At 45.2% G+C, this 143,736-nt stretch overlaps 9 protein-coding genes across 13 annotated transcripts; 3 read left to right on the forward strand and 6 right to left on the reverse strand.

Annotated features, from left to right (window-relative positions):
- The first annotated feature begins 12,388 nt into the window (after positions 1–12,388).
- Positions 12,389–14,323, forward strand: LOC117833820 (berberine bridge enzyme-like Cyn d 4). Its single transcript, XM_034713418.2, has one exon. The coding sequence runs from the start codon at positions 12,614–12,616 to the stop codon at positions 14,189–14,191; it is 1,578 nt and encodes a 525-aa protein (XP_034569309.1). The 5' UTR covers positions 12,389–12,613; the 3' UTR covers positions 14,192–14,323.
- A 15,470-nt stretch (positions 14,324–29,793) lies between these two features.
- LOC117833632 (large ribosomal subunit protein uL16) lies at positions 29,794–31,169 on the reverse strand. Its single transcript, XM_034713203.1, has 4 exons — positions 31,014–31,169; positions 30,412–30,913; positions 30,245–30,326; positions 29,794–30,159 (listed from the first exon to the last, which is right to left on the reverse strand). The coding sequence occupies exons 1-4, from the start codon at positions 31,021–31,023 to the stop codon at positions 30,079–30,081; spliced, it is 675 nt and encodes a 224-aa protein (XP_034569094.1). The 5' UTR covers positions 31,024–31,169; the 3' UTR covers positions 29,794–30,078.
- An 8,767-nt stretch (positions 31,170–39,936) lies between these two features.
- LOC117866616 (disease resistance protein RGA5) lies at positions 39,937–54,699 on the reverse strand. Of its 3 annotated transcripts, XM_034750873.1 has the most exons (6): positions 54,501–54,699; positions 44,822–45,635; positions 44,366–44,511; positions 42,522–44,023; positions 41,131–41,328; positions 39,937–40,361 (listed from the first exon to the last, which is right to left on the reverse strand). In XM_034750873.1, exons 2-6 carry the CDS (start codon positions 45,628–45,630, stop codon positions 40,113–40,115), a joined length of 2,904 nt encoding a protein of 967 aa, XP_034606764.1. In that variant the 5' UTR covers positions 45,631–45,635; positions 54,501–54,699; the 3' UTR covers positions 39,937–40,112. The 3 variants fall into 3 exon arrangements, with proteins under 3 accessions (XP_034606764.1, XP_034606763.1, XP_034606762.1); XM_034750872.1 differs by having other exon boundaries at positions 41,131–41,316; positions 42,522–44,511; XM_034750871.1 differs by having other exon boundaries at positions 42,522–44,511.
- On the forward strand, positions 46,066–47,199 carry LOC140220252 (uncharacterized). The gene has a single exon (XM_072290269.1). The coding sequence runs from the start codon at positions 46,066–46,068 to the stop codon at positions 47,197–47,199; it is 1,134 nt and encodes a 377-aa protein (XP_072146370.1).
- A 3,887-nt stretch (positions 54,700–58,586) lies between the features above and the next one.
- Positions 58,587–61,450, reverse strand: LOC117834394 (CBS domain-containing protein CBSCBSPB5). Its single transcript, XM_034713986.2, has 10 exons — positions 60,807–61,450; positions 60,577–60,690; positions 60,403–60,469; positions 60,226–60,331; positions 60,088–60,146; positions 59,884–60,002; positions 59,668–59,798; positions 59,473–59,558; positions 59,268–59,357; positions 58,587–59,191 (listed from the first exon to the last, which is right to left on the reverse strand). Exons 1-10 carry the CDS (start codon positions 61,448–61,450, stop codon positions 59,003–59,005), a joined length of 1,605 nt encoding a protein of 534 aa, XP_034569877.1. The 3' UTR covers positions 58,587–59,002.
- A 16,590-nt stretch (positions 61,451–78,040) lies between these two features.
- On the reverse strand, positions 78,041–79,003 carry LOC117834395 (uncharacterized). The gene is made up of 2 exons (XM_034713987.1): positions 78,233–79,003; positions 78,041–78,136 (listed from the first exon to the last, which is right to left on the reverse strand). The coding sequence occupies exons 1-2, from the start codon at positions 79,001–79,003 to the stop codon at positions 78,041–78,043; spliced, it is 867 nt and encodes a 288-aa protein (XP_034569878.1).
- Positions 79,004–85,955: 6,952 nt separating this feature from the next.
- On the reverse strand, positions 85,956–91,727 carry LOC117833482 (SUMO-activating enzyme subunit 1A). Its single transcript, XM_034712990.2, has 10 exons — positions 91,488–91,727; positions 91,175–91,226; positions 90,105–90,300; positions 89,634–89,713; positions 89,398–89,514; positions 88,389–88,442; positions 87,676–87,742; positions 87,421–87,524; positions 87,239–87,346; positions 85,956–86,275 (listed from the first exon to the last, which is right to left on the reverse strand). The coding sequence occupies exons 1-10, from the start codon at positions 91,583–91,585 to the stop codon at positions 86,156–86,158; spliced, it is 996 nt and encodes a 331-aa protein (XP_034568881.1). The 5' UTR covers positions 91,586–91,727; the 3' UTR covers positions 85,956–86,155.
- An 11,509-nt stretch (positions 91,728–103,236) lies between these two features.
- LOC117833803 (putative squamosa promoter-binding-like protein 19) lies at positions 103,237–108,878 on the forward strand. 3 transcript variants are annotated; one of them, XM_034713402.2, is made up of 4 exons: positions 103,237–103,390; positions 103,623–104,010; positions 107,639–107,769; positions 108,105–108,878. In XM_034713402.2, exons 2-4 carry the CDS (start codon positions 103,640–103,642, stop codon positions 108,554–108,556), a joined length of 954 nt encoding a protein of 317 aa, XP_034569293.1. In that variant the 5' UTR covers positions 103,237–103,390; positions 103,623–103,639; the 3' UTR covers positions 108,557–108,878. The 3 variants fall into 3 exon arrangements, with proteins under 3 accessions (XP_034569293.1, XP_034569294.1, XP_072151843.1); XM_034713403.2 differs by having other exon boundaries at positions 103,246–103,455; XM_072295742.1 differs by having other exon boundaries at positions 103,246–104,010.
- A 4,403-nt stretch (positions 108,879–113,281) lies between these two features.
- On the reverse strand, positions 113,282–113,882 carry LOC140223683 (uncharacterized). Its single transcript, XM_072295784.1, has one exon. It carries the CDS (start codon positions 113,728–113,730, stop codon positions 113,521–113,523), a length of 210 nt encoding a protein of 69 aa, XP_072151885.1. The 5' UTR covers positions 113,731–113,882; the 3' UTR covers positions 113,282–113,520.
- Positions 113,883–143,736: the final 29,854 nt, after the last annotated feature.

A 143,736-nucleotide genomic window follows, 5' to 3' on the forward strand; every position in this document is an offset into this window, starting at 1 on the left:
GAAGGAATCTCTTGAAGGAGGCTAATGGTAAAAAAGACCACGACACAAGAAAGCTCACGACACCGAGAGATTTCGATATTTGACACCAGATTTGCACGCTTCACTGAATGTGACATAGAATTCGTATGCTTTTCAAAAATTGACATCATGCACACGAATTTCTTCGATTCGGGGGATTATCCCCCTTCCCTCTATTTCCTTTTTCTTTTCTTTTTCCAGCATCATTGATTGGATTAGGAGGAGGTGACGAGATGCGCATCCGTGAGCTCGCCTCCTCCCGTACGCAAAGAACAGGTGGCGCTGCTGCTAGGATTCACTGAAAGGAGGGCTGCCAGCAGATGTTGATGCCTAAAACTGCTTGAACGGATGCCATGGGTGGACGCTGCTGGAGCTGCTCGCTCTTTCTCTTGCCGCCGCCGTCGCGGGTACTTCCTCGATCCCCTCTTTCTGTCGCCGCTGGTGCTGCCACCCGCATTCCAGGGGCCTTGTCCTCCTGCCCGGCATCCCCATTCTTACACCAGCGTTGGGCACTGCCCACTGCTCGCACAGCGTATGGCCCCACCTTTCACTAGGTGACCGCTTTGCTGCAATCCATCCTCAGGAGTTGGGGCGCATCAAGCCGGCAAGCTTACTTGGGTCAGTAGGGGCGGTGGCAGTCGAGCAACATGCACCGTAAAGGATTTGCTGATTAGTGATGAACCAAAATGCATCATAAACATATTTTTTTGCGTCATAAACCGTGATTTATGAAACTCTTGTGACGAAGATCGTTCGCCACTAATTGAACGTCAAAAATCCCAATTAGTGACGTTCCTTATATTTGCACAAAATCTATGACACATACAAAACGTCGAGACAAACGTCATAAATTGGCTCCTACGGTTTTGCCACGATGGATAAGAATCTGATGTGGCATGACCATAGTGACAATTGTTTGGTCATAAAATGAATTTGGCCCATTTGTTGTTGGATCGAGCACAAGTTTGTTCGGATAGGCCAATATTGTTCGGATAGCCAAAAATTTGTTCCGATAGGCCCATTTGTTGTTGGATTGAGCTCAAAATTTGTACATATCATTTTCGGCCCTTTTTTCTTGATTTATGAATGAAATACAGTTTTGGCATAATTATATGTGGGCAAAGCCCACATAAGAAATAAATTTAATAAATGGGGCATGAGGAATTTAACCAAACGAATCAATATTAAAAAAGTTATGAACAATGAATGTATATAATTTTAAATGTGCATATCATGTGGCATATAATTAATTACCGGCTCTTCTATCTGCATATCATGTGGTATAATCTCATTCTGTACCTTGTCAGTATTAGGCTGTGATGGATATAAGAAGATCATGTGGTGTTTTGAAACAGAGGGGAAAAAATAATAGAATAGCCTAATGTACCTTTTGCTCCTGTATGTGCATATCATGTGGCATATAATTAATTACCTGCTCTTGTATTTGCTTCTCAGGGGTTGGTGTAATCTCCTTCTGTATCTTGTCAGTAATAGGCTGCGATGGATATACGACGACCATTTGGTGTTTTTGTAACAGAGGGAAAAATAATAGAGTAGCCTAATGTAGCTTTTGCTCCTGTATGATCTTCAAATCCACGTACTCACGATTATGTTGCAACTTTCTTATCCATCTCTACACGTGCCTGCATGTTCTCAGAATCTATTTGGACACGTTCCAACACAATTAGACGATCCATTTCTTGACGCTCATGCTTCAACTTCTGATCTAGATTGTCGCACTCCTCTTTAATCTTCCGGTCCACGTTATCACATTGTTGCTTTAACATCTGGTCCATGTTCTCACGCTCCTCTCGGACCATGTTGTCCATGTCCGCTCGCTGAAGTCTCAACTTCAGGTCCATATCTGCACGCTCTTGCATAAGCTTGTGGTCCATGCTCTGACGCTCTTGCTGCACCTTGCGGCCCATTTCCTCTCGGGCCAAGTCGACGTTCGTGTCCACCTCCGCGCGTGCATCTGCATCCTTCCGGTTCATGGTTCCTGCAGCATTAGAATAGTAGGCATTTCTATATATAGATCAGCAGCAAATGAGCATCACAAGGGAAGCCACGCATGACCACTACTGATCAGGAGCGACGGCCTACAGAGGGCGAGACAGGAGATGCCCGACCATCTTGCCGTGGAGATCTCTGGTCTCCGGATATGGCCTAGAGCCGAAGCTAGCTAGTCGGTATTGCACAAGGATGATGAACTCACTTTTATCTCGGTCAGGATCACAGGTTGGTACGGTGCCGATAAAAATCCAATGTAGTAGTGTCGAGGGGGACCAGTAGTGACGTTGGGCGGCGCTATTTCGTGATGACGTACATGTGATGCATAAGGGGATAAGAGAGAAGAGGTATCAGAGCGGAGAAGATTGACGATACACCAGTTGGGGCGCCATATGGAGGAGGACCGACCTACAGGTGCCTATCATCCCCACTGCCGATTGGATCTTGATGAAGGCTCATTTTTTATTTTGATGGTAAAATCGTCGCTCGCAAAACCGCCCATCATTTTAAGATGGGTCGTAGCCTCGTGGGTGTGGGGGCCTCCCCTGATATTCTGCGTGTTTGTTTCGGTTTCTAGAGAGATCCGTCTCCGCTCAACTTGATCAACCATTGTGGTCAAGCCTAATCGGATTACTGGCCCTATTAGATGATGACGTTGCCTTGTTGGGGCATAATGTTCCAGTTTGAGTCTTGAGGCTCAGTAAATTCTCAATGAAATTTTAAACCATAGCTGATGTAACAATATTTGTTGAATACACCTACAAGTTTAGGAAGATTTCAGCAATATTAAGGAGTTGACTCTCATTGATTGTGATAAGAACACTACATCACCTTGTCGTCTACGTGGCACACCGCAAAGTACCGTTGATCTGTCACCCTAGTCGAGCAAGGCTAGAGCGCTAGGTAAAACACTTAGGAGCTTAGCAACCATGTTCCCGGAACGTTGGGAACGAGGAACTAGGATGTTGGCCATGGGATGCCACTTTGAGAAACGTACCAGTATGTCCATACAGGGGATGGAACACGTACCAGATTTTGGAACGATGTTCTTGGTCGTCTCCGTTTCTCGTTCTGGGATGGAGTTCCCAAAATGTGGAACATGGCCACGTTCCACAGTACCGGCTGCTAAGCACAGGAGGTGTCATGCACAGACTTGATGTAGAACACGGTGGTGCCCAGCGTGACACAAGAGGGGCAGAGAAGTCAGACCACTTGGGTGATCATGGCAGTGGCAGGTTGGCCTTAGGGTAAGGGTGAACGGCGGGTGGAGGTCATGCGCGTCGTTGTTCTTAGGGAGGATGCTACCGCCACGGTTGCATGTGTGATTGCTGCGACGGGCACCTGAGCTAGCAGGGACCCTAGAGGTGGTGCAGCGGACACGGGATCCGCAGCACGCATTCCGCGAGTTGATAGAGATGACCGCGAGCACACGTGGGGGCGCGACGGATCTGGAGTGGCTGCTGGCGTGCTCCTTGTCCATGAACGCGGACAAGCATCGTGACTGCATTGTCAAAGTGCTCCGCCAGGTCTGGTTCGAGTACGTCAGCTTGTTGCCCCACCCGGACACCGCCGCGGGCGGCCGACGACCTGACAACCGACCAGGTCCCTGGCTGAGCTATCCACCACATGAAAACACTCATCTTAGGTCACCTCAATCAGTCTCGTGAGAGAGACAGACATGTCTGTTTGAAATGTACCAGCAAGTACTCTGGATCCATTGTGTAGATCGATCTCAATTCTCACCAATGATTGCCTTATGGTCATGCATCGGTGCTGTATCACTTGTGTTCAGACCATCGATACTCGTGTGACAATTGGGAAAGTTCCAGAGACCGATCGCACATACAAGAAACTCCTTGTCACGGTCGATTCCACTCACCTATTGCTGGGCACGGTCCCTCGAATACTCCAACCCGCCTCGACGCACTCTAGGACAGGCCCGGGTGCGTCTACAACCTCTACACGCATAGGTCAGTGTGTTCGAATGCTCCCCCGACTGGGCTGCCGCTTATCATTTTTGAAACACTGGCCCTGTTTGGCAAGTAAGCCGTCTTTGTCCAACTAGTAGCATGGGTTTGACCGGGGACATTTGTAGAGAGACAGAGAGATTGATAAAACACATCACACCCTCTAGGAGGGTGACCTTTCATATATATAGCTAATATGACATGGTGTAAATGGACAAATACATATACATGTTTGCATAGCTATATATACTCTAATACCCGCCCGCAGTCGCAGCAGGAGCTTGATGGATGCAAAGACTGATCCTGAAGTCAGTAAATAACTGCACAGGCAAACCTTTGGTCATGGCACCCGCATATTGGTGTACCAACGGTACATGCAGAACGCGAACCTGTCCCAGTGCGACCTTCTCACGAACAAAGTGGATGTCGATCTCAATGTGCTTCATATGACGATGGTGAACATGATTAGTGGTCATATAAACAGCACTAATATTGTTGCAATAGACAACGGTTGCAGAAGCCAGAGGAATGTGCAACTCCTGAAGAAGTTGTTGCAGCCAACAACACTAAGCAACAGCATGTGCGACGCCACCGTACTCCGCTTTAGCACTAGAGTGAGATATAGTGGTTTAGTGTTTGGAGGACTAAGATATCAGATTGTCACCAATGTAAACACAATATCCTGAAGTAGAGCGTCGTAAGTCAGGACAACTAGCCCAGCCAGCGTCCCAGTATGCCGTGAGAGAGTCAGTTCAATCAACTCCACTATGTAGTCCAGCAGATAACGTACCCTTCACATACTGCAAGATGCGCTTGATCAGTGCAAGGTGAGGCTCATGTGGATCATGCATGAAGAGCCAGACCTATTGAATAGCATATGCCAGATCTAGATGAGTAAGCATAGGATACTAAAGAGCACCCGCGAGGCTCGTGCTGAAGGATCTACAATGGGATTACCATCTGTAGCCAAAAGCTTGGACTTGGAGTCCACATGTGTCAATGTCAGGTGACACTCAGACATAGCAGCGCACTGGAGAAGGTCTACAGTACACTACAAAAGGAAAAGACCTTCCGAGGAGCGCGTGACGGAGATACTGAGGAAGTGGTGCAGATCAACGAGGTCCGTCATGGCGAACTCAAAGTGAAAACATATCGCAACCACTTCAGTTGTGGGTGGCCACCAACAACAAACCTCCTATTTTCACTGCTGATTGGGATTATCCCAGGGCAAATCCAACAACCACTGCGCATCTTTGAAGCGTATCTGTTACATTGCGAGAGGCCACTAAGCGGCGGATGGCGACCGTCGAACCAGAGATAAATGCACCAGCAGTGCCACCGGGCGGTGATCAGAGAAGACGCAGGCCACCAGGCGGCGATCAGAGAAGACGCAGTCCACCGGGTACATGTGCACAACTTCATTCCCATCGCGTTGCTCTGTGTGCCGGATCCACCACACCATATTATTACTAGGATTATGTACTGTATTGAGACATGATGCCACGGATCTCTGTGTCATATACCTCCGTAGGCACAAGTGTAAAAAGTCAATTCATGCAACCGTACCGTTACAAAAAAAAATATACTAATGAACATACACATTTTAACAGATGCAAAATGAAGTCTTACACGGATCCTGAACTTGTACACTGAGTATCGTGCTATTCCTGACACCACAATGTTTCACCAGTAAACCAATTCATCAAAAAAATGCTACCACATGGCAACGATTCATCTCGGGACCAAAGTGAAGCAAATGAAAGATATGGAAGGATATCAAGAGCCATTTTTATCCCGAGATTATCGCTGAGCCAGGTCCACATGTAAGCAAAAAGAAAACTCCAGAACATCAGAGAAGACCTAGGAAGGAAGGAAGGCGTGAGAAGCTAAAAGGAAGGACAAGGCTGATCGGCCTGGACCCACCCAAGTCGATTAGCCTGAGCCATACTTGTGTTTACTCTCATATGCAATCTATGCTTCATGATAGGATTAGATCCGTTTAGCTAGATAGAAAACCCTAGCCAGTTCATTATTGATCCACAGATTGATAAACCTTGGATGGAATACTCTAAGGGAAAAGCTACAACTAATCTGTGTGCTTGCAGTTCAAACAGGCTCGCTAACTTCTACCAACAAGCTTTTCCGACGCCGTTGCTGGGGAGGACTTGTTGGAGGGTGATAAAAATGCTATATAGCTTACAAGGATGGGGGAGGACTTGTACGAAAATAAAACTGCTAAGCATGGGGGAGGACTTGTTGGACGAAAATAAAAATGCTATATAGCGTACAAGGATTACGGTCACTAAAAGATGCTCATTTTTCTTCTTCCATGCTAAGCACAATGCTTAAGCATGGGGAGGCTGCGCTACACTTCATTACAAGCATCAAAAGGGCGGTAAATCTTTTTTTGCAACTTCTCTTTTCCATCACCTTCTAAATGCCTGTATATATAAACCTTCAACCATAGACTCAATGCATCTTTTGTATATCTCTCTCGATAATAACATGGCTACTAAGAGGACAAACCTAGTTTTTATTTTCAATAAATCATGATCACCATCACCTTGTGCTCACCATGATGTTAATAATTTTGATATACTATTACTTATGGAAAAATGATGAATGTTGCCACTTTGTTTTAACTGCACAATATTGTATGTAGCTTGACTAACTGCTCTCTATTTAATGAACTTAAATTGATTAAATATCAGCTCTTTTAACTGTGGAGGTTAAATGACTAAACTGTAGACCCATATATTTTATGTTGCTCGTTTATTTTATGTTCACTGATGACCTGATAACTTGTTGAGCTTTTATTAAAACTTAATTTTTAAGCTATCTACATTTGTGAATCTTTTGCAATGTTCTATCCTACCAGAGCCTATATACATGTATGACCTTTTATGATGAAACCTTTAGATTGCAAACTTATATTTTGATGAGTGTGGTTTGAGACTTAGAAGCAGGCCACCTCCTTTATGTAAATCTTTTTTTTCATAGTCTTTCTTTCCATGCATTGTGAGTTTCTACACTGAAAATTTCACAAACTTTGCTGGGCATCCACCCTAAACAAAAATCATCTTTTTTGACATCTCCTTTACTACAACCCATTATATGAGTATGAAATTTTTTTGACAAAGATCCAATAGATTTCTCTATGCCAAACCAGTACAAATCATCAGAGAAGGCAACTATTAGCTTGTGGAAGAAAATTTAAAAGAAATGGATGACCAAAGGGGTAGACCGATTGGCCCAAGGGGCTGCTACCCTGTTCACTATAATTTTTTGCAAGAAGCATCTGTGAGAAGATTTAAGACCTTTTGTGAATATTTCTTGAAGGATTTCATGCTTACACCAGCAGTTATTAGATTTCACTTTTCATGCTCGAAGACGAGCATTGTTGAAGCATAGGGGAGTTAGTGCATCAATCATATCCCTTACTACTGCTGAAGTAAGTGCAATTTGATTATGTTGTGACAAGGTCTAAGAAGGTAAAAAGCGGAAGAGGAGTAAAAAATGAGAAAAAGAAAAGGAACGCAAAATAAGATACTCCTCGGTACTTGAAACTTGATTATCAGTGCCCATTGATATCATACTCATTCTTCCAACCATGTGCAATCCGATAACGAGAACTTCATCCGTGTCTCGGGATCAACCTTTGCTACTTGCGCATGTCACCTATCTAAATGTGTGTGTTTCATCCCTCTCCCTCTCCAACATTTATTTTCCATGACCCTTCGACAAGTCTTAGTAAATCCAATATATCTCTATTTTGGTTTGACAACATTTCATATATAATATTTTGCTAGGATTAGTTTTACCTACCAAGCTTTACATAAGCCATCCACTTTCATATATGACTAGAATCGTTTGAAAATTATCTAGTATAGCCTTGAGTGACTTGATAAGATGAGTGTTTCCATGAACTATTGCAAAAGAATCTCACTTATGTTGGATTTGCATCTTTTCGAAAAAAAACTCTTCACGATGGAACAAAGTAAAGATCTGAAGTTCACTTGAGTTCAAGAGCTTTGTATTTATTTTAACTGTGGCATATTCTTTATTACTAGTCTATCTTTCGTAAAGAAAAGTAGTCATTCACAACTTGAACTTTAAACATTAAACACTTGAGAGAGCAATGTGTCTTGTTATGTATAACAAGTGCAGGATTACATCATAGGGCAACAGTGATTTCTTGATAATCAAAGATCCTTGACTTAGTCGAGGATGAGCAAGGTTTAAGCATGGAGAAATTGTTGGCGCTCGTTATTGCTACCTTTTTAGTGCTATTTCAGAAGTATTTTTGAATTAATTCTTATACTAACCCGCCACTTGGCACATGAAATAACCACATTTTTGCATATGCATTGTATTTTGGAGAACATTCTGTTTTCACATGAATTTGGACTATAATGGAGCATAATTGAACAAGACCTAGAACCAGCGACAACCCAGAGAAAGACGAAGGCTAGAGGGCCCAAAAGGGCCTAGGCCGATTAGCCTATCGAGCCCAAGCCGATTGGCCTATGGTCCTAGGGCTTCCGTTCACGCACATCTTTGGCGAGCAATCCTCTAGGAAGACTTAGGAGCAAAGTTTCTGAAGATATGACAAGTTGATCTCGGAATCAAAGTGAAGCAAATGAAATATATACAAGGTTATCAAGAGCCATTCTTATTCGAGGTTATCGCTGAGCCAGGCCTACATGCAAGCAAAAAGAAGACTTCAGAACATTAGAGAAGACTTGTGAACGAAGGGAGGCATGAGAGGCCAAAAGGAAGGGCTAGGCCGACTGGCTTGGACTAACCCAAGCTGATCGACCTAGGCCATTCCTGACCCCCTCAACTTCCCATTTGAACCATGGCTTTCTCAGGCTATAAATATCCTATTTTTCCATCGGCATGAGCATCCATTCGCTAGAAGTCAACGAAATATAGGGACACGGACCAGAGGGAGCTGAGGGCCACTGCAAGTCCTCGAGGTTTCCTAGGAGATGGCTTAGGCTAGACCCTAGCCATCATGGTTGTCCCTATGTGGCGAAGCCCTAGTGGAGTTCCAGAGCCAAGCCTTGAATTCATCAAGGCATATGTACATGTGATGGTGATATCAATTTGTTCTTGTCTCTACTTTGATCTACTATGATTCATGCTTATTCATATATATAGCTACCATATGCCTTTAGTAAGAATAGATGTAATCGTGGTGATTAGTCTAAATTTTGCGGATAGGTCATAGTCTTGGACTGGAAGTTGGTGCTATTACCCTTGTGTGGTGACAATATTAGGGAAGGGAAAGGGCAAACAATTGTGTAATGGACGACTCTTTATCAAGGTACGAGATGGGTTGGTTACCACTTTGGCTAGAACATCAAGTAGAAGATATTAGGCTCATGCTACCTTTGGTCGTGTTACCTCATGTCATGTGAATATGATCTATTCATAATATTCATCTTATACCCGTGTTTACTCTCATATGCAATTTATACTTCATGATAGGATTAGATCTGTTTAGTTACATAGAAAACCCTAGCACAATTCACAAATTGATAAACATTGGATGAAATACTCTAAGAAAAAAACTATAGCTGATCTGTGCACTTGCAGTTCAAACTGGCATGCTAACTGCCACTAACAAATTAAAACCCTCCCCACCCTTCAGCTCGGTGCTGCCACGAATGTGCGGCCGCCCTTGAGCTCCGGTGGCTGCAATATCCTACCACACTGGGCTCCTTCGCTTGAGATCTGGCCGGAGGTGCCTCTGGACCAAGATGAGGTGAGGGCGGGCTGGAGCCCCTTCCGGCTGTGGAGGTGCATAGGATGGTCCAAACATCCTAGGGAGAGGGAGAGGCAGAACTGAAGGCAAAACATCTCTTGGAGGAGCGTAATCGACAGAGATGGCACGGAGGAGGGGTCCTGTCTTTTCATTGTTGCCATAGGTTGGGACTCGGATTGGATGGACAAGGTCACAACTCACAAGGATGCGAAGGATTGAACATGATGGCGGTTTCCATGAGGGAGGAAGACAGTAAATGATGAACGGACTAGATTTGAACAAAGGCACGACATCTGACGGTAGACAAATGAGGATGACGTGGCTCAACATAGGAGCAGCTTTAGTTTACAGCAATAAATGATTGCTAATAGTTTCATCTGTATGTCTAGATACATAGTCATATACTGTGATAGGGCATAAAACTGATTACGTGAAGGAACGCACCAGCCATCATTACGAAGCTTTTGCGAACGCACCAGCCATCTAGATCGACGAGCATGCATTGGCTAAACCTCTACTGTACTCAGTAAAGATTCTTGTAACGACTAGGTCATCAGTCATCACGTGCATGAACGCAGCACTTAATCATCGATCCAGGTCCATATATCAAGACCGGATGCCCACTGTCGACTGACGATGATGTTTGTGTGCACGTGCAGCAATTTGGAAATCGATCTCATCAGCCGGTCAAAACATTACTGCAGATCAAGTGCCATTTAGGTTCTTGGGGTAGGCGACTTTGTACTGCACCTTGTCTTTTGCATGGGATTCTGCGTGTTGGATTTTACTAGCTTCAGTTGTTTAACAAAGTTTAAGCTCGTGCACGGATTCTCGAAGGACTTCCAAGATCGTTGACATGGCTAGGCTCTGACTTGGTCATCTGCTCCACACCTCGCTACAGTATTATAGGCTATCTGTCGAGGCATTGACCTGTTATATGGACTCCTTCCTTTTTATTAAAATAAGGCGCAGATGTATATCAAGATTTAAACTTTATAATTTTGACCAATAATTTAACTATTAATTTTTTTATTTGTATAATTTAAACTTTATATGGTTGGATTTGTAATGAAATATACTCTACAATGATTATAAGTTTATAACTATAAACAATATAATATAAGATAAATGAATGGTCAGAATGTTATTTGGAAGACCGTGCCAATTTATACCATGCCGTATAAAAATAGATGGAGGAAGTAGTTATATGAGCTAGATAATTTGTGTTTTTTTAAAGCTAGATAATTATTCTATAAGCCATTAACAACGAACCATCTGTGGAATATATTCCTTGTACCCATCCCTATCTACATGTATTGACAAATTACAGATTACAAATTGATCTCCAATTTTTAGCATCTTAATATCCGAAGTACAAATTAAGCTTATCTCTACCTAATATGAAAGGGCAAGTGTTTTCTTCCCAACTGTCAAGCATGTTTTACAAAAAAGTACCGCAGCTTTTCATAATTTTATCCCAATCTTAAAATCCTCGGCACTCCCTATCCACGCCTCCTTCCCACCCATCCATGCTCGGCGGCAGGCATGACTCACCGTCCATCCCTCACTCCCTCTCTCAATCTTCCTCCATCGTGGCTCCTAACCTGATGGTGCCACGGCACCCGTCCCTCCCTTCCTCCCCATGTAGCTACTATCCAGATGCACCCGGCCTTCTAGAGCTCGCCGCCGATGATCATCACGATTGGACTGTGGCTCTCAGCTGCAGCCACCACCCGTCGCGGTGCCACGAGTGGGCCGCTCGAGCTCGTCACGCCCCTGCAGCTCCTCTCATAGCCACTGCAACCACTCGTCGAATACCTGTGTGGAGAAGAGGAACATGTGTGGGGCCACGGCAGTGACGCCAGCCATGTCCCATCTCGAAGCCCATCAAGGATGTAGAGCGTCGCGTGACGAAGCCTACACACTGTACACCGTGATGCGGAGCCACCCGTCAAGGCTCAGGAAGACAGGCGCGGCTAGGTTGGGTTTCCCCAGACATTGCGGGAAGGCAACTTGGTGAGGGTGATAAGGTACCACGATGGTGATCTCGGAGAGCAGGACCGTGTGAAGAAGGCCAACACGGCGACCGCGCTTAGCATGTTGAGCTGCTTGATGGAGAAGATGTAGTAGTGGTGTACAGGTGCACCATTGCGGAAGTGGGCTCAGGGGCATGCCAGGGCACCCTTAGACAACATCATGATGCCGCTTCTGCCATCAGGCTGACGCCCTAGCATGGAGCGAGGCGGCTGGGGAGTGCAGCACGCGTTGTGGCATCGATTTGGATGGGCGATGGAAGCGGCAGTGAGCGATGGAGGTGTTTAGTCCTCGCGATAGCGGCGAATTTAAAGACGAAACAGTGTGGCGTGGAAGCGAAGGAGGACGTGGTGAGCTGTAGTGCCACAGCAAGTGACGCGTAGGTTGGGATGAGATTTGAGTATTATTTTACTAGCCTGGGAGAATAGCGTAGTCGGGAACATTTTTCACTTGCGGATTGACTTGAGGACAGGTAGGATCCGTAGCAACGCATGAGCATTTCTGCTAGTATGTTATCAAGGTAGGAGGTAGTGCACAAACTTGTGGAAACTACATATAGTAACACCCAAACTCACGAAAGATACATAAAACATGTAGGATAAAAAGAACACAAAAGAACCTAAATAGACCACAGATCAGCATGGTAACGGCGGCGCTGCGCACCTTATCTCCCACGCTCTACCTCAAGTTCTAGCCTGTAGCATACAGTCCAGAACTGAACGGTACCATACTATATATATAAGCCTAGCCGGCACTACAGCAGCATCACCATTTGCTAGCTCCAAAAACACTACAAGGCAATCAGCATCCACCTATGTCCACGTCCACAACCATGGCCCGGATACTACTCACCTTGTGCTTCTTGTCTTGCAACGTCTTCCTCCGATCCTTCGCCACCTCCGATGACTTCCTCCAGTGCCTCTCGCAGACGATACCAAGCGAGCTGGTGTACCAGCAGAGCTCGAGCAGCTTCATGTCGGTGCTGCAGTCCTCGGTCCAGAACCCCAAGTACCTGACCAACACCACGGTGCGGCCGCTGTGCATCGTCACGGCGTCCGGCATCCCCCACGTCCAGGCCGCCGTGCGCTGCGGCCGCGCCCACGGCGTGCGCCTCCGCGTCCGCAGCGGCGGCCACGACTACGAGGGCCTATCCTACCGCTCCGTCCAGCCGGAGGTGTTCGCGGTGCTCGACCTCTCCAGGGTCCGCGCGGTGGACGTCCGCCCGTTCGAGGCCACGGCGTGGGTCGACGCCGGCGCGACGCTCGGCGAGCTCTACTACGCCATCGGCACGGCCAGCCCACGGCTCGCGTTCCCCGGAGGCGCGTGCCCGACAGTCGGCGTCAGCGGGTACCTCAGCGGCGGCGGCATCGGGCTCATGATGCGCAGGTTTGGCATCGGCGCGGACAACGTCATCGACGCCCGGATCGTCAACGCCGGCGGCGAACTCATCGACAGCGTCGCCTCCATGGACCAGGACCTCTTCTGGGCCATCCGCGGCGGCGGCGGCGAGAGTTTCGGCGTCGTGGTGGCGTGGCGGCTGCGGCTGTCCATGGTGGAAGAGACGGTGACGGTGGTCAACCTACAGAGGACCCTCGACGAGGGCGCCGCCGCCATCGTCGCCAAGTGGGAGACGCTCATCCTCCAGCCGTACGTCCCCGACCTCACCATCCGGGTCGTCGTGCAGGACAACCACGCCTTCTTCCAGACCCTCTTCCTCGGCCGGTGCTCGCGCCTCCTCCGCACGATGCGCGCCTACTTCCCGGAGCTCGGCATGACGCCGGCCGACTGCCGCGAGATGACCTGGCTGCGCGCCATGGCGTTCATCGGCCTCAACGGCGACGCCAACGCGCCGCCGGAGGCGCTACTGAACCGGACCAACAACCTGGGCACCTACGTCAAGAACAAGTCCGACTACGTGCGCCGCGCCATCGGCCGGGCGGGGTGGGAGGGCATCTTCCGGGAGCACCTCTCCCGTTACGGCCCGGGTCTCATGATCATGGAGCCCCACGGCGGCGCCGTTCCGAACTTCGCCACGCCGTACCCGCACCGCCAGGGCGTGCTGTACAACATCCAGTACGTGGTGTTCTGGGGAGGCGAGGCCGACGGCACCGCGGCGGCGGCGGCGAGCGGCTGGCTCGGCGGCATCTACGGGTACATGGAGCAGTTCGTGACCAGCAACCCCAGGGAGGCGTTCGCCAACTACCGGGACCTGGAGATCGGCGCGAACGTGGTCGGCGGCGACGGGGTGACGACGTACGAGAGCGGAAGGGTGTGGGGCGAGAAGTACTTCATGGGGAACTTCCGGCGGCTGGCGGCGGTGAAGGGGAGGGTGGATCCCGGCGATTACTTCAGGAACGAGCAGAGCATCCCGCCGCTGCGCCAGGGATTTTAATTGGGCTGTGCGCTTATCGTGAGTTCTGTATTATGGATCTCAAATTAATTGAGGTTCTTATCTTTGTTTCCTGCGTGAATAATTGGCTGGAAATTAGTCAAGAATCCCTGGAAGTCAACCACATTGTCGACACTTTCCTCTATGTCTTGATCTATCTATGATCTATATATACTATAACGATCTATCTATCTTCTTATATATACCATAAGATCCAAAGCAGCTGAAAATATTTTCCACCCAAAACAACTCTCTCGAGGACCCATCTACCGTTTTGACTCTATTTTTTTCACCGAGCGAAGCCGCCGCTGGTCTTCGCCATGCTCTTCGCTTGGCGATGGACGAAGATGGCAAGGCCAAGCCTGACTGCCGGCCGCCGTCCCCGACCTGCCGCACGCGCCGCCAGTGGCAAGGCCGAGCCGGCCGTGGCCTTCGGCCTTCCTGCACGCAAGCAGCCCGGAGGGCCGCAACAGCGGCGACGGCCCACTCAATGGGACGAGACACAGCGCGCGCGGTGACGGAGCAGCGAGTGTAGAAGCCTAAAGACGTACTAGAACCACCGGGCAAGGATGGTGCTGGTGGCCCTCCGACTCCACGGCCGCTGATCAACAAGGACGCACACTGCACACAAGGTGTTCCACTATATGGCTCAGCAGGTAAATTACGAAAAAATTCTCTTATCTTTCCATAGGTACTCGATGCCTGAATTACGTTTTTTTTTTCCTAATTAGCTTCTCCTCTGATGCTATTTTGATCAGTTTTTTAATGATGCCATTGAAGCATTAAGGTTTTCCTACAAGAAGATGAACCCATTTTGTGTACATTTTGCAACTACAAACATGGGTTCTGCAATAAGCTATGGACCTGGTTTCCCTTGTTTGTTGACAGAAATTATGTTCTTGAATACTGAATTTGCATCTCGTATGCCATCTCTACTGGTTGGGCTATTAACAATTTCTGATTCTGAATGCACCTAATAGAAAAAAAGAGGAACCTGTAAGTAACTTCATTTTCTTGTGATCTTTTCTTGCAGCATCTTCTGATGTTCATGTACTGCAAAATGAAGGGCACCTACCTCTTCTTCGATTTGTTGTTGCCAATTCAAAATTTTGTTTCTTATCCATTTCTATTCCCCATGCAGCAAAGAGGTCCATTGTATTTTCACCCTTTTGCATATTCAAAAGAATTGATTTATTGTAAGCTGTGTAAAGGTTAGTGATGCATGCCATCCTGATTAAAAGCAAAATCCACTTCTGGATTTCCTGTTTCTCTTGAAGTTGGGTTCGAGGTGTAATCATTATCTTCATTTTCTACCTGCAGATTCAGGTCAGGCCCCTTCAACTGTGAGTTATATGTGTACAGTTTTATGAAAATTCTCTTGCTGGCGGTAATAGAAGAGTGAGAGGAAAGGGTAAGGAGATGGCAATGCCCTGCAAGCAACAACATCAGCAAGGAAGCTTTCCCAATTGATGCCCATGAGTGTCTCTCTCGATGGCTAGCTCTGCGTCAGCTGCAGCGTCTCTCCTGCAAGTCATTGGTTCCTGCATGTTGACTGCACAAATGTGTTCGGCTCAACTACGACAGAAGAGGGAGAATTGCCTTTGCTCAGATGCTTCGGAGGGTACAGTTAGAGGTCTTTTCCTATTTAGAGATTTCAATCTTTTCCATTTTTCTTAAAATCTTTTGTCTTTTGAAATGGTGCGCATCCAACTATAATTCTGTATGACCGATTTGTTTCCAATACTTGGAAAATAGCAATTTATGCTGACCATTACTCCATTATATTCATTTTTTCAAATTTGGTTCTATGAATATAAAACACGTGTTCAATAATTTTTTTAAACACGTGCATGTCGCACGGGCTTTGGTTAAGTTTATGAAGCTCCTAGCAATGTATTTTCTTGTCCAAATTACTATCCCTAAAGTCCGGATAACCGTGTTCTTTAGTTCCATATACGTCTAAACTATGCTATTTAGTTCAATTTATCCCTTAACACAATTCATCTTTTTTCCTCCATATTTTTTTCTCCATACAAATTCAACTTCAATTTAAAATTCTATAGGGTGGTAGTGAACACCACAATGTATATAAAAAAATATAGTATGAATTTTTCATCATTACTTTTTTTATAATTTTATATTTAAAAAATAATTTATTATTAAATATCATACCCTATAAAAATAATAATAAAAAAATTATGATGATTTGTAATAACTATCAATCAAGACTACAAGATGCTAATCCAATGGATAGGGTTAGAGGTGCATGAGGAAACAGACCCATGGCTAAGGGGGGATTCGAAAAAGTGGCCGGCAGGTGGGGGGTTTAGCACAAAATTATCCCACCATTGGATTAGCATCTTGTAGCCTTGATCGATAGTTTCTAAGGTTGCACGGGGTAGATGGTTTCCACCAAATACGTTCCTTTTTTCCCTTCTTGTATTTTGTGCCCCCACCCTCCAATACTATGAATTTCAGTTTTTCTTTTGGAAATTGTTTTGTACGATTTAGTTATTTTCACTAGTATTGTTACATAGGTGGGTCGACGTCGTGAATCAAGGGAAATATGAATGAGGACGTAGTTGGTAGAGCTCACAGTACTTGCATGCTGAGTCTAGAGGAACTTTGGCACAGAATTTTTTTCGATAAGTGATTCTAGCTTGACTCCCGTGAATTGATTCTCTAAAATATAATAGTAACATGCCTCCCCGGTCTGTAAACTTGCCCGAATTTGCACATATATATATAGCAAGAGAGGTGCTCAAACTTGTTCCAGGCGGCATCAATGGTCCGAACGCCCCGACACGCTCCGATCCACGGATTGATAAACTTTAGATGGAATACTCTAAGGAAAAAGTTACGATGATCCATGCGCTTGCAGTTCACAAATTGGCATGCTAACTTCCGTCAACAATGGTCGACAATCATGGTGAGATTGCCCCCACACCTCGGTGACAGTCTCAGGAAGGCTATCACGTACGAATCCCTGTCTTAGATAGTACAAATTCATACCAACACAGAAATAGAAAGAGTAATAAAATACAAACATCATCATAGATAACATGAGTACGAGTATATCTTAGCGGCTCATGCCGGTACAAGTCCATCAGGATTGGGTCAAGTAAGGTAAAACATCTACGCAGCGGAAACAAAAGCTATGACGAACTCCATCTTCACAGGCGACTCAAGCGAAGCACGATCCCTAGTCCTCCAATCTGTCGTTGTTGAAGTCGTAGTCGGGTTCCGATTCTGAAAAGCCACCATCTACCCGAGAAATAGGTATGCCATGTCAACTCCCAAAAGCAGCAAAGCCAAGGAAACAGGGGAATTATACTATATGCATGAGTAAAATCTATATATGGATATAGGGGTTTATGCAACAGCAACAGCAACAATCAAGGAAGCAACATTGCAACATCACCTCCGAGATCAACACCTCAAACAAGGAAGTCGGCACAAAGCACCAGATCCTTCACCCAAGAGTTCAGCACCCAACACACTAGGCAATGTGAGAGCTCCCTCCCCTCACATCTCAGCAGCAAATGCTAGCCTATCTCAAAAGAGGGAAGGTAGAAGCACAAGAAAAGTCTAGTCAGAAGTAGTGGTAGTCAAGAGCAGTATCCATAACTAGTGGACACAGACAATAGCTATAGATTTATACACTCTACAAAGGTTGTACAACTGTACCTATACGGATCGAGCTTGAACAGTAGCTACCTGTCCAAACCCCACCTAACAACCGGAGCCCTAGTAAGTCATGTTCCCTTGAGTCTAGAACCGTCCTCAGCTGTAGGGCACGCCGTCACCAGTGAGGACCTCGAAGCTGTGAAACCTACCCACGTCGGGGTGCAGTCTGGTCAGAGCAGGCAAACGCCTCGAACTCCTTACACGATCCTCCAATCTACCTACAGGCAGAGCACTATCCACTACTAGTCTAGGGCCGAACCCTACCCATAACGTAAGCGAGCGGTAAGTACGAAAAGTAGCTGCTGTGGCTGGTGGTAAACTGACTCGGTCCTTAAGCGGTTGAGAGCGAGCACTCTACCAATAAGTATGTGCTGAAGCAACAGCAACATACAAGTATGTCACCTGCTCCTCAATAACAAACAAGGTACCCACCACAAGTATGGGGTATAGAGAGAGTCCAAAAAGCTCTCTCTCGGCAAGGCACTTCGCAGTACCAACCATGGCTCGCTCCTGCCAAGAACACATCAAGGAGTCACACTCAACCAAAATACACGCGAGAGTGTTCAAGGAATTCTCGTCACCAAATCCATGGCAAATGCCCATCCATAACTCAAAAGCATGTATATGGATAAATGAGCGGTGGACTTGTAGGGATACGAGGTAGGCTACGCTAGTGCAAAACAAAATTTTCTACCACGTAAACCAGGAAAACTGTCGTATATGGATCACGGGATTACCACTCAACACACTGGTGCGGAAGATGTAGAATCGCGTTGGGGCAGCAAAGTCGATCAGCGTAGTCGAACATGTAGTCGATCACGTCGATGTCGAGCAGCTCGTCCACGTGCAGCAAGGTCATCCTCGTGCCGCGGCTCATCGTCGGCTTGTCGTGGCTCGTCGGCGGCTCACCCAAGTGCTGCAGGTGCAGCACCTCCAAGGTATCCACACATGCAGGGAGGAAGCGTCGCAAGTCGGACTACTAGGTCCGCGAGTTGCAACAGGGTGAGGGTGTGGGAGGCACGGCAGATGTGTTTTTGGCCAAAAGGTGTAAACCCTAGGGTACCCCCACCCCTCTATTTATAGAGGTTCCTGACGGGCCTCTGCGTCCGAGGCCCATTAGTACTCCTAAACCTGATCCAATTCAGATCACATCTGAATTGGGCTTCCAGCCCCTTAAGCGTGTGACCCTATGGGTTCGGATACGTATAGACATGGTCTGAGTACTCCTACTCGGCCCAATAGTCGGTAGCGGCCTCTAGCAAGACGTGCCAACTCCTATACGCACATGAAGATCATATCATACGAACCGTCATGACATCACGTACATGCTATTCCCTTTGCCTCGCAATATTTGGTCTAGCTCCAAGCCGACCGCTCTTTCTCGATCCTGTGATTCGGAATCCCTTTGTAGGTTAACTCTTAACCGTACGTAGCATGGCCATGCATTTTCGGATCCGATCACTCGAGGGGCCCAGAGATATCACTCTCAGTCAAAGAGGGGCAAACCCCATCTTGATTGACCATGCCTCACAGAATGCTTCTTGACAAACCCGAAAGCTACCTTTTTAACTACCCTGTTACGGTGTAGTGTTTGATAGCCCCTAAGTAGGTCGATCCACATCTTGAGTACATGCAACAATCTCCGGTCTAAGGACAAAGCGTACACGTTGTGTAAAGAGAAAACTACTTCTCATGTTGGGTTAGTCCTAGCACATGTCTCTACATGTGCCTACATTATTAGTTTGACATCTCCATGTCCATGACTTGTGAAACATAATCATCAACTAATACATGTACTAGTCTAATATTCCAGTGTGTCCACACATGAACTCTAACTAGGGACAACTTTTAGAATAACCATACAAGTAAAGAGTTCTATATACCATTCACATAATTGTAGATCAATTCAAGTAGCCTTTAATGGATATTCAATGAACACAATATACAAATCATGGATACAATCAGATATCATCATCTCTATGATTGCCTCTAGGGCATACCTCCAATAGGACTAGCTAGGGGTCTGAAACTAGTCCACAAAGCTAGGTAAACAAGGAAAATAGATAAACAATTATCAAGGCATGGCTAAAACATTGGCTATGCAATCCGTCATCATCAAGCAATATAAGTAAAGCGCTATCAACTAAGCATGCATAGGATCTATATGATTGAGAGTGACATGACACCTTGTCCATAGTCGATTGGGTCCTCCTTGGTGTAGTCGGGGTCTTGAAAGTCTTTCGGGTCGTAGCTCGGGTCTGAAAAGAACAAGATACGATGAAACGTAAATTAAACCATATTACATCTAGGCAATAACTTCAAGAAAGCCAATTTAGAAGATCCAAATAACACCAAACTAGCTACAAATAGCACGGGCTCGATTTTACGAATTTAGTGCAATTGGTTTTATATTTTTTTGAGTTAAAATGAATTAGTTGTGAATTTTTAAAGATTAAAGGGTTTATTTAATTATTTAATTAATTTTAGAAAATATTTCTTAAGGGGTGACACGTGTCAGCATAGGATTGGTCCACGTGGCAGCCTGAGGAGGTGCCACGTGTCTTGCTGATATCACACTAACGTCAGCGTTGACCTGGTCAACCGTCAACTACAACGGTGGATCCCACCGGGTCAGTGGGCCCCATTGGTGGGCCCAGCCGGCCACACTAGCACCACGTGGCGCCTACGTGGCAGCCACGCGGGCTGCAGCTTGCAGGGTGGCGTGGCATGGCGCGGCATGGGGTACCACGGCACGCACGTGTGCGCGCACGGCGTGGTGTGGCGGGCGCGTGGGTGTAGACGGCGCAGCATGGCATGGCAAGACGCGTGGTGGCGGCGAGCGCACATGCGGGCGAGTGGCGCATAGGTGCGGGTTGCACGGCGCGAGCAAGCACGCGCGCGACAGCAGTGCTAAGGTGCAGCGCGGCGCTGGACCGGCGAGCGCGAGTGGCACGGCTATAGCCACTGCCCGGCCAAAGGCCCGCCTTTGGCAGCGGCGAGGGTGTGGCAGAAAGAGAGAGGGATGGGAGAAGCGGCACACGGCGAGGGCTCGGTGGAGACGGCGGTGGACGGGTGGCTTCAGGCAGCGGTGGCGCTTCGGGCGGCCTCCTCCTCTTCCCTCTCCTCCTCTTGACTTCCTCCTTCTCCTCCCACGGCTGCTCTTCCCCTCTCCCTCTTTCCTTTACTCCCCACGGCCCTCTCCTCGACTTCTCTCACGGTGGACAGCGGTGGTCGGGCGGAGCCCGAAGGAGATGGCGAGAGGAGGGTGCCGAGGGTCTATATTTATAGCGGCATGTTGAAGCTAGGGTTTGGGGTAGGTGACGGAAGCCTCTGGAGCGGCAGTGGCGCCCTAGGGTAGTTGGTAGCGCAGCGCCGGCGACGTGGTCGGCTAGGATGGGTGGTGGCTCAGCGCGGGCGGCGTGGAGCGCATCCGGGGCAGCCAACGCAAAAGAGGAAAGGTGCAGCAGGTCATGGGCACGCGTGCGAGGGTGGAAGTGCGCTACAGCTCGACACGGTGCGGGTGCGGCGGCACGTGCGGGTGCGGCGGCACGTGCGGTGGCGCGTGCAGCGCGCGTGCGCGTATGGGCACGGTGGAGAAGAACAACAGTGGAGGGAGGTGCTGGCAGGCTGGGCCAAGGTGGTAGCGAGAGAAAGGAGGGCGCAGGTAGGTGCAGTGCTGGGCGCAGGCGTGCGGGCGGTTGTGGCCTGCTGGGCCGCGTGGAGGAGAGCGAGCTGGGCAAGCGCGGTGCGGCAGCCTGTTGGTCAAGCTTGGCTGTGGCGGCGAGCTGTGCCGACGGGGTGCGGTTGCGCGGGCCGGACGAGTGGGCGGGCTGAGCGAGTTAGTAGGCTAAGTTGGTTAGGTTAGATTTGGGTTTTGGTTTTTATTTGAATTTAGGTTTAGGTTTTAAATTTAGTTTGAATTTTCAATTGAATTCGAAATTCAAACTTCACTCAAACAAGAACTCCAAATAAAATTCAAGAAGAACCAAATCATGCCACACATATTTTTGAAATGGAATTTTAGGGTGAGAGAGAATTATCCAGCTTTTCAAATGAGCACACAGTTCAAAGTTTTAAATTTTTGAAAAAAAATTCACTCAAATAAATATTACAAATTTTTGGAATATTACAATCTTGGTGGATTTTTTGTTGATTTTGGTCACTTGAGGACATATATGGATAAGAAGCTTGACTGGTTTGATGCTGTGAGATTGGCACTTGGTCACCAACATTCGTTTAATGACTTCATTGTGTGGTTGTGTTACACCAAGACACCGTAGTTGAAGATGTACTGGTTGCTTCTGGGAAAACATGTTGCAGATGGTTTGAGAGTACTCCATCCGTCCCAAAAAATATGTCATCCTAGGAATTTTAGGATAGATTAACAAGAAGGTAAATGACCTCGATTGCCCCTATTTAATAGCCAGATTTGATGCTAATTAACTGTTGCATGCCCACATGCACATGCACACATGCCAAAATGACTTGTTTTTTGGAATAAATTTTGAATCACTGAATGACATGTTTTTAGTTGTGGACAATGTGAAGAATTTTGTTGTTTTCTTTAATCATGATGGTTGTGTTGCAGGGGTTAATTGGGATGATGTTGTTTCCAAACCAATAGCACAATTATGAAGATGGAGGGTGCAACACATTGACAAGATAGAGTGTGACAAGCTGCACAATTTCTATAGAGAACTAAGAGAGAGGAAGGTTCATGTAACATCCTGCTTTTTAGAGGATTTAAAAATACAGATTTTTTAAAATTCTTCTTTAATTAAACATACTTCCTCTCTCTCCCAAACATTCAAACCTTTTTATAAACAAAAACTATGCATTAAATCTAAGCATGTGTGACCCATTTGATTACTCTAGGAATAATTTCCTCCCAATCTCTCCTTCTCTAGGAATCCAAGAATTAATATTCAAAAATAATTTGAATATTAATTGTATCCAAATCTCTATAAAGCCCATACTCAAAACTTAGACAAATTTCAACCAAGAAATCTCCCAAAAGGGGACCATTTTCAAGTCCTACCACACCTAACACCATAAGCTCTTTCCAAATTTGAAATCTAATTCAAATTTGGACTCAAACTTTATTTAAACAAATGAAAACCCCTTTTAAAAGTTTCATGGATTGCCAGCCTTCCTTCTGGACCAATTCCCCTTTCGACCCGGCTCGCACCCACCCCTCTCCACCTCTCCGCTCCGGCCCACCACTCGTCTGGCCTAGCACGCACAGCCCAACCAGCCGCTTCGACCCACCAACGTGCACCGGCCCACGCGGCCCAGCTGACATGCACGGTAGTGCCGCCGCTGCACCACTGCCGTCCCCCAGTGCCACCTTCGTAACCCGCGCACCGGCCGTTCCGGCCAAACCTCCGCCGCGCCGTACGCCACCAGATCCACCTCCCCTCAAATCTTCGCTCCTAAGGAAGCTCCTCCTCCCTTATCTTCCCTGCCGCCTGCCACCTTGACACTAACGACCACCATTGTTTCCCCCTTCCTCTTCACCGCCACACCCCATGGTGCCGGATCCACCCCCTCTTGCCACTACACACCGCCACTGTTCCCCGCCGCTGCCACTATTCCCCACCCTGGCCACTGTTCCCAGCCAGCCTCATCCCGTCAGCATGTAGAGCCCCTCGCCGGCCTTATCCACCCACTGTCTGCCCATCCTCATCCCCGGCGCAACGTGGTGGCTGCTCGCTCCCTCTCCGAGCCTATAAAAGGCAGACCAAGCCTCACCTGAGCTCCCCACTCCTCATCACGGCAAAGAGGTGAGCCAGGCCCTCTCCCTCAGCCACCGCACTCTTCCCCTCGCCTCTTCATCACCACGACACCACCAGGGGGCTCCTCGCGAGCTCCACTTTCCTTTGGTAGGGTTCCCGTCGCCGGTGGCAACCAGATCCGCCCTTCCGGCAAGATGCCAGCGCCCCGCTTGGTGGTGCCAATGGCACCAAGGCAGGGCCGCTCAGCTCCCCAGTGGCGAAGGGGTATGGCGTTACCCCCATCACTATGTTGTCACCCCCTCCCTCCACATAACCCCGACAGGCGGGTCTGGTCGCGACGCCGTCACCCTGTCCGTCATCCCCTCTCCACCCCACGCCCATGCACCAGGCCCACTGGACCGAACACACAACACCCCCCCCCCCTGATCCATGGTGTCCACCAAGCTGGCGCACAGCACAGTGTGCCAGGCATCCCCCCCCTCTACATCAGCCACTTCAAAAGTGCTAAGTGCACCCTGTAAGTGCACACCAAATCCTACTTAAAGCCCTTCCCTTATTCCAAAAATTCCCCAAAATACTACATAATAATCTAAGCCTATCCATGCCTTTCTTTTCTATTTTTCATCTTATATGAGCCCTATTCTATCTTTTTACTAAGATCTTACAGACCCAACCTTTTTAGGAAAGATGTCACACCACCTCCACCCGCCGCCGTGTCCTATTCCCTAAGTGCCGGGCCAGGTCAAAGTCAAGTGCGTCGTGCGGCCTCTAGCCACTTTACCCACATCGTTAACAGCATCCAACCAGTTATTCCTCGCTACCCTATTGTCCCCGCTAACCCCTATCGCTGCCATGCATTTGCTGGAACTTGTCAGAGCTCCACCCACCATAGGGCAGGGCCCTGGGATATAGCCGAGCTCATTATGCAAGTTTTCTGGCCCCGAAGTACATCCACATAACCTAGCCCCAACATCATACTTAGAGTCCCTTCCAAAACCCAGTCGGGATGCTGCCCGACTAAAACCCTAATCTCTAACCCCATCTAGTCGTAGTGTCGCCCATCCAAAATCTCAAATTACTCCAAAACCCAGCCATTGTGCTGCCCAATCCAAACCACATATATCGACCCAATCTAGCCAATATGCTGCCCAATTGAAACCCTAGATATCATTAAAACTTAGCTGTTATGCCGCTCGTTCGGAACTCTAGGAAATCCATTAGAAATTTCCTAGGAATTCTTTTAGATTCCAACCATTCAATCCATTAATTATTTTGAAATTAATTTCTAAATAATTAATGTATTATTCCTCTTTATTCGAGGATTATTCATTGGATATCGAATAATTCCCTAAAACATCCATCCTTCATTTCCTTTTATTTTCCTTAAACTAGATATTGATTGTTAGATTGTTTGCTTACATACTTGCGTGATCCAAGGATGTGACCAAGACCCGATTAGCGGGTCCAGAAGGTTGAAGCCAAAAGGCCGACCGTCCACAAGACGAATAGACGCATTAGCCTGACCAGGCTCTGACAAGAAGCCAAGGATCCAAAATACAAGAAGTCAAGACCCTGGTCAACCTAGGAAACGTCGATGAAGGCAAATCCTAGCACCCACCCTTTTGATCATATTTTTATCCTATATTTACATAGATATTAAAATTTATCAAGATAATAAGTTGACTTGCATCTTCTTAAAAACATATAGGAGCAACCCACGTCTGTTTACTTTCTTGCCTTGACTTAAAGCTGTTTCTAGCCAAAATCCTATTAATGACCCCGGTCACGACAAGATCGATCACCGAGCATCATTTAGAAACAGAATTCCTTAGGAATATCACAATCATTATGTTTTTATGGAAAACCCTATAAGGTGTGAGTTTAATAAAATGAACCAACTAAAGAGTTAGAAACACCTAAGGACAGGACATGCGAGTAATGGGGCAACCTTGTTGGAGGATTCTGTCCTAATGCTTACTTCGGTCATATAACTACCGGCTCGTGGGAAAGTCTTTCTAGTGAAACATGCAACCATATGTGCCAAAAAGGTACGGCCTTTGGGAGTGCCTAATCATGTCAGGACTTGATTCACACCGCACCAGCGGAACCTAGTAAACCATCCCAAGGGGCCATGGTGGGCAACAGGTAGACTGGAGCAGGACCTTCGCAGAGTCCCAGGTCTAGTCGCCACTGGTCATAGGTTGAGGTCAAGAGGACCTGGTGGCATTGTATGCCACATTATGATGCATCTCTTTTTTCTAGGATAGTGTCCCTGTGTGAACATAGTATGGCCCCTGCTTAGACCCCAGTTGTATCTGTGGATGGAGCTAGGAAATGTTGTCTAAGAATACATGTTGGTGGGTACGGGTCTCATAGGTCAGTACCACCTAAAGTTGAGGTATGGGCTGATCGACCATATGGGTAAAGTGTACACCTCTGCACAGAGTCATAAATCTATCTGGATAGCCAAGGCTCACGGTTATGAGTCCAAATAGTCAAAGCTCCCATCGATTTAAAATCATAACTTGAGTGTGGTAAGATGGGGCCAAGGCCTAAGAAAGTGATTTATAATGAGGCATAAGCCGACCCAGAAGGACTCTGATGGTCTCTGGTGCTCTTTAAAACTTGGGAACTGGTAGGGGAGGTAGGATTCCCCCTCCAGGGCCAACAATTTAATAAAAGTGATACTTACTTCTCCTCCTTTTCCAAAAGTCACATCACCTTGTATAAAATAGATTTATTGATAAAATCAAACCTCATAACCTTTCCTTGATCACCCCTGCATATAATATAATTTCAACGCTAGGATTTGCTGATTACCATGCATAAGTGTACTCAGACTTGCTTTCATTTATACAAGATTAGGACTTATCTAGTGCCCTAACTTCATTCTGCTTGTGGAATGGGTAACCGCACCGCTCTCCACCACTTAAGGGTAAAACCCTATTTTCTATAATTTTATGTGTCTTTTATTACTTTGACACTAATTTGTAGTGAGGATTGTATCAGCTATTGATCCAGGGACTAATATAGGTAATCAGCAGGTTTTTCAAAAGGAAGACGCTACAGTTCACAATGATCTAAGGGAATATACAATATTTAAAATCTAAAATACTACAATAAGGCTCTATTTTTGTTTGGAACTAAGAAGATGAATATGAAAATCTGCTTAGATGATTTTGTGGCATTTTGGGGAATTTCTTGGAATTTTGGAACTAAAATGGATAAAGATAGTTTTTTGTTAAAGGGAAATAAAATTTCCTAAGGAATAAATATGTGATCGTTTAGAAAAATATTTTCGCTAGATCTGGAATTTGGTGGTAAACACGAGGACACAAGACATAGATTTATACAGGTTCATCCCCCTAGTGTAGCGTAATATCCTAAGTCTTGTTTGGTGTAGTATATTGCGCCCTACGCTTGGGTATTGAGATTGCTCTCATTGGGTTGAGGTGCCGATCGAGGTAGCCCTCCCTCCTTTATATATCCCTCCCAGGGGCCGGATTACTAATCGGTTACAATGTAGGAGTCCTAGTAGGATTACAGAAAAATCCTAGTAGGAGTCTAGATTCTGCCTTCCTTGTGGGGTACCTAGGGATGTATCCTCGACAGCCTGGAACCATCAAACAAGCATGAAAGACTAAAACAGCACAACTTACATTCGCTTCAACAAGAACAGCTGTATTTCTCTTTTTTTATCTATTAATCTATAACGACAATGTAGCAAACAAATACATCTTTAAAATCTACAAAACATACCCTACAACTTTCACCAATCTTTTTATTTTGATTCAAACTCTAAACATTCCTAATCTTCACTAAAATTCAGACTATGAAATCTACTTGTAATGCTAACAGTCATAGGTAAAATGTTGATATATATTATGAAATTTTACTAGACAATAGGTTGGCATAAAATGTTCTGCAGACCTTCGGTCCTTTGAAACATCCCGAGCTTAACTCTAAAGAATAAACATAAGATGTCAAATGGAATATCTTCGACGAGCTGTACACATTACGTGTCTCCAGTCACTAATACAAGCGATGGATCAAAAAGTCAAATCTTTGCCTCTGTTCAAAATTCCTAGAGAAACATGAACCCTTTTAGGCTTTCTAAAATATAAAGCATTACATCAAACGTACGTTCCAGTGAGTTTCATAAAAAACCAAAAATTAAAATCATAAACCAATTATTTTCTTAACTAAACGCATAGAACGACATTCTAATTTATGAGCACAAAATGATTAGGGGGTGTATGGGAGCTCAAGCCCCCCAACAATCCCACAAACAATGGAGCCATCCTCCTCCCAACACACACGCAAGCACACACCCCACCACCACCTTCACCACTTTTATGGAGAAAGAAGGACCTAGAAGAAAGATGAGCACCTCTAGCTTGTCACCTGAAGGAATGTGCAAGACTGCCGGACTAGACCACCAGGCCGCGATGAACAAGAATTCATTCTAATAGGACTATTTCTTCTGTTGTTATCACTGAAAAGTTAAAAGAGATAATGCATACATGCAAGAGAGACAAAATTGATGATCTCAACCCACATGCAAAATAGTTTGAAACTTAAAAAATCATAAATTTTACACTAAGCATCAAAATTAAATTTTTATTATAATAAGGCCTTGAAAATAAGATCCACTTAACTATGTTTCGATGAATTTTTTAGGAAGAATTTCTCACGTGCCACTGGTTAAACTCGAAATCCCTTATATGCCACTGTCAGTGATTGTGGGGGGTCCCACGTGTCATAGACACAACAATGCCATATAAGGGATTACAAGTTTTCTCGGTGGCAAATAAGGAAATTTCCCATTTTTTATTAACATTTGTTATTAAGATGATATATTTTACACAAGACATGTACACGTGCTAAAAATTCAACGGTATGTATCCCTGAAACAAAGACATAGCGAATGTACATGTCGAATAGATTACTCGAGGTCATAGAACGAAGACATGTACTCCTACAGTAAATTATACAAACTCACATAGCAAACATATGTATCCCTGAAACAAATTATACAGTATACTTGAATAAAATAATTGTATACATTGATCAAATTATATAAACTCACAGAACAAAATACATATCTACCTGGAATAAACTATATGATGTTCTCAAACAAAATAAAGATATGCATCGAACAAATTATACAAACTCATATAACAAATACATGTATATACATGAAACTAATTATATGAAGTCCTTTAACGAAATAATTATACACATAGAAAGAATTATAGAAACTCACGGAACAAATAGATGTATACCCAAAAAAATTATAAGACGTTCCTGAATAAAATATTTCTATGCATTGAACAATATACAAACAAAAAATTATGAATAAAAAATAAAAAATATATAAAAGAGGTGAAAATGAAACATAAGATAAAAAAATAAAATATTAAAAAGAAATGAAGATAAAAATAAATTAGAAATAATTATATAAAAAGGTAAAATAAAACTAAAAGAAATATAAATATAAGAAAAATAAAGAAAATAAAGAATAAAAGGAAAACATAAAAAATAGAAAAAAAGTAAAGGGAAAGAAATAGAAATAAAGGAATAAAGGAAAAATTAAGAAAATAAAATAAAAAGTAAAAGAAAAGACAAATAAACATTAATACAAAAGTTAATATATTAAAAAAGAAAGGATAAAAATAAGAAAACATAAAAAAGATGTATAGACATTAATATTACATGAAATAAATATTTGTGCACCATAGTTATAGATGAAATTATTTAAATAGATCCGCTATACGTAATGATGGTGCAATGGTAGTGCTTTTCGCTCACGAGTAAAATGTTTTGTCTAACCTTTTGCCTCCATTATTTTTGTTGAATTTCTCCCGCCCCGCAAAATAAAAAAGATCGGTCCAAATCTAGTAGGTCGAAATGGGCTGAAAGCTGCAGAAAAGAAGAAAAATAATCAATGGACCGAAACTGATCCAACAGACCAAAAAATTAAGTGCGCTGAATTTCTCTGCAACCGTGGGCGTGCGACAGGTTCCGGTTTTGCGGGTTCCACCCATATTTCTGAGGTGTCTTGTTACGAGAAATTTCATTATTTGGATCCCACGATCGAACTCTCTCATCCCCTCACTGAAACAACTACAAAGCCTGCGACACGCCACGACTATTGGTAAGCAAAACGGTAGCTAGAAATGGTACGGATGGAATCTAGCCGTGCACCCTAAATGAATACACGTTCCTTATTTACTGATGGCAAAGCATAGGTTGCTACATCTCACAGCACTAGCTAGTAGTACAGATAAGCATAAACAACATGCCATTGTACGTGTAATCACCATACGACCGTCGACAGCGGTCCGTATACATACGCAACGCCTAGACGTGTATTATTAACTCTTGATACATCACAAATGTACGTGGGCCCTTTCAGAGGGCTGAATGAAGCAGATCGAAGCGGAACTCAAGTGTAGCGGCCTTCGTTCAGGCATGCTCTGCAACGGAGGGTGGGTACACGACTCTGCTGGGCTTGCGATCCGCAAGCGACCCGTGCCAAGTCAGCAACTGCACACACAGAGCGAGCAACATCGATGAATGAAGCATATGCACATGAGAAGCATGAACGATCGAGAACATCAATTATTCCAACCTTGGCGTTGGATCCGTCGGGGACGACGCGTCCCTCTCCCTTGAGCTTGAGGTACTCGGCGCGCGAGAAGTCGGTGAACCCCCTGCCTCATCAAAATAAACGGCTGAGATCGAACCACCCTAGCTCCTCCTCCTCTCATCAGCAAGGAGAAGAACGACAACACGTACCACTTGCCGCTGGTGATGATCCTCTGCCGTCCGGGGAACTTGAACTTGGCCCTGCGCAGCGCCTCGCGCGCCTGGGCCGCGTGCGCGTCGCGGCACCTCACCGAGAGGAGCACCTGGCCGATGCCGACGCGCGCGCACGTCCCCGTGGGCTTGCCGAAGGCGCCGCGCATGCCGGTCTGGAGGCGGTCGGCGCCGGCGCAGGAGAGCATCTTGTTGATGCGGAGGACGTGGTAGGGGTGGGCGCGGACGCGGAGGTGGAACGCGTCCTTCCCCGCGTGCTTCGCCATGTACTTGTTGCACGCGATCCGGGCCGCCTCCAGCGACTCGCTGGAGACGTTCTCCTTCTCCCAGCTCACCAGGTGCACGCACAGCGGGAACTCCTCCACGCCGCGCCGCTTCTGCCCCACGTCGAAGATGCGGATCTTCGGATCCGGGACGCCACGGTTGTACCGGGACTTTGGGTACGGCTTGTTCTTGATCTGACGGTAGCAACGCCACGGCCCTGCAAGATTGGCGTGTTGGTCGTCGATTGATCGTTACACATCAACTATGGAGACGAAGAAGAAATGAAAGAACACGCGAGCTAGATGATGGGTGCTTACTCCTGCCCATGGTGAGAGTTCGGAGGTGACTACAGGAGGTGGTGAGGTGTTTGGTGAGGGAGAATAACGGGAGTGTGAGGGAGGAGAGGAGGCCAGGTAGTGGTGTGGGTATAAAGGAGTAGAAGTAGACGGCCGCGGCGGGGAGGGCGAGTGCGGGAAGGTTCTGGTACGCCGGGAACGCGTGGCGCTAGACGGCCAATAGGCGGAGGTTGCGTTCGGGCTGTAACGTAGGCGGTGACGCTGACGCCTCGCGGCTCGCGCGGCTGGAGTGTGTGTATGAACCGGACAGAGTGGAGGAGACGCGTTTGGTCCAGAGAGGCTCCAAGGGTTTTGATTTTGACTGCTCACAGGGTCGGAGCCCAACCTGTTTTGGGCTGGGCCGTTTTCACCTCGGAGCCGTCGCTTCGTCGTGGATCGCTTAGTAGTGGTGGCACCAAAAAACTGTTTACTTCAGGATGACAAACCTGGCATATCAGATCACACTTCCCGGTTCCATTAACCAGTTTCTTCATTTTTGACCTTCACTTTTTATTTTCAATTGTTGTTGGTAGGATCACAATCAAATGGAATTTGGCCAATGCAAAGTTCAGGATGCAGAGTTGTGTGGCCTTTTGCTCAGAACGTTTTAGGAGCGTTCTGATTAGTGACTGCCATGGGGGCACCTATCTAGCTTCTGTGTGCGAGATAGGGAGGATGGCTTAGAGGTCCATTAGAGCCCATCCTCCACCTCACCTTCTTTACCAGTGCGGCACCACCTCTTCCCCTCCTCCAGCACCCCGGCCAGCAGCAGGTTCACCGCCACGCTGCCCGCCCAACAACCGCTGCCGCCCCCTTGACCCTATCCTTCCTAATCCCGCGGCTCGTCGCCCCACCCTTCACCCCCACCCCCCAGCTGGCCAACCCGCCACCACCGTCGGGCATGCGCGCCGCCCACGTCCTCCTCTTCTATACCCACCGGCCATTGGAGCTCCAATCCCAGCAACCTCGAACCATAACCTTAACCACATCGCTGCCTCCACCACCCTAGCCGGCCACTCCCCTCACCCCCCACTTCCCTTCCCACCCCTCTAGCGAGCGATGGCAGTGCTTGTGAGCAGCGGCGGCGCGTGAGCGAGCAAGAGCGAGTAAGAGGAGGAAGAGATAGCACGAAACTCAAACACCATAATCCATCTAGCTTCCGGGTTTTCCAGGGATGGGGGAGCTGCTACCTGGTCCAGCCCATGAAACACCAATTATCCCTATGGATCAGTGGCCCAGCTTAGGTCATGGAAAAAGAAGTCTCAGCCCAGGCTAGTGAACGTAGCAGCAGCCCAAGAAGCAAGTGCAGCCAACAGAGGCACCGGTGCTTTCATTGTGGTTTTTCTTTTTCTGGTAGCTGTATTGTTTAGCTCAACACTAGTAACATTTTAGCCATAATCTATTATTCAGACCCTTTTAATTTAATCCTAGGTCTGCCACTGGTCACTGTGGTTACTGTGCGTCCTGGTGGTGTGAGTTGTGATTGTGATCCATCTTGTAGATAGCAAGGAAATCTTCAGTCTATCAGCCTTAGAAACCAAGGCCGAGCTGTTGAGATTCAGCCTTGTCAGCTCAGTTGTATGGGGTGCATCGCGGCGTGTCGAGTGTGTACTGACGTGTTTCTACAGCATTGTGTCGTTCAGGGTGTTGCTACTAGAGGCTAGCCAGCGCTGCCAGGGTTCCGGTGATGATGCCCGGGTCAATCGGCCAAGATGGTACTAGGGAGGCCGGCCGGACATAGTGCTGACCACCTGATAGCGGCCGCTGCTCTTAAACAAGACCAACCTCATCCGTCCATGAAACTATATGCCTAGCTAGATGGTACGAGTTATATTTGTAATTGACCCCTTTTTGCCCTTCCAACAGATTGTCTCTTGTGTCTGTCATGCATGTGGGCCTGGGTTCAGAATGCCATGTACGACAAGTAGGTCCAAGCAAATACGACGGGAAGGTGTACAATAGAAGGCAAGTAGGCACCACACATGCATCAAACAGAATATTCCGCAAAGCTAATACAACAGTCGACCATCCCCATCAAAACTCCGTGTCAATGATTCATGTGGCGAGGGTCCCACACACCCTTATCATCTCTATCTCTGTTCCAGTCTCACCTCGGCTGCCCCGGGTTTCTCTGCATATGATTGGTACGATGGGCAGAATGGGTCGATCCCATTTATCAAAGTATTTGGTTCAAGGACACGCCACGATGAGTTCATCCCTAAAGAGGAATATTCCCTCTATATGCGGGATGACTTCATCCCATCAAAATTGGCATACGTGGACGTCCCTCTTCTTCCCCATCACAATCGTTTTACTCCATCACAAGCTGATGCAGCACGAGTCGAGGGACGGGATGAGGCCGGTGGCAGCGGCACCTTGAGGGCCGGTGAGGACAAGATCTTGAAGCGGCGCGGACATGGCCGGGCAGGGCAAGCTCTGAGCCGGCGCCGGCGCATCCATGGCCTCCCATCGCTCATTCTTGAGCCTCCGTGTGAGGGTCCTGGCAGAGCTCATGGCGGTGAGAGCGAGCGAGGCTCGGCCAAGCTCACGGCGACGAGGGTGAGCGGGGCCTCAGCTGAGCTCACAGCAGTTGGGAAGAGCAGGACCCCGGCGATGGAGGCAAGCGGATCTTGATTTGGCTCGTTCCTTCATTGATTTGTGAGAATGAGTAGTAAAATGGGTTCACAAGACATCAACGGAACATAGATGATGAATTTCATCCAAGACTGGTATCAAGTTTTGAAGGACGAAGGGGAAAATGGGAGAGAGCAGAGGAAGAAGATTGGAAAAAGGAGGCTGACATACGGGTCCCGCAATATAGGCAGATAATGGTGTTAGAACGTCATCCATTCTATTCGACCTATTCCTCCTACCAAATAGAAAACTGGGTCGGACCTATCACATCTCAACCAAACGTTGAACGGCATCCCATCCCACAAAACTGGGACGTGATTGTCCCATCCCACTTTATCTCCAAACCAAACACACGCTCCCTCTCTTCTCTCTTAGCCCTCTGACGCCCTCGGAGACGGTCCTCGAGCCTCGCGCACCTTGCCACCGGGAGGCAGCCCCGTCCCTTCCCCCGTGCACCTCGCTGCCCCGGACGTGACCCCATCCCCTCCCCGTGTGTGCCTCGCCGTTGGGCCAAGGCCCACATCCCAGCCTCCACCCTTGCGTGCCTCACCACCAAGATGCGGCACCATCTCTACGTTTCTCTCCTCAAGCAGGCATCCTGTCCCACCTCGCCACTAAGCCTTGCCAAAGAAGTAGTCGAGCCTATCCATGGACCGGTGCGCCATGCCCATGAGGGCCTCCTTGAAGGAAGGTGGCCCGGGCTTCCATCATGGGTAGAGGAAGCTGGTTTCATCTAGTGGTTGTGTAGGGAGGCCATCACAGTGAGCTTTTCATGGCCTGAGCACAGATTTTTTTCAAAAATTTCTGTTTAGATTTTTAAAAAAATGTTTTCATGTTGTTTATTAAAAAAAATTCTACCAAATTTGAGTTTCTCAATTTTGCTTCCAAAATTTTGTTTCAAAACTTTTGGATCCAATTTTTGTCATTCCATTTTTAATCAAAATTTTGTTCAGATTTTTTCTTTTTCGTTTTGATTTTTTGTTCTCTGACCTTTTGTTGTTGCGTTTTGAGGTCCTTAAGCGCCGGATCGACTTACGCTGATGGTAGATCAAGGCTGCTTGACTATGTTGCCGTCAACTTCCCTCCATCCTCCGGCGACGTCTACTATCTCATCTTCCTCTTTCTCAATGCCTATGCCTCTAAGGCCACGGGTTCCGGCAGTCTCACGTTCCAATGCCTCTCTAACCTGCGAACCCCTAGCGTTCACTGACGAAGTTGATGAGATGAGGGGGTTGTTCATGTGCGGCAAATGATAGGAATGGGTTCGATCATTTGGGAGGTACTAGCCCATGGCCCGCCGGCCTGTGCGATGAGAAGTGGGAGGACCTAGGAGCGGCAGCACGTGTGCGACTATTCGGAGAATAACAGGATTGGTTGCACCACACTGGGTTCGCCTTCAACGGCGTGATGAAGAAGGGAATGAAGGAAAATTTTCACACCATGCTCACAATTTTTTTGCGCATACTGTGATCTGAGAGGTTGGATTGTGGAAAATACAGAGCTTAATGTAGCACCTTGAAAAAAATTGATGCTTGTAGCATAAGAGGGGAGGGTGAATTAGGCAAACTAAAAATTTTAACCTATGGCTATAACTATTTTGCATAAAAACATAGATTATATCATACTATCTAGATGTAAATATGATTCAGGAAACTACCCACCACAAAGAGTTTTGCAACCAAGAACTAATCCTAGCAAGAACTACTCTATGGAAGTAAAGTAAAGGTACACAAGTTGCAAATAAGAAATGAGGAAACATAACGGAGTGGATTAGGAAAGGTGTAAACTAAGAACGATGATTTATCCCATGGTATCGGTAGGCAAATGCCACACCTATTCCACATTGAGCTCCACCAAGGATATGCTCCCGGTCACCAAGTCTCTTCCAGCCAAGGTCTTGGACTCACCACTAAGGCTCTCGCCAAGCTGGATGAGATGCTTGCCGCAAAGACAAGGCTCACCATTGCCTCTCTTCCGATCACTTTGATGATGTATCCACTATGGAGATCTCCACAAAGAAAGGGGTCTCCTTATCCCCCGCACATGGTCGCCGTCACCGCTCCACGCCAAGTCGAAGGGTTGAAGACTTGCCATCGAGTTATAAGTCCACATGGTGCTTGCGCACCAAGCTTACAATGATGGTTCACTCCTTGAACCAATAATAAGGAACCGATAATAAGGTAGCAACACCTTGCACTCACTCTCTCTAGGCCTATTGTTGCACTAATTACTCTTTCTAAGCTTGTGCTAAGCCTTAGATGATCACTTTTGCACTTTTGGTGGCATGTATGTGTTCTTGGTGAATCTTCATCTTCAATGGACTTGTGCACACTCCAGCAACCCCAAATGGGCGAGTAGAGGGGGTATAAACAGCCCAAACCATCAAAGGAGCCGTTGCTCCAATGGCTAGCTGAACATATTGATGAGCATCAGATGATCCGATGGTCACATGGGGTAGGCATCGGATCATACGGTTCCCCCTGCTCATGCATATAGCCGTTGGACCCCCTCCCGCAAATTCATTTGATGCTTTATCCGACAGTGTGTCGGATCATCCAGTTCCACTCCTCTTTTATCCAAAACACAAAATTCATTCAATCCTTGATCCGATGGGCATCGGAACATTCGGTGTTGAAGAGTATTTTGTCCGAAATTCTCTAGTTGATTTTAAAGTAAATATGCTTAGTCCAACGGTCACATGCACTAGGGTGTTGGATCATCCGATGGTACAAGGATTTCTCTATCTTCACTGTGCATTGCTCCGACACTTGTAAACATGACCCCATGAGATCATCCGGTGCACTTGGGATTTTTGTTGTTATACCAAATGCTCTGACACTTGCTTCAATGGGTTGTCGGATGATCCAACGCTATGTATTTTTCTAATTTGAATACCAAAATTCAATACTACCACTTGGATACTTTAGAATTATTCTATCTCTAGATTGACTATCATTTAGATCCCATTACTCGAATACCATGACTTGAATGTCGTGTGTCGGCCATACATCTATGGGCCCACCGGGAGGCTTGGAAAGTCCTACATACAGGGGCTATACACCAAGACGTGTCAAACGTGGAGACTACGGTACAGGACGGCGTGGTCTTTGTGGAGGACAAGGACTAGTTGAGGATTAGGAAGCTACTCAAAGCAATTAGAGTAGGACTCTCTGGTCGAATCTGACTAGTACTCTTATACAAGAACCGACCTCTAACCCTACCCCCGGCAATATAAGGCGAGGCAGGGATCCCCTCCAAAGATCTCAGCAATCAATAAAAACCAACCAACACACAGGACGTAGGGTATTACGCGACATTAGCGGTCCGAACCTATCTAAATCGTGTGTTCGAGTTCACCTTCGAGTTCCTAGTCTTCGGCGAGCCCCACGCACAAAACACTACATCAGGTACCCCTCGGTAGGTTGCCGGATCTAAACATCGACACCGTGACTTGGATACCATACAATAATTCTAGATACCACGGCTTGGACTCTTGAATAGAGTGATTTGGATCTTACCATTGTTTGATTTGCAATCTTAAGACCTATAAAACCTACAAGGTACATGCTTGACAAACCATTAGTCCCAATGACTACGTTGTCGATCAATTACTAAAATCACAAACTATAGTCTAATGGGGCCATGTTTATTACACACCTGGAACTGCTAATTGAAAATTAGATTGTAACAAGGCTGTAAAGAAAATGACCTTAGGCTATAATGATTTTGGTGATTAATGCTAGCATAGTCATTGGGACTAATATTTTTGCAAGATATACCTTTAGAGGTGTTTTATAGGTTCTAAGGATAAGCCATCAAAATGAGAAGACAAAGAAAAAATTAAAAGAATTCTATGGCATCTAAATGATGGTAATAAAGCCAGGACAAAGGTACGCGAAGACTTGAAGTGAATCCTGTTGTAAATGTGCACCCATGCATTCCACCGATTCATACGGTGACCATTTGCAAAGTTAGCAATTTAGTCAGTGACCGTTAACAGTAGCAGGGCCAAGACAGTGTGCATTGTGACCACCAACTCATACTTTGTGAATAGTGGGCCACCACAGAATCAGTCAGTGTGATCAGCTCCGCTCGCGATCAACTCAAAGTCTACTCTGGAATTTTTCAAAGTTATTTGAGGCCTCATCGATTCATACAGTGGGACCAAAAACCAGTGTGTTAGATCAGTCGGTGATAGAACATAGAGGAAGGCAACAACTCAGGGGTCACTGACTCATTCGGTGATGCCCATACATGCCACCGAATCAGTGGGTGATGGTGATAGAAGATAGAGGAAGGCAACAACTCAGGGGTCACCGACTAATTCACTGATGCCCATACATGCCACCGAATCAGTGGGTGATGCATGTAGGGCTCGGGCATCAACTGCCCCAGAGCTAGCTGAGGTGGCAGCACTGATTCATCCGGTGCTACCCCTTACCCACCACTGAATCATTCGGTGATACACAGAGAGTTGCAACGGCTACGCAATGGCTGGATTTTGGAGTTGGTGTTATAAATACCCCATTCCCGGCCATTTCAAGTGTGTTAGAGCTTGGAGAACCTATAGGCTTAATTTCCATATATAAATAAGTGATCTATCCACCAAAGTGCTCAAGAGAAGATTAAGGCAATTAGTATGAGGCATCGGTATTGATTAGTGCTAGTTTAGGCCTATTAGCGCATTGTTTTAGGGATTAGCCTAGAGTTAGGCGAGGTTTGCACACCTCTTTGTTATCAGTGCTTGCGCGCACCAAGAGTTATAAATTCGGGATTTGTAAGTCTGGCGAGACCCTCCAAAAATGTTTGTGGAGTGGGTGCCGGTACATGTGAAAGGGAGTCGAGGCCCTTGCCATTTTGCCAAAGATCTACCAAGTGAAAAGCGGTGAGGAGCTTTCGGAAGAGGCTAGGAGGATACCCACTTGCACGTGGGGAAGGCCCGTCAGCTATCCTATAGAGTTATTTGACTGGGGAGCTTATGCCCTGGGCATTCCCTTGAGAGAGGCTCCAACAAGGGCTTGCGGAAAGCTTTTCTTTCTGATACCTCAATAAAAAATCGTCGTGTCACCATACCGGGAGTTAACCTTCTCTACCTCACTTACCTTCTGCATTTCTTATTGCACTTTACTTTTTGCGTTTAGCTTTCCTAAAATTGCCATGTCTAGTTTATAGGATTCGAACTTAGGATCCAAAACTATTTTGTGGTAGAGATAGCAACACATAGAAAAACCTTGTGCATATCTAGATAGAAATTGGAATATGTTTTTATAAGTGCTTCGAGCCTTAGTTTTTATAACATCCAGTTCACCCCCTCCTAGTGATGAGGACACCACCATGGTGGATACACACGAGCCATGGCCTTCACCAAGTTACGAGTCATCGCCAACTTAATCTTCACGTTCGGTTCAGAATCAGCCAACAACCCTGGACGAAAACGGTGATACCACCTTCATATGACATCAAAGCGAGGCGTTCTTTGATGCGTTGGAAAGCTGACGACAAAAATTTTCTTTTGGTTCTGATCCTAGCTCTAGATGCCTCATGGATCATTCTGTGTGATCATGACAAGGTGATGCATCACTAGTTTTGGGCCATGTCGGTCGGGCCTTAAGCCCATGTTGTGGGCACCCCCAATCCTAGGACATTCCCTTTACATATAAACTCAATAGCTGTCGCATTAGAAATTGAAGTTTTGTTTAGTTCTAGTTTTCCTTTGAGAAATTGAGATCGATCATTGTAACTATGATGACAAGTCCTTTTACTGTGAATCAAAGCCCTGGTTCTTGTTTTGTCAAATGTGGTGATTAGTCCTTTAGTGTGTTGAGAGCTTGAACCTTTTATTCAGATCTACTTCATATATATCTGCAATTTCAGATTGCGTTCTTTCACTTTCTTGCTTATGTTCTTCGATTCGTTTACAGAGAAAGCCTTCATGGCAAGGTCAATCAAGTTGTACTTGGTTGAGAACCAATGGAGCAGTTGTGTAGCGGTTGCAGGGATTCGTATCGTGTCTGATTAGAAAACTGGATCTTCACTGTCGAGTTCTCCACCGATCGAATTTACCATATCTATAGAAAGATCGAGCAAGTGCTAAGATGCTACATCACTTAGGGTGTCATGCGCAGTCCCTTCAAAGGCTCAAACTGCTAATTTAAAGAGAAACTACGTGGAAGTTCCACCAGTACTTTTCCAACCATTGTAACAAGGCTCAAACTATGGATTTCTTTGCCAGCTATAGATTGTGTGCTAGAGCCTAGAGGAGCATTATGAGTTTTGTGACACTTGAGAACTTTTTTCATTGTTTGCGATTCTGTATATTGTAATAAGTATCATGCTATCAGGACATGACCATCGTCTAAAAAACTGGAGTGGTGAAGACAACAATAATACTTCTTGAATGTTTCACCATAACTACAGTTAGCCAAAAGGATGCAAACAAAGCAGTATCTACGATTCAAAAGGGCGAACATAAACACCAATTGCATCAAGATACTTCCCAGAGCGCCCAAAGAAGCCAACAATGCTGCCAGTTCTGTCTACTCGAGTGTGAAAGGGGGTTCCACTAGGTTGTCCGAAAGGTCCGTAGCTGCATAAATTGGTCACCAGGGTGAATGACGTAATAACATTAGGAAGATGAGAGAAACGACCGTATGTCCCGGAAACCTCCTTCACAAACTCTGACGGACCAAGGTTAATCTGCAAATCAAGGGAAAACAGAATAATCAAACCACAATCACAATATCCCTTATAGGCTTCGGAAAAATGACATTTCATCCTCAACAAAAATCTCGGTTGTTTTTGGACCCGGGTCTAAATTTCGTAGTCCTTGAAGACACATTTAGTCCCGGTTAATGTTACAAACCCGGACTAAAAGGTCTCCCACGAGTTACTACAAAAGGATTGCATCCCCTACTCAGTTAGATGTCTTGTGTAGGTGAGATGGTAAGGAAGCTACGCGCGAGACTTGAGGTCGTGGGTTTGAATCCCACGCACCGCGCACACGCATATTTCTTTTAGTCGTGGGTTAGTATTACCAATCAGGACTAAAGATGTTTCTTTTAGTCGGTAAAAGACACAGGACTTTTAGTCCCAAATGATTAATCCCGGTTGGGAAAACCGATATCTATGAAGTTTCCCAACCAGGACTAATACCCGTTTCTCTACCAGTGTTTGCTATTTGTCAAAAGTTCATAGACTGATCACAATACAATGAATTATCAGCCACAATCCTGGCTGGGACACGGGTATCTTTAAGGATTTTTTGTGAATTTTGTGTTCTAATCGGTGTGCGGATTGTGTCCTACATCAAACTATAATGATTCGGTCGATAAAAATGTACGTGTTGATGTATTCGTTCCTTACCAGTTAATAATGAAAAAAATCATCTAGAGAAAAGGAAAGAGCTCTTTTTGATACACAATACTACTACTTAATGGTAAAAGGAAAATTCTAGGAACACACTCACCATACGGATACTCCCCCCAACACCACCCCAAAGTGGCGTGTTGTGTTCCCTCCCATATCTGTCGAGGTAGGAAAAACTGAGTGAATCCACCACCACAGCACTACAAACTTTCACGCTTTTTAGACTTTTGGGTGCCATTGTGATGTCACGAGTGCTCCCTCCATCTCCGCCCCATGGCCCTCTTCTCTGAAGAACAACCTCAATCCAGTAAAAAGTTGCAAAGTTAGTACAACTAAACAACGAAAAACAAGATTAACAAGTGTGGACGAAAAAGGAGACACGTTGTAGGCTTCTTTTCGGTTTATTCTCTGAATATGCAGATCGTGACTATTGTACAAGGAAGCACCTTATAGGTATTGGATATCACTATTGTGGAATCTAGGAGTAGGAATTGATGTAATCAATTCTACACTTATTTGGAATCAACAAACAAGTTTTAGCAATACACTAGTAGAGAATTGGCTTTCGATACGCCCCCTTTTGTCCCGATTTAAAGTTAGCCCGGGATAAAAGGTTCACCAACCGGGACTAAAGCTCGGTCACTGGTGGGGGGCTCACCAACCGGGACCTTTTATCCCGGTTGCAAAGGCTAGTGGGAAAAAAAAGACCCTGAGAGGCCTTTTATCCCGGTTTGAAACACCAACCGGGATAAAAGACCCCCCTTTTTATCCCGGTTGGTGTGTCGAGAGCCTTTTATCCCGGTTTGTAATACCAACCGGGATAAAAGGGGGTCATTTATCGTGGTTGGTGTTTCAAATCGGGATAAAAGGATCCCCAACGAGGTGACTGAAAGAGGACTAAATCCCTCGAACCCTTTTATCCCAGTTTGTAATACCAACCGGGATAAAAGAGGGTCTTTTATCCCGGTTGGTGTTTCCAACCGGGATAAAAGGGTCCCCACGAGTTAATACAAAAGGATAGTATCCCCTATATAGTCAGATGTGGTGTGTAGGTGGGATGGCAAGAAAGCTACACGCGAGGCTGGAGGTTGTGAGTTCGAATCCCACGCAGCGCGCACGCACATACTTCGCGTGAAAAAACGCGTGACCCGGGACTCAAGGCCAATTCTCTACTAGTGATAACATATTTATTTCAGAACTTCCCCAAATATCTTAGAACTGGATATGATTTTGGCAATAACAAACTTTTACATTAATTTTGGCATCGGGCATTTAATCTCGTCAAAAACTCCAAATTTCAATTGCACATGAACATGCTTTCAGTGACAACGATAACTTCCTGTTATCTTATCGGCGCAAAATAAGCAATCGGGTATGAAAAAATAAATGTATGCTAGAACTCTCTAACAATGATAACATAGAAAAGTGGTTATAGCAATGGATATAAACAGAATAGTTAAGAGAGGGAAATATTAACTAAGCACTACATACCTCCTCTTTTTCCTCCTCTTTCAATGTTTCCTTATTGCATTGGAGTTCGGCATCTACCATTTCATCTTCGTAATACCTTATAACCTCAAGCTTCGGATGGTTGAGATTCAAACCAGCTGTCCTCCTCAAGGCAGAATCAGCATCATCCACCTCATAAACTGTGGAACCTGTACAACGAATCCTAACGATGACCTGCTTAATCGAAGAGAGGTTCTCCAAGCCGATATCAAAATCACCATATGCAGCCTTTCTCTCCTGCACTTTGAGCGTGACCTCAAGGGTTTCAAGCTTTGGCATAGCTCCTTGTGCAAAAAAGAGGCCCATTTTAAAACTATGAAAGTGAAACTCAGATAGGGACTGGAAGTTTGCTCCATGAGTTCTAATGATGATCCTTTCTTCAGCAGAATCAGTTGTTAATACAGTAAGGCAAAGGAATTGCAGGAAAGGTAAGCCTCCAAGACTTTGGATATCCTCCTGTCGTAGCATGTTCAGTGTAATGATCATAGTTGTCAGATCTGATAGCAAGGGGTTCACCCACCTTGGCAATCGAGGCACACTTCCTGCGAACTTTTTGAGATAGCGAGGAGCCCATGATAAATCCACAATGAACTCAGTGGACATTCCTGTAGAATCAATATGTAGTTCTTGGATTTTATTCAGGTTGCATAAAGAATCAACCAAAGAATTCTTGTGGTTCTCATGCCATGTGCTAATGACTGAAATGTGAAGTGTTCTCAATTCAGTTAGCCTGCCTAGTTCTCTTGCAAAGTTTGCAGAGCTGCTGACACCAACGGATGATAGCAATTGTAGAGACTCCATGTTCCCTATACCATCTGGCAGCATCACTGATGGTTCAATATATAGGCACATCAGTTGTCTCAGCCGAACAACTGTTGGTGGAAGATAACTTATGCTTGTTTGCTTTAAGTCCAGGGTCTGCAAATAATTTAGATTCCCTATCTCGTTTGGAAGGCTGGTAATATTTGTATCCCTCAGTCCTAGATACCTTAAATGAAATAAACTACCAGCATTACTAATCTGATGGTTCTGCAGGTCACGGCAACCTTCTAAGTCCAATACTCGCAAAACTTGAAAGCTTGAAAGAGCAGGCATCATGTTAGTAGCTCCAGGGAAGACCATAAGTGATCTCAAATGGGACAAATTCAAGGCCACCTCGGGTCTGGTGTGTTCTTCGTCACTACCATGGAGGGAAAATCTGCGAATCCTCCTTGGAAGATGTTTGTGCTGGTGATGATGTGATGTAATGGCGAAATTTTCTTTGGTCGATAATGAAGTGATGAGATCAAGCACCATATCATGCACACGGCAAGCTCCTACCATGCCACGAGCATCAATATGTTCAGGTTGAATCATGCTCCTGTTCATAAGCTCATTGAAGTAATTGTGCCCAAGATTATGTAAAGTTTCAACATCAGTGCCATGGATAATGCCTTCAGCTATCCATCTTCGTATCAATTGATCCCTCAAAATAGTGTAATCCTCTGGAAAAATACTTAGATATAGCAAACAAGGTTTTAAATGGGAAGGTAAATCATAGTAGCTGATAGACAATATTTGGCGCATGTTCTCCATACTAGGGAACTTTTCAGTTCCATTACCGATGGAACTATGCACACTGTTCCACTGGTTTATATTCCTTGGTTTATTAGCCAAAAGACTAGCTATAGTAATGATGGCTAGTGGCACTCCATAACATTTTCTCAAAATTTTCTCTGATATTTCTTTCAGTTCTGGATGGCAATGATCTTGGTCGCCAAATATTCTTTTGTAGAATAACTTCATTGAGTCATTATGAGAAAGAGGTTTTAGCTTATAGATTATACCATCAGTAAAAGAGCAGCATGTTGCAGCAATCCCAGCTATTCGAGTTGTCGTGATCACTCTACTACCACAGTTGTTATCAACGAGTGCATCTTTGATCAAATTCCAAGCCGATTCATCCCAGATATCATCAACTACAATCAAGTACCTGTGCTTTTGTGTAAAAGCATGTTAGCAATATGAGTACACCCAAGTTTTGTTTAGAAGAATTGCATGTAACATGGAATGAAATAACAGTCCAACGTTTCAAAAGCAACTAATGCAGTAATATGATTGGAATATCCTTTTTGTGAAATCTGAAGCACTTCTGCAAATTTATTATGAAGTTAAGGACGACTTCAGGTCTTATGTGAACTTCTATACAGTACTCCAAGTTCAAAATTAAAAAAAAAACAATCTGGAGTATGACAAGACCGAGTACCAGGTCTAAAGTAAACATATGTTGACTAATGCATTACCTCTTATCCTCAAGAACTTGTCTGATCTTGTTGATAAGTTCCACAACATCCCATGTTTCAATGTTCGTATAACTTTGCTCGCTAACTTGACGGAGTATGCTGCTTAGAATTCTCTTCATATCAGGCTTGAGGGACACTGGCACAAAAGCATTGCATTCGAATTGTCCCTTCAACTGTTGGTACACGACATTAGCAAGAGTTGTCTTACCCAAACCACCAACTCCGACAATGGAAATCACTTTCAGTTGCTTGGATGTGCCCTCTCGAACGAGCAACTTAGATAGTTCTTCTTTTGGGCCACAGATTGCAATGAGTTTTGATGGTTCTTCATAGATACCATGCAAACGGGGGTCAATATTTACTGCCGTAGAAGGTGGGATGACAACACTGTCAACCTTGTACCTATTGCGGCGCTCAGCCACCTCCTTGACAAGGGTCTTCATATCTCCAATTTCTGTCGCAATGTGATGCTGAGTCTTGGCTGCTGTCAACAATCGCATGCTCCTACTAATGAACCCTTTGAATCCCTGTGGTGTTACTGATGGATGGGTGTCGATGCACACCATGAATTGATCAATGCTGTCCTCGATGTCGTAGGACAGCTCCCTTACCTCACTTGCCCATATATTAACCTGGTTTCCATTTACAGGAGCCTCTGACACTGCCTCGAGGGCAGCTTCCATGCTCTCGAGCTCGGCTTTCAGGAACATGATCTCACCTCTTAGGCTTGTCTGCAACTTGTATTCGTCGGTTAGCAGCTCAGCCAGCTTGAGGATGAGGGAACTCATCACACTTGTCACAATCTCCATCTTCCCTGGTGTCAACAAAAACAACCTTAGATTACATTTGTACCACTGAAAGTCTCAATTATGTTTTGCTTTTGCCACTTTTAGAGTTGCAAGAAATTGATGTTGCCAACCCCATTAAACTAGGGTCACCCATATTTCTCATTCTTTTGTTATTATACCCCTACCTCATCTAATAGATGGTGTCCGTGTTGGAACTGAACTACACGCACGACGCGCTCTGCGCTCCGCTCGGCATCACCCGTACGACCCGCGCTCGCCACGCTCTCGCGTCAATCTAGCTGAGTTAGTTAGGCTCTAGCGTGCTTTGTATATATATATATAAATCACACAACAGATCAATACAATTTACGGTTGATCAATTCCCTTTCTACATGGTATCAGTTACCTTACTACGATCCTAAATCCTAGCTTCCGCCTTCTCCTCTGCCCAGCGCCATGGCCTCCCCGACGCACTCCTCCTCCTCGTCCAGCTTGAGCGACACCGTCCTCGATGCTCTGCAGCCCGCCTCCATCGCCGTGGTGCAGACTGTGAACATCAGTTCCCATGTCCCCATTCTCCTCGATCTCCTGGATCCCAACTATAGCCAGTGGAGGTGCTTCTTCGACACCGTCCTTGACGACCTCGTCAAGTCTCCTATGCCCATCGAGCAGCGCACCGCTGAATGGCGTCAGATCGACTGCTGCCTCGTCAACTGGCTCTACACAACCGTCAACAAGAACGTCTTCGATATCATCTACAATCCCCGCGCGTCCGCCTTCTCCGTCTGGACGGACATTGAAGGCCTGTTCCGCGACCACAAACTGCAGCGCGCCGTCCTGGAGGCCGAATTCCGCAGCCTCAACCAAGGGAACCTCAGCATCTCCGACTACGGCTCCCACCTCAAGCAGCTCTCCGACGGTCTGAGGGACGTCGGCCAACCCGTCTCTGAGCCGAATCAGGTACTCAATCTCCTCCGCGGCCTCAACAGGAAGTACCATCACGTCAAGCCGGTGATCACCTCCAAGAACCACACCTTCATGAGCGCCCACTCCTACCTGCTCCTCGAAGAAATCCAGCTCGCGCATGACGACAAGGTTGAGGCCGGGCAGACATTCACCGCTTATCACAGCTCGTCCGCCGGACACAGCGGCGGCTCCAAACCTTTGAATTTCAGTGTAATAAATCGGCGACTCATTAATCCTTGCCATCACTGTCATTTAGGCAAACATGTTAGACTGCCATTTTTCCCTTCAGAAACACCTATTTACTTTCCATTTCAATTAGTGCATTCGGATGTTTGGACGTCTCCAGTTTACAGCCACTCGGGTTACAAATACTATGTTTTGCTTGATGCTAACACTCATTACATTTGGAGTTTCCCGATCCGCAATAAGTCTGACGTTCAGGCCATCATTCGCTCGTTTTTCTCCTACGTCCACACTCAATTCCGGCTACCCATTCTAGCTCTACAGACTGACAACGGCAAGGAGTTTGACACGCACGCCATGCGCCACTTCCTCGCTGCGCAAGGCACCTCCTTTCGCCTTTCTTGCCCCTATTTTTCGTGGAAAAATGGGAAAGCTGATTAATGATTGCATTCGCACGCTACTAATCCACAGTGCAGCTCCATCATCGTTTTGGGCCGAGGCTCTGAACACGGCGACATACGTCATCAACTGGCGACCCTGCCATGCCACGGGAGCTGTGATGCCGAATGCACCACCTCCTCCTCGGAACGCCGCTGCACTACGACGAGCTTCGCGTATTTTGGCTGCCTCTGCTACCCAACATCACGCCGACAATGCCACACAAGCTCAGCCCGCGCTCTATGGCGTGCATCTTCCTCGGCTACCCCAGTGATCATCGTGGCTACCGATGCTATGATATCGAGACGCGACGGGTCTACACTTTGCGTCACGTTAGCTTCATCGAGCATGTCTTCCCGTTCCGCGACACGAAGGCGTCGAGCGCACAGCCCCTAGCCACCTACAACGTCGACGATGCGGCCGTGCCCACGACGCCGCCAGCTCCGCGCCCTGGACGACATGCCACTATGACTGCCCCAGTACGCTCGCCTCCCCATCACCACCGGCGATCACCATTAGCTCCTTGCTGGCACCTCAGGCGGTATTTCCGTCCATGCCAACGTCCAGTTCCGCGACGTCGCCCGTCACCACCGTCGTGCCCGCACCAGCGCCGCCACCACAACATCACATGTTGACACACGCTTGAGCTACCATCGTCATGCCGAACTTGAAGTACGCCCTCATCGGCTCTGCGACTGCACTCTCACCCATTCCACGATCCGTCCGCATGGCTCTCAAGGACGAACACTGACGCGATGTAATGCAACTGGAATTTGATGCCCTGCAATGAAATCAAACCTGGACCCTCTTCCCATGGCCACCAAGCGCGCAAGTCATCACCAGCAAATGGGTCTTCAAGCACAAGATGAACTCCGATGGCACTCTCGAGCGCTTCAAAGCTCGGTGGGTCGTGCGCGGCTTCCACCAGCAGCCGGGGATCAACTTCAGCGAAACTTTCCCCCCAGTCATCAAACTGACGATGATTCGCACTATCTTACGCTCATCGCCTCCAAGAACTAGCCCGCGCACCAACTTGACGTCTCGAACGCGTTCCTCCAAGACAACATCAAGGAGCGCGTTCTCTATCACCAGCCTATGAGGTTCGAGGATCAACAGCGCCCCAACAACGTGTGCCTCCTCTCCCGCTCCCTCTACAATCTCCACCAAGCGCCGCGCGCCTGGTTCACCAGGTTCGCGGATCACGCCATCTCTGTTGAAAATAACCCGTTGATCGAGTCTGAAGTCCTTGTATATATTTCTGTTGGTTAATTTTTCTGTTAGCATGTTAGCTTGATGTGTGTTGTGTTCATGCGGGACATTTTCTTCTTTTCTCGCGTCGTAGGAGCAGCTCGGCTGTGCGTGAATCGTGGGATAGCACGATCATTAGTGGCGTGCGGCCGCTACTGGTTGTTAGCTAGGTTGCTTTATATTTGCAATGAAGATAAATAGAAAAGCTGCTCAGTTTTCGCAGCACCAAAACCATCTCATTTCAGTGAGTTCTTGAGTGCTCGTGTCTGACCTCGCCGGTGACAGTTTTTCAGCGAACTCCAACATTTGGTATCAGAGCGGTTGGCATCCCAAGCCATGTCTGCGCTGGTGCAAGGCAGGCATTCACCATCACCATCGCGACAATGTCGCATCTCGCACTCGCCCGCGCCGTGCCGAGGGCGTCGCGGTGGCGAAGTTGTCATCGAGCGCGTCGTCAAGGAAGCAAGCGGTACCGTGCAGTACCCCATGCTCACGTGCACCAACTACCAAGAATGGTCATTGATGATGTGTGTGAACATGTAGGCGCAGGGCCTCTGGCAGGCCGTCGAGCCAGAGGAGGGTGAGGTCGTTGAGTACCGCGAGGATCGCCTCGCACTCACCGCCACCCTCCACGCAGTTCCACCTGAGATGCTTGGGTCATTGGCACATCAGCAAGCAAAACAGCAAGACGCGACACGGTCGCGGTGGCTGCAGCAGCACCTCCTCTTCGTCAAGTAGGAATAGGAAGCAGAAAGAGCAGCCCGGTATCAACCCATGCCACAACTACGATAGAAAAGGGCACTAGGCCAAAGACTGCCGCAGCAGGCCCAAGTCCAGCTAGGCACATATGGCCCAAGGTGAGAAAGATGAACCTACTCTACTGATGGCCCACGCCATCATCATCTCTGGTAGCTCCTCTCCGCCACCATCGAGCCTCATCAACGCCTCTCCATTGTGCCACCACGTCGACATCCGGGAGGAGCGCGTCTTCGCCTAGCTCAGCTCACTCGAGGATAGAGAGCCCCATCACTGGGTTCTTGATACAGGCGCCACCAACCACATGACCAGCACGAGGAGCACTTTCTCCGAGCTTGACGCCAACATCTGTGAGACCGTCTGCTTTGGGGATGGATCCGTGGTGGAAATCGAAGGGCGCGGCTCCATCGTCTTCAGCTGCAGGAACGGCGAGCACCGCGCGTTGATCGGGGTGTATTTCATACCCCGCTTGATGATGAGCATCATCAGTCTCGGTCAATTGGACGAAGCTGGCTGCAAGATCGACATTGAGCATGGCATCCTCAGGATCTTTGAGCAAGGCCACAAGCTGCTGGCCCGGACCAGGCATTCTCCGGCTCACCTATATCTTCTGGAGCTCAAGATCGGGCGCCCGGTGTGCCTGTCTGCCAGGACTAAGCAGGCGGTGTGGCGCTGGCATGCTCGTTACGAGCACCTCAGCTTCCAGTCGCTCCGCCGGCTCGCGCACCATGGCAAGGTGCGTGGCCTGCCGCACCTCGATCAGATTGATCAAGTCTGTGACGCGTGCCTGGTCTACAAGCAGTGGCGAGCTCCCTTCCCCGAGCACGCGCGGCGCCGCGCCACGAACGCCATCGAGCTCATCCACGGTGACATCTGCGGTCCAATCACGCCTACCACGCCTAGTGGTAATCAGTACTTTCTGTTGTTGGTTGATGACATGAGCTGCTATATGTGGCTTGTGCTGCTTCCCAGCAAGGACCAGGCGGTGTCGGCGATCAAGAATTTTCAGGCGACCGTCGAGGTGGAGATCGGCCGCAATCTGAAGACCCTCCGCACCGATCGTGGGGGGAGTTTACCTCCGTCAAGTTTGGGCGTTACTGCGCCAAGCACGGCATATAGCAGCAGCTCACTACCCCCTACTCTCCACAACAAAATGGGGTGGTCGAGCGCCACATCCAGAGCATCGTCACCATGGCGCGTTGCATGCTCAAGGCCAAGAGCTTGCCCAGCTACTTCTGGGGCGAGGCAGTAACCATGGCGGTCCACATTCTGAACTGGGCTTCGATGCGTGCACTTGACGGCAAGACTCCCTATGAGGCGTGGTACGGTGAGCGACCACCGGTGCACTACCTCCGCACGTTCAGCTGCATCGACCACGTGAAGATGACGTGGCCTCACCTGAAGAAGCTTGATGACCGCAGCTCTTTGATGATCTTCATCGGGTACAAGAACGGCTCAAAGGTGTGGCGCTTTTTTGATCCAAGCACTGGGCGCATCACAGTATCAAGTGATGTCATCTTCGATGAAGCAAGGCAGTGGAAGTGGAAGGAGCACGACTTCGACGCCGGACACCGGGACGACGAGCCATTCACCGTTGAGTACATGACAGCCACTACGGTGGGCGCGCTTAATCCGGACCAGGGGAGTGCGACGCCACGCACCCCCTCACCAGCTCCACCGGCGTCTCCTGTTCCAGGTCTGCCTGAATTTGTTTCACCTCCATCTGACCACCTCGACGAACTGGATGCAGATCACGATGACGACGCGCCACTTCGCTTCCGCACCCTCGACACATCCTCGGCCTAGCGTCTCCACCCAGCTTCGCGTCCAGGGTGCTCGATGACGAGCTCCACTTTACCTCTGACGAGGAACCCTGCTCCTCCCATGAAGCTGAACAGGAGGCGTGTTGGAGAGGGGCCATGATTGAGGAGATGAAGTCCATCAACAACACCTGGGATCTCATCGACCTTCCACTTGGGCATCGTGCAATTGGGCTCAACTGGGTCTATAAAGTGAAGCATGACGAGAACAGCGACGTCGTGCGGCACAAAGTGCGTCTGGTGGCAAAAGGCTACGTGCAATGCGCCAGGATCGACTACGACGAAGTCTTCGCGCCCATGGTCTGGATGGAGTCGGTGAGGCTCCTGCTCGCACCGGCGGCGCACCAGGGATGGGAGGTTCACCATATGGATGTCAAGAGCTCTTTCCTCAATGGCGAGCTCAAGGAGGAAGTGTATGTCGCCCAGCCCACAGGCTTTGTGGTCGCCGGTGCTGAGCAGAAGGTTGTGCGCCTCCAGAAGGCGTTGTACGGCTTGAAGCAGGCACCTAGGGCCTGGAATACCAAGTTCAATGCCGCCATGGTGTCACTTGGTTTCCAGTGGAGCAGCTCGGAGTGCGGCGTGTACACACGCACGAAGGAGTCCTCGCATCTCATTGTCAGCATCTACGTCGACAACCTTGTGATCACCGGCCACGGCAACGATGAAATTCTAGAGTTCAAGGCTGAGATGAAGAGCATCTTCAAGATGAGCGATCTTAGCCTGCTGTCCTACTACCTTGGGATTGAGGTAAGCCAAGGGCCCACTAGGATCACCCTCTGCCAGCGCGCGTACGCCGACAAGCTCCTAGAGCGCAGCGGGATGCAGAACTGCAACTGCGCAGCAACTCCCATGGAACCGCGCCTCAAGATGGGAAAGGAGAGCAACACTCCTGAGGTGAACGCCACGGAGTACAGGCGCATAATTGGTGGGCTTCATTACTTGGTTCATACTAGATCGGACCTTGCATTTGCAGTGGGTTTTCTTAGCAGGTTTATGGAGAAGCCGCATGAAGAACATCTGGCTGCTATGAAGTGAGTGCTCCGGTATGTTGCTGGAACGCGTGGCTATGGGCTGCGCTATGTGCGAAGGGAAGGCCAGGCGCTGAAGCTAATTGGTTACAGTGATGCTGATCTTGCCAGCGATATTGATCAGCGCAAGAGTACCAGCGGCATCGTCTTCTTCCTCGGCAACAACCCCATCACCTGGCAGTCGTCCAAGCAGAAGGTCGTGGCTCTTTCTTCTTGTGAAGCGGAGTACATCACGGCCGCAAGTGCTTCATGCCAGGGCGTCTAGCTAGCTCGGTTGCTGAGCGACTTCGTCGGCTTGGAACCTGGAGTGCCGGAACTCAAGGTGGACAACATGGCCGCCATTGCACTTAGTAAGAATCCTGTTTTCCATGATCGCTCCAAGCACATAGACACGCATTATCATTTCATCAGGGAGTGCATCGGCAGAAACCGCATCGTCATCGGGCATACCTCCACTGAGAAGCAGCTCGCTGACATGCTCACCAAGGTGCTTGGGCACGTTCGCTTTCAGGAGCTTCGTGCTAAGATTGGTGTCGACAACATCGTAAGTGACTCGATCAAGGCTTAGGGGGGAGAAATGTTGAAAATAACCCGTTGATCGAGTCTGAAGTCCTTGTATATAGTTATGTTGGTTAGTTTTTCTGTTAGCATGTTAGCCTGACGTGTGCTGTGTTCATGCGGGGCGTTTTCCTTTTTTCTCGCGTCATAGGAGCAGCTTGGCTGTGCGTGAATCGTGGGATGGCACGATCGTTAGTGGCATGCATGCTGCTGCTGGTTGTTAGCTAGTTTGCTTTATATTTGCAATGAAGATAAGCAAAAAAGCTGCTCAGTTTTTGCAGCACCAAAACCATCTCGTTTCAGTGAGTTCTTAAGTGCTCGTGCCTGAGCTCGCCGGTGACAATTTTTTGGTGAACTCCAACAGTCTCCCTCGGCTTCCGGCAGTCACGATCCGACTCGTCGCTGTTTGTGTATCACCACGGCGAATTAATGGCGTACCTCCTCTTATACGTGGACAACATGATAATGTCAGCCTCCTCAACCGCGCTTCTTCAACAGCTCGTCAACAACCTCAAGTCCGCCTTCGTGCTGACGGACATGGGCCCGATTAGCTACTTTCTTGGCGTCGACGTTCGTCGGACATCCGACGGGTTCATGCTCTCCCAGTCTGCATACGTTGTGGACGTCTTGGAACGCGCTGGCACGGCCAACTGCAAGGCTACGCCCACACCGGCTGACACCAAGCCCAAGTCTTCCAGCAGCAACGGCGAGCTCATGAAGGATGCGTCTGGTACAGGAGCATGGCCGGTGCACTACAATACTTGACGCTGACACAGCCCAACGTCGCCTATGCCGCCCAGCAAGTATGCTTGCACATGCATGCGCCCAGGGAGAGCCATGGTGCTCTCCTGAAAAGGATTCTTCAGTACATCAAAGGCACAACGACGCTCGGACTTCATCTCCATGCTGCGACGATGCCGACTGGGATGGCTGCCCGGACACCCATCGCTCCACTTCAGGCTTCGCGATCTTCCTTGGTGACTCGCTGATCTCGTGGTCCTCGAAGCGTCAGACAACCATGTCTCAGTCATCTGCAAAGGTGGAATACCGCGGTGTGGCCAATGCGGTGGCCAAGTGCTCGTAGCTTCGGCAGCTCCTTGGCGAGCTCCATTGCGTCGCTCCAAAGGCTACTATGGCGTACTATGACAACATCTCCAGCGTGTATATGGCCCGCAATCCAGTACACCATAGGCGCACCAAGCATATAGAGCTGGACATCCACTTCGTTCGTGAGAAGGTGGCCATTGGTGAGCTCCGCGTGCTGCAAATTCCAAGCCCTAGACAGTTCGCGGATATCTTCACAAAGGGACTATCTACAGCATTGTTTGAAGACTTCCGGTCGAGTCTCTGCGTCAGCTCCACGAGCTGAGATTGCGGGGGGTGTTGGAACTGAACTACACGCCCGACGCACTCTCCGCTCCGCTCGGCGTCGCCTGCACGACCCGCGCTCGCCATGCACTCGCGTCATCCGCACGGCTCATGCTCGCCACTCTCTCGCGTCGCCTGTAATCTAGCTGAGTTAGTTAGGCTCTATCGTGCTTTGTATGTGTATATAAACCACACAACAGATCAATACAATTTACGGTTGATCAATTCCCTTTCTACAGTTCGGAGCTACAAGATAAGGAGGAAGCATGATACAAGATTGAATAAGTGGTATTTTTGCCTGGTTTCCAACAAAAAAACAAGAAGGTGCCAAACAATGGTCAAAACATCATGTGCCACTCCTCAGCAGACACAGAGAACGAAAATGGACAAAAAGGAGGGAAAACTCAAGGTGTCACACAAATTTTCAGTGGCAAAACCAACAAACAATCTTTTACCATATGATGACACACCCATATTAATTATGAGAAAGAAAAAAAGATCTATAGTTGCCAGGGAGTATACTTACCTGGATTTCTTCTTGATGGGCTTGCTGTTCCTCCCAGCTTGGTCCAGCAACAAATCAACAGCACCCTGCTGGGAGGTGATGTTGTCTTTGTAAGCTTGATTGGAGTATTGCTTTGTAGAAGGATTGGTGCTGTGTCTCCTGTCCTATTTCATGTGTATGACTGCGTTTCATTTCTTGAGGCTGAAGGATTCGTGGGGTTGGTATTGACCACGAAGGATTGTGGACCATATCCAAATCATAAGTTTATTTGAGGTTGCTCTAGAGGCCTGGAGAATATACGCAATGTATGACGCGTGCAACTGACCTGGTCATCTTTTCCTAGATGTATGCGATATTGCAAGCGCAAATATTGTAAGGAATATGAATATCCATGAATGCAAGAAAATTGTAATGAGTGTGAAATTTGAATCAAGTGCCTAGTCAATTTGAGCGGACTAACTAGGATATCCACTCAAAACTTATTTAATGGTATGAGATAATCATTCTTTTGACCCAGAGAGGATGGTGTTTTTTCCATTAATTCTTGGAAAAAGATTATTTTACTACCCTCACCAGTTCTCTTTGTATTAATTCTTGCAACATTTTATAAGTCATCTTGCAAAATTTGAAATTGAAACTCCACTTGTACGTGGAGAAAAGAAAAGAGAATTCTCATTAGGGGATAGATTGGACCAACTGAGATAGTTCGAGAGCCTAAATTTTGTGGGGGGTTAAATGGGCAAAGTGGATTTGTGAGGAGTAAAATAGAGTTTTTTTTCATAACTCTTTAATGGTGAGATGATTCTTTTCACTTTTAATATAAGGTTTTTTACATGCTCATGAAATGGTCAATATACCACAGCCCCAAAGCAGCGACTTCGTTATGGTCGGCATAAATCATTTATGCGATCAACTATCGGTCGGTATAGAGTTATGCCGACCCTAAGTTGCTGAAAGTGGTGTTGGTAGTTCATAGAAACATGAAGTACCGACCGATAGTTTGCGACACAACTATACTGACAAACGGTTCATCTGTATTTTTCTACTTTTACCATCAAACACCTGACGCTAATTTGGGGCTGTGGTATAGTTGGTACCGAGAATTACCAAAATTTGGTGTATCACTTGAAATATCGAGATCTCGTGATTTGGTGCTAAGTTATCCATTTTCTGTACCTTCCAACTTGACATTGTGAGACAAACTATGATTTCATTTGAACCGAGATGCAGTCATGCAGATAGCTTGGCAACTTGCTATTTCAGGTGGTAAACTATGAAATACTTTTGATTAGTGCGTTAGGTTTTGACTTTACAATGGATTGTTCGGGTTGGTCTTCATTTCCAATTGACTGGAATTGTTTACCAGCCCCAAACATGGAGAAAATCATGTCGTCTAATTGGTTGAATCAGTCAGCCAGGTAATGTGTACATTATTTTTTTCGGGATGTTTATATCTTGCCGTCCAAGGTTAATGGAGCAGGTTGTTGAAATGATCAGGTGTTTTACCAGTCAGATCGGACGCAAAATTTAAAGATGTGATGGCACGCATTGTGCCTGTTTCTAGATGTTAAAAGAATATTTTTCTTTTGAATCCATGCATGCTCTAGATAGTTGGATTAGTTTTACGGAATAATGTGGATGCCAAATTGGACTCAGCTCGTTTGTCTTAGTGGATCGGAAGACGCACTTGAATTTGTGCTTTCATTCGAATTGCTTCCGAATTCATGCTCAAGATTTTCACATGTACACGTGTTAAGGTAATCCATACTAAAGCCTAACGACGATCTGAATACAGGAACACTACAAGAAATCTGTTAATCTATGATGGATTCTTCATGACAGATTCGGAGAACGTCATTAACAGTGCACCATCTACGACAATTTGTGATTTTTCATCACAGATCTGCAAATAGCCCATCCAAACTTAAAGTCGGTCGATTTCTGTGACGAACCTCGTTAACCGTCATGGATTGAAAATTAAAATCGTCGCGAATCGTACTCAATCACAATTTTAACAAAACAAATAGGTCGCTTACAAAACAAATATTAATACTTCACAGTAAAATCAATTGAGAATATAAAAATAATGAATAATAAAATGAATATCAATATCTAAATCACTTTCCCATATACACAAAGTTTAGATTCGGATAGGATATTTTGAAAAAAAAAGGAATTTGGATATCTAGAAAATTGTCAATATGGACTTTTGCTCTATGAAGAGGTCGGCGTGCAATTTTATCTTCACGCGCCAATGGGCCGTATCTACCTCAATTGCCGTGTGAATGCTATTTGGAACGGGCTGGAAATTTCATGCAGGGCTGCAGGCTAGCTGTAAGGTGCTCATGGACCGAGAACTTGCACTAGCAGGCCGGCAGCAGCCCAGCTAAAAAAATTGGAAAAATAAAATAGAGTAACAGGGCTTTGTACACGGGTATCTGAGATAAGAATCGCGCGCCATACCACTGCGCTGCACCTTCGTTCATGAAGAATTTGGTATTATAATATTACTTTACTCGTGTTTTAATTTCGAAAAATAGAACGATGCGGAGAGAGTAACAAACGCGCGCCTTACCACTGCGCTGCAACTTCATTTGTGATGATGTTCGGTATTATCATTGAAATGTTCTCGTGTTTTAATTCGGAGAAATAAAAACACTCGCAAAGGGTATCGGAGGATCGAACCCGGGTTTTAGAGATACCAATGCATTGTGGCTCCATTTGTGCTGATGTTGGGTAACGAATATGTTTTATATTGTATGGCCATGTAATAAAGAATAGATGTGTGATTCATCTTTTTCTTTTTAATCCGGAATTAAAATTTGTAATTGGTATTTCTTCCTAATAAGAACTCCAAATTTGATGGTTCTTTTTCTAATTTTTTCTAAAATCAAGATCTTTTATTTAGTGACGTTTTTTTTATGTTAATTGCTATTTCTTAAAAAATTCGTATGACATGTTTTCTTCCAACTAATAAATAGATAATAGAAAAAATATGTTTGTGCATAACAATTGGCAATGTAACTTGATATTTTCCAATGTTATGGTCAACATAAGGTGATGTCCAAATTTGAGGTGCATACGAGTTCGAACATGTTATGAGGTATTCAAATCTCAAAGTTTGACTTGAATTTTAAGGAACTATGTGAGAGATGTATCCATTTGTGAACAATGTATGATCCCACTTTATTAAAATTATTTAATTTTTTTATTCCAAGCTTATGGCCCAAAAATATGTTGCCACGTTAATTTGTACAATTTTCCAACCTAATTTTGATATTATTGTAATTATTATGTGCTAATTTGGAGATAGAACTTTGAATTGTCCCTAAAAGATAATTGAATTTTTCATCTATCTCCGGGAATGAGTTAGGATGGAACATATGACTTAAAATATAATTTTTGTACAATTTTTTGTATCTTATTAGATGCACACGTAGTTAAATTTGGAATTAATTTCGATAATCATGTAGAAATTCATTTTACATTTAGAAAATAGTAAATCAGTTTCAAATTTTTTGAAACTTCTACAAGACAACTTACATGCATTTGCTCTTGCCCACGTGATTTTTGAATGTATATGCTTGTACATGCTATTTTAATGTTTATGATATACACAACATTTTATTAATTTCTATCACAAATATTGCCCTCTGACAAGTATTTGGCAATGTACTCTTTCAGGTCAAGGAGTAGATGGAAGGAGCAAGCCATTAGAAGTGATTGGATGAGGATCAGCTGAAGTAACAAGCAGTTAGAAGGAAATAGAGGAGATCTGCTATGCTACTGTTAGTGATGCTAGATGAACAAATGTATGTGATCTGTTGTTCTGATGGGAACATATGTAATGCGTTTATTTGTGGGCTGGAATTGCTTACTGTTGGACGAATTGGGCTGGAAAAATGGTTCAAAATTTGGTGGGCTGATTTTACTTAACATGGGCTATGTACCTTAAATTTGGTGGGCTCATACCGATGGGCTAAAAATATTGGACCCACTTCTCAAACGGGCCTGTTACCAAATGGGTCGTGGCAGTGACATTAGCATCTGTGTCAACAGCCACGTCATCATCCATGTCAGCAACCACGTTACCATTGTTAGCCATGTTATCACCGATGTCAGTTGCAATGTCATCACCCACGTCAGCAGCCATATCATCATCATCCATGTCAGCAGCCACATCATCATTCATGTCACCGTTAGGTGACGTGGCTACTAAATCCATGTAACGGTGACGTGGCTACTAAATCCATGACGAATATTATCCCATGTGGCAACTGTTCCTTACGTTTATTTTTGTCACTGATACTGGGCCTGGGTTGGGCTACGCGGGCTCAAGGCTATTATATGACAGTTCAAAAACATCACAGATTGCGTTAATCTATGATGTTCAATACATGACGTTATCAAAAAAACGTCACAGATGTCGTTTTATGATGATTTTTCAATGATTCGTGATGGATGACGATCACAAAACTTTTTGTAGTGGAATAACAACTTCACACACGTGTATCACTAGCTAGCTATCCAGATCTTCGGAGATACGCCATCACTCCAATCCCAGTGACAAGGGCAGCCCCAGCGGCCACCCCGCTGTACGCTGCTGCCCACGCGTCTCGGCTCGACATGCCCACCGCCATGGCGCCACCGGAGGAGGCCACAGCTTTCCGTCGGCCGCTGGTGCCGGAGTAGTCGAGGAACAGCTTCAGGCCCTGCAAAGGTTCAGTACACACCATCATCAGAAAGCTGAGCTCAGCAGAGCAACGCTAGGGTTCGCGTCGTGCGTGCCTTCCATCCGGCCATCCTCGCGTGGTCCACCGCGGCGGCGAGGTCGTCGTCCGACGCGAGCACCACCTTGTCCCCGTCCTCGTCTTCGTACTGCACGCACAGCAATTGCAAAAAAAAAAAATCGCAGCTTATGGATCACTTGCATCTATATATATAGCATCGTCAAGACTATGCTGTGTTTCTTGTCAAAAGAATGATCATATACCAGAATCTGTGGCAAGCGCTCTGGGTCGATGTCGGCGCCAAGCCTCCGCAGGATGCAGGTCACTAGGGGCGTCAAGCTCTGGACCTCTGCAGGAGGAAAGTTTTGTCTGAAATGCTACAGTGCTCAACAGCTGAAACTGAAACCGGAAGTTATGTTACTGTATTGAAACCGGCAAGGTCAGTAGCATAGTTGTACCACAGCTGAACCGGTGCATCCGGCCTCGCCTGTCCTGGAGCTTAAACGAGAACAATGAGGGGTATGCCGCCTCGCTGCCGCCCACAGACTCGTGGTGGGCATCAGACATCATCTGGGACCTCGACATCTCGCTGATTCATCACCCCCAAAAAAGTGGCACAGTGTAACTAAATAGAATGTGATCAGTGGAACCTTTAGATTCAGAACTTGCACAACCTCATCTGTGACTGGGTTTCTGTCTCGTCGTCCAAAGGGCTTAAGGCCATGGCGGAGTCCCAGAACCTCTGGATCATGGAGGCCGCCGCGTCATCACTCCCTTCGCCGGTGTTCTCAACCTGTCTCATCTTGCCCAATCAATTGGGGGCATCTGGCACAACCCCAATATGCAATTTGCATGACATATGGATGAATAGAACTTACGATGGAGATCGCCGCATGTGTTATATCGATCACATCAAGAATGGAAATGATGGAGCCATCTGCGGCGGAACGAAAAATCTGTTGAGACTGTGGTCACAACCTGCAGGTTTTCCTGAACATTTTTCTGCCATGGTGTACCTCTACCCATCACAGGGAGATGCAAGAATTTATGCTCTTGCATTGTCCGTAAGGCGTCGAGTATAGGCATGTCAACCGAGGCGCATTCAGGGTCAGGAGTCATCACCTAGAGTTCACATCCACATAAAATGCTTAACCCTTTTAGCTTGTTGGTATGTGAAATTCAATTGCACTTACCTTCTCAACCGGAGTCGAGTCCGAAGAGAGGTTTTTGGCGATCATGCGCATCAAGATATCCCGTGAACTGGCAAGAATGATAGAAACCAATGAAAAAAGGGTACGAAAAAGGGAAACAAACTAAGACAAGTTGCATTGACGCAAGAAAGCTGTAAGTGCAGCAAATTCGCTCACGTCAGGATGCCTTGAGCCTTGCTCCCCACAGCCACTACAGCTGAGCTTGCATGCGCTTCGACCATCTTCTTGGTCGCTGCGAGAACCGAATCACCTGGCGATACCATGACGACTCTGTGCAAGATCCACAAGTTCAATTCACAAATTTCAGACTATGTCCACAGACACACTCATCGGCAGAAAATAATGTAAGCATAATATATCATCCATGAAAGGGAGCTTGAGCCAACGTTGAGTCTGCACTGGCGATCGCGGACAAGCACGGTCTGAACATTTGCTCCTTGAGCGCTTCAACGATGGAGAACTTGTCGTCGCCATCGGCCACGTTGGCGATGGCCGCCTTCCCCTTCTCGGACGCCCTCTCCATCCTGGCGATGGCGTCGTGGAGGCACTTGGCGATGTCGAGCATGGCGACGACCTCGCCGTTGTCCACCACGGGGAGGTGCCTGAACTTGCCCTGGACCATCTTCTGCAGCGCCTCGACGGCGAGCGTGTCGGAGAGGACGAAGATCGGGTGCCTCGTCATCACCTTCCACACCGGCGTCTCGTCGATCTTGAGCTCCCGCGCGATCACCCTCGTCGCGATGTCCTTGTCCGTGAGGATGCCGCAGAGCAGCGCGTTGGAGTCTGTGAGGAGCGCGGCGTCGGCCCGGCGCGCGGCCATCCGCCGGCACACCTCCAGCACGGTGGTGCTCTCCGGCACCGTCAGCGCCCGGGACAGCCGCAGACGCTTCACCGTGCGCTCGCCGCCGATGGTCATGGATCGGGAGAGCCCGGGCTTGGGGCTGTCGCTGGCGGCGGCCGCGCGGCGGCCCATGGCGCCGCCGCTCCCCATGGACAGCGTCCGCCGGGGCGGTGAGAGGCCACCGACCATTGCTGCGGACGTAGCGGCCACGAAGATTCGGGGGACGGGACACGACGGCCCCTGCGCTCTGCGTGCCTAATTGAGGGAGGTGGCCCTGGCTACCGCGCTTTTTCCTCCAGGTGGATCTTGCCCAATTATAACCTGCGGTGAGAGTAATCGCTAGTCAACTCACGACGACCAGATTTTAGGAATTTATAAGCAATTTTTAAGTCGGTTTGATACGTGCATGAAAACGTTTTTTCCTGGATAAGGTTATAAACGATGATTAGTATACAGCATTGTCGTTTAATTTGTGATTGGTCTCGACTTTAATACTAGGAAATAGTTACAGGAAAATAGGAACGTGAGTTAGGGTCATTCTCATTGAAAGATCTCGTGTCTTTTAAGAATGACATATCCTATCACGCGATTATTGAGTTCATGAATTATACTAAAAGTTGATGAATCAACACAGACGGAAAACTAATATTTTCATGTACTCAGTAAATGGCTTAGAGCAACTCCAAGAGTTTCTCAAAAAGTTCTTTCCCACTATATATTGGGGGTTCTTCCAAAATAATTTTCCCTCAAAAACATATCAACCCACAGCAGATCGCTAATAACTTGCTCCCAATATTTCAAAACAGGTCACATCATCGTAATTGGGCCCAGCCCGCCGCCTCCCTACTCTCTCCCCGCCTCATTCTTTCTTCTTCTCGTCCACAGCGTCGAACAGCAGCTGCACCGCTACAACATCCCCACAGCTCGTGTACATATGTATCAAGCTGCTCAACATGAACCGATCGATCATGAGCCCATGTTTGACGGCGTAAGCCTAGACGCCACGCCCTGCATCCAAAGAGCACATCCTGGAGCATGACTTGAGGGCGTAGGCGACAGTGTGCTGGTCCGGCCAGATGGAAGCCTCGTCGAGCATTTCGACGAACAGGTGCAGCGCGTCCTCCAGGTGGCCCGTGCGGAGGAACGCGCGCATGAGGATGTTGTAGCACGGTGCCGATAGGGGTGGCCGGGGCCAGGCGGAATAGGCGGACCACGTAGGCGAGTCGTGCCAGTGAGGCGCCATCGGCGGAGGCCTCGAGGATGGAGTGGAAGGATTTGGGCGAGGCAGTGAGCTCCCCAGACTTGATTAGAGCCACGTGGAGCTGCAGCACGTGGCCAAGATCTGCGCGGCCAGGTGGAGGACGGGGCGGCAACGGCGCGGTCGTGGCAGGGAGAGCTGCCGCCGGGTGGATGGCGATGGCCATTCAGAGCTCGCTTGGGTCTAAGGTAGGCGGTCGGCAGTGGACTACAGTCCGTGCGGCGTGGTGAAAGGTAGGCAAGGAGCAGGGTGACCCGGGACACGCCGGAGGCGGCGGCCTCAAGCTCGAGCAGCGCGTCCTCGGTGGCATAGAAGATGAAGACGTAGCCGCGGGAGTCCCCCACGGTGAAGTCCTTCAGCCTCGCGAGCTGCACCGCGTGCCGCTCCAGTAGCGCGGCCTCAGGCTCGACCGACGCCCCCGCCACCGGAACGACCACCACTTTCTCCGACATGGTGGTGAGCAGGAGGAGCAGGAGGAGGGTGGCGACGCGGTGGGGCATGGCTGTTAGTGGAGTAGGCGATTAGGGAAGGAACAGACCCCCGTATGTATGCGGGGCGACGAAGGTGTTTTTAGCGTCCGCGCATTTTTACGGGAAGGATTGGGGAGCTGTTGGAGGTAAGTTTTGTTTGTTTTTCCCCTAAATAAGGTTTTGGGGCAATTTTAAGCGAGCTTTTGGAGTTGCTCTTACCGGTGGCAGATCTGGTGCGGCCGGCCATCCTCGGTTGTGGCTCGATAGGAAGGTGCATATAGGATGCTTCCATGTTGTAACGACCCACAGTCCGCGAAGGTCGTTGTCGCATGAGGCTTCCACGCCTACCTCCCAAAATCGCACGCCGGAATACAATGACGGTAGCCCAATATGGCCACACCATGCTAACGGGACCGGCATGTCACCCACAACTGCAGCTAGCACATGCGGGGTATAGGCATGCACCAAGGTAGCTGTTGGTATATTTAACGATCACGAATAAATCTGCAAGCGCACAGATATACCGTTGTAGTATTCCACCCAAGAGTATTCCCAAGGGTATCGTGTTTCCCAAAGAAAGGCGGGTAGGTCAAAAGAGTTTACTATGCATATGATTATATCATAAGATTGATAGAGACAATACTCAAGGTAGGGGTAAGATCATAATACAAGGGTAGTGTGACCCACACAAGAATCATCTCAAGATAACTAAGCTAGGGAGAAGGACTAAGAGTTAGCTCTAGATTCATATCACTACAAGAAATCTTCCGACCAGTAACAAACCAAAACGTGTCACAAACATGTTTTTCTATCATAAACTATGATTTATGATATGGGAGTGATGAAAACCCTTTGTCATTAGTCGAGCGTCATAAATCCCGATTAGTGATATTTCTTATTTCGGTGCGTCACTAAGATAATGACGAATGAAAATTCATCCCACATGTTGTCATAAAACTGTTTCAGAGGTTGCGCCATGTTGGATAAGAATCAAACGTGGCTCCAACGTGGCAGGTGTGTCATGACAATTTCGGTTCATCACAAATTGAAGCCTGATCCATGTAAGAGCCTTTATGAGTCCAATTTTGTTGGGCTATTTTTAGCCCATTTTAGGTTTCCGCTCTATTTTTTCGGTCGAAAAATGTTTGTTGCACGCCATATTGGGCCGGTTTTTCTAGGCCCTAGCCCATCTAACGAAGAGCTATTATTATATTTCGTAGTACCATATTGGGCCATTTTTTTTCTGGGCCCTAGCCCATTGTTGCATTTCGCAGTGCCATATATTCAATTTTGGTTGCTGATCACCATCACAATCACAGATATAAAAACAACTCATTTTCAACTTCCATATTGTTCACAACACAATCAATGAATAGTTCATCAACAACAATAATGCAACATAGAACAAATTCATCATCAACAATGCAACATACAACAAAAGTTCATCAGCAACAAACAACAAGTTCACCAGCAACACACTTCAGTTGAGGGAAGGATTCACCTGGCTCTGACCGGTGCTGAAGTGAATCAGGCTAGAAATTAGAGTATGCAACTGCTTTATGGTGTTCTTCAAAGCTACGAGCTCTTCTGTCTGAGACTTCAATGTTGTTTCTTGCGTTTCAGCCCTCAATCTCATTGCACCCATCTGAGACTCCTGTTCAGCAGATTTTTGCCGAAGTTGTGCCCTCCCCCCTTGTTTCTCACTCTTAAGATCAGCCTGGATTTCTTCTACCTGCAGCACAGTACCAACCCTAGTCTTTTTCTTCGAGGGTGGGTGAATGCCAGCAACCTCCCGAAATGTCCTAGATTGGACAACTTCAGCCACTGCTTCATCAGTAGTCTTTGGTTGGTCGTCTCCAAGTTGAGCGACTATTTGTTCCATCCAAACCCAATAAAAGAAATAAAATGAAAGGTCTCACAAAAGTACTTACAATATTTTTAGTGTTGTTGTAGCAAAGAAGAATGCAAAGTAAACAAGTACTTACAATGGCTGCCTGTTCTGGAGCAATGTAGCCATTTTTGCTGCAATGAAAGTTCTTGAAAAGATCTATTGGAGTTGGGTGTCCTTCAGCATGCTTCTCCCTCTAATATGATGTGAAAACAGATATAAACTGTTAGCTTGGAACAAGTAGCATGAGTAGATTCATCAAATAAAGTACACAGCAAAAACATGACTTGTTCAGTTGCTTACCACAACATGAACCTATGCAACGTAGCTTCTAGATCTTGTGCGCTAAGGATACCTGATCGCCCCACGATTACCAATGTTTGTAGTACACCTCTCCTTTACAATAATGAACACTCGTGTAAAATACATGAATAAGAGGAACATATCAATACATGCAAATGTGCTAGTGGCAAGTTGAAGTTCTATCATACCTTGTGAGGTGGGCTAGACCACTTCGTAACCAGATCGATCCACTGGTCATCATTCAGTGTGGTCATATGAGATTTGGTTGGGACTTCATTTGCTGGAAGATCATTGAAGAACTTATTCATGAGCCGGTACCTCCCCTATCTCTATTGCGACTTGAGCATGTCGGTGCATGCCTCTATGACAGGTTGACTGGTGGTGTCAATGTCAAATTGTCCCTATATTAAGTACAATACAAGAGTAGTCAAAAAATGGATAAAAAGAAAGGATGCAAAGAACAATGGTAGTAGATGAGTCGATATATACACAATGCCAGTTTGCCAATATAGTTCTTGAATTGTTTTTCATTATCGGCCTTGCAGTCCTTCCAGCGAGTAAGCATCGGTATATACCCACGCATTATGATCCCACCCTCTGATGCAAACTTTGCAGCTTGCATTGGTACCTCTAGTTGTTTGAGCCCTTCTCGATATGGATCGGAAGCTTGGTGTGTAACCCTCTGCTTATGCTGTCCAGATCTCTGCCCAACCTTCTTGAATCCCGTGGCACTTGTGCTCTTCTGGAAGGGCGTGCATCACCTAACAATTTTGTTACAGTCATACAGGTGGTATGTGTTAATAATAATGATTTGGTTGCTAATGAAGATGTTCCAATTTTTTGGCTTTGGGAAAAAGAGATCAAATGACTTGCCTTCGCTAGTCGTCATGTCGATGATGTCCTCAGTGTGGATGGTTGTTGCTTGGCGTTCGGTTGGAAATTTTTGTGGATCAGAAGTCATCCCATCCGAAACTCCTGCCTATATATATTGAGTTTTACATTGGGAAATCAAAGAAACCTCTCGTGTATTCAGTGTACTTACTACGATTTAAAATCCTTGTACCATCCCGGCAACATTGAAAATCCTTGTACCATGCCTTCCATTGGATGTGTTTACAGCTTAATCATGTGCACCTTGGACATGAAACAACCCTCTCTTTGGTTGCATGTGCTTACTTACATGTCAACATTGGAAACCAAAGAGATCTCCCTTCGATTGGGTGTGCTTACTACTTATCATTCATGTGCACATTGGCAATCAAACATCATTTTTCCCGATTGGATTTGCTAACTACTCAATCATGCGCACATTGGAGATCAAACATCCCTCCCTTTGGTTGCATGTGCTTACTTACACACATGTCAACATTGGAAAAAGCAATCGCTCTTCGATTGGGTGAGCTTACTACTTATTCATGTGCACATTGGCAATCAAACATCATTTTCCCCCATTGGATTTGCTAACTACTCAATCATGCGCACATTGGAGATCAAACATCCCTTCCTCCAATTAAATGCCTCCCTTGGATTAAGTAGCTCTGGACATAGTTTTGGGTTACATTGAAGATTACAAACAAAAACACTATAAAGTTAGATTTGGGTTCCTTGTATCGATAGCATCACTCATTACATGATAACGAGGTCCGAGAAGTCTCCTTTTTGGGTGGAGAAAGACTAGACCCTGCCACGCATGTATTCCCGCATGTATCCATAATTTTAATCCACTTCGTCGACTCAAACACTTGGAAATCCAAGTCTTTAATGCACCTAGAGCAGTTAGATGATCTAGCTTCGTTCGCAACTTGAAGACCACATGCCAGTATATCCGCTTGGTCATTCTACACCCCATTGGTACCAGACCAGTTATAAGATTCGTCCGACTCCAGTACAAACTCCACCAGATCACCAATAGTTAACCTGAGCACAAAGCCCAAGCAAATATTATTACAAGGCTCAATGAAATAGTTGGTTCGTTCATGATAATGAAACATTTATTGTTCAAATCAAATACAACAATCATTAGTAATGAAAAATTGTTCAACATTCTACCTCTTTGTCATCGGGGTTCGAAGAAGGTGTTGATGTAGCAGGATTGGTTGACAGAAGACAGTCATCAGGAACTAGAGATACATGATTATTTGGAGGAGGAGTTCCAGTAGTAGAAGGTGCAGCAGAGCCTTCCAATGTAGTTGGAGCAAGAGCCGGTGCAGCAGAGCCTTCCAACGTAGTTGGAGCAGAAGCAGGTGCAGTAGTGGATGTAGTTCGACCAGGAGTAGATGCAGAAGAGCCTTCCAATGTAGCGAGACCATGAGCAGGTGTAGGAGATCCTTCCGACGTAGCGAGACCAGAAGTAGGAGCCACCGTAGGATCTTCCTGAGCTTGCAAAGTAGTGAGACCAGGATCATCCTTAGCTTGCGAAGTAGTGAGATCAGGATCATCTAGAGTAGTAGCAATAGACACTTCACGATCATCCGGATCTGTAGCTGTTTCCACCACAGGATCTTCCTTTTGCTATTGCGAGGCAGCAATATTAGATAGAACCATGAGTATTGATGCATTTGCTTCCTCACCGTTGCCACCCTTCTTTGCGGGAACAAGTGTGGAATCCTTTTCTGTCAGGGGCGTTGTTGATGTCAACAGTTGTAGAATTTCTGCTGAACTATGATGTGGCAAAGAGACCTTAGAGGTTTTACCCAGTTTAGTTGAAGGCATGATTAGCAGGGGGGGTCTGACCAGCATGTGGGAGTTGAATTTGCGGTGGTGGTAACCTGACATGCTGGTGCAACTGATTAAGGACAGTAGAGACGGTGGTGAGCACAGTATTCATGTTCTGGTCTGCCCTCTATGCCACCTGCTCTAGCCACGCGAATTGTCTCTCTTTCTGACATGCCAGTCTCTCGTCCAACTGTTTCTGTAGCTCGACCATACAGAGATTATTTTTGGCTTGTTTTGCCTCACCATCAACTAGTCTCTGAAGAATTAAGGAAAGCTCGGTCGGCTGACTGGCTGTTGCTAGAGTGACCAGTACTGTTTCTATAGCAGATCGCGATGCACCTACCTCCTGGTCATGAGTGACTTGGAGACAAGGTACATACATATTTTCCTCCTCACTGCCTTCACTGTCTGAGCAATAGTTCTCATTTCTATCCTCATCAGCAGATGGCTCATTCCTAGCCCTTAGGCCATGACGACTGTCTCCTGGTCTTGCTGGCTTGTATACCTTGAATTCTATTTTGGCATTGATGTACTCATGCCGCCAATTTTTGGGTCTGTTTTGCACCTCTCTACCGTTCTCATCTTTTTGAGTAATATGACTCAGGACAATGGAGATTCGGTGAGCATACGGCATTTGTCGGGCCACGGTCAACCCATCATGGATAACATCTTGAATCTCATAAAGAATAAAGTCCACAATGTCGAACTCCCAGCCAGTCATGACGTGAAGAAGAAGACACTGTTGTAGACTAGTGATGGACACTGCATTGCCGATCCATGGTAACAATGTCTTCCTTAATGCCCGGAGAATAACATTGGCATTAGGGGTAAGCATGCCACGCGTGCGATATGCTCGGCATGAAGGGAACGGCTCCACAAAAAGTTTAGCCATATCCTCGTCCGAAGGGAATGATCCACCAAGCAAACTACGGTGAGGTGGTTCATCATCCCCGTAGACAATGTAGTGTAGGGACGTGTCACACGTATTGACTCAAGGACTATCAGCAATTTGGTGTCGCCAAATTCTATGTGGCGCTCCCTGAAACATGACCTAAATGTACTCTCTGCTCTCAGGAATGTACACCGTAGCATAGAAAATTCAGACCCAATCCTCAATATGCTGATGATGCCCTGAAACCAAATCAGCCAATCTGGGTAGTTGATCAAAGTATCCCTTAATATTCTCTCCTCCCGCGACCATGTTCATATGATTCCAATTTATAATCTTATGCTCAAATAGTTTGGTGGACAGCTTTTTGTAGTTATAGTAGAAAGTTTGTTGAATGACATTTCTAAATTTTGGTTCAACCCGTCTGTCATGGAATTTTTCAAACCACATATCCTCATACACAAATCTAAGCCTTTTAATCATTTGGTAGCTATGCATGCTCAGGTCAATCATCCTTAGCGGCTCTTCTGGTGGAAGGTAAATAGGTACCTCGTTCTGCTCCCTAGGGTCGGGCACAGGAAACTCAGCAGGGCGGGGCAACCGACACCGCGCAAATTGCTGTCGCTCAGAAGGTGTCAAGGTTCGCCCACCCCATGTGCGGCAGGAAGGCGCCGAGGTTGACCTACCTTGTGTATGGCAGGATTGCACCGAGGTTGACCCACCCGTGTATGGTGGGAACGGGCAGGGAAGACTCCCGTGTAATAGACCTACCCCTTTGTCGTGTCTGAGCACCAGACGTGCCTGCAGAATTTGCCTGCAACTTCCTTTGTTGCTTCACCGAAGGTGGGTCAAGCGCCTTTCCATATCTCTTGCCACCATCTCGGCCCATTTGCAAGATCTTTCTTGAATCAGCATCCGCAATGATCTCAAAAAATTTAACGAATCCCCCTTTCAACGATGAATACCTATAAAATCGAGGTGAGCGACGGTGGATAGCGGTTGCGGCGGTAGGTGGCTACAGTAGGTGGCGGCGGCAGCGGCGACTAAACCCTACCCTGGGCGAGCGCCGCAAGTGACCTTGCAGTAAATGGGGAATGGGGAACGGCCAGTCAGCAGGAGTGACACAGTGTATCCAACATCTATCCATCTGGGAAATTTTGGCGAATTCAACTCAAAATTACTGACCAGATTGAAAGACCTTAATGCGAAATGAAATTTTGGCGAATTCAACTCAAAATTACTGACTAGATTGACGTACCGTAGCAGGAAGCACCAAATTTGTGCTGTCGTAGGACTGAGCTGCCGCGGGGAGGCGCAGATCTCCGCCTGTCCGTCCGGGCCGCCTTCTCTCTGTTCTTCTTTTTTCCCTATCGCGGGAGCGCAGCAGCGGGTAAACTATTTTTTAGCTGCAGCGCGGGCTTTTCTGCCGCCAAATACTACACTCACCTGAAACTTACCCGGTCGCGGTAAAGACTTTCCATTCGATCGGTAACAGGTTCGAACAACAGGAGGAGCACGTTTTCCATTTTATTTTACCGCCCTATTTATCAGCTAAAACTTACATGTGAAACCCTATTTGGTTTATGACATTTTCGCGGAGCTTATATCGTCACAAAACCACCATGTAACAGCGAGTGATGATTTATTTTTGGCTACAGTGGTAACTTTTATGATGTTCTGTAACTTTGTCACTAAATTTACTCGGATGTGACACTTTATGATGGTTTTAGCCAGAAACGTCGTAGATCTATAACGAGTATAGATCAAATGTGTCATAAAATTTTCATCATAGATCAACATATTTCTTGTAGTGCATTTTGAGGGTTGTTGCTTGCATCCCCGAACATTTTTTTTTTGCTTTTTTTGTGTGGTCGTGTATCATGGATGTACATGTTCAAACTTCTCCTCTTCTTAATAAAAAAATATGCTATGCACATCATAAAAAAACATTGAGAAATAAATTAATCTAAAACCAAAATCATAAACATGAACAGACATGTAAAACAAAGATCGAGCGGAGAAATGAGATTACCGACGCATCAACTTATAAAACTTGATCTTTTTTATACAGAAGATATATTTAAAAGATGCTTACACAAACCATATGAAAGATCTACTGAAAACCAAAACTCTAGTCCCTAAATAGGTCTCCTCATTTTTCTCTGTCCTAGAAAAACCCAAATCGGCGGCCTCTTGTCCTCCACAAAAAGCCATTACGAGTGGGTCGGTCTCCTTCCTTTATATTGCTCGCGTCGAACACACCTTAACTTGGCCCTTTGCTTCTTTTTCTTACTAGAAAACCAGGCGCGACGGTGCCGCGCCCTACGCGGAGCAGACCAGCCTATGTGTAGAGCTCACGGCCTGTTTTGTTGTTTGGCTAGTTTATATCGTGCTTCTTGCAAAAGTATTATTTAGAGTTGGCTTAGTGGTTTAGCAATAAGCAGATCGTCTTTTGGATATATATTTTTTCTGGAAAAGACGATGTTAAAGCTAACATAATTCGTTTCATGGATGGAAAAATCCACGGAATGATGGAAAGCCAGTGTCCGACACCAGCTCATAAAAAACAAATTGGTTTAAACCGTTCTTGTACTTGGCTAAGGAAAAGTTGGACCTTGTCACCGGATTTTTGTTGAGGAAGCTTCATATCTAAATACTACATTTTGTCTCATTATTGTTACTGTAGGTCAAACCTGTATAAATGTAGGTCAAAGCATACATCATGGAACTGGAAGAAGCAGGACTATACACGGCAACAATCAGAATAAACTAACAAAGGGTCTCACATTCGTTGCTATTTCAGATATGACAGAATTGCATTGAGGAATAAACACAAAAGCGAAACACAATTACTAAAATGTTTAGAAACATTGCTCTCTCATAGTTATCTGCTGCTTATAGTAACCAAAGCACCCAAACTTGTGAAGTTCTCCTTGATGGGCTACGAACATAGTACCAAAAGATATTCTTCGACTCCCAAAGTTACTTCATGAAAATTATACAAAGTCACGACTTATAATTGTCATGGAATGAAGATAATAATAGCTGAAGCAAGAGGGGGGTAAAAACGTCTGCAGATTTGAATATGTTTTTTATTTTATTACCCAAGATGAAATATGTATTGAAGTCAATACTTTCCTACATGAATAGTAGTATAACTACTGCCTTGAACTGGAGTAAAACGTTATGAGCCCCAAGAAGCTTTCGCTGAGTATATATTAAATCCAATTCACATTGTAGCTTCCCGGCAAAGCTGGCAGCTTTGATGTTCAAAAATTTCAAATTCACATATACAAAATAAAGAGTGCAGTTGCTAACCTACCATGAGAACATACCTTTATGGCGTCAGAAATGTCTTGGATGCTGCAATCATATCATATATAATCCTACTGATTTATGTTACTTTATGTCATAAAGAATTTCATTCTCATAGCAACAGCCAGCGCCTTTGTGCATCCAAAAGAATTTTAGAGCAGTTGGGCTTACAAACAACCATATATGTATGAGGAAACCATGAAGCATCAGGACAACATGAAAATTACATATGTAATTCCAGACAGAAAAGTTGCGGCAAGGTGGATCATCTTAAATTCTTAATATTTTAAGAAAACTTGCATGTTGCATCATGCTCCCTTGAATCAGAGTCATACAATGATACAAGTGCTACTCGTCTCAGGACTGAAGCTCGAGTTCTTTCTTAGTAAGTTGCTTTCAGTTGAGAGTCGAGAGATAAGTTTTCAGACCAAGAAATGATGTATCCTACTTAACTATTCTTTCTTTTTTTTCTCGCATCTACTTACTGTATTTGATCGTTATGATATTTATCTCGGATTCTTAGAAACTTTGGGCCTCTTGATTGGTACTCTGTTCTGTTCTTACGTTTTTGATGAGATGCGTTGTTTGAATACTGTTTTCAGGTTGGTCATACCTGCGCTGCGCATCTCCGGCTGTAGGAGTGCTGGCCGCCGTGAGAGCTCCACTCCCACATTGGTGTTGGGGAGCCGCGCAGCGCTTGGCCGGCCGCTCTCCGCCTCCCTGGTCCCTGCACCCGCGACACTGCGACAGGGCCACATCTCTCCCCACCCCGCGGCGCCAGGACCGCCACGAGCAGGGCGTCCCAGAGAAGCGCCCTGAGGCCCGAGGCAACCGCGTGGCTCGTTGCCGTTGCAGGGGAAGCTCTCCGCGGGTGGGCAAGAGATGCACCGAACCTCCGTCGGTGAAATCGAGGGCGACGAGGCAGGTAGGCAACACAGCACATAGAGGGCGGAGGGCGTCTTGCGGCGTGGCGAGCGGTGGGAGGCACGGGCTGTGCAGCAGGTAGAGGAAGGCGCGGGCGGCTGGGCAGACGGAGGGCAGCGGGCGGCGCGGCAAGCAGACGACGACGTGCTAGGTGAAGTCGTGAAGGGATGCGGGGGTGGCGTTTTCCTCGTGCTCCGGTCGAAGACTCTAGATTCTAGAATCTAGAGACGCCGCCCTTGTGCCTGCGCTTGAACGGCCCGATCAAGATCCGATGGTTGGGAATTGCAGGCGACGTGGCCCAATACCCAGCCAGAGCTTGTCCGCACGGGCTTCATTGGTTTGATGCCAAAATTTTGGCATACCAGAGTTTTGACAAGCCAAAAGTTAGGTAAAAAACTTGCCAAAACTTTGATAGGATAAATGAGAGATACTGGCAAAATTTGGTACCTAACGAAATACCAAATAGTGGCCAAAAATTTGGCAAACCAAGCAAGCCCTTCGTCACTTAGAGATTTCTCCGAGCCAACCCAACAACACCTGGGCTTCTTCCTTGACCTAAACGCTGCACAGGCCATCACGCGCGGCCCACTGATTGGATCAGCCCAGTCCAGTTCATTCCATTCTTATGCGTCATCACTCGTCGGCCTGTCAGGCTTTTCCAAAAGCGGGGAGTGACTAGACAAATTTGGTTTTTTTTATTAGTCGAATCTTGAACAAATAGAAAACTGCCACATACTAGTAAGGTTAGGACATGAAAATTTTGTGACAATACGAAAGAAAAGAAATCGAATGTTTGCTTTTAGGCCATTTTTTCGTAAAGTGAATTTCGTTTCATCGGTCAAGTAAGTGATGGTCTTGTTGGCATTTGCCGTCGGAATCGCTGACAGCGAGAGCGAGCCGGCCTACGGCTCGTTCACGGGAAAAAAATCGATTGATGGTAGGAAAAAAGAACACTGACTATTCATTTGTATTGATGAGATTAGTATTCGTATATGAATTTAGATTAAAATGTAATAAATAGTACTATTTAAATTTGACTATATGCATATTCGATCCGAATCCATCCCCACTAATAAAAGAAGTATATAGAACATTAAAGTTCCGTTTGGAAGGGTTTCTCTCAAACGGCTTCAATGGTGAAGCCAAAGCTGGTGAAGCTAAAAAAGTAGTTTCACTTGGCTTCTAGTTCATTTTAACACCGGCTTCATGCGATATCATCTTGTTTTGTGCAAAACAGGTGGAGTCAAAGCTAAAATAAACCCTTCTTTGCTGAAGATAAATAATAATTCCGGCTAAACTGGATCGTCTCACTTTTTTGTTCGGTAGTAGTACTTTGTACCACCATAATGGCCCAATGTCCGAGCGTGGTAGTGGCCCAGCCCAGACACGCACCGGCCCAACAACGGCCCATCTCATCTCATTCATGTGTCGTCAGCCTGTCATGGCTTTCCAAAACAACCGCGCTCTTTTTACAGCTCACTTTGCCTCCTACTCTCTCCAATCCATCGAGCTAGGTGAGCGTGCACACTGCAACAAAACAAAACAACAGAGCACGTCCAATGATAGCCACCTCCGAGCCTTTTCTGCTCTCATCAGGTGCTCCTCCAAAGCGAACCCGGCGGTCATGATCTTTTTCGACCAGGCCGGCTTCCACGGCACACAGGGACAACACGACACGATCACCCAAAAGGTTGGGCCAGCCCATCTGGAAGAAGGCAGAGCAAAGGGAAACGTAAAGAAAATTGACGCAGAGAGAAGGACAGGAGATGATGGGGAGCCCGATGCTCGAGTTTCACCCCACCCCGATGCCCGAGCAAAGCAAAGCCCCTTCTTCCAAGAAAAAGAAATAGTAGTATTTTTTGTAAAAAAAAAACACATGCCAGTGACAATCGATTACGATTTCGAAACGTTGGATGGGAAGAACCATGTGTGCGTACGTGTCAAGGCCGACGTGAGCAAGTACGCGCTCGAAACTTGAGATGGACTCGAGGATCCGATCCAAGTCCAAGCTCGGCATGTGGACTTGTAAATTTCAAGCAAAGCGAGCTGGGACTTTAGGAAGGTATGGTAGCTGGTGAGAGGTATTAGGGTGAGATTCAAACCTCAAAGAATGCAGGCTCCGAGCTTCGGATTTAAAACAGGGCCTTGATTCCCGCTCCCGGCAGGGCGCACACATGGAGGATCGTCGTCACGTCTCTGGAACTACTCTGCAGCATGCTCACACGTCGGTTTGAGTAATTGTTAATCAATTTGGAGATCTTGATGTACTATGGATCTTAATTCACATTGTTAACTAGCAAGTCGTAGCAACAGTCAACTTGGAGAATATTGTCACTGCACCACCATTAGGCCTAACAACGTGATCCATCAGAGTGTTCCAACTGTCAGGACATGTACTGATATACATGGCCGGGTCACTGGTAAGTGGGCTGCAAAGAGGGAGGAGACGATGGACATATCATTCCAATATTTTAAATTTTAATCGAGGCCTGTCACCGACATATGGGACCCACCACAAAAGTTCCTAGGCAACCATTGCAACTTTATTATTTACATGAATCTGAGACGACATTTGGTAGTTGTAACATGTTAGATGGACTTCAACATTGTCAAACGAGACAGACACTAGACAATAACATCAATGAACTGTGTGGGCACTTTTTTTTTGCTACAGTGAACTGAACTATTACATCACTGCCCATGACTACCAACAATCCCTTCACTGGTTAGCATTAACTGCACATACCACCTCTCACTCATTATTTTTCCCGTTTTATTTTTACGAGTGAGCATACATCACCGTGGTAGTGACAATTTGACTGTAAATTCAAAAAAAAAAAGGAAAAAAACACTACCTTTATATGAGGGTATGCTTTTAGGTTTCAACATCTCAATAGCGAACTTGTAAGCTGTATTGCATTTTTTTGAACGAATCGGTACAAGATTGTGCCAATTTTATTGATAAAGGACAGATGATTAGAACTGAATTATTCTCACAAGATTAAGGTCGCCATGTCTTTTGCCCCTTCCAGAGTCCATGAACGCATTACATATGCCACAGCCTGGCCATCCAATTCAACGCTACAAAGCCCAAATTAAACTCGCCGAGTGAACATGTAAAGGTGGTGCAAGCAAAGCAACCTGGAAGCACTAGCTAAGAACCCTACAGTAAAATTCAAACATCAAAGAATAAGGCTTTTTCAACTTTTTTGAATTTTAAACCGCGCCTCGACCCCCGCGCGCGGTTTGCACGTGGCCGATTGACACCACATCTTTGGAACTACCCTAGCCATCAACTCGGACGAGAGATGCTGATCATGCGGTCCCATTTGTTAACAGTCAAGTTGTAGCAACAGTCAACTCCAAAAAAAAAAAATACTAACATATTGTTGCGTCTGCTCCCCCCCCTCATCCCTGAAGATGAAACGAAGTGTCGACGAGCAGCAAAGTCGGCGGTTTGTGCGTACTTGCAGGGTGATGCATTGATTGATAACCTAACAATATAGAAATTAAAAATTCTAGTATTTGCCGATGCACAGAGAGAGCTAGCTCAGGTAACGGTCGCTCGGCTATGCCACTGACACGCGGGCCCAGCACGAGGGCTAGGGAATCAAAAGAATAATTGGCGGGCATTGAAGCTGACATGCGATGATGCGAGCCCCCACAATGATGACGCACCTGCCGACGCCCTGAGCAGGCACTGCTCGGGGCATCAAGCATCATCGTACAAGATGGATCACTATTATATCCTACGGATTGAGAACCGGCATGTGGCGGTTTTAACATGGTAGGTGGACTTTTTTGCATTACGATTTTTTTTAATCGTTCACAAACAAACCGTATATGTATATTCTTATTCCTCTGCAATCAAGAGAATACATCCTGACCCTGTGGGCCCCGGCAGACAGCTGGTTAAAAGAATAGATCAGACTAAGGTCAGGTTAGATTGAGTGCAAGCCAATGCATGTCGTATGGTAGAAGCTGCTGGCTGGCTCCAAGAACTTGAGTGTAATCAGCAGCAGGACAAAGCGTAGATGGGTTGCAGCGGCATCGATCGGTTCTGCTGCTGTTTGCCAAAGCATTGTGAAAGCTGAGGATTGGTATCCCTCCCTTCCTCCCCGTAACTACCAACAGTTGGGTTCACACAGTTCCTGGCAAGAGCTGAATTATCTGTCGGCATTTCGATGTCTACTTTGTGCCCTTGTGGCGGTGGCAATAAAGAGCGGTACTCTTTTTTCCGTCTGTCTTTGTAGAAGAAGATGAGAACCGGGCAAAAAGCTCTGTTCTGGAGCCTCTGACTGTGGAGGTTGCTCAAACCATGCAGTGGCATTCTCCTGTGAAGATTATTGAAAATTACCGGTCATTGGTTGATTGGTTGGATACCATTTTCCTCTCTTCATTCCGGAGAATCTCGTAACACGAATCAAAATCCAGACGCCACACTCTAATGCTACACTGATCTGATTGGACGGTTCATGGAGTTCACGCGTTATCCTCTTATCCCTGTCTAACGAGCACATCACCTTGCTTGGCCGAAATGGATGTGGGATCTTTACATTTATTTTCTTTAAAAAATTATTAAGAATTTCTTTTACATTAGAAAAAAAATACGCCGGCCAAAAATTCAAAGGTACAGTGGGGGCACAATCATATCCACATGCTCATATGCAAAGGAATATTGTTCAGATAGAATCATCACCATTGCAGCAGCCAGTCTGCAGGGCACAAACAAATCCCCATTGCTCATGAACAATAAACAAAGTTGCACTGGTTACCACTGCTAAACTTTACATATCACCAAGCATTAGCCTTACAAAAACCGGTTATTGGCTAGCCATCTTTTTACATGTAATTACCAGCCTCCATTACAGACATACGACTCCACTCTCCATCCACCCATTTCACCAACAAAGTAAAAAAAAAAGGAAGAGAAAAAAGGTAAAAAAGAAAAGTTAAAAAATAATAAGTTACTACATGAGTCATTAGAGAGAGCCCCAAGGGTGAAGAACAAACAGGCTCAATGCACCTTCTTGGAGAAGAACCCCTTGATGCCGAACAGCCCGCCGCCGCCGGGGCCGCGGGCGGCGCCGACGTCCGCTCGCCGGCAGCTCACCTGGTGCCGGTACCCGATGCACGAGTTCACGCTCAGGTTCAGGCCCCGGACGCCGCCGCCCAGGCCGGGCTTCCTGCCGCCGCCGGCAGCGCCAGCGGGCTTGCTGTCCTTGTGCGTCTGCGGTGGCGGCGCCCTCCTGTCGGCGAACGCCAGCTCCGAGGCCAAGGGCGCGGGGGCGGGCTTGGCCGCGGGTCGCCGGATCTGCCAGACCGGGCTGGACCGGCCCACCGGCACGCCGCCGCCGGCGCGGCCGGGGCTCGCCGCCCACCGCCGGGGTGGACCGGCCTCGCCGCGGGAGTTGCTGCGCGAGCACGGCGCGCTGCTGACCTTCCGCGCGGGCGGCCGCGGCTTCGACGTCCCGGACCCGCCGCCGGCCGAGCGGCTCCGGGAGAAGGGCCAGATGTTGATGTTCAGCTCCGAGCCCCCGCCGGCGTGCGCCGCCTGCTTCCGGCCGCTGGCGCCGTCCTTGCGCTTCTCCCTCTCCTTCTCCTTGTCCTTCTCCTCCGCGGGTTTCTTGGAGAAGATATCCGTCCAGCGTTTGGACCCTCCGGTGGAGACGGCGGCGGGCGGCGCCGGCGAAGTAATGGAGGCCGTGGGCGGAGCGACGGTTGCAAGAAGTGACGCCTCCGCTGGCTCGGCCTCCGGCTCCGGCTCCGGAGCTGGCGGCACGCTTTGGCTGGTACCGCTGCTCCTTCCCGCGTGGGACGACGCCGGCTTCGGCGGCAGGACGGGGAGCGGGAGGAGGACGCCGCCGGAGAAGAGCTCGTCGGCGCAGGATGGGGAGGCGGCGGGGTCGGGGTGGAGCGGCCAGAACTCGAACTCCGGGGAGGAGGACGCGCTGCTCCTCCTCACCTCGGCCGCGTCCATGGCTGCCGGGAAGGGAGCCGGGCACGAGCACTCTCAGCCTCAGGCTCAGCTCTGGTTGCTCTTCGGCTTCGGTGGAGGAGGAGGGAGAGGAAGGTGTGGAGGTGGCGAGCAGCGCGGCTTTGTATGGTTGGCGAGGCAGCAAGCAGGAGGGGAGGAGGCCATTAAGAGGGGAGCACATGGGGAGGTGGGCCCCGCGCACGCCCTCCCAATTCTGCCACGATCATATAAGTAGAGGGTGGGGGTGGGGCCCGCCGCCGGTGGTGGGCCAGGGGTGGCGGTGGCCGGTGGAGCCGAGGGCAATTTGGGAAAGTACGCCCCTTGGCAAAGGAAGGGTAGGCCCTGTTTAGTTACTCCCAACTCCCAACTTTGACACTATGCAAAAAGAAGATTCCCCATCACATCAAACTTGCGGTACATGCATGGAGTACTAAATGTAGATGAAATTAAAAACTAATTGCACAGTTTTGTTGTACTTTGCGAGACGAATCTTTTGAGCCTAATTAGTCAATATTTGGACAATAATTCACAAATACAAACGAAACGCTACAGTGTGCTACAGTGCTGTAACAGTAATTTGGCACCTCCCAAATTCCCCAACTAAACAAGGCCGTAGTGTCTGCCGTGTCTCCATCCTACTGTTCCACTCCCTTTACACATAGTCCAAAAACATGCAGAAGAATTCACTACTTGCTCGATCAGTCGACCTCTACTGATGTTTGATGAAAATGCTATCATTTTTTTTTCTTTGCAAAATACCCGGACACTTCTGGCTTGAATTAACTTGGTACGTAATTCCAGTACTACTGCAGACATACAAGGACAAAATAATAGTTTCTCGTGGATCGTGACACAAAGTTTTCCGAAACAAACTAAAAGAGTAAACAAAGCACATCCCAGCTATTTTTCCCCCTGGTATGCAGCATCCGAAGAACTACGCGCCACCAGTTGTGTGCTTGAATTGGCAGTTCGGTACAGTTTCCAGCAGGGTAGCATGCTTCAGTGCCACTGCTGCAGAAGGAAAGTTGATCCGTCAGCCGATGGTTCACTGCCGCCCATGCATACATCTACTCATCTACACACACGAGCTAATTGTGAACTTGTACAGTTCCCATATCTGCCCTTGAGTGGGAGATGCCTCCATTTTCTTAAAAAAAAAATTGTGCCCTTGATGAGTCATCGTGAACTCCTCCAGCTTCCATGAATAATCAGCGAAAGGAAATAAAACCCAACGATATAAGAAGAGACCGGTCGAAGAACAGCTGAGCAAACACGTACGCACTGAGAAGACAAGCACGAGATCGAGCCCATTCACCTGAGTTTGGTCGCAGCGGACACTTGCAAGGCAACAGGAGTACTACACGTACGTGCAGGTGGTATACAGTGGCACTGTAGATACCATGTCGGCAGCATCTACACACACATGCTGGCATGCATCATCATGCATGCGTAATCGTAGTAGAGCGAGGCAGCAGGAATGATTGGGTGCAATTGCATGCAGGACTCCACGGGTCTCCCATACCTGCATGCCTGTACCGTCCCACGTGGCTACAAGCAGAGCCTATACGTGGCCGGTTGGACTGGATGCATGGGTACGCTAGTGCTAGGCTGCTGGTAGCAAGTAGCCTGTCTTGGGAGAGAAGATGAGACCAAACATTCATGGCTATACATTGCGGTTGTTATCGTGTAGATTGTAGAGTAGCGTTATAGAGGTGAAACGACCTGTTTCTTCCTATTGATTTGGTACTGGTCGCGGCGGTTTTATAGGCCAGACGTCATATCGTTTTTAGAGTACAGCAACGTGCATATGGGGACGCCATTGTACTTTTGTTGGTTAATTTGAAGGGCGTCAGTCTCTCCAATCAGATTTCCCAGTTATCTAGTTTGTCATCTTATGGTTATCTTATACTCACTTCCTCCTTTTTTTATTAAGGACATTCACAAGTGAATATCTACTACCAAACAAATCTAGCCACATAGCCAGAAATTACATGAGTACTTAGATTTCAAGCCTAAAACCGAGGAACACAAAAGATAAGAAAGAAAGCTCATTCCTTCAACCTGGTCCTTATGTATTGACAAACGCCTCGTATCAATTGTCTTCTTAGAAACTTTTGAAGTTAGGATCGTTGACGGTCATGTGCTGCCTGGTAATCCTTCTCATCTAGAAACCACACTGAGTCGATCTCTACCACGAAAACAGATCGGGCACCGCCATCGCTCCAAGCGAAAAGTTTTGGCTCTTCTACGTACATAGTTTTTGATATGCATCTAGATATAGACTGTATATATCTACATACATAGCAAAAGTTATATCTTCAAAAATCAAAATGAATAATATTTTGGGACGTGTGGAATAGTCATCTAATTTTTTACTTCTAAATGGTAAATATTGTTGAAAGCGAGCCTCGGTAGCTTTATCTTATTGAACATAAGTCAATTATTTACCTGCCTTTTGTGTGATCAGATGCGCGCCTCAAGTCTGAATCATGGCTGGCCAAAGTAAACCTCAAGCACAATCAAAGGATATTCAAAAAAAATAGTACCGTTTAAATTTTTAGGTTGAACTAATCGGTACATTGAGGATAAGTGGGTTGGGAAGAAATCACGAGTTAGAAAGACACACATCCCACCGAGGCAACCGCAAGAGTTTTATTTGTTCCCGGCCTAGCCACGTTGCCGGCCAAAATATGATCATTCCCGTCCTAGCCACGTTCCAAAAACAAATAAAGAGAATAAATTTTGGAAAACTTGCATGTAGAAAGCTGGCTTGTCATCAGAGGTAACTCCCAACCACTGTGGTCTTTTGTTCACGTAGCATCTAAAGAACTAGAGTCCACCGGCACAAGCACGAGGCCGGGCTACACACCCCACGGCAAGCAAGACGCCAAAACGCGCGTAGCTCCAGCCCGCATAGGGCGAAGAAAGGTGACGCGTCACTCGGCCGATACGTCGACGGCTCACTGCCATCACCCGTCCTTCGTTGCCGGCGCACCGCCGATAATTGCAGTTTGGCAGCGGGTACCGCGCGCGGCGACGGCGGCGGGCGGGCCGGCGGCTAGCTTGGAAATCCACGGCCGGATTTTGTCCGGTTGCCGGTGCGCGCATGATTGCGAGCGGAGATCGGCGACGGGGACCTCTCGTCTCTCCCTGGTGCCATCGTACGCGCGCGTACCCGGCCTGTGCTAGCCGCTAGGGACCGTGACTCCGTGACTGTGCTATAGCTTTTTTGCACCGGTCTCCGTGTCTGGATCGTCGTCGATTTCGCTGGTCTGATGGCAACGGCGAACCTACCGCCCTCGTGCGCGCATGGCATCCATGTATGCAAGGGCTGCATCGATCGATGAACCGGCCGTACAGTCATTTGTGTGTGTGTTTGTTTTTCATGCATGCATATAATGCACTGTCAATTCGCAGGATGATTGTGTTACTTATGCTGCTAATCGTACAATTGTGGTAGTGTGTTATTGGTGTGTCTCGACCTCTTGATGATGAGGCTTGTAATAATAGTTCGGCGGTTTGCAATTGCTAGGGGCAACTCCAGCAATCCATGTCGGCTAGCTATGGATTTAAACCTGCTCTATTTTTTAAGCGACGTGCCCGTAGATAGCGAGACATAATGGTGACTTCGCCAATCTTGAGGATATGTCGATTTAGTATCTTGGATATGCTCATAGGAGTAGTGTGTATATTCATTAGGTTGAGTGTATGCGCGTATACGTGAGAATTTTCGTATGTACTATGTTCGAAAAAAATATATAACCATCCAGTAAGATATGTGTTGAAAGGAAATTTCTTTTTTTTTTGACAAAGGGCCCTAAAGCATGTTGTACCACATTTATATAAGCAAAACAAAACCGTATAAAATTTATCATGTCAAAAAAGAAAAACATAATCAAAGGGGGTGTTCGGATCTTGGAGCTAAAATTTAGTTCGTGTCACATCGGATATTCGGATGCTAATTAGGAGGACTAAACATGAGCTAATTACAAAATTAATTGCAGAACCCTCGCGAGATGAATCTATTAAGCCTAATTAATTCATCATTAGCGAATGTTTATTGTAGCACCATATTGTCAAATCATGGACTAATTAGGCTTAATGGATTCGTCTCGCGATTTAACCTAGGGGTTGTGAAATTGGTTTTGTAATTAGCCTATGTTTAATACTCCTAATTAGGGTCAAATATTCGACGTGACAGAGGTTAAAGTTTAGTCCTGGATCAAGCAGCCCTAAATTTGGCATTCTAAACACAACATGCAGGCGCCAGGCAATGTGTGTAGCCGTACTCGTCCGATCGGTAGCCCCTGGTAAAATCCAAGAAAGATTTATTTGGATGCTGGCGGTTAGCCCGACACCATGTACTGTGACAGTTCAGGCATTTGTCAAAGGTATGTCGTGCTCGATCTGACACGGGAGAGAAAACAGAAAAGATAAACGGGGTTTTTGCTCAATTATTTATACCTGACATGTTGGAAAACGTATCCACATGTATGTCAGGCAGACTGATGACTTTGCTGCATCGCATCGTATGTGTAAACTGCCGGTAGCCGAAAGTTCAGACTGGCAAAACAAATCAGCTAGCCTGTCGGCTCTGAATGAAAGAACGAACACTTGCGTTTGCTGACCTTCTGAATACACATCTAGACTACTGAGTTTATGCAGACTGATCAACTTTATTCCACATCTAACTGACTTTCTGAATGCCTCTAATGGTTTCAGAAAGATAAGCGAGTAGTTAACATGGGTACATTGTCATGGAGAAAAGAAAAAGGGAAATCGCTAACATAATCCTATTCATTATGCCTACTAAGTTCATCCCGGATTTTTTGCTGGGATTCTCACTCGACGTATTTTATGACCTTCCCTAAGCTCTTTTTGTTGCCGGTGATGGGGCCACGCCTGATCCTCACGCGCTTTGTAGATGAATAACACACCTTTTCACACCCTACTACTCTACGCAAACAAATCCATGGGATCAAATAACCTTTTTTTTCTCCATTGCTTTGCACCTTCCTCTTCTTTACCAACTTTTCCTCCCCTTTCAAACTGCCAACATTGATGCCCTGCCTTTGGCACACTTGTCACACAGTAGCCATCCATCATCCATGCATTGGCAGCTGGCTGGATCTTTGCCAGCTTGATCCCAATTCCTTGCATCACCTATCAACCTATCATTGTTCTACTCTTGTGTGACATGCTAGGTTATGGTACAACAAATCATTAACTTGGTTGCACAATTTGGTGGAGCAGCTAGGTAGCTAGGCTAAGTCCTGCACTAATTCACAACCCTACCCACACTTTCTTTTTTCTTGAACAAATAATCATTGATCAAATAGATAGATGGTACTAGTATGTACCATACAATAGTCATTCCTTTATGATTTAAAAAACTGGAGGATGTGCTATATACATGCATGTATCTGATCCTAGCTACCATTGCAAGAATCATTGCACTATGCTTGGGATCTACTTAATGGCTAAATCATACAGTAGGACCCAAATAAAGGGGAGGGAGGAATTTATAAGAAATGTGAGCTTATGATTGGGAGGCCGATAGAGGGGTTGTTGGAGATGTACCTCTTGTATTCCAGGGATGTATTATTGTACAGGGCTCTCATCATTGGCATACTTTTGGGGAGATGGATGTTTGGGTGCCTGGTCCCCTCCAAGAATAGATTTATTTAACAAGACTTTGTTAATTAGGTAAGGCTGGCCTTTCATTTCTTGACAGAGTGGAAGAATGTCTGAGGATGGAACAAATAAAGTTGATAACATGTAAACTACTCCATACAAGTACAGGTTGTGTGATAGAGCAATGATCATAATTTTCTTTCCATCCACAGAGTAGAGCTTGTCACTGCAAAAATTGCTCAATCTTCACATGTGGGAAGCGAACCGTGACTAAAAGGCGCTGCACTGATTTAGTTTCGAGTCCTCCGATACAGGTTAAATCGATATATATGTTTTTCAATATTAAAAGTGTAAAAAAAAATTTCCCTTTGGCTCCTGAGTGTGATTTTCTGGTAAAGAAGATAAGAAGATGAATGTGGCCGCAGTTGAGATGGACTGATGGAAAGTACCTTTCTTTCATGTCCTATGCTGACAGATCAGATGACAAGTACCTTTCTTTCATGTCCAATTCAGTTAACCTTCTGCAATTGAATATGACCACATGAGATCTGGATCTTCCTGTTTTCCGATTGATCCTTTTATGATTAACCATATTACATATAGGTCAGAAATGAAGCAAATAGACTGTGAAGCGACCACGAGGAGCTACAGGGAAGAAACTGATATTTGAACTGGACTGGAAGAGACTTTAGTCAGAAGAAATGACTTTGATACAAATTTATCCTTTTTTTAAAAAAAACGACTTTGATACAAGTTGTTGGGACGGCTACTTCAGAACCAGAAGATTAGATAGGCCAAGTCCTGTCCAAATCTAATTCAGTAGATTTGGTCAAGAAGAAACATCAAAGACAGGTATGAACATAAGTTTAACCAAGCCAGTTGCATCTCAATAGTATCAGGAATAAGCTTCACCTTTCCGTCTAGATCAATCTGGGTCTATTTAATACCTCAACCATATTCATCGTAGACTGCATCCAACATCTGAAGAGCCCAAACTGAAAGCTGCATACATCTGACCCCAGCAAAGATATGGCACTTATTACAACCAAACATTGCAGTTGTTCCTGGTCTGGTACCAGTGAAACTATGTTATGGAAGGCAACCTAACAAGCTGTCAGTGAGCATCTGCTACGCACATATGCAGAGCCATTCAAGCAACAGGTATTGTAATCAAACATGAAACATGCCACGTCAGTACACAGGCATGATGATATAGCTGGAGTCACTTCACCGCCATATCATAACCTTTTCACTCCATTCCCAACCACTGCTACCAAATTCGACAAAAGGGTAAAGAGACGACAAAGAAATCCATCATCCGGAAAGTATGGAAACCATCGAGACTCAGCTTGAAATTGTTAGTGCAATACTGACACGTCTGTTGCTCGATACAATTCCTAAGACGCCACATTCGATTCCAGTTGGCTATGAATCTAAAAGTTTCTACATGTTCTGATGCTAATGAGGTGGGTACAAGGATTAGTGAACCAGGTAGAGTAGGTAGTTAGGCAGCTGAGCATGTCAGTTCACAGAAGGTGGTGGTGGTGGGATATCCTCGATGACACCTTTACCGTCAGCCGCATCAAAATAGAAGAAATTCTTGATTGGATCACCCTTGCAGGATATTGATTTAATCACCTCCTGTTAGAAAGGTGAGGCTGTAAGCGCAATGCTAACAAGAAAAAGGAATAGTACTACAATGCTGCAGTTTTTTGTGCATTCTACATTGATGAAATCAGGAACTGTTCTGGATGCTAGTCATTCAAAGCTTTCAGCGTGTTCGGTAGAGCTAGCTGCAGCAGCGCTCTGCTGCAGACAGTGCGATTACTCCGTGTGAGGTGATGCTATTTCCAGGCCATATTTGAGCCTCACCTTCCCAGGCTGCTGCAGCTGCAGCGCTGTGCAGCAATCTCTACCAAACAAGGTTTTTATCGGTATCTCAGAAGGAAAATTCATATACAGGTTTCCAAAGTTTCATGTCATGTCCATCCGATAATATTCAGTTTTGGACCAGCCTTGAGTCAGACAAGGTCGGCTATGAACTTGTTCAAGATTATTTTGGACATATATAAATCTGCTCTACAAGTGCATTCATCACTAGATATATAATTGGCTTTAGTGTGATACTCCAACTCAACTTGCAATGTTTCTGTGTAATTAATTCTGGAAATATTTGGTGTGAATTTATTATAATTCTATAAAGATGGATTTGCTGATACAGATCATGACTAGACCTCTTCCATATATACCAGAAGCTCAAAAGTACATACACCAATTTACAGAACATGATTTAATTCTATATGACCTTGACTGAAAAACATATACAGCATACTCAGCTCAGTAATTCCATACCCTCTTTGCTGACATACTACCTACATTGTTTCGAGATCACTATCCATTTTTCATTGAAGTGGTTCCATATTTTTAGGAAAGGAGTCCTCCCAGTTAGCTCCACATATGCTATCTATAGTTACCTAGTTGTTTCCCAGTGTTCACAAGCCAACTAAACAACAAAACAGAACTCGAAGTATCTGTGACAGCCATAGTATAGGAGGTATGTAAATGCAAACAAACACTTAGTTTAGAGATTAGAACAGAACCTACCTGACCAAGAATACCACCTAGGATGGCACATACAGGAGGATGTTCCTTCTTTCCAGCTGCTACCAGTCGTTCAATGAGAGCAGTAGGAATTTGAGACTCACTCAAAGACTGCAGTTTACAATACCATGTAAAAAATTAGAAGGAATATGATCTTAACTAAGACAATAAAAAAACTGGTTTACCATGTTATCACACATGTCCTTCCTCCGAGCCAAAACTGCAGGTATATCAGAAAGCGTTGTTTCACCAGGACTGCGTCCTTCAGATAATTCGTAATTCTCCAAAACTGCAAAATGATATAGAGAACAGAAAAATTAGAGGAATCAAGGACAAAATCGTTGAATTCAACATCTTTCAAGTTCCATCATTTGGGGAATTTACTTAAACAAGTACTTTATCTTTTTTTGCAGTACTGTCTTAAATTGTGTTAACCTCACCTCTCATGGCAAAGTATAATTTTGCGGTCCTTCTTGGTAGATTATTCCAAGATACAGATATAGCTTCCTGCAAAGACATAATGAATGCAATCATCATTTTTGATTCAATAAAATTGTATTTCCTATATTTTAAAATATATGGCGTCTAGGAGAAACACATTTCCCAATTAAAGCATCCAAAATGGCAAGTCTTTCAATAGCACTATACCATTTTGAGTTATTTAATAAGTATATAAACAATATACCAGCATAAATAGGCAGTCAGTTGATGGATTCGTCATAGGAAAACCAACATTTAGATAGAGGCAATGCAGAATACAGCAAAGACAAGAGCTACTTCAAACATCCATATTGTCCAAAATGCAAAGTTAAGATCCAAACTAGTTTTCCACATAAGAATAAAAGAGAACCAGAAACCCGATAATCATCACTTTTTCTTATTTTAATTTTTCTTCCCCGCAGTTAAATTAGGTAAAGCTAATCATATTATTGAAGAATGTATTGGCACACTATTTCATATTTCAAATATAAATATGTAATCCAAATAGCTTCCTTCTATAGAACAACCTGTACCAATTGCATAACAAATACTCCATAGCAACATATGGCACAAAAATTCACTATATTGAATGGTACACAACATGAAAAAGGTATGGCTTAGTCAAATGATTTTAAAAACATTAGATCAATCACTCTAAACCTAAGTCATCTACCTGAAGACTAGGATATGTCAATTCCTGCGGTTCACTTTCTCCTCCAGGCTTTTTCTGAAAACAAAAATGGACAAAAAACTTCAGGAAGGTACTTTTAGAAGCCAACTTATAATCATGAAAACATAAGAAAAACTAAAAGGATGCCTCCCAAATGATCGTGATTCATCTAAGAAACTTTTTCACCATGTGATTGAATCTAAAGAGAATGTGCATCAAAGATGATTTCTTGGTCCCAATTTTGATGATGAGACTGTTCCATGCTTTAAGCACAACATGCCAGAATCTTTTGTAGCTCTTCCCTTTAGACAGGAGAATGCAACAAACAGGAGTTGGAAGAATACCAATGAGAAGGCACAGCTTAAAGTCGTGTATGAAAAGATAACCAGGATTTTCCATGATTTCAAGCCTTTTCAATGCAACCAGTCAATCAAGGAAACATATGGAAGGACAAGTAAATACTTAATTAAAAACAATGTCTAAAAAACACACTAGGCACTAGGCAGGCGACAAAGCTCCACCTAGTGCTTTGGCAAGCGTAGGTGAGACTAGGCAGTTCTATTTTTGCAGGCGGCTAGATTAATGCCACGTTAAATAGAGGAAATTGGGTATATTAAGACAAAGAAGTTGAAATTATCTTGCAACCATGAGTTCTATGACAATAATGCGTCTTTCGTCATCTCTAATTTGCCCCACTTCCACAGTTAGATGAAATGCTAAACCACCCTAGGCAGAAAAACACCTAGGTGTTAGGCGAGGCGGCGTTGATCCACCTAGGTGCTGCCTTTTGAAACTGACATAAGGGGGGAAATGGTGATTTTATCATCAACACAAACATGTTTTGAAGGAAAATGAACACATGGCAGAACATAGCTCAATTGCAAGCTGCGGTGCAGGGATGCTTAGATCCTAAAAGTATAGCTGATCCTACTTCAGAAGATTGCACACATTAAAGCTGCTATTTGACAGATTTGTAGAACAAATACTAAACACAATATGACATGCAGCATACCTGAACATAGCTATGCTTCTGTAAATCAACAAATATCTCACCGCAAGAATCCTTGCAATCTATAGCGTAAAATGCAATACGCTTGCTTCTCTTCCGACAGTTTTCATTAATAAACAGCTGAAATAACACATAACAAATACAAAAACATGAGGATGACAAACTTTCTGTAGAATCACTTAGGTAGAATAGGCAATAAGCACTAAGCAGTGGTAATAGCACCAGAGAAGAATCTGCACCTTTGTTTTAAGAGATGCACCACTAACTACAATGATGTCAAACTTGTCGAGGAATTCTCCATCAATCAGTGATGGATCACCTAAATGAAACAACAAATCAGAAAAGACTTGCTCGAATCAAACCCATCCAAAATCTTAGCCATCGTATAATATGATAGGAGCTTGTACAATTGCACCTATCACAAATTTTCTAGGAGAATCAAACTTTGTGGGATTCTGAAACAACTATGAAACACATTAATATGAAAACAGCTTGTACTCAGTATTTTTTTTCTTACAAGTTTTTTTTTAGAAGTTTTCTTACAAGAATTTATTTCTAAGAACAACCATCAATTGATATACATATAAAAATAGCATCTTCCATCAGTACAAGACAGGCTAGGACCACAAGAATTCAAGAGTGCAAGGATGGGATTTCTCGTAATTCTGATCTAGGAACTAGCAAGAAAAGAAGTTCAGACTGCAACTTACCCTTTTCGACAGAAACTCGGACCATAGGATTGAAATCTTTCAAAGACTCACAGCAAACTTCGGCTAGAGATCTACCACCATATATGCTCTCATCTGGAGGAATCAGGAAATTTGCATTCAGATCGTCCTCCGTGACCATGTGATCATCCATCAAGGATAAACTACCAACTCCTGCTAGAACAATATTCTTGCAGAACTACAGGATAGGAAAGAAACAATTTTCAATGCATGCTATGACAATGGTTTAACTAAATACCATACAAAAAGTTACAAGTGACAATCAATATACATAGAAGAAATTAGGACCCTCAATGCAGGGCAAAATCACACTTTAAACAAATACATAAGTTTAGTATGCTTCTGTTATCTTATCTTTTATATTCAAGTATTCAACATGTTCTCTGTAAATACAATGATCTTGTTAAGATGCCTTAAGCTTACTGTCACCTTTTAATCATAAACAACATCAGAACAAGAGGATACAACAACTTCACATTTATATTAACCACAAACAAAATAAGAGCATAAACAATTGAAATAAATTCCAGAACTTGGTTGTAACTCACCATTCAAGGTTCATATGATATTATTCTACTATTTAATCTAACAGGGAGGTAATGAAGTAGAAATTTCAACTAAAAACTATCAAAGAACTGAGATATTTTTCCAACTGGAATACTGTACAACCTGGAACAATAAGCAAAAAAAATCAAATAAACAGGTGGGACAACCTAAAGCCAACCGATAGTGCCTAATCAACGGGAACAACAACTAGCAATATCATTTTTTCAGATAAGATCAACATTTACAAGGAATAATATCATTCTCCAAAACAGAGCAAACGCACTCAAGAACAGAATAGATGTAGACAAATGTTAGAAAAGATTTACAACTATTCCAAAGTAAGGCTAAACTAGCTAGCGATAGGTTATAAAGCAACTCGAGCCAGTTTCAGTACAATACCCACAGTCACTGATTGAATAGTTAGCAAAATAACAAGTGAAGATAACCATGTGGTGGGATCTACCACACAAACAGTACAACTGCAAAAGAACATGTTTTCAATTTACCTCGGTGGTGGTTCCGTTCATGCCGCACACAAGCACGTGCGCCTTACTCAGCCTGTTCCAGGAAACACATGAAAGCAAAGAGAAATTCAGTCAGTTACCGTCCCAAGATGAAAAGCAAACAAACATTTAGCCATAAATCCAAAACAAATCATAAAGCCCCAAAAGATAGAATTTTTAGCCTAGAAAATAACCAACCCGTGCTAAGAATCAAGCAAAATAGAGCAAAACCTACAGTAAAACAGAAACATAAGGAGCGGGAATATAAATAACAAACAGATAAAAGAAAAGGGTGAGTTCTTGTGCGGCGGCGCACCTCTTCTGGGCATCGACGCCCCAGACGCGGATCTGGCGGTCGTAGAGCGCCGTCTCCTGCGCCGTGAGCTCCCCCTCCGCGCCGCCTCCGCTGTCCATCGCCGCGAGCGCCCGGATCCCGAGACTGAGAACGCGAATCAGGTCAGCCGCCGGGGGGATCGGGAGAGGGGGGTAGCGGGCGAGGGTTTTGCAAGTGTTCTTTGGTAGAGATTTTTTTTTTTTCGTTTTCGTTTCTTCCCCCCTTGCCATTTTGACTTCGGCGAGGGGATGGACTCTGTCCTGGAGGGACACGTCACACGGGGGACCGTCCTCTGCGTCGGAAAGCGCAGCCGTCCATCTCGGACGAACGGTGCAGATTTGCTATGGCACGGAAGCCTAGGCGTCAGCAACAGTAGTGGCAGAGAAATCAGAAGATGATCATCGATTCATCGGAGTCAGGTTGGGTTTGGATTTGCCAGCAATTCCAGCGGTTGCATTTTGTGCAAGCCAACTATCTAGCGAATTGCATATCTTGCAATGACCCAACTATCGGAAGGGGGTGAGAAAAATCGGTCCCTGTAGACGTACCTACGGAAGAACCATATCAAATCGGCCACGAACTTGGACAGATGATCCATGAGAGGAACCCGGTCGGCGTGCTTCCTGTAAAAAGAATGAGGAGACCTATACAACTCTACACGTGTCCCTTCATTACCGTCGAGTGCTTCTTGGCATTCCGATCTCATAGTAGTGTGGTAATGATTGGTGAATAAATGGCCGAATTGATAATTGATCAGCAGTTACTATATTCTGGGCCTTATATTCTCAACCAAAAGTACCAAACCAAACGTATAAAGCTCCATTCTTAGTTGGGCCAAAACCCGGACAGCCCAGTTTTCAGAGCCCAAATCCTATACAGACCTAACCACCTCGGCCTGGGTGCGGCCGCGTTCCTGGCCCAAACCAACCTCACAGACAGATTCCAGCGTTTCAGAGTCCTGGTTTCGCGGCCGGACGCCGCCGGGGCGCATGGCGCGGCGGCCGGCGGCCTCTAGCGTCGCCGGCTCGCAGCCGCTGGCCGTTCCCCAGCGCGCAGGCGGCAGGGGCCTCGTGCCGGCCGGCCGGCCGGCCGGCCGGCTCGTGAGCCCACCACGCCACGCGTACGGCGCCAGAACCGTGCCGCCGCGCCGCACCACCCCTCACCATCGGTCCATGTCCATCACGCTATCTGACGTCGTGCGCGTGGGCTCCGCACGGTGCCGCTGCCACGCCGCCCCGGCCAAACGGTGCCCCTGCAGCCGACACACCCTGCATCCTACCGATCGCAAGCTGATTGAAGAAGACACCGTCACCGAATTACGGAAGGATAAGGCCGAGAGGAGTAACATTTTTCCTGACGTCTTTTCGTGGCCGTGGCCATCTGGCTGGAATCTTGTTTCAAAGATGGCGTTCTAAGGTTGAAGAGACCGTATGCGATGCAAGTTGGTGTCATGGGACGAGGCAATTCTGCGGTTATGTTCCCGGGTGGGACACGTGACGGAGAAGGTGAGTTGCAGCGGTGGTTAAAGCTAATGTTCTGAGATTAATATGCCATCAGCCTAACCCAAATCAAGGAGCCGGATGGACCATGGAACTGCTGGTAGTGGACAAAAAGTTAAATTTGTTTGTCGCGTCACTGTTCTTGCTACGAAAATTCGAAAAAAAAACATATATAATCACAAATTCAAACATATATAGAAAATGACAATGAGTGAAAATACAAAGAAAAAAGAAAAAACGTTACTGGTGTCTTCTTCGTCAATGCTTACAGGGAGATTATTTTGTCAAAAAATTCAAGCGAGCATCAAAGTACAAAATCATCTTACATTCAAAATTTACAAGCATGTGAAAATCACAGAAACAATCTCTTGCACAAGTACAGGACATTAGCAAGCATGAACATGAAAGTTGAAAGTGTAATTTTCATATTATCCTACCAAAATATCAAAAGGGAAATTTCAGATCTCATTTGAACCGAATAACATCAAAGAAACTGTAATTTTCCTCCTCATGCTTGCGCATGCCTCACTGATGGACGTGGCGGCGCTTCCTCCATCTTCCTCCCGGCTCCCACCTTCGTCAACAGATCCGGTGGGAGCACCTTTAAATCTAGAGAGAGAGAGAGAGAGAGAGAGAGAGAGGGCACCATACCGCCGGATGTAGGCTTCTCCTTGCCAGATCCGGGCTTCTCCTCGCGAGGAACGACCAAGACGGTGAGGGACCATGCTCCTACCTCCATGGCGGCGTCGGGGAAGAAGGAGAACCTCGCCTTAACGGATCCAGGCCGGGAACCCTACCTCGCATCGCTATCGCCGGGATTTACCCATGCGCCGCCACCGTGCCGTCACCACGGATCCGGCCGCGCGGAAGGTGGGGAGGGCCACGGGCTGCCTCCTCGACGGAAGACAAGAGAGGGCCTCCACCTCGGGCAACCATGGCGAGCTCGCCGGAGGGGAAAGAGTAAAAGGAAGAAAAGAAATGACGAGACGAGGGAGAAGAAGCGGCGGAAGAATAACACAAGAGTAAGTTTAAAAAAAAGAACACCACAAGAGAGATTAACGGAAGTAAATGACGCCGGTTCTAATCACTCGAAACCTAATCGCTTCTCTCCTTTATTTAGTGTAGCCTTTAATCTGATGGCATCTGAGATGCCCGCCGCGGTACACAACCACCGGAAGGGATTTTCGGGTGTCATGGAGCATTAGAGCAAGAAGCACGGAATACATAACGACTGACACGTGTATAAGCTCTTTCCTTTAATTACTTGGAGTGTCAATTTTTTATAGGGGATGTTGACTTTAATTAGATCAGGTTAATGATCCGTCTCATTGATCAACCTTTAATTTCTTTAATCATTGTCCTTGCTTGATGATGATAATTGATAAGCTGTGAACGTATTTTTTTTCTTAAACACAGTCCTCCCTCCGTCCCACAAAGAGTGTCCCTTTAAGTTTGTCCTGAATCAAACTGTTTTATATTTGACCAAGTTTATAATGAAAACTATCAATATTTATAATATGCTATGAAAATATATTTCATAACGAATCTAATGAAACTTGCTAGACATCAAAAGTATTTATGTATTTTCAATATAGATCATGATATCCACTATCACCCTGCAATGTCTCAAATTAAAATTCAACTTGCATATGAAGAAATAAAAATGACAAATTGCTTTATGAGGTAAGTTGAACCAAATAGCATAGTTTATAGGGTAAATTGAACCAAAACATAGTTTAGGGGGTTATCTGGACTTTCGCTACACTTGAAAGGAGTAATTTGGAACTTTTCCTAATAGAATATGAGTAGTAAAACCAAAAATACTAGGGGGGGTAAGACAGCCCCCGGGCATTTTGCTAAGAAGAAGACCTTCTCACGCAGGTTGAGAAAACCTCCAAACTCCTGCTCCACCCTTACATAGCAGCACCATAACCCGTGTAAGATGACCAATGACCTGGTCGGGGCCTTAGACCTATGCTTTGGCGTGGGACATGCGAGGGGATTTTTTAACAACAACAACAACATAGCCTTTCAGTTCCAAGCAAGTAAGCAAGTTGGATTAGGCTAGAGTTGAAACCCAACAAGAGCCACAAATCAGAGTTCGGGAACATGGATAGCTATTTTCCAAGCACTCCTATCCAGAGCTAAATCTTTGGGTATATTCCATCCTTCAAATCTCCTTTTATTGCCTCTTCACATGTCAATTTTGATCTTCCTCTGCCAACATTCTGCACCATACAGCATTGCAGGATTTTTTTAACCCCAACCTGAAATTCGCACCCACGGGGAGTTGAACCCAGCACCTAAGGAGTGCTATTAGAGCCACCTAACCAACTCAACTAGAGGCCCGTTCGCTAATATATACTAAGGGCTATGCTAAGGTACACCTTTTACTTTCTATAAGGGCTATGCTAATATACAACTTTTACTTTCCAGTAGGAGGTAAGAGATGAAACAAATCTGAATCCTTATTTTTTCAAAATAAATAATAATTAGATCCAACACTAGAAACACTATCCAGAAAAAGAGGTTACTTATTAAGGTTTATGGATTTCCTTTAACAATAACCTCTATCGTTAGGGCTCTTGAATTTTCATAGTTTAGATAAAAAAACTTGTTTTTTTAAAAGTAATCCTTGTAAGCACAAACCATGTGCTAGATGCAGGTGATGGCAGAGTAGCACAGCATGTATGTACATATTTGCATATGAAGAAAAGGAATCGGTGGCGTTTTTTTATCAATTATTAATAACTTGAAGTTGCTGTTATTAGGTTTGGTATGCTAAGGTACGTAGCTCAGAGTAGTTAAATGTTTTTATATATTTGGGTTAAGTTTATTAGCTACTACTTTGGGGAAGCTTTTGTTTCTCCCTATTTGGCTGGATCTATCATTGAGAGCTGGTGGATTAGACTGCTATTAGACTTCTAAATTAGACAGAGAAGTGCTTAGTGGATTCTCGCGGTGACTGCAGACAAGGGCTTGTTGCATTCATTTGGGTTAACTTTGACATGAAGCATAAACAAACTCCAACCATGAGCTAACCAGATAGCTACAAAGAGACGTTGTTTTTATTTTATTTTCTTTTCGGTCTCGTGCCGCTACAGCACTTACTTAATCATTCGTTTCAGGATTTAGGGGGTGTTTGGATACTAGGTGCTAAACTTTAGCAGTATCACATCGGATGTTCGGATGCTAATTAGGAGGACTAAACATGAGCTAATTATAAAACTAATTGCAGAACCCTGTGCTAATTCGCGAGACGAATCTATTAATCCTAATTAATCCATCATTATAAAATGGTTACTGTAGCACTACATTGTCAAATCATGAACTAATTAGGCGTAATAGATTTGTCTTGCGAATTAGACTCCATTTGTGCAATTAGTTTTGTAATTAGCCTATGTTTAATACTCCTAATTAGTATCAAATATCCGATGTGACAGGTGTTAAACTTTAGCGGGTGGTATCCAAACATCCCTTTAGATTTTTCTTTTATTTGTACTCACTCGCCGTCTCGCCCATTCATCTCCTTTTTTTTCCCTTTTGCTATCATTTTCATATCTCAGTGAGGGGAAAACTGGTAAAAAAAAGATAAGGAAAACGTAATAACACTTTTAAAATTAAAATCAGCCATACCCCCAAAATTCACTTAGTTTACTTCAGTGTCTAAATTTGGCCATTTGTGACTGTGAAAGACAAGCTCTGTATATAACTGCAGGTACTTTCATATTGTGCAAAAATGTTTCGCGCTATTATATGACACCCCTTGCTACTTTATACAGCAAGAAAGCACTTCAAATCCTCCCCCATTTTAGGCAACTAATTAATTTGAACTCTATGGCACTGAGAAAATGTTTGAGAGACTGCCACAAATATTCACTGTAGCATGGTGCGTTCTGTATATACTACACTGGGTTTCTGTCCCTCCGTCTATCATTGTACTCTATTACGGTGTTAAATTTATATATTTTTGCCTCCCAAAATGTCAATACTGGAAGTAGTAGTCCATGCTGGCATATCAAATTTATTAATGGCCATTTGAACAATAATAACACTCATCATATGCCAGGTCGTGAAATGTTCTGGATGTAATGAAGCACGGGAATTTCATAAATGGTAATTTGATAAAAAAAAAGAAGAAGAAAGAACCGTGTGCAGGGGGTTACAGCACGCACACAGTTCATGCACTGTAGAAGAAATGAGAATCTTAGATACATTCTCTCCCTATTTTTTTCTCAAATATGAAGCAGAGCTGCATATCTTTGTAGTAATAGAGACAGACGAATGCATGTCTCCTAATGCATATCCGTATAACTTCTCTACCTTTATAACTATGTTGTAGAGACTTTGTTTCCTTAGACAAATAGACCTGCATCTACATTGATCTTTGCCTAGCTCATAAGAGGAATAGGATCTAATTGCTCCTAAAAAATTTAGACCATTATCAACATTTTTATTTGTAACAATGAAGGAAACTTAACTCTGTTCACAAAAATAGATGCTTAAATATTTTTGCTCACTACAGATTCCCATAGCTCATCAAATTGTAACCCGTCCATTGTGTGTCTAAACAAATATAATCTTGCTAATCAACTCTAACCATTTGCATATACCTTATAAAAAGTCATATAGATAGTTTTGCAAACCACCAAGCACTAGTGGAAAATTGAGCATTAGTCCCGGTTGGAGAGACGCGTCTCAAAAATCCAACTGGGACTAATCTGTTAAGACTAAAAGCCCCCCTCTTTAGTCCCGGGTATTTGACCCAAGACTAAAGACCTCCTTTAGTCTCGGTTGAAAAATGGGCCACCCCCGCCCGCCCGCGCCGCTCGTGCCCTCCACCTGGAAGAAAGGGAGAGGAGGAGGAGAGAAGATAAGGAAGAAGAGAAAGATGGCCTGCGCGAGATAAGGGAGGGGAGAGGAGGAGAGAACATAAGGTGGAGAGAGAGGGGGGGACTAAATTAAAGGCCCCGGTTGGTGAGGCGAGATGTTTAGTCCCGGTTGGAATTACCAACCGGAACTAAAGGGGACTAAATTAAAGGTCCCGGTTGGTGAGGCGAGACGTTTAGTCCCGGTTGAAAACACCAACCGGGACTAAATCCCGGTTGGTATTTTTCAACCGAGACTAAACGCTCCACCGGATTCCCTTGTCCCACTAGCCGTTACAACCGGTACTGAAGGGGGCTCTTTAGTCCCACTAGCTCGTCGGAGATGGTCATCGGTGGTGGGAATTTGAACAATCGGGACTAAAAACAGCATCTAAGGTCTCTTTTCTACTAGTGAAGATACGGGTCCAAAGTGGTGAGTGGTAAGTTGTGCCCAAGAGAAAATAATTCCCACTTGGATGAATGCATGTACCTGGCTGTCTCCAGGGACAATACATAGGCTGTTGGTAATTTTAAAAACAAGTGTACAAAAATATATTCTAGTTAAAAGCAGTGTCTAGTCATGCTTTAGACCGAAATACAACAATGACTTGACATGATATAATTATGATATCTCAAGTTGGATTAGCAATTTGGACTACCATATAACATAAGAGGTACACAAACAGCTGAAGTAGTACGAGATTCGATACAAATGAGATTTGCAAACAATGTGGTTAGATTCTCATTACAAAGGGTGATGTATTACCAGATCACTTCTCGATTGTTAGTTAACAAGTTGTTATTCCGATCCCTATCAAGGGATTGAATGCATTTCTGTTCAGTTATTTTCACTATCTGTTTTCATGCTATTACTGGCATACTATGTATTTACATAAATTGTAAGGTGATATATCTACTTTCTCAGTCTTTATGTGATTTATTTGGGAGCATCTCATCTTTGAAAATTTGCCTCACTTTTCGGGCTCGTTCAAAAGCGAAGTTGTAGTTCATATGTTAGAGTTATGTTCTATATATTCTCATTCAGAGAAAATCTGTATTTGTCAGATTGCAACATGTAAAGTACAGTAAACTTTGTTTGAAGAAGAATTTACGTATCAAGTTCAAAACTCATGAGAACTAGTCACCAAGATCTCTATATCTACGCAATTCTCTAATCAGGAAATGGTTCCTCAAATACATGGATAGTTCATATATGAATTATGAAATAATTCAAAGTTCATCTCTCAAAGCTTAATCTATTAGTTCTTTGTTGCACTTCCTATTGGATTGAACTCAGTTCAACTCATATGTTCGAAATATACTTCAAATAAGATTTAAGGGGACAATAGACTCTTGTTTCCATTTCAGAGGTTATATGTTTCTTATGTGTGCAACTATTGTGCTATATTCAGTTTGCAATGGTTTCCTTAATTATTTTTATCACGCTCACATATGTTATAGGTGGAGCTTGTTCTAGCAATTAGTTTAATTTATTTTGAAATGATTTTCAGTTAAGTTACTATTAGTGTAGCAATACCCAAAGTAGAGGAGTGCAATATCTGATTCTTCGCTATAAAAACAAAATAACAATATTCTTTTGTAGTTTACCTGTCGATCTGCCATTCTGCCCTGACACTTAGTTTCACCTTCTTGCAAATTCGTTTCGCACTTATTCTCCTCAAGTTGTTCCATGTCATGGTAATATGTGGATACTTTTCATGAACTTTTTCATTGTTTTACTGGTCTTCTTCTTAATTTTAGGACGCTTTAAAGAAATGTTTCCAAAATATTGCAAAAATAGGAATTAATTTGCGGTGATTCACTATGCATTTTTTTCTTTCAAGCTTTGTTACAATGATTGTTAAGTACCAATAGGTACTTCCAGTTACTTTTTTCTTTAGACTTTTTATAAATCTTGATTTGAGGAATGTAATTAAAAAATAAATTAAATTAGTATTGGTCCCACTATTTTTGTACTTAGTCTCACCTATTTGGTACTTCTTGGCGCTTTTCTTTCGGTACCTCCTAGTATTTCCTATTTTTCCACCGCGCAATTTCTCAGGATGGACGGCTCTCAATTTTTCAAATCATAGTAAAACTCCTCTTTTCTTTTTGGTATAGAGCGAACTATTATCCTTACGTCAACACAAATCATATCATGAAGCTCTTGAGCATACTTTTAGCATCTTCTCTGGTAGCTGTTGAATGATCCAAACAATATTTAGCTAGATAGGTGGTTAGGTACCTAGTATATGATTGTAACACCGGCCATGAGGGGGGGAAAATATTGCATGAGCTGAGCTCATCATCAATCTACCTCCTAGGGCATCAATAATTTCTCTCCTAAAAAACAATTCCGGCTCGATAATTTCGCCTCACGCATGGCTCCGTAATCAAGACTTCCGAAAATGTTGTTGCTCGATTTACGTTCAAAATACTATAACTTTATTTTATTTTACAGACATTTTACAGTCTAAATTAATGTAGCAGTTGTGCTGGACTGCTGGGCCTCGAACAATCGGACGTGCTGGTCGCACTCGCCAGATCAGAGAGAGTGCACGCTGTCCTCCATGGACCATGGTGAAGCATGCATTTTCTCTGCGGAGCACATTTGGTGCCTTTTGTTTTGTAGGCTTTTTCTTGGAAGGTCACCATGGTCTGTCCCCTTCAATCTGCCGAGATTGCCCCTTTCCATTGGTGGAATTTTAGGCCAAAAGTGGCACGGGAAATCGAGAGCCTTGGTACTTGGTGCTACATTGGTACTTGGTGCTCGGTAGGCGCGCACCATTATGCAGAACGGTCTTGATTAGCCTTGTTTAGCGGTCTTTTTCCAACTTTGGCACTATGTAAAAAGAAGATTCCCCATCACATCAAACTTACGGTACATGCATAGAGTACTAAATGTAGATGAAATTAAAAACTAATTGCACAATTTTGTTGTACTTTGCGAGATGAATCTTTTAAGCCTAATTAGTCAATGTTTGGACAATAATTCACAAATACAAACGAAATGTTACAGTTGCGCATTTATAGCAAAATGTAAACTTTACCACTCTCAATTTGGGAACTAAACAAGACCTTATTTAGAATAACCCACCTGATTATTTAAAGAAGGTGTACTTCTTGCAGGACCTGAAGATACTTTGATTCTTAAACAAACACAACAAGTTTTTTAAAAAGAGCCGTCTTACCCAAGAAACAAGTTTATGACGCAGGGTTCTTTTCCAAACACATTGATTTCATTAAAAAAACCGGTAGGTTTCCATAGAACTTCCACTAGAAATACTGGGTGGTGTTTGATTTCTTTAGTCCATGTGCTAAAGTTTAATCCAGTCCATACCCTATTTGGGTTCATGGACTAAAATCCATTAATGCAGTTGAACAAAGACCCTTTTACCCCTAATACCTACTGCCTGGTACCCTGTCCTGGCACCAACTTCTAGTTCTGGGCGCCTGCTACACACACATACATAGTCATTGTCTTCCAATCCAAGCCGCTATCAAAATCAAATCCAATCCAATCCAAGCCGTGGAAAAAGAAACCCCTCCCCTCCCCTACCCCGCCCACATGGCGCTCGAGGCACAGGCCTCCCGTCGCCACTCCCCGCCGCGCGCGCCGGATGCAGTGACGGATCCTCCAGCGCGCGAGGCGGCGGTAGGGGACTAGTGGCCGGACCCAGATGATCCCCCCACTGGCACCGCCACCGCCCCACCAGGCTCCCCTCCTGCGGACCCCTCCACGGCCGTCTTCGTCGCGTTGCGGAACCACGCCTCGACCTCCAAGTACTTGCCGCCGCGCGCCACGTCCTGCACTGCCAACCCGGACCCCGCCCGCGTCGTGGGGTGGTACTCATGGAGTGGCGGCCGCACCGCGGGAGGGAGGGAGGCAGCGGGGGGGGGGGGGGGGGGGGGCGGAGGGAGGCCGGCGGCGATAGCAGAGGGGGCCAAGTGGGAGGGCGGCGGGAGGGAGGCCAGCGGCGACGACGGCGGGCGGGACGGGGGTCGGAGGGAGGCCGCCGGCCCAGCCCCGCCGCTGTCGTCGCTAGCGGGCGGGAGGCGATGGGAGGGAGGCCAGCGGAGGGAGCCAAGCGGGAGGAAGGGCAATAAATGAGGGGCAAGGGTGTCCCAAGACTCTTTAGTCTACCTTAGTCCACCTCATATGGACTAGAGGACTAAACACTTTAGTCCACATTTTAGTCCACCTGTTTGGCACTTTAGGGACTAAAAGTGCCAAAAATGAGTGGACTAAAGTACTGGGTTACCAGACCTAATGTGTGTTAACAAAAAAGTTTGCATCACGCGTATATGAAACTTATACAAACTAGATTGAATTGAATTAATTTGTATCCTATTGAAGAGCCATGCGTGAGGCGATGTTATTTTAACCTCGATTTGAGTATCTATTTTTTCTCGCTTGCGATACGTGATTGATAGGTCAACATGTATGGTATGTAAATTAATAGCAAGACACTTATGGTAGTGAGGCGATCAAGTTCAAGTTCTTACAGAAAAGAAAGATGCATGCCCTCCTAACTCTTAAATATTTTGCAGGGTAGGAAATTATCCTCCTTACTTTTTGCAATATCATGTGCCTTTCGTACCAGGAATGATGCCTACGATTGAAACCATAACTTTTTTCTAAAGTAGTCATGATTTGGCTACAAGTTTATATTTCTGCAATAAAACTTGTATGTAGGGGCTGTTTGGATACGAGGTGCTAAACTTTAACAGTGTCACATCGGATGTTCGGATGCTAATTAGAAGGACTAAACATGAGCTAATTATAAAACTAATTGCAGAACCTTGTGCTAATTCGCGAGACGAATCTATTAAGCCTAATTAATCCATCATTAGCAAATGGTTACTGTAGCACCACATTATCAAATCATGGACTAATTAGGCTTAATAGATTCGTCTCGCGAATTATACTCCATCTGTGCAATTAGTTTTGTAATTAGCTTATGTTTACTACTCCTAATTAGCATCCAAACATCCGATGTGACAGGTGTTAAACTTTAATAGGGTGTTCCCAAACACCCCTGTAATAAGAGGCTTTATATACGTACACTCCCCTTTGACTGGACCTTAAATGTTCACTTTTAACCCTGACTGATAGCCGCTCAGGTCTTCAACATATATTCTTTTTTTGAAGGTTTAAGATTTCTGGATAAAATTAGGGACCGGCGTGCAAAACCTAAAGGGAATGGATTAGCAAAGATCCTCTACCGAAAGCTAGGGATCAGTGAACAGTGCAAGGTCAAAACTCGAAAGACAAGAGAAGAATTTGCCCAGCACCTCCAGATCGCTCTCTCACTGCCCCCTTTCGCACCCTTTCTGCCCATATATGTATATACCCCGCACGGCACGGGATGCCGCGACCGATCGGTGTCCCCGCGAGCCGCGCACACGCAAGCACGCGCCCGCACTGTTCGCTCGCTCGCTCGCTCCCCCACCTGCCCCGCCGCTCTCTACAGTGCTGCTGAGGTGGGCACTGCTGCCGACTCGTCTTCTTCCGATCGTATGTGCCGCCTCATCCCCTTCTGCTTCGCTCTGCGCTTAAATTTCTGTAGGCGTCGCGCCATGGTAAGTTCTTGCGCTCTTGCCGCGGGAGTGCAAGAATCGGTGGCCTTCCTGGACATCCGGCGGGGCTTATTGCCTGGATGCCATTTCTTGGATAGTTATTTAGCTTCTTGCAGGATTTTCGCCCGGAATTGTTGCCGCCGTCGTGACGGTTTCTTGGTTGGGAACAGGTTTCTTTTCCGGGGGCATGGACTGGGCGGCGGCTTCCGGGGCGCCATCCTGGGGCGCGGCGGCGGCGTCGGACCCCGGCCCGACCATGCTGTCCTTCGCGGGGCCGTCGTCCTCCGCCGCCGCCGCAGCCGCCGAGGCGCGGCTTCAGGATTTCGCCGCGGGGCTGGCCCAGCGAGCCCGGCCGGTGGGGGCGGCCGGAGGTGGGAGGAGGTCCCGCTCGGCGGGCGGTGGCGGCGGCGCGGAGGCCTGCTCCGTCGACGGGTGCCGGTCCGACCTCAGCCGGTGCCGGGAGTACCACCGGCGGCACAGAGTCTGCGAGGCGCACTCCAAGACGCCGGTGGTGGTCGTCGGCGGCCAGGAGCAGCGCTTCTGCCAGCAATGCAGCCGGTACGGCTACCATCTCATCCGATCCTTGTACAAAGCGGCGTACTCGTCGAATTAATCAACAATTCCTGTGCTGATGAGGTCATTAGTTAATAATTGAGTGCGTATTGGTCCCCATCTGGCTTGCTAATTGAGGAATTCAGGGTAGGGATTTGGTGCATACGTTGGGGCAAATTTAGGGGCAAAGTTTTCAGGTCTAGTTTGGTCCCAAGCTGGCAAGCTAAACAATTAGGTTGGTAATTTGGTGGCGTCTGGTGTTTAGGATCTGATGGCGTGCTGATAGTTTAATCTCACGGATGCTATGCGTTGCTGATTAAACTATTGGGTTGGTAATTTGTGGTTGTTTAGGGTCTTGTAACCCGATTAATTTAGTCCTGTTGGTACTATTTAAAGAAAGCTGTTGGTGTGGACAACTGACTTGTTTGAGTAGGGTTTGATTTTTCTATGGGATACTCAGCATCATGCAGAATCTTTCTCATGATTGCTGAAGTTTTGGGCTTTCTTCAGCGGGCATGCTCAATCTGAGCTCATGACTGCTCTGCGATGCAACTTTTTGCAAACCATTGCTGTTTCTGCGCAACCAAATATGAAGACATTTCACTAGATATAAGATCTGGTCAAGTACATACCTTAATGCTTATTGTTGCCCATTGTGATAAAAGGAAGGCCTCAAACTAGGATTGAGGTTATTTCATGGGTTATTCCTTGCAGCAAGCGTATCTGAAACTGAAATATCAGGTTATAGCTTGGTTGGTTGATTTAATTTCTCCCCTGGTTTTGGAGGCATACTTTCTTCTCCCTGTTTCCCTGTTACATACTAGACTACTTCATAGTTAGCTGACATAAGTAGCAACGGAAAGTTTAAGCGAACGTGGGTGGAATTATGTGTTTTCTCATGATATTTGGACCTTTATTTCCTTTTCAAGTATGCAAGTATTTTTTTAGATATACTGCGAGAAGTTTGCTGAAAGTGTACAAAATAGAAGTATAAATGCAGTATGAATTGACAATGTCTTAAGAGACTTAGTTGGAGTAGACATTAGCCCTTTGACTGCACCAGGATTGTCAGCTAAACTAAAAAGATCCTGATAACATGCACTTCCTGATTTTTACTTGGATCTTAGAGCCAAGTCTTGTGAATGTTTGTAAGCTGACTATCATTCTATCATCTGAAGACTGCATATTTCCTAATCTGTAGATTAATCAAGAATATAGAATGTCAAGTGCAATTGTGAGATCTTGCATTTTTTTTTTTCTGAAGACGCAGGAGAAAGAGACCTTGCATTTGGAGCTTTCAGTTCTAAAGCTGCACCAGTGCTTATCTTTTTAAGATGCATCTTGATGGAAGAGCTAGTGAATTTAGGTTCCATCAATGTTTGGCTCCACATATTGAAGTTGTGTATTAGTTTATTTTTTGTGTCTTCAAAGGTTAAAACTATCAGTGCCATTTATTCAATGTAGATGAAAGATAACAACTGTAAGGGGCAAGTCAGATGGATTCTTTAGAATTAACACCTTAGCAGAAACTTGGTATTCCAAATTCGAATCCAGTTCCCATGTTGGTCGAGGTTTCTTTATCTTGTGGATTCTTTTCACCTCAGATATGTGTAATCTGCCTAAGTGGCCTGTACATCCACCATATTGAACCTAGGTAGCATAAATCTCTTATGTTCATTTAACAATATGATCTCAGCATTATGTCAATCTCCGAAGTCTGAATTGTATCAGAATTTAGAACTGAATGGGTGGTATGTTCCTGAAGATGAGAAGCTCGAAAAAAGTATTGTAAATTAAGTAATTTATTTTGGTTATCTAGGTAGCCGTTGAACCATGATTTTTTATGTTGTTCCCAAGTACATGTTATCGACCTTTTGTGGTCTGATGCAGAACTTGGCCATTGATTTATAGCAAACAAAGACCCCCCCGCGCCCCCCCCCCCCACCCCCACCCCCACCACCACGACCACCACCACCACAAAAAAGTTTGTACACTCTTTTGAAATTCGTTTGAACAATATACATCATATTACCCACAAATAGTTTATCAAATATTTGGAGTTTTACCACATGCATGTTTAAAAAAAACTTTACGTGAAAATTTTATTATCTTTTGGGGGTTGAGAGGAAGGGGGAGCTTATATAAGATATTTGAGCATTCATCTCATGGTCATATTCACAATAAAACTGTCATCATCGGCTTATGCTAACCATGAAAGTTGCATCACGTGGGCAAAGGTTATACCAAATTACCAATAAATCTCAACCATTTCCACCCTTTTACCTTTTACTGGACATGTTTTCAATACTCTTTCTAACATTTGCCAATTTTTCTTTGCACATATTGGTATCTTTATATTGCCCTACTATAAGGTTCTCTAAATACCTTTGTTCATTTTTCTTCTAGACTGTTTGAGTTAAAAATTTCTGCGCATCTTACTATAGAGTGCACATATTAGAGTGTTTGATTTTAAAAGCTAAATGCCTTTGTAGGATGATCTAAACATATTGCCCTATTGTTCCACATTTTACAAGGTAGAGAGGAACCACTAGCCTAGTTAGCATCTGAATTCCCTGGAGCTAGTGTACGGGGAAAAAAAGATATTGAGTGATAGTCCCACGATGGTATGGAACATGAAGATGACTAGTGGAGCTGAGTGGGAGCAGAACAAAATAATTTAAGATACACATTGAATATGAAATGTCATAGACAGGTGCCACCAAAATAAATAAGACTACAATTTGGCGATAGCATGTGGGATACCCAAGAGGCTCACCATTAGTTGCATGAATGTGAACATTGAGCTCCATGGAAGCCTTAATAATGTGTCAATTCATGAGAAGCATCATCAAGAAGATCGTGGATATACTTCTTGGGAGTTGCGACAATTAAAAGCCTTCAGGTGTAAAGGAATCTTCGGCCCCAATGAAGTTATGAAAATATCACATATCCAACATAAGAAACAAATCATATGACGTGCCTTCACACAGTGAATATACTGAGAAACACATATGTTTTGATATATCATGTTTATGTCATAATACCAAAACTCTGATGTTTTACCTTATAAATTTGAGCTAGATATCAATACTACCAGTCAGGAGCACAAAAGCATCGTATTATCCATCTTGTGCAATGCGCCATGTTTTCTTACAAATGCACCGTTTCATGATAAAAGGACGATCTAATGATGAAAGTATAATTTTGACAAAAGCCTTTGTTGTTGACTCGCATTCTGCAAGACTTTTTTGTTTCTTGCTGTCCTAATACTCCACTCAGCCAACAGCCCAACACAATAATTACTATATAGAATTGAACTCAGCCATTTAGCCTATATTAAATAACTGTGTTCATCCTTTGTTAGTCTTTGGAATTGGCTACGGAAAGTATTTGCTTGTTAAATCCTAACAAAGCAGTGGCATGAATAGGAAACTTAGTCAATGAACATAACTAGTCAGCAATAAAATTTTCCTATGTTCATGGGAATTTAATTTTGTGTTTGTTCTTGAGTTCAACGTAAATGTTTCTGTAAAATCCGATATTGCTGCATGAAGTGAGTTCTGTCTGGAGTTAATATCGTGGGACCAGTTCAAAGCAGCTGTCCTGAAGGAGGTTGTTGGTTCTGTACTTGCAGGTTTCACATGCTGTCTGAGTTTGACGAGGGGAAAAAAAGTTGCCGGAAGCGTTTGGATGGCCATAATAGGCGTCGAAGAAAGCCACAGCATGATCTGACAAATCTTGGGGGTTTCATTCCGTACCATCAAGGTCTGTACATTTCTGCTTACATAAGTTGGGCATCTTGGTAATTTAATAATACTACTCGTAGGAGTTAGTTAATCCAGTTTAGGTACCTCATTAATACTACTATATATATAGTCTTTATTAAATGATGGATCTATTTAAAATGATAGCACAGAACTATATCTATTAGCGTGTCTAATCACATTTTTAATCTAGCAGAGCTCATCTTCATCATTTTCATTGAACTGATTGCCAACTTGAACATATTTCTTCTGGAACTATTTTTTTAGCAAGCTTTACCCAATTTCCAATAGGGTAGCAGAAAAGTAGATGAATGATGTTTGTTTTTTTACTTGCAGTTAATCAATTTGAAATTTATCCACAAACAACTCCAACAGTCCGCGAGAATTCTGACACTATGCACTTGGTCCATCGTCAGCCACCCTTCTCCATATCATTCTCAAGAACACCAAAGCAGCTCCCTTTCCCACAGGACGGTGGTGGCATGCTCAGTGCATCCCACCACGGTCATTTTTTGGTTGAGGATAGCAACCACACTGGAAGCAGCGCATGCAACAACACGCTGGGCCCCAAGTGTGCTCTCTCTCCTCTGTCATCATCGCTGCATCATCCCTCCCCTGCTGGCCAAGCACAGGTTGCCTCTGCACTCTCTCGCATTGCTTCCGCGTCACAGCAGGTTGCAACAGCAGCTGTCACTGCTGCGTTTGCATCTGGTGGCAGCCACCATGTGTTTGTTCCTGATGCTGTGTTGGAGGATCCTTCACAGGCACTGCCATTTCCTTGGCAGTAGTAGACAAAATGTGTTGTGTTTTGTGTTGCTGCCGAGTTCTCAATTTCTTGCAATGGTGTTGACTGGGATGTGTTGTGTTTTGTGTTGCTGCCGAGTTCTCAATTTCTTGCAATGGTGTTAACTGGGACTTGGGGGGGTGTTTGTGCACCTGGAGATTCAGTTGTAGTCAGGAGATGTATACAAGTGATCCTGCAGGAGATGGAGGTGGTGGCTGTTGTGCAGATTGTTTAGTTGATTGATTTAAATGTGTCCTGTTAATAATTCTGTGCATTTTTGTGATATTTATTTTTGCAAAAATATATGCATGTATGCGCTACTGGAATTCTGGAATGCCTTCAGGGACACAAAAGATCTGATGGGCAGATGGCTCAGTTTTACATGGGTCCGCTTTGCCTAGTTCAATACTTCAATCCAATGCTATTATTGATAATGGGCCAATTCGGGCTGGGCTGATTTTGCTGTGGTCCATTTGTCTGTCTGTGTGTGTGTATTGGTAATTTTGTTTGCAGCACATGGAGGACCCTGTGCCATTCAATACGGAGTTACGGACCCATGGGCTGAAGAATGTTATAAATCGCATATGCATGTTACTGGAAGTCATCACGTGGCACTTCTCCTGGAATATTTTTTTTCTACTGTTAGAAAACTTTTTTTTTCTCTCTTCGTAGAACTTTTTCTTTCTACTGTTGGAACATTTTCCATCGAAGTGGTGAGTGGAAAATGTGTCAGCAGTAGAATCAAAATTGTTCCATCCGAAGGGGTAAGGTAGAAAATGTTTCAAGAGTAGAGAAAGTTGTTCTAACAGTGGAAACGATGTGTGCTATATGATGGCTTTCAGTAGCATATGCAATTTATAGCGGCGCTGCTAGCGCTCGGACGTCCGATGAGAAATATTAGCGCTCGGACGTCCGATGAGAAATATTTCATCGGATGTTCCGATGAAACATTAAAAATTATCTAGTGCCATATTAGCGGTCACTGTTTGCAACATAAAAAATAATGTGTAAAAATGACTACGTTGTCTGACTTTGAGATAAAAAATTACCGCCGCAAATGAATACTATATTTCATGCAACATTCACTATGAAATATGCGAAAATAATAGTTGCAATATCTATGCTTAACTATTGCAACGTATGTCAGGCGCGTCTGATTTTTTAAGATTTCGGACGTATGTTTTGTAGCATTACCGAATTTATAAACACCCCCTCCCCCCAAGAGTGACTTTGATTTCACAATGTCAAGGTGAGACAACATACTATCTCTATCTTTTAATAATACTCGCCAATTCTGAATTTTGTATTCAAACTTTGATCAATGTTACATATCTTAAAATGTTATTTATTCAGGTAACGTAAAAAAACCGTCGTTAGATTTTTCTATCCAAAGTACTACTAGAATGTTTTAGACATGTAATTTTGTTTAGATATGTGTGGATGAAATTTGATGCTAAAGTTTAAATTGCAAAGTAAAAAAAAATAAGGGAAGTACAAATAAGCGGAGGAAGAACTATGGTGGCTATTCAGGCCACCTTGTGGTGCTGACGAGCAATAAATTACAAGAGCTATTGTGGCTATTCAGGCCATCTTGCTAGCATAAGTTTGTATGATCCAAACGGCCCTTCACATGCGCAAAGCGTCCAACATTTACTACAGGCGAAAAGCACACGGGACAGTGTAGCTCTGTATGACCGTTGCGTGGAATGCCGATTGATGCAAAAGGGCGCAAGGCACGCCAACTACGAGTCTGGCTTGATCTCCTGGGGGATCAGGATTCAGTGCATCCAGGATGCTTTGGATCGAGAGATTGACGGCTCAGATCAAGCCTTGTCCTAAAATACCATTCGTTTTGTTTTTTCCAGATATATTACTTGTACTATGTATTTAACATAATATATATTTAGCTATTAAAAATCCAAAACGAATAGTAATTTAGCATGAAGAGAGTACGTAAGTTCATATCTGATCGTAAGTTCATATCTGTTCAAACAAACTACGCATCTTTTGACGTTAGTCGGTCAGTCTCACTGTTCAAACAAACTACGCATCTTTTGACGTTAGTCGGTCAGTCTCACTGTTCAAACAAACTACGCATCTTTTGGTGTCAGTCGGTCAGTCTCACTGTTCAAACGGAGTATAAACATGCAAATGGAAGTGAGACTACCAACCATGGGAATTAAACGAAGTGACCTTATTCATCATAGAAGCAACGTGCTGAATTCGTAGCAGAGTATGTGCAGTCAGCATCCGCAGCAACTATCGGAGATCGCTAGGGTATGGGCACGCCAACAACTCTTCATTCATCTCCATTCCAAGTCCATCCAAAGAGTTGTTCCATAGCTGAAGAAGATTAGACCAATAATGACCCTGTTTGTTTCCGCAATTCCGCTTATAAGCAGCTTATCGATAAAAATAAGTGTGAATCCCACCAAACGTCTTGCTTATTTTCATTTATTCTCGCTTACGTGGTAAGCCGCTTCAGAGATTTCAACTACAAGAATCAAAAAACAAGAAGCAAAAAAATCTTCACTTAGATTATAATCCAAATATGACTGAGAGAAGCAGAAATAAACCTGGCAAATGTAGTATGAGGCGGGGAAAAAAGAGAGCTATGAATTTCTGAAGGGCAGGGTGATCCTCGCTCTGTGGTTGCTAAGGCTTATCGGCTAGGGTGTGTGGCGTTTGTCAGGTGCCTTATTATGGATGTGCAATTTATCACTAAAATTTATAGTTTTCAAATAATGATGTGAAATTAGCATATTGGTGTAGGCGTGTAGCTATAGAAGATTATGTGGATGTTCACCATGGGCAAATTTGGGCTCGGCTTATTCTCAGATTTAGAAAATATTTTGATTGTAACAAAAAATGGAAAACTCACAGGATAGAAGAGAGAGGAAAAAAAGAATTCATTAACAAGGACAATGAAAGATAGAAACGGAGATGTCTTTTTTTTTTGAAACAAAAATGAAGATGAGAGAACCGGGGAGAGAAAAAACAACAACGTGCTCTATTGGGCTGCACCCCTATGATTGACGGTACGGGCCTTATGGGCTGTCACTTGGGTGACACATCACAGTCTCATGAGCGACTCATAATCTAAAAAAAATTAGCGACTCATGACTCATGTGAAAAATATTACCTTCTCCATCTTCTAATATGAATTTATTTTTCAAGCTTTGGCCACTAATACATATTTTTAAACCTATTCAAGATTTTCTATTTAAAGTTTGACCAATAATATTGTTTAAAAAATTATTCAGTTATTAAGTAATAATTTGGAAATATTACTGTTAGATTTTTTTCCTTTCAAAATTTATTAGAATGTCATACTTACAATTGTTTGGATATGTATTTTAAAAAGATTCGATAACCAAAGTTTGAACTGTAAAGTCATCAGAACATACAAGTATTTAAAAACAGCAGGAGTAGAAAATAGGCGAACGATCTTATCACAACTACTCGGGCAAACTCCATTTCTGAAGGAGCTCTCAAGTAGTGAACATGTAAATCTTTGCTGCTGAGTGCTGACGAGCAATGAACTAGGAAAAAAGAACTATGCTGGTTAGTGGTTACTGTAATCTCTAGGTACTCCAACACTTGGACCCCACTGGCACTGGTAAATTGTTTGTTAGCACAAGTTTCTACGATGAAGACGAGCCCTTAACATGTGCGCAAATTGCAAACGTCCAATCATTACAACAGGTGAAAATAAGAAACATGGAAAATGAAGAGAGCAGTGCGTGGCTCCATATATGCCTATTGTGTGGAATGCACGCCAACATTTCACCCTTAAAATGCGAGATTTACACTGTGAAGAAACTGGCGCGACCCTGAAGTTGTTAACTCAGAACTTGGGGCGTTTTAATTGGACCCTTGGATCGACCCAGCGACGTCAGACCACAAAAAGTTTCAGAACAGCCCAGCAAGGAAACTGCAAATGGAAGGGTGAGACGGCCCCATGGAAAATGATTGAACTTTATCACAACAGTAGCGTTCTAGATTATCGTCGCAGAGCATGTGTAGCACGGCAACAACTATAGGGTAGAATATGGACATGCCAACAACTCTTCATCTCCAACCCATGTGCATCTGAAGAGTTTGTTCCGTAGTTCTTTCCACCTAAATTGTGCATTTTTCTTGGGTGGACTAGTCGGTGGTTTCGGCACATTAGGTCAGCATTGGTACCTTTTTTACATTTATTTTCTCTACTGTTTCTGAAAATGAATAACTCCATGGCTGCAAACTTTGGGGATGCGTATACATGCAGGCCTTAGTGTGCACACAACACTGCAATCCAATGGCTTCAATGATATTCACTAGAGTTTGACTTCTCATGAAAATTGAAACAGGTAATGCTGCCACAAAGTGGTATTTCAGGATGATTTACAGGAATCAAGAACATGATTAAATGGCCAAAGTTTAGGTGGGACGTCAACTTCTGTAGAATGTCATCTAAAAATAAGATTAAAGTACTTGCTCACTCAACCACAAAAAGGGGCTCAAATTAAATACTCCGGGCTGATCTTATAGATTCAGACCAATGAAAACGTTGCTGAACTACTGGCCACCAAGTAGCTGGCCAGGAACAGGTACCGAAACAATTTTCAGACGAGAACAGAAAGAGCAGAAAGATTGAAGTTCTGAAACAAAAAGGTGGCAAATCGATCCTCAGTTAGCATCTCAAGCAAATCGAAGCTCAGTTAGGCACTGCTAACACAACTCATGCTAACAAGAGACATGGAAGATCATGATCAACATGCAGTACTGCACAGAAGAGATACATTTGACAGAACAGTAGTAAGCCTTTGACGGCTTAACCTGACAAATGCCCAAAGAACATTGAACCCCCCCATACTAGTATACCATGCTAGCCAACAACGGAGATGAACATGCCTCTACCACTGTACCTAATGAATAATCTGGCCGGTCAGAGAGGAGGCCGCCGCCGCTGCGGTCGACTGAAGACTAGCCGAGGTACACGTGCACGCCGACGGCGAGGAGCAGGATGGCGATGAGGGTGAAGTAGATGATGGCGTGGATGAGAATGGAGAGGCCGCTGGTCTGGAAGTTGCCGAACTCGATGATCCGGCCCTTGCCCGGGATCTGGAACAGCAGCCCCGGCGAGAGGAGGATGAACAGCACCAGTCCGATGAACACCGGCGCCCAGTCCGCCATGATCTCAGAGCAGCTGCGGCGACGGCGACGACGATGACCTCCTCACGGCTACAGGCTACCCCAGCCTCCACTGTGTGTGCTCTCAGCTAGCTCCTGCTCCTTCTGTTTGGTTTGGGATGGTATGGCGTAGGACCAGTGGGGGAGTGGTAGGAGGAGCGTGGAGAGGGTAATATATAGTGGCCTTTTGGCCAGGGAATAACTAAATTGGAGGGCAAAAAGGATGGTGGGTGCATGTGTTGGGAGGGAGGGTGATCCTCTGTGGCTATAGGGAGGATTGGTCATGGTTTGGGTTTCTTACTCAGTCTTTCGGCGATTCACACATTTTGTGGTTTGTTACCATCACAGAATGAAGTCGGTTGTGAGAAAAGGGACATGTGAAACTTGACACATTGACGTAGCTGTAAATTATGTGTGACAGTAAGGGCTCGTTTGGCACGGTTGTGGATGTAGCTGAAACGGCTTCGGCTGTGGCTCCTCTGGTGGAGCAGCTTCTCTGGTAAGGGCTGTGGCTTGTTTGGCAGGGTTGATCAGTTTTTTCGGCTCCCTGTCTGTCTCTTGGCTCCTCTCAGCGGAATTTTCGGGGCTTCAATGCCGGAGCCGTTTACCGCAGCGCCGTTTGGCAAGGCTCCAGCGGAAGCCGCCTAAGGAGCCGGAGCTGGAGCCCCGCCAAAGAGGCTCTAAATCGATGTAGATTATACCAGCAGTGCTTGTTTTTGTTCTACTTTACTAACGTGTGACTCGGTACTTGTTTCCAAGTTTTTCCTATTAACGTATCACTATCTACAAGAACGTGACTTTGTAGATAGTTGCAGGCTTTTTACGGATGCATGGCAAGCTGTTACATCAATCATGCTTGTTGGCCCTTTTCATGGGATCATGTTGTGATGGAGCATGTTAGTTTGGTTGTCCTATCAATCCCATTCAAGCTAGCAGTTTGAAGGCCCTTCTTTTGATTCTTGTTGACGTAGAAATTCATTAACGTAACATTTACACTTGCCATCTTTTGTCATCTACTTCTTAGTTCTTGCTATTTTCTTACTAATCTAACTGGATGCTGACTTCGTTAAATATGCACGATCTACTTCTAGAGTCCAACCTAAGTAATAGACCGTTTACCTTATGGTACAAGTAGGAGGCTTCACTTTCAACAAATGAACATGTGTGCAACCATAAAACTGTGGGAGGTGGACCTGAAAAAGGAAAAAACAAGAACAAGATGAGGTGGAGGAAAAAGAGCCATAAATGTGTGATGGGTGTGCGATCCTCTATTGCTATAGGAGGATCGGCCATGGTGTGTGGTTTTTCTTTAGATATGTGTTGAGACTTGAACTTGGCATATATTACTATATTAGTGTAGCTCTAGAAGACCATTAATCATATGATGTGATATCCAGGTCATCTATGCAATTATGTGGACACACTTTTTGTGCTATATTTGACGTGTGGCTGTTGGTATCTTTCCTTTTTCTTGGCTCATTGATCTACTGTAGTGTGATTAGTTAGTTTCTTGGCATTTATTTTACAAATGTGGCAAGATGTTTCGTCAATATACTAGTTCTTGTGCCTCTGTGGATATCTACTTCGTGGTTGTAGAGCTTTGGTGGTTAGTGTATCTATAGAAGATTATTATGTGATGAGATATCAAGGTTAGCTACGTAATTATGTGGACGCGCTTTTTGGCTGTCGGTATCATCCTTAGTTTTTCTTGTAGCTCATTGATCTCTACCTTGGTGTGTTTAGTTAGTTGCATGGCACTTTACAAATGTCAGCAAGATGTTTCGTCAACCATACTAGTTCTTCTGTCTCCACGGATATCTACTTTGTGGTGGTAGAGCTTGGTGGTTTGTTGGTCCTGTCAATTTTTATCTGCTACCAAAATTCAACTGCCCCCATCTTTTCTGTTTGAGTCTAACCAATGTGCAGCTTGCAATGGTCTGCGAGTTTTTATAGTACAAGGCTTCGTCCTATGACCTTGCTATTGTACTCTATGGTACAAGGAAAGCTTGAGTTAATATGTTCTTTAAATTCTGTACCTTCAAACTTAAAAATGTGCAGTATTTTTCTTTGCTCTTTGATTAGTCTATTTGAATAACATGAATCACAACCCAGTAGTGTCCTATGCACTTCAACCAAGTTGCAGAAGATCAAGACCAGGTGATGAGGTGGTGGAGCTAGATAGAAAGTGAAAGTGAGTCCAGATGGAATCAAAGGCAGTTGATGGGAGAGAGAAAGATCCCAAACCCATGCATCAGGTCAGTGGTCACCACTCAAGACACCCCGTACATACCTCCTTGCAAAATCTTTTCACACGCTTGTGACTGGCGTCCTCGTCGTCACACATTGTCCGCTTGCTCTCGTTGGGGGAGGGCGTGGAATAAAGGCCTCACAAAGAGGAGCGCCCATGGTGGTTTGCATGCAGGCCGGGTATGGTCATGGTGGGGGTGGTTGCCATGTCCATTTCAGCCCTGGCGCTCTGGAAGATCGATCTGGGCAGACGACGCAAGAGGAGGGCACTGTGGAGCTTTATTGCCCGCAACGTACGGTTTGTTGGGAGAGGACCTTGATGGAGTGTTTGGGCAAATATTGGACAAGGAATGTATGATTGCCCTTGGGGCGTGTTTAGGGGGTAGAAAATGAAAATGTCCTAGAGGCATTGCCTATGAATTACTAACTAATATGGAGTAAATTTAACGTTTTCTATTACTTTTGGAATAGTTTGTTTTTTTTCTTTGGAAAATACGACTTATAGGTAGAGGATATTCAAGCCATTTCTTTCACTAAAGTGTACAACATAGCGCATATCTTGTAGATGCGGAAGGTGGGTTCGCCGATCCTCAGCAACAATTGTCCGTGGGAGAAATAACATTACATATCCCCATACCTCTGTTTGAATTAATATATCTTCCACAAGTTCATCCAACTTTTTAGAGACCTTTGGTTAGCAAAGGGGGTTTAGTATACTTTGGTAACTCGGAATGGGCTTAAGATCTCTTTAACTTTTCTATTCTTGTTAAGACATGATCTTCTGCGAAAGCAGAGCAACCATTTATTAGCAGCAAATTACCTCGCAGATTTCTTTGAGCTTATAAGTATTACCTGCATCGACCTTAAAATGTTTACTTACCCTTTAAGCAACTTAAGCTTGAACTGCTTACTCCTTGATTAGAGGAAAGAGCCAAAATATTTTGAGCTCATTTGGTAACATGCTTTGACTATGTTTATGGCAGGAGAAAGAGTGTGTTGAAGCAAAAACTAACATTCTTGGAACCGGTGTGGTAAATTTCTTTATTCTCATAGCCAAGCATTGTACTACCTCCGTCCGCTAATATATGACGTTGGTTAGTTGGTTAGTTCATTTTTGATCTAGCCAATGTCATATATATTAAAGGATGGAGGGAGTATATATTAAAAACAAATGACATTAGTTATTCTATACACAACTCTTATGGTATTACATCGTTATGCAATTTGGAGTATATTAGCAATCTATAACTTCTTCTGAAAACCTCCTATTCCAGAAATCAAGGTTATGCATTGTAGTATAACAGTCACAATCCATCTCTCAGTTTCAACAGTATGCAAATATAGAAAAGAAAAACTCAATGCACCATTGGTCTTTATACTCGTGATGCATGCTTTTTCCTGATGCCAGGCCAATGAATTAATTGCCCCTAAATCATGGTGACGCAGATAAAATAGTGGAAGATTAATCTGTGCCATGTGTTTCGCAAAAATAAAAATATTAACAATTCCAATTGACTCTTTGTGCCTTGGTCTCCCCTAAAAATGGCCTGTTTTTTTGTCATTTCATAACCAACCATGGCACAAAAAGTAGCAAGAGAAATTGCAGCGCAATTCCTTTCCAGCTAACATGGGGGGACCAAGCTTGTCGTGCTAACAATACAGGGAAGCTTCCTGTGTGGGCCGGCCAGGGTTAGGTGCATGGGCTGCATCACCAACTGTGGCCCTTGTCATCGTGCATGGGTCACACCATAGGTGTGTGACTGCGTGGTGTGTTTGAATAGGATACTATTGCACCCAATTATTTGGTGCTTGGTTTTATCTTTGGACATTGGAGTCATGTGCACAGTTGCATTGCATATATGTATAGAGTTGTGGGTGAAGGATGGAGAAGAGGAATGAGTGTGGATTGTGTCTGTGCCAAATGATTGTTGCTCCCATTGTTGCTTCCTGGATGGATAGATTGATCTGTTGCAAGCTGATTGGGGGTCATAGATTCTCAGCTTTTGTACTTCGTTTTTTTTTAAGGAACCTAGCTTTGTAGTTGGACTGATGAAACTTCAGTAAGGAAGGCATGTGATTGCTTCAATTCTATTTGTTGTTCGTGGACCACAACCATAGTGTCGTGCGCGTGTGAGGCTGGCCATATATGGTCATATTCGGCTGGCCCATTTGTGTTGCAAATAAGGCCTGGCCCAACGGAACTACTAGAGGCTTCACTGGTACATGAAAAAGCAAGAAGAGAAAATGAGTATCTTCTCAAAACCACCAATTTTTTTTATGTGCTCAAAAAGGGGAAAAAGGGAATAAAACTATATAAAATGATAACTAGATTCAGACTCTCTTTTGAGAGCTGTAACATCCGGCTTTTTAGAACATCTAAAAATATGGATTTTTTTAAAATTTTTCTTTAATTATAACATAATCTCTTTCCTGAAATATTCAAACCTTTTTATAAACAAAGCTTGCATAAAGTACTGGAGTGTTGCACTTGATTGCTCTTTGGAAACTTCCCTTCCTTCCTAAAGATTCTAGGAATAAACCTCTCCAAAATATCTTCTTTTCCAAGAATTCTAGGGTTGATATTCAAATATAATTTGAATATTAATCCCATAACAAATAAGGTTCACACCCAATGCTACTCACAAAATCTCAAACCCTCCAAAAGACCCTACACCTATGTCCTATCCAAACCTACATTTCAAATTTGACTTCAAAACCTTATTCACATAAACAAAAACCCTAAAACCACCTATGGGCCGCCAACCCCATTTTTGGCCTATCCCCGCTTCCGACCTAGCCCACCCCCACGCTCACACGCGCGTCCAGGCACCGCGGGCCACTCCTATAGCTGGCCCACTCGCCCTCCCTTTTTCCTTCTACGACCCAGTTGCCTTCTCCTTTCGGCCCACATAGCGTACACCGGCCCAGCTCATGATGCGGTCGGCGTGCTCTCACCTACCAGTGCCGCCGCCACCGCTCGGTCGGCAGGCAGGAATTCCCCCACCGCCGCCGCCATTCCGACCACCCTGCGCCGCACTGCGCCCTACCACGCCACCCTGCTATGCCCGGCAGGTGCAGCTCCCCTCGCTGGCGTCGGCCCTAAGGCAACCACCTCCTCTTTCCCTGCCAATGCCACCTCACCTCCATCCACCATTAATGTCGTTGCCACGACACGCGGCCGCAGCTCCGACAGTGCGGCTGTCAACCGGTAGAACACGACCCTCCAATTTCTTCATCGTCAACCTTATCCTCCACCGCCGTTCATCTCCGCTTTCCACCCTGATAGCGCCAGCACGCCACCCTTATCTCCCTTGCCACCACATCCACCTCACCCTGCCGCTTGTCACCCTGCTGCCTGTCGTACATACATCTATGGGCCCACTAAAAGGTTTGGACAGTCCTAAATATGAGGTTGGACACCAAGACGTATCTAACATGGAGATTATGGCACAGGACGATGTAGTCTACATGAAGAGACAGAAACTAATCGAGGATTAGAAAAGTACTCGTAGTAATAAGAGTAGAACTCCTCTAGTCGAATCCGACTAGTATTCTTGTAACCAACCGACCTGTAATCTTGCCCCGACAATATAAGGTGAGGTAGGGATCTCCTCCAAAGCAATTCAATCCAACCAACACACAGGACATAGGGTATTACGCAATCTAGCGGTCCGAACCTATCTAAATCACGTGTTTGCGTTTATCTTCGAGTTCCTGATCTCGGCGAGCCCCACTAACCAAAACACTACCTCGAGCACCCCCCTTGGTAGGTTGCTGGGTCTAAACACCAACAACTGGCGTGCCAGGTGGGGGACCTCACCAAGAATCCACTGGTGAACTTGATGGCACAAGTCATCATCAAGCCAATCGTCGCAATCGAAGCAGGCGCAACGTTTGTCTTTAGCTCCTGGGTTTGCATCGTAGATGGCACTAAAAATTTCCACTGCCATATTGCGTCGACCCCGGAGAAGAAGCAACAAACAATGAAGCTCCAGAACCAAGCTCTGGAGAATCTCGTCAAGAATTTTGGCGAATTTTGAATTTCTAACTTAGTCAGAGGCTGAGGGGATGAGTCCGAGTTCAATTCGACTTCTTCCACCAGTCGGATTGACTTTCATGAGCCAACACATAAGCCATCGTGCGAGTCAGACTACCACCTGAGTTGATTCCCGTTCGGATTCCGCAACGCGACCACTAGTTATCAAACCGCCCTGTCCAGATCACAGTTCGATACGGATATGATCGAGGACCTCGACTACTACTCGGACTCGGACGAGGAGACTCCTTTATCAGGTCTGTAGTAGGGCCTGGTAATCACATCAACTCCCCATGACAGATTCGTCTACTGGCCCAACATGAAGCCACCCACTCTTGCTAAAAATGATGATTTGCGCCTCATCGCTTACCTCGACACTCTCCTGTACTAGGAGGGAGCTCCTCTATTGCCCATCTACGAGGAAGGCGACACCACGGAGGTCATCACTTCAAGCTCGGGAAGCTACTCTCCAGAGCGAGAACTCTTTGCCGTCATTATTGGACAAGAGGACGAAGAAGAAGAGCAACGGGATAGAAACCCAAGACATGAGCGTCAGTCGGATGACGTCTCGCAGGATGAACTCACCGCCAACGTTATCGGAGAAGAGATTGAAGCTCAAGGAACTCGACGACGAGCAAGAAACACCACAAGAGCAGAACGCCGCCACCGCTGCCTTGCAGCAGACCTACCAATCCAGAACCTGGATAATGCTTTTGAAGCAGTTCAAATGCGTCACCATTGTACTCCCCTAGCTACCGTCGCGTCTATTGATCTCATCACCCGCTCGATGCCTCAGAACAAGTACACGAGACAGTTGGCTCAACTAGCTGAACTTGCGTACAGACAACTCGATCAGCAGAATCCGATACAATCAGTCCAACGCTCCCCATCCTAGTATAGTCAACATGGCAGCAGGCATAGAGGCCCTCCATCCAGACCAAGCCAACTCAGAGGCTCCAAACCAAGCCAAGTTGGAGCTGAAGGTGGTCGAGCAGGACCCTCGGGAGGCCGTGGCCACCATGGGGCTAACCTTGAGCCTGAACCTAGTAGAAGACCTCTACAATAAGATCAACACCAGCCACGACGCCCGTACCATCATCAACGGATGGCGCCGCGAGCACGAGCAAAAGTCGAACACCCAAGAGATGATACTGACGGGTTCCCCACTTTCTCAAGACGTGTGAGGAGGACAATTATACCCAAAAATTTCAAACCCGAAGGTATCACCAAGTACGATGGCAAGCAGGACCCAGTCCAATGGCTATGGTGCTACTCGCTATCAATACAAGCAACTGGGGGAAACGACGACACCAAAGTCATCTACTTCCTATCTGCATGGAGGTGGCGCCACTCACATGGCTCAAATTATTGGATAAAAACTCCATCGACTCGTGGAAGGACCTCAAGGTAGCGTTCACTAACAACTACACAGGGGCAATGCAGCGTCCTGGCAACAGGATCGACTTATCTCAAGTTATACAACAAGAAGGTGAGACCCTGAAAAGTTACTTACATCACTTCTTCGACAAGAAGGCCACAATCGTGGATGTCATGGAGTGCGACATTATAGACTGCTTCCAGAATGGCCTCCACGACCGCTGGATGTTCCAAGACTTTGGCAGAAGGCGCCCTGCTAATGTCAAATCTCTCAAGATCATGGTACAGGCATGGGCAGATGAAGAAGACATGAAGAACGAAAGGTTCGAATCCAATCGCAACAAAGTCCAGAACAACAACAATCAGAATAATGGCCAACGCTATGACAAGAACCGCAACGATCGCCCCAACAATGACAACCAAAATAATTACTCGGGAGGTCACAACTGCAAGCGAAAGACAGAAAATACTATCACGACAATGTCGCAGTCGTCCAAGAAAGGTGATGGCAAGAATCAAGATTGGCCCTTGTTCAACGAGCTCCTGAAGAAATAGTGCTTATGACACTCATAACACAAACACTCTGCAATAGATTGTTTTAGTCTACGAAGAGTCATGAAGGATTTGCTAGAGCCATCTGGCACCAAAGACAAGGGCAAGGCCAAGGATGACGAAGATGATGGTGACAATGGTAAGTTCTAGAACCCATCCAACATCATCAACATCATCTTCGGTGGAACCCCGGTTACTGCTACTAAGCGGTCCCAAAAGCTCACTCTTCGAGAGATAATGTCCATTGAACCTGCGATGCCAATGTTCTGCAAATGGTCTGAGGTGCCAATTATCTTCTCCATGAAGGACCAATGGACTAGTTTTTCAGACCCAGGATGGTATCCCCTCGTCCTGGATCTGGTTGTCGCTGGCTCTAGACTTACTAAGGTACTCATCGATGGCGGTAGCGGTCTCAACGTCCTGTTCGCCAAGATACTGAAGAAGATGTGCCTCAACATCACCGATATGCTCACCCCAATGAAGTCTCCGTTCTATGGGATCGTCTGGGGCAACGTGGTTGTACCTCTCGGACAGGTGGTTTTGCTAGTTACCTTTGGGACCAAAGAACACTATCGGACAGAATACATCCGGTTCGAGGTAGCGGATTTCAAAACATTGTACCACACCATCGTCGGAAGATCAGCATTGGTCAAATTTATGGCCATCCCGCACTACGTGTACCTAGTACTCAAGATGCTAGGACCCAAGGGAGTACTCTCCCTACGCCACGTGAAAGAAGATTGGATCTACAGGAGGCCACGCGAAGAGGAGCACTTGGGAAGGCAAAAACCTCCCAAGCCAATCAGCCTGAACACCTCCAAGCCGATCGTCTTGGGGCTTTCCTGCCCCCATTTATCGTCGTCTTCGGTCCAGTTGATTTATAGGGCGTCGCTTACTCCTTTTTGCATCAATATATGTAGGATCATGGGGTAATACCTCTGTTTGTCCTCGGGGTTGTACGGAGATCTTGATTTGTAATCGTCAAACCTCTATTTAAGATCTATTTGGTTATCATTCATATATTGATGATGCTCTTTCATGAAAAGGTTGGCCAACGCTACGTTAGTTGCTTTGTTGCTTACCTAGAATGATCATCATGCTGTGTTCTTATGTTCCGATAGTTGAGTACCCCTGTGTAGTGATAGTATTGTGGGAGGGAAAGTGTTGGGCATGGTTCACATCCACTCACGATAGCACTTAGGTCTAGTTGTTTCTGGCATGTTGGTTGCCTCTACTAGTAATCCTAGATCTCTAGGACAAGCGTTTAATCTATCTTGTTTACACCCTCTACTCTCCATCTGCTTGATATCGACTGCTTAGTTCTTTCGTTAGCATAATCATATCTTATACAAAGAGCTTTCAGTTACATTGATTAGTGTTTAGTTAAGCATGCAAATCCCTTATTCCGTGGATTGATAAACCTTGGGGGAATCTCTAAGGGAAAAACTACAACTGATCCGTGTGCTTATGGTCACAAATTGGCGTGCTTACTTCCGTCAATAAGCTTTTCTAGCATCGTTGCCGGGAACAAGTCAGCTTTGCTACGTTTAACTTTGTATTAATTTTTGTTAACCTGTAACATATAACTTTTCTCTAGAAAAGAAAATTTTTACTTTTGTTTTTTGTGTCTAGATGGCTTTGATCAATTAAAACAAGGAGTAAGGGGAGAAGTCACTGCGGGACTATGCAATTCCATTAACCAATCAATTCGACATGCAGAAATCTGACTCAGTGCTTGCAGCCACGCAGTACGAGTTGAATCAAGGAATCATTGAGATGGCTGGAAGTAATCCTTTCCAAGGAGTGGAGATTAATAATCCATATAGGCAAATTGAGCGATTCATGAGGCTTTGCAACATGCTACAACAAGGAGTCCCACCAGCTTGGTTTAGGTGGAATCTATTTCTGTTTTCACTTGCAGGTGAAGCAAAAAGATGGTATGCTGAAGCTTCTTTCGATGTGAAGGGAAATTTGGAGACACTAATGATAAAGTTTTGCGGAAGATTTTTCTCCGTGAGCAAGGTACAAAATCAATTTTGTGCAAGGAGAAGATGAAGAGATAGATCAAGCTTGGGATTGATTTAATAGATTACTCAAACGAGGTCCTAAGCTCGAATTCTCAGCTGATGTTTTGTTGCATACATTCTATTTTTCACTAACCCATAAATGTTAGGAGTTCGTCCAAATGTGTGGAGGAGGAGATATTATGGAGAAAACACTCAGGGAGGCTGCTCAACTCTACATAATATCAGCCGAGGAGCAACCGTTAATAGAGAATGGGATAACTATCAATCTGGAGCAAGGAACACAAGGACAAATGCTTGCTGGAATTTTTTAGAAAAGAACTCCAGGAGGATGCAAAAGAAAAACCTGTGGTGCAGAAAGAAGAAGAACCTGCGCACAAGATGGAAGAACCGGCCCCTGGCATTGAGAGTGCTAAACTAGAAACACTAGAAGCCCTTAAGCGAGTTTGAACAAATGGATTGGATTCCAGTTGACTTCAGTTAAATATTCAATAAGGATAGACCATATCCAAATCAAAAAGGTTGGCCAGAGCTGTTGAGATAGATTTTCCACCAGAGAGAAACACTGGGTATGTGCTTGACAAGGAGACAGCTGGGGAGATAATTCAAAAACTCTTCAGTGAAGAAGAAGTAGACCCAGATTACATTACTGAAGTGAAAAGAATCATGGGAGTAAAGCTGGAGGCATCGCCATTTGCTAGTATGAGAAAAGTATACGCAATTGGAGCTAATCACAACGAAGGTGAACCTTTGTCTACACCTCATATTAATTGCACAATCAATGGTGAGATTATCTACAAAGTGCTTTGCAACATTGGAGCACACGTAAGTGTTATGTATTTGAAACTTTATGATGAGCTTTATAGTAAAACTTTTCAATTTGCTCTGACCCCAATCAATTTAATTATGGGAGATGGTAGAACAACCAAACCTTTGGGTGTGCTTAGAGATCTAGATGTTGCTATCTTGGGTAAAGTTATACCAACTTTTTTCTTTGTTATCGATGCTTGCCATGATGAACATGATGATATAATCCTTGGTAGGCCCTTTCTTAAGTTGGTTAATGCTGTGCTTGATGCTGGGAAGGGTAAAGTAACAATTAATCTTGACGGTGCCAAATACACTTATGATTTTCTGCCTGCTTCTCGACAAATCCTGCCTTTACCTCCTGATAACGAGGAGGTGGAAAGTGTATGTTTTGCTGAAAATTTCAGGGATCCTCTACTAAGAGCAATGGAAAATAATGAAGATAGCCAAGATGACGAATTGGGAGAAGCAACCGATGCATTGTCACCGCAATTTGGAATTCCTTAAGAAGAAAAATTCGAAGACATTGGAAACTTGGTGCAAGAAGAGTCCGAAGCACCAGATGTTGAGCAAAAGCCATTGCCCAAGGGATTAAAATATGAATATTTTGGAGCCAATAAGATGTATCCAATCATTGTCAGCAACAAGTTGAGCAAAGAAGAAATCAAAAAGTTGCTGAATTTATGAAGAAAACATCGAAAAGTGATTGGATACACAATCAATGACTTGAAGGGAATCAGTCCAGCCTTCTACACTCATCGAATACAACTAGAAGACCAACATAAGCCAGTTGTGGAGGGTCAGAGAAGACTGAGCCATGCCATGCGCGATGCGGTAAAGAAACAAGTGATAAAATTGCTTAATGGTGGGATAATTTATCTAGTGCCACACATCGAATGGGTTAGCCTAGTGCATTGCATACCAAAGAAAGGAGGATTGACTATTGTAACAAATGAGAAGAATGAGCTAATTCCTCAAAGGACAGTGACAGGATGGAGAATGTGTATTGACTACTAGAAATTAAACAAAGGAAGGATCACTTCCCTTTGCCGTTCATTGATGAAATGCTTGAAAGGTTAGCGAAGCACTCTTACTTTTGCTATCTAGATGGATATTTTGGCTTCTTTCAAATTCCTATACATCTGGATGATCATCATAAGACTACATTCACTTGTCCCTACGGAACTTTCACTTATAGAAGAATGCCTTTTAATCTGTGCAATGCACCCGCATCATTTCAACGTTGTATGATGGGTATATTCTCAGATTTTATTAAAAACATTATGAAGGTATTTATGGATGACTTTTCTTTGCATGGTACGAGCTTTGAAAATTGCTTGGAAAATCTTGATAAAGTTTTTAAACGATATGGAGGAGTTGATCTAGTCCTGAATTAGGAAGATGCCACTTCATGGTAAATCAAGGAATAGTTTTGGGACATTATATCGAATAAAGAGGGATAGAAGTTGATAAAGCAAAGATTGAAACTGTGGAAAAATTACCTCTGCCAATAGACATCAAGTCATTGAAAAGCTTTCTCGGACATGCCGTATTCTACAGAAGATTTATTAAAGACTTCTCGAAGATAACAAAACCATTGACACAACTTTCTCAGAAAGATGTGAGCTTTGAATTTAATGAAGACTGCCTCCATGCTTTTACAACTTTAAAGCAATCACTTATCAGTGCACCCATCATTCAACCTCCGGATTGAAATCTACCTTTTGAGATAATGTGTGATGCAAGTGATTATGCTATTGGAGAAGTCCTTGGACAAAGAAAAGAAGGGAAGGTACATACAATTTACTATGCTAGCAAGACATTAAATGAGGCTCAAATAAATTATGCAACTACAGAGAAGGAATTGCCTGCTGTAGTATTCACTTTTGAAAAATTCGGATCCTATATTGTGAATTCTAAAGTGATTGTGTACACTGACCATGCTATAATTAAATATCTTTTGTCCAAGAAAGGTGTTAAACCACGACTGATTCACTCAATATTGCTATTACAAGAGTTTGATGTGGAAATCAAAGATAAAAAGGGATTAGAAAATGTGGTAGCCGACCACTTGTCGAGAATGTATCAACAAGATGATGGAAAAGAGCCTATAGAAGATCGAATAAGAGATGACCATTTATATAGAATACTTGACAAGGTTGATTGGATGATGACATTAGTAGAGCAATAAAAAGAGCACCTTTACATCACTTGGATAAGAATGAAAGAAGAAAAGTAATTGCTAAAAGTAAGAAATACTTTTGGTCTACACCTTTTCTATATAGATATGGGGTAGGTGGAGTACTGAGAAGATGCATTCCAAGGGAAGAAAGAGAAGTGGTGCCTAGAAAATTCCATTCATCAGAATATGGAGGACATTATGGACACTTCAGAACTCAAGCAAAAGTTTGGGCAAGCAGATTTTATTGGCCAGAAATGTATGAAGACGCAAATAGGTTCATTGCTACTTGCCTAGAATGCCAAAGAACTGGAGATATTTGCAAGTGGATCTATTTCATGTTTGGGGTATAGATTTGATGGGACCATTCTTAAATTCACATGGTTATGAACATATCCTGGTCATGGTTGATTATGTGTCTAAATGGGTAGAAGCTATCCCATGTCGGAAGGCATCAATAGGAGAATCAATACATATGGTCAAGATAATAATATTTTATAGGTATGGAGTGCCTAGAATATTGATAAGCGACGGAGGATCGCACTTCATAGGAAAGGACTTTGGCAAATGTTTGAAGAAATTGGGGATTGAACATAGAGTGTCTACAGCTTGTCATCCTGAAACAAATGGCCAGGCAGAAACTTCAAATAAATAGCTCAAGGATAATTGAAGAAGATGATAGTCAAAGGAGGGAAGGATTGGTCAAAGAAACTAGACAGAACACTGTTGGCATACAAGACAGCTCATAAAACACCTATAGGTATGACCCCGTATCAATTTTGTCTATGGAAAAACTTGTCATCCTCCTGTCGAATTAGAACATAAAGCTTTTTGGGCTATACAAGAGATAAATCTTGATGTTCATGTCGCAAGAGTAAAGAGAAGAATTCAAATAAGTGAATTGGAAGAGATGAGGCTTAAAGCTTACCATGGTACAAGCATTTAAAAGGAGAGAATCAAGAGATGGTTTGATAAGAGGCTTCACAAGAAAGAACTCAAAGAAGGAGATAAAGTGCTATTATTCAATTCAAGATTTAAACTCTTCGGTAAAGGAAAATTGATGAGAAAATGGGATGGACCGTATGTGGTTCATTTGTGTCGCCTACTAGAGTGGTAACGATCATGGATGTCAAAAGAGATCAATATGTTGTGAATGGGCAGCAACTAAAAGTATTCTTGGAACCCGATGTCGTGCCTATCAATTATGTTGACATCTACATCATGGAGGAAGAACGACTTTGTCAAGCCTGACGATGATAAAACAAGTACCTTGTACATACTTTATTTTCATTATATTATTTTGTTTCAAATTTTTGTGTGGGACTCAAAACATTAGATTTATTTTTGGACGTACGCACTGCCACGAAAAAATAGAGGTCATATGGGCTAGAAACCCCTTGGGCCGATCGGCCCAGAGACCCCCAAGCCGATCGGCCTGGGGTGTTCTTGACTCCGATTCAGTTCCCCCTGCCCCATTTTAGGTAATGACCATTTATGGAAGTGAATTTTTGTTGGAAGAGACGAAGGGGTTTTTGGAAATGTGTGGATCCTTGTCCAAGACTTCAAGAGTATATAATGGAGGCAAGTTAGAGGTCGAATTTCGCATCTACAGTAGCAATTCAGATCCACCAAAACCAGAAAAATGTGCAGTGGAGGTGACCAAGAACTCGGGAGCGAGAGGGGGGTGCTGGCGGCCAAGGGACAGGCCAGGGCGATCGGCCCAGCCCCCTCTGATGGCTGCTGGCATTCCCCTTCGAGTGGAAGTTAAGAGGTGTGACTTTGGTCCCAAAACTCTGCCAAGGACCTCTCTCAATGCTTGCATCAGCGTTGGAGGGAAGGCGCCATCTGGAAAGCTCATAGATTGCAAGTTGATCATCCTCTCAAGTGAAGATGAACCACCCAAGAAGAAGGAGGTCGTCATCGCTCCCACAAGGTATTCGGCAAGGCTTCTCGGGATCAAGCGCAAGAGCTATGTGGAGAAGATGCCCGAGTACACGCTGGCTGACTATGGAGGTGATAGTGATTGGGAGGACGATAGGATCCGAGGATCATTTGGTGTTGTAGGCCGTGATGATGGAGAAGATGATGGTACGTACTGGGATTGGGTTGGAGAAAAGAAGGATTGCAAGGAGCAAGATGGCCGCCGTCAAGACAAGGGCGAAGAAGAAGATCCAGAAGATGATGCCCCAGAACCTGAAGAACATCTACAATCTTGTTGCATCGCTTGCCGTAAGAACATCCAATACCTCTTTGACGCCATCAATGACATCATGCAAGCCATGCAGGAGCTAGATCACAAGGTGGAGGAGAACGATCGCCACCAGGAGGACTACTTCAAGTTCTTGTAGAGGAACGTGAGGAAGCTCTTCAGGATGTGCGGCAACATGAGGAAGAACAAGCCCCATGGTGAAGGAAGCAGCAGCCACCCCATGTGCAACCAGTGCAGGTAGTGTCACTAGTACATTTACGAGCGTCTCACCTCTTTGTATTCATGTGGTTATGAAGAGGATGTCATAGATCTTAAGCATGTGTGTGGGTGGGGGGGGGGGGGGGGTGGGTTGGGGATCGCCGCTCGTAAGGAGTTTTTTGGATCTGGTTTAGTTGAGTCTAGTCGTGTGAGTCTTATTTAGTGTTTTTATTTCAATCCAAAGTAGATAAAGTAGTAGTCTTCTTAAGGTACTAGGAAGACTTAAGCCTAAATCGCTACTTTAGTATCTTTGTGAGAAGAAGCATGAATAAAATTCGAGGATCGTGCGAGTATTTTAGTGTCTACCTTTTCTTTCTTGTTTTTACCTTGTCTTTGCAACATTGGATCATGAGCCTTGTCTTGAATTTCAAATCTTTGTTGTGGAGTTTAGTAATTGGTTCATTTATGCAATACCCATGCTTCATGATGATCTAGTACTTTGGTTTTGATTATGCTCTATGAGTAAGGCTTGATTTGGATGTAATTTGAATTTTTATTGTTTATCTAAAACCTCTGCAAAAACAAGATTGATTAAGTATTCTAGTAGGTTGAGAGTATTACCTATAATTTTTTTATTTCACCACCATAAGCGGAGGTGATGCTTTGAATTGAGTGTCGGGAATGCATCCCCGGGCCCACGAGTAGACCCTGGACGGCCCACAAAGGGACGTACTCGGATATGATCAGGACAAGGGATAGGCGTATCCCGCTCGGACTAGTCAAGTATGTGTATGGAAAACTACTCGGGCCATACCGAGTAGAACTCTGTAATAGTACTCGACTAGGACTTGGACTTGTAACCCTGCCCTCCCGTGCATATAAGGGTGGACAGGGACCCCCCTCAAACAAACACACAGGACGTAGGGTATTACGCGATCTAGCGGCCCGAACTTGTCTAAATCATGTTCCTTGCGTCACCATTGATTCCTTGATTCTCGACGATCCTTACCGCACAAAAGACCACCTAGGGTACCCCCTAGGCGGGTTGCCGGTCTAAAACACCGACAGTTGGCATGCCAGGTAGGGGAACTTGTTAAGTTTCTCAGCGTGAACTCAATGGCAATAGTCACCATCAAGCCCGTCTTCACCATCGGAGCGGGCGCAACCTTCATTTTTGGATCCTGGCTCTGCATTGCCAATGGCGCTGGTTCGTTCCGGCGCCAGATCATCAACGCCCAGGAGAAGAAATCGGAGGGTTTGGTCAGAAAAAACCAAGATTTCAAAGTCGACAACTTCGAGTTCGACTACACGTCGGACTCGACTTCGGTTCGGACTAGTCGGTCCCAATCACTTCCCAAGCAGGCTTCGACTCCAAAACGGTTTCCGCACGGACACCGCAATGCAGCCGAAGCCCACCAGGGTTTTCTTACTCGAATTCAACTCGAACTCGGGCACGACGAAGATGATGACTCCAACTCGGTTTATCTGCCAGAGATACCATTATCTGGTCCAGCCCAAGGACTGGTAATAACTTCAATGTCACAAGGCAAATTCGTACATTGGCTAGGTTTGAGACCATCTCTTCTTGCCCGCGACTACGACTCGCGCCTTGTCACTCATATAGACAACCTCCCATACCAAGAGGGTGTCCCACTCACTTCCAACCGCGAGGAAAGTTCCACAGAGATTGTAACATCAAGCTCCGGAAGCTACTACCCAGACAGGGAAGTCCTTGTTATTACTCAAAATAACAACCTGGGTACTAGCCAGAATAGAACCCTCAGGCGATTAGCACAACTCGACAATATCTCAGAAGACGAGTCTACAGCTGATGCCCCATAAAATGAAACCTCTGATCAAAGAAACCAAAGAAGGATGCGCAACACTACTCGAGCTGAGCAACGACAGTCGATGGCTACAAATATTCCCATCACAAACCTCAAAAGAGCTTTCGACGTAGTTCATGCTCAAGAGCACAATACCCCACTTGCGGTAATTGCTTCTATCAATCTGTTAACAACGTTAATGCCTGAAGACAAGGACAACACAACCACAGCTTAGCTCGTGCAGCGCGGCAATGGACTAATCGCACAACTCACGGAGCAAGCTTACAAGCTACTCGACAAAGAATCACCAATTCCATCCGTTCCTCGCATCATAGCTCACCAAGAGGGCAGTAGAGGTGCTGCAGCCAACAACAACGATGCTCCAAGAAACGACAATGAAGTCGTCAACCAGCCTCGGCAACACAGCCAAGGCCCAAGCAAACACAATGCCCCAACACGCCATAAGGATGTTGGAGAGGCCAGCTGCACCAACTCGGTGAAAAGCATTCACCCTACTCGGAAGAATCACGAAGTGTCCAACTTTAGTGATCTATGAGAAATACTCAACAGTCGGCGCAAGCGAGAAGTTGACAACTACAACCACTTTCCTGCTTTCACTAATCGGGTAATGAAGACAAGACTACGTGACAAGTTCAAGCCAACAGGAATTACCAAGTACGATGGCAAGCAAGACCCTATCCAATGGCTATGATGGTACTCCTTGGCAGTTCAGGCAGCCGGAGGCAATAACGACACCAAAGTCATCCACTTCCCCATATGCATGGAACCCGCACCATTGATGTGGCTTGAGTCACTCAAACCCAAGTCTATTGACTCTTGGGCAGATTTGATAAAAGCTTTCACCAACAACTTTGCCAGCTCCATGGCTAGACCAGGCAACAAGATCGACTTAAGTCAAATTAAGCAAAAAGAAGGTGAAACCTTATGCGACTATTTGAGATGGTTCTTCGAAAAGAAGGCAACCATAGTTGACATTTCAGAAACAGACGTCATCGAGTGCTTCCAGAACAGACTCTACGATCGACGAACATATCAAGACTTCGGTCGATGATGACCAGCTAATGTCAAAGACCTTAAAGTTATGGTGCAATAGTGGGCAGATGAAGAAGACAAAGAGCGAGAACGGTTCGGCTCCCACCACAACCGTGGACGCGACAACAACAACAACAATGACCAGGATAGAACTCGACACAATGATACTCGAAACAACTTCTCGAGCAATCACAATCACAAAAGGAAGCCCAACAACACTGTTGCTGCCATGACCAACTCCGGGAAAAAGGGATCCCGCAAAAACGATGAAGGGCTGACCTTCACCGAACTACTCAAAAAGCAGTGCCCATGGCACCCGACTAGCAAACACTCGGCAATAGACTGCTACAGCATGCACCGAGTAATGCAAGACTTACCCGCACCACCACCCCCTGAAGAGTACACCAAGAAAAAGGATAAGGGCAAGAACAAAGCCCACAACGAAGAAGAAGAAGAAGGCGACTTCCAGACCGCCTCAAAAATAGTCAACGTCATCTTTGGCGGAATCCCAGGCACCGCGTCCAAACGAGCCAACAAACTCGTACTCAGGGAGATCATGGCCATCGAACCAACAGATCCAACATCGCTAAAGTGGTCAGAGGTGCCCATATCCTTCAGCAGAAAGGACCAATGGTCCAAGTTCTCTGAACCAGGCCGGTTCCCCCTAGTACTCGATCCCGTTGTGGCAGGCTCAAAGCTAACCAAAGTACTCATCGATGGCGGAAGTGGACTCAACGTCATTTTCGCCAAAACATTGAGGAAGATGTGCCTCGACGTTACAGAAATGCTTACTCTAATAGATTCACCCTTCTATGGCATCGTACTTGGAAACACAGCTATACCACTAGGACAAGTCATCCTCCCAGTTACCTTTGGAACTAAGGAACACTACTGTACCGAGTACATCAGATTTGAAGTTGCTGACTTCGAGTCATCTTACCATGCCATACTCGGAAGGCCAGCACTCGCCAAGTTCATGGCCATACCACACTATGTTTACTTGGTACTCAAAATGGTAGGCCCCAAGGGAGAACTAACGCTACAAGGAGATCTACGGCGGTCCTACGAATGCGACACCGAAGCCATGGAAATCGCCGTGACTTCTCAAGCACCTATCCCCATGCAACAAGTCTTCACAGCTTCAAAGAAGCTCCATCCAACTGAACTCGAGATCCCAGAAAACAAGTCGGGGTCTACAAAGGTGAAACCCGCAAGCGAGCAAGACTTCAAACAAGACGATCTCCAGACAGGAGACTCCTCCAAGACAGCCCTGATCGGAACAGGGCTAGATCCTAAATAGGAATCCACGCTCGTCAGTTTCCTTCAGGCTAACCACGATATCTTCGCTTGGAAACCAGCTGACATGCCAGGTGTGCCCAAGGAACTGATCGAGCACTCTCTAAATGTTGATCCCAAAGCTACTCCAAAACGGCAGTGACTCCATAGATTCGCTCAAGACAGATGAGAAGCAATCAAAAAAGAGCTAGCCAAGCTACTCGTGACGGGGTTCATCAAAGAAGTTTTTCACCCTGACTGGTTAGCAAATCCTGTACTCGTTCGTAAGAAAAACAACGAGTGGAGAATGTGCGTCACCTACACTGACCTCAACAAGCACTGTCCAAAAGACCCTTTTGGACTACCCAGGATCGACCAAGTGGTCAACTCCACCGCTGGGTGCGCTTTACTATGCTTTCTCGACTGCTACTCCGGCTATCATCAGATAAGCCTGAAGGAAGAAGATCAAGCCAAAACAGCTTTCATCACACCTTTTGGAGCTTTCTGCTACAAAACAATGTCCTTCGGACTAAAGAGTGCGGGAGCAACTTATCAACGAGCTATACAGATGTGCTTCGAAAAGCAACTTCACCGCAATGTCGAATCTTATGTCGACGACATAGTTGTCAAAACAAGAAATCAGGAGGAACTCATCGCTGATCTGGAGGAAACTTTCTCTAGTCTAAGAGCTTTCTAATGGAAACTCAATCCTACTAAGTGCGTCTTCATAGTACCTTCTGGCAAGTTACTTGGGTTCATCATTAGCCATCGCGGCATTGAGGCTGTTGGGATACAAGGTAGGCTACGCTAGCGCAAAACAAAATTTTTCTACCACGTAAACCAGGAAAACTGCCGTATATGGAACACGGGATTACCACTCGACGCACTGGTATGAAAGATGTAGAATCGTGTCGGGGCAGCGAAGTTGATCAGTGTAGTTAAACACATAGTCAATCACGTCGACGTCCAGCAGCTCCTCAGCAGCTCGTCCACGTGCAGCAAGATCGTCCTCGTGCCGCGACTCGTCGTGGCTCATCGGCGGCTCGTCCAAGTGCTGCAAGTGCAACACCTCCAAGGTATCCACACGTGTAGGAAGGAAGCGTCGCAAGCCGAACTGCTAGGTCCGCGAGTTGGAACAGGGCGAGGGCATGGGAGGCGCGACAGATGTGTTTCGGCCAAAGGGATGAAACCCTAGGGCATCCCACCCCTCTATTTATAGAGGTTCCTGATGGGCCTCTGGGTCCGAGGCCCATTAGTACTTCTAAACCTAATCCAACTTGGATCATATCCGAATTGGGCTTCCAGCCCCTTAAGTGTGTGACCCTATGGGTTCAAATACATATAAACATGGTCTGAGTACTCCTACTCGGCCCAATAGTCGGTAGCGGCCTCTAGCAAGACGTGCCAACTCCTATACGCACACGAAGATCATATCAGACGAACCGTCACAACATCATGTACATGCTATTCCCTTTGCCTCATGATATTTGGTCTAGCTTCAAGCCGACCGCTCTTTCTCAATCTTGTGACTCGGAATCCCTTTGCAGGTTAGCTCTTAACCGTACGTAGCATGGCCATGCATTTTCGGATCCGATCACTCGAGGGCCCCAGAGATATCACTCTCAATCAGAGAGGGGCAAATCCCATCTTGATTGACCATGTCTCACAGCATGCTTCTTGACAAACCTGAAAGCTACCTTTTTAACTACCCTGTCACGGTGTAGCGTTTGATAGCCCATAAGTAAGTCGATATACATCTTGAGTACATGCAACAATCTCAGGTCTAAGGACAAAGGGTACATGTTGTGTAAAGAGAGAACTACTTCTCGTGTTGGGTCAGTCCTAGCACATGTCTCCACATGTGCCCACATTATTAGTTTGACATCTCCATGTCCATGACTTGTGAAACATAGTCATCAACTAATACATGTGCTAGTCTAATATTCATGTGTGTCCTCACATGAACTCCGACTAGGGACAATTTTAGAATAACCATACAAGTATAGAGTTTCACATACAATTCACATAATTGCAAATCAATTCAAGTAGCATTTAATGGATATTCAAGGAACACAATATAAATCATGGATACAAATGGAATGTCATCATCTCTATGATTGCCTCTAGTGCATACCTCCAACAGGCGGCACTAGAGGATCACGGCGGAGGAAAACAGGAAAGGTGGGTGGAGAAGAAGAGAAACAGATCTGCTACAGTGGGGCGTAAACCTAACCGAAAGGGGGCCCTCCAGTTATATCTCGGCCACCTCCGGTTTCTAAGCATCAGTTACGCAACAGACAGATTTTAAGCAAATTAATTACCTTAAAACTCCCAACGGCTACTCTTTTCAATGGGTTTTTGATCACTTCAACGACAAAAATCGCCTAAGTGCTCGGGGGCTGCGGGTACCATACCCGATGGTCAGAATTTTCTTTTTCAGATTTCCGAGGGTAAACCAGTCAAAAAGCAGGATTGACCCTAAGCCTGACTCTTCGACTCAACCTAAGGCTCGGGGGCTACTCCATATAAAGTGCGATTGACATCGCACTACCATATAAAAACTCTCGGAACAGAAGCAACTCAAAGGAACAAGAAGAGTACCTTCCAGCCACGTGACAATACTCGAGCACTTCGGACACTGCAACCTCTATGACAAAACTGCTCGGATGGTGCCCACAGTACTCGAGACTGTGGCGCATGACTACAATGTACTCAGGGGCTTGTCGGGCATGCATCCCGGGCCCACGAGTAGACCCTGGACGGCCCACAAAGGGACGTACTCGGATATGATCAGGACAAGGGATAGGCGTATCCCACTCGGACTAGTCAAGTATGTGTATGGAAAACTACTCGGGCCATTGTTGGAGGTATGCCCTAGAGGCAATCATAGAGATGATGATATTCCATTTGTATCCATGATTTGTATATTGTGTGCATTGAATATCCATTAAAGGCTACTTGAATTGATTTGCAATTATGTGAATTGTATGTAAAACTCTTTACTTGTATGGTTATTCTAAAGTTGTCCCTAGTCGGAGTTCATGTGAGGACACACATGAATATTAGACTAGCACATGTATTAGTTGATGACTATGTTTCACAAGTCATGGACATGGAGATGTCAAACTAATAATGTGGGCACATGTGGAGACATGTGCTAGGACTGACCCAACACGAGAAGTAGTTCTCTCTTTACACAACATGTACCCTTTGTCCTTAGACCTGAGATTGTCGCATGTACTCAAGATGTATATCGACTTACTTATGGGCTATCAAACGCTACACCGTGACAGGGTAGTTAAAAAGGTAGCTTTCAGGTTTGTCAAGAAGCATGCTGTGAGACATGGTCAATCAAGATGGGATTTGCCCCTCTCTGATTGAGAGTGATATCTCTGGGGCCCTCGAGTGATCGGATCCGAAAATGCATGGCCATGCTACGTATGGTTAAGAGCTAACCTGCAAAGGGATTTCGAGTCACAAGATCGAGAAAGAGCGGTCGGCTTGAAGCTAGACCAAATATTGTGAGGCAAAGGGAATATCATGTATATTATGTTGTGATGGTTTGTCTGATATGATCTTCGTGTGCGTATAGGAGTTGGCACGTCTTGCTAGAGGCCGCTACCGACTATTGGGCCGAGTAGGAGTACTCGGGCCATGTCTATACGTATCCAAACCCATAGGGTCACACACTTAAGGGGCTGGAAGCCCAATTCGGATCTGATCCGAGTTGGATTAGGTTTAGAAGTACTAATGGGCCTCGGACCCAGAGGCCCGTCAGGAACCTCTATAAATAGAGGGGTGGGGGCGCCCTAGGGTTTACACCTTTTGGCGAAACACATCTGCCGTGCCTCCCACGCCCTCGCCTGTTGCAACTCACGAATCTAGCAGTCCGGCTTGCGACGCTTCCTCCCTGCACGTGTGGATACCTTGGAGGTGTTGCGCCTGCAGCACTTGGACGAGCCGCCGACGAGCCGACGACGAGCCGCGGCACGAGGGCGATCTTGCTGCACGTGGACGAGCTGCGGAGGAGCTGCTGGACGTTGACGTGATCGACTACGTACGACTACGTGATCGTCTTCACTGCATCAACGCATATCTACATCTTCCGCACCAGTAGTGCGTCGAGTGGTAATCCCGTGATCCTTATACGGCAGCTCTTCCTGGTTTTACGCGGTAGAAATTTTGATTTGCGCTAGTGTAGCCTACCTCATATCTCAACAGCCATACCGAGTAAAACTCTGTAATAGTACTCGACTAGGACTCGGACTTGTAACCCTGCCCTCTCGTGCATATAAGGGCAGACAAGGACCCCCCCTCAAACGAAACAACTCCAGTTCATCCAAGATCAATACAAACAAACACATAGGATGTAGGGTATTACGCGATCTAGCGGCCCGAACCTGTCTAAATCATGTTCCTTGCGTCACCATTGATTCCTTGATTCTCGACAATCCTGACCACACAAAAGACCACCTAGGGTACCCCCTAGGCGGGTTGCCGGTCTAAAACACCGACATTGAGTTAGGATCACTCTCTCTTTGTTTGATTTAATTCTAAGCATTGATCATATCCTTTTACCATCTCTGTTTGCTATCCTCGTCAATATTCAGTAATGAGAGTTCTTCATTGGAACAATCATATTTTCTACTGAATTACTAAAACTGAACCAAATGTTTCTCAATTTTATTATCTATTCCTTGAACACAACCCAATATTCGAAGATATGTTGCATTTTTAGTCGTAGAATATCAAAAATTATGGAAGATGTTGTATATGGAAGTCACACCAAAAAGAGGAATGAAAAAGGAGGGTAGAGGAGGCCAGGCCAATCGGCTTGGCACCCTATAGGCCAATTAGCCTGGGGTCCCCCTGCCTCGATTCGTGCATGAAAAATTCCTGGAAGGTCTCTAGAATATTCTAAAGCTAATTTTTATGGGGGGCTGTTCAGAGGAAGTTCGGAGAAGAGGTGAAAAATAAAGGAAGAAAGGAAGAAGGAAAGAAAGAGAAAACGTATTGAGAAAAAGAAAAAAGAAATAATAGAGAAAGGAAGAAAGAAATAAGAGGAGGAGTTTTTACTACCTTGAAGATTAAGAAAAGTGCAAAGAAGGATGACCTTGTTTATGGAACGGGATGGCTTTTCCAACCATGTGCAATCCGATGACGAGGACACCATTTGTTCCTCAGAGTCATTATTTTATTTGCCTTTGCCCATGTCCACCATTCTATATCTTCTCATCCTTGAAAACCTCACATTATGTGGATATTCTTATGATCATTGGCTCGAAAGGTAGGCAACCGTTAGAGAGTGTTCTTAATTCGATAATATAAGTGTTAACTCTAGCTAGTTGTACCCAAGCTCCACCAGATAATTAAGTGACTTTTTAGAGATGAGAGCTTGCAAGAAAATAGGATAGCTACCTTTTAAATTGAGTGACATGTGAGCACGTGGAAAATAATTCTTGTTTCAATTATTGTTGTAGGGAGAATGTTTTATGATGAAAGAAAAACCCTCCAAATAGAGCTAGAAAGTAAGAGTGGTTGATTCTTAAAGTTACTTGGTTCTGAATGAAAGCTATGGGGGATTTTGCTTAGATGAATCTTTGAAAACCCATACTTTGATTATCTTTGCTGCTCCGCTGATCTTTTGTTTGGAGGACTTGGTGCTTGACTCGCTTGCTCAAGTTAGGTTCAAGATCTTTGTTGATCTTTGTTCAACCGTTGGAGGAAGTTTATAGTCGCCAAACCTGCTTGAGGACGAGCAAAAGTTAAGCGTGGGGGGATTGTTGACCCTCACTATTTACACACTTTTAGTGTTATTTAACTAGTATTTTCATGTTTAATCTTATATTAACCCACACTTGGCACTTGAAATAACCCCATTATTGCATATCTGTTGTATTTTGAAGCATATTGTATTTTGTCAGGATATGACATAATCAAGGGGGTTTGCATAAAGACCTTAATGGAAATTTGGACATGGGTTGTCGAGGGAAGCCAGCACGAGGAAGGAGAGGACCAAAAGGGCTAGAAAGGGCCTAGGCTGATCGGCCTGGGACCCTCTAGGTCAATCAGCCTAGCCCATTCTTAGGCCCAGTCGACCTCCTATTTGTTCAACGTGAAGTCTACGATGTTGTTTAGGGTTTTTTCACCGACATCGACGCAGAGCTGTCGCCTACGAAGGAATATAAATATCCCTTGATGATCATTAAGGAAAGGAGAGTTGGAGAAGGGAGGAAACACCATGAGAACACCATCCACTACCGCCATAAGAACGAAAAATGGAGAGAAGATTGGATCTACAGGAGGCCACGCAAAGAGGAGCACCAAGGGAGGCAAAAACCTCCCAAGCCGATAGGCTTGGAGGTGCCCAGGTCGATCAGCCTGGGCTTTCCTGCCCCCGTTCGTCATAGGCAACTCGATCAGCAAGCTCGGGGGCTAGCACTAAAGTGTCATTTAGTGATGAAATTACATCGTGCATAAGTGCGGCAATAAGGGATACAACACCTGTTGTTATTTCCGGCACAGGCTGCTCCTCCGGCAGTGGACTTGTTGTTATTTCCGGCACAGGCTGCTCCTCCAGCGGCGGACTTGTAGGCGCCAGGACGAGGTCTTGGGCCAAGTGGCTACTGCCATCGGTTGTAGACTTCGGGATAAGGCCTCCAATTTCCACGCTGGCAGATTTCCTAAAAAAGACAAGGGTCAGAAGACATACTACAAGGCAATATCAAATCACAATCAGTATTCAAATGACATTCTAGTACTTACTTTGTGGACCTCTTTATTTTCAAAGAGGGGTCCCCCACCATGCCCATGGGCTTGATAGTAGGGGATGGCTTCTTCGGTGCGGCTTGTTGGATCGCAGTCTGATCCTCGCCAGCCTTGGTCACCATCTCCGCCCCTGGGGTAGTTTGTGTGCCAATGGGGTTGGCCCTAGCAACGAGAGGTTCTTCATCATCCTCAATCTCGATGACCTCCTCGATCGCTGGTAGTTGCTGCTGTGCGACTTCTGTAGTGGTTCTCTCTGCCTCAGTGTACTCCCGGACTACCTGCAATCCACCAGCGTCGTATTGAGTAGACCTGGTGGTAAGGAATTTACTTACGAGTACTCTATCCTCAGGATCTTATCCTTCTTCGAAGGTGATTACCGGAGGAGGCACATCCTTGGCGGTGAAAAGCTTCTTTGCCACACGCTTCACGTCAACACTACGCCTCTTCTTCGGTGGCGGCGCTAGTTCGACTTCCAGATTCTCCTCCGCCGCTCATTTGGATGACCCGGAGGAAGACCCGGCTTTGTCTGATGGTCGGGACTTGATTACAAACTCTTCAGCACCTCTAGAGTCGAAGCTCCTGAAGGATGAGAACCCCTCTAACTCCTCTTCCTTGACTACCCTCTATACACTGGCTGTTGTGTGTACGCGTGGAGCGGTGTCAGAGCCATCCGATCCGGGTGGAGGAGGAGTGGAGCAGAACAAGTCCACGGAGACATCTGGTGACATCCGTGACGGATCGTTGGGGCCAGAGTAGTCATAGCCCCAAGTGCATCGTAGTTGCAGGGGATGGATCCACCTCTTCATGAAACTAAATGCCACTCCTACTCCTATCAGCCCTTGCTGCTTGAGTAAGGCTATCTTCTCCAGGAGGTCGGGTAGCTGCAGAATATCTCCGTGGGTAAGCTCATCCAATCACCGGTTGTTCCAAATTGGGCGGTGGCCTATCACCTTGGGAAGTCTGGGCTCGTGGTTGCTGATATAGCACCACCTCTCTTTCCAGCCAGAATGCGAGACAATTAATTCATAATCCAAATATAATTCCTTGGCTTTATCCCTCATTTGAATCCTAGATCCCCCAACTACTTCTGTATGTTCCATCTTGGGCTGGGGCTTGACTCCGAAGATCTTCCGGAACAGCTGAAAATGCGGCTGGATTCAAGGAAGGCTTCACAAAGATGCACAAAAATTGCAATGTGCAGAATGGAGTTGGGGTTAAGGTGAACCATATCCAACTTGTAATACTCCAAAAGCCCGTGAAAGAAATCTGAAGTGGGCAAAGCCAAGCCATGCTCAATGAAGTCCATGAAGATTACCGTTTCACCGGTATAGGTCTCCATTGGCCAGAGGTTGCCATAGGAGAAGATTGGCTGCCACCAGTACCTTGATGTCTGCCTCTTTCAGCACGGACTTCTTCCAGGTGCAGGCAGGCAATGGCAGGGCTATCTGGTTCATCTTGCCGTACTTGGGAGCTGGCAACTGGATCTCCTTCTTTTTCTTTGCCTTCCTCTTACTATCTTCCGCCGCCTTGCTTGATGTCGCCTCCTTCCCCATTCGAGCTGCCACAAGGGTCTTCTTGCGCAAGCACTCGGGGGCTAAGCGGCGGGGGACGGTGGCACTAGGGCTATAGTGTGGAAGTTGAAAGAGCAGATGGCTCGGGTGAAACGGAAGGGGTGATTTCCTTTGTTATTTATAACCACAACATAGTTAAAACAGTGGCAAGAATAATGGGAAAGAGATAAGGTTACTATTGGTGAACGGTCATGTTGACCAGTGGTTGATCCTTTTACCCAAACTAGTCGTGTAATGGCATGGGGGCTGCGTGCTACGTGCCCATCGGCTAAACAGTTTTCTCTTTGGGTTTTTAAGGAAAAAGAGATGTAAAATTATAGATTGACCCTCAGCCTGATTCTTCGAGTCAACCTAAGTCTCGAGAGCTACTCCATATGGAGTGTGACTTTTGTCGCACTTCCATATAAAATTCAATATTGAAGATTCAAGACCAAGTTAAATGAGGCTTGAGCGCATTCTAGCCACATGGCAGTATTTGATTATGTTTGAAGACTCAATCCAATGGAGTACTCGAAAAGCACCAAAAACTAGCTGGAGGCACCTACAAAGTACTTGGGATTGCTGCATTTGACTAAAAAGTACTCGGGAACTTGTCGTACATACATCTATGAGCCTACTGAAAGGTTTGGACAGTCCTAGATACAGGGCTGTACATCGAGACGTGTCAGACATGGAGACTACGGTGCAGGACGGTGTGGTCTATGTGGAGGAGAAGAACTAGTCGAGGATTAGGAAGCTACTCGTAGCAATTAGAGTAGGACTCACTAGTCAAATCTGACTAGTATTCTTGTAATCAACCAACCTGTAATATAGGGCAAGGCAGGGACCTCCTCCAAAGCAGTTCAATCCAATCCAATACAACCAATACACAAGACGTAGGGTATTATGCAATCTAGCAGCCCGAACCTATCTAAATCGTATGTTCGAGTTCACATTCGAGTTCCTGATCTCGGCGAGTCCCACACACTAAACACTACCTCGGGCACCCTCTCGGTAGGTTGCCGGGTCTAAACATTGACAGCTGCACCGGCTTCTGCTCCAACTACGTCGGAAGGCTCTGCTGCACCTGCTACTGCTGCTCCTCCTCCTGCAAATAATCATGTATCTCTAGCTCCTGATGACCCTCTTCTATCAACCAATCCTTCTACATCGCTACCTTCTTCGAACCCCGATGACAAAGAGGTAAAATGTTAAACAATTCTTTCATTGCCATTGATTGTTGTATTCGATTTGAACAATAAATGTTTCATTGTCATGTACGAACCAACTATTTTGTTGAGCCTTGTAATAATATTTTCCTGGACTTTGTGCTCAGGTCTTATAACTATTTTGGTATCAATGGGGTGCAGAATGACCAAACGGATAGGCTGGCACGTCGTCTTCAAGTTGTAGATGAAGCTAGATCATCTAACTACTCTAGGGGCATTGAAGACTCGGATTTCTTAGTGTTTGAGTCGACAGAGTGGATTAAGATGATGCGTACATCCAGGAACATAGGCGTGGCAGGATCTAGTCTTCTGCCACCCAAAAAAGAGACTTCTCCAACCTCACCATCATGTAATGAGTGATGCTATGAATACAATGAACCCAAAACTACCTTCGTAGTGTTTTTGTTTGTAATCTTCCATGTAACCCAAAACTATGTTTGGAGCTACTTAATCCAAGGGAGCCATTTAATCAAAGGGAGGGATGTTTGATCTCTAATGTGCGCATGATTGAGTAGTTAGCAAATCCAATTGGGGAAAATGATATTTGATTGCCAATGTGCACGTGAATAAGTAGTAAGCACACCCAATCGAAGGGAGATTTCTTTAGTTTCCAATGTTGACATGAGTGTAAGTAAGCACATGCAACCAAAGTGAGGGATGTTTGATCTCCAATGTGCGC

The sequence above is a fragment of the Setaria viridis genome, chromosome 8 (assembly GCF_005286985.2).
Source record: "Setaria viridis chromosome 8, Setaria_viridis_v4.0, whole genome shotgun sequence".
Classification (NCBI taxonomy): Eukaryota; Viridiplantae; Streptophyta; class Magnoliopsida; order Poales; family Poaceae; genus Setaria; species Setaria viridis.

Bases quoted from the DNA above. Each gene is read 5' to 3' on its own strand.
- LOC117834394 (XM_034713986.2), bottom strand. From the start codon at position 61,450: ATGGTCGGTGGCCTCTCACCGCCCCGGCGGACGCTGTCCATGGGGAGC. The intron at 60,147-60,225 runs GTACACCATGGC...GTTCCGCCGCAG, and splicing joins TCTCCCTGTGATGGGTAGAG to ATGGCTCCATCATTTCCATT. The intron at 59,799-59,883 runs GTTGTGCAAGTT...GTGATGAATCAG, and splicing joins GAAACCCAGTCACAGATGAG to CGAGATGTCGAGGTCCCAGA.
- LOC140223683 (XM_072295784.1), bottom strand. From the start codon at position 113,730: ATGGCGGACTGGGCGCCGGTGTTCATCGGACTGGTGCTGTTCATCCTC.
- LOC117866616 (XM_034750871.1), bottom strand. From the start codon at position 45,630: ATGGAGATTGTGACAAGTGTGATGAGTTCCCTCATCCTCAAGCTGGCT. The intron at 44,512-44,821 runs GTAATGCATTAG...ACAAAAGCACAG, and splicing joins CAAGTTCTTGAGGATAAGAG to GTACTTGATTGTAGTTGATG. The intron at 41,329-42,521 runs GTATGTAGTGCT...TACTGGATTGAG, and splicing joins AAGAGGAGGAAAAAGAGGAG to GTTGTTCTTCAGAGAAGAGG.
- LOC117833482 (XM_034712990.2), bottom strand. From the start codon at position 91,585: ATGGACAGCGGAGGCGGCGCGGAGGGGGAGCTCACGGCGCAGGAGACG. The intron at 90,301-91,174 runs GTAAATTGAAAA...CCTATCCTGTAG, and splicing joins TGAACGGAACCACCACCGAG to TTCTGCAAGAATATTGTTCT. The intron at 87,525-87,675 runs GTGAGGTTAACA...ATCATTTTGCAG, and splicing joins ATTATACTTTGCCATGAGAG to TTTTGGAGAATTACGAATTA.
- LOC117833632 (XM_034713203.1), bottom strand. The intron at 30,327-30,411 runs GTACGTGTTGTC...TTGATGAGGCAG, and splicing joins ATCATCACCAGCGGCAAGTG to GGGGTTCACCGACTTCTCGC. The intron at 30,160-30,244 runs GTTGGAATAATT...CTGTGTGTGCAG, and splicing joins CCGACGGATCCAACGCCAAG to TTGCTGACTTGGCACGGGTC.
- LOC117833803 (XM_034713402.2), top strand. From the start codon at position 103,640: ATGGACTGGGCGGCGGCTTCCGGGGCGCCATCCTGGGGCGCGGCGGCG. The intron at 104,011-107,638 runs GTACGGCTACCA...CTGTACTTGCAG, and splicing joins TTCTGCCAGCAATGCAGCCG to GTTTCACATGCTGTCTGAGT. The intron at 107,770-108,104 runs GTCTGTACATTT...TTTTACTTGCAG, and splicing joins TTTCATTCCGTACCATCAAG to TTAATCAATTTGAAATTTAT.
- LOC140220252 (XM_072290269.1), top strand. From the start codon at position 46,066: ATGGCCTCCCCGACGCACTCCTCCTCCTCGTCCAGCTTGAGCGACACC.
- LOC117833820 (XM_034713418.2), top strand. From the start codon at position 12,614: ATGTCCACGTCCACAACCATGGCCCGGATACTACTCACCTTGTGCTTC.
- LOC117834395 (XM_034713987.1), bottom strand. From the start codon at position 79,003: ATGGACGCGGCCGAGGTGAGGAGGAGCAGCGCGTCCTCCTCCCCGGAG. The intron at 78,137-78,232 runs GCTGGCGCTGCC...TACCGGCACCAG, and splicing joins CGCACAAGGACAGCAAGCCC to GTGAGCTGCCGGCGAGCGGA.